This window comes from Bufo bufo, chromosome 9, assembly GCF_905171765.1.
Source record: "Bufo bufo chromosome 9, aBufBuf1.1, whole genome shotgun sequence".
Taxonomy (NCBI): domain Eukaryota; kingdom Metazoa; phylum Chordata; class Amphibia; order Anura; family Bufonidae; genus Bufo; species Bufo bufo.
The window spans coordinates 65,342,527-65,477,041 of NC_053397.1; the positions used below are offsets into that span (position 1 = coordinate 65,342,527).

At 46.1% G+C, this 134,515-nt stretch overlaps 3 protein-coding genes across 3 annotated transcripts in view; 1 reads left to right on the forward strand and 2 right to left on the reverse strand.

Annotated features, from left to right (window-relative positions):
- DNM3 (dynamin 3) overlaps positions 1-16,354 on the reverse strand; it is a 377,707-nt gene extending 361,353 nt beyond the window's left edge. Inside the window, 3 exon segments of the mRNA XM_040407594.1 lie at positions 11,124-11,266; positions 16,218-16,324; positions 16,327-16,354. Coding sequence (XP_040263528.1) covers positions 11,124-11,266; positions 16,218-16,324; positions 16,327-16,354 — 278 coding nt within the window.
- Positions 16,355-35,602: 19,248 nt separating this feature from the next.
- EEF1AKNMT (eEF1A lysine and N-terminal methyltransferase) lies at positions 35,603-55,878 on the reverse strand. The gene is made up of 8 exons (XM_040407705.1): positions 55,680-55,878; positions 53,215-53,965; positions 52,557-52,756; positions 50,972-51,167; positions 48,829-48,990; positions 47,305-47,517; positions 42,477-42,608; positions 35,603-36,189 (listed from the first exon to the last, which is right to left on the reverse strand). Exons 1-8 carry the CDS (start codon positions 55,830-55,832, stop codon positions 35,915-35,917), a joined length of 2,082 nt encoding a protein of 693 aa, XP_040263639.1. The 5' UTR covers positions 55,833-55,878; the 3' UTR covers positions 35,603-35,914.
- A 3,529-nt stretch (positions 55,879-59,407) lies between these two features.
- On the forward strand, positions 59,408-112,321 carry ITPA (inosine triphosphatase). Its single transcript, XM_040407263.1, has 9 exons — positions 59,408-59,536; positions 61,574-61,631; positions 61,866-61,930; positions 62,954-63,027; positions 83,222-83,253; positions 90,234-90,349; positions 90,454-90,530; positions 105,620-105,740; positions 112,198-112,321. Exons 1-8 carry the CDS (start codon positions 59,474-59,476, stop codon positions 105,723-105,725), a joined length of 591 nt encoding a protein of 196 aa, XP_040263197.1. The 5' UTR covers positions 59,408-59,473; the 3' UTR covers positions 105,726-105,740; positions 112,198-112,321.
- The last annotated feature ends 22,194 nt before the right edge of the window (positions 112,322-134,515 follow it).

Sequence of the window (134,515 nt, forward strand, 5' to 3'; positions counted from 1 at the left end):
CCTGAAAGAACAGGAGACCGACAGCGATCAATCGGTGGATCTACACAACCTTGAACCCAAACCTGAACTTCAGTGAAGAAGTTCGGGTCTTGGTACCACATTCAGTTTTTTATCAAGCCCGTGCAAAACGTATGACCCGCGCAATAAAAACTGAACAACGGAACGCAATCGCAGTCAAAACTTACTGAAATAGCGTACCTACTCGCGCAGGTTTGCCGCAATGCACCTGGAACGCATCCTGAGCCAAAACGTGACGCCCGTGTGAACCCAGCCTTAAACCACTCAAGTGTTGCTTTAGCAGTGTGTTTGGGGTCATTGTCCTGCTGGAAGGTGAACCTGTAACAATGAAATTGGCCTCCGATTCACCTATGAATTAGACCTTAACACAATCACCTTTCTAGATGTACGGGGGACAAAGGAGGGTGACAGACTTTTGACGAACATACATAGGAAAGCTACGGCCACTAATTCATTGCTTCACTGGAATAGCCACCACCCTGTCCCTCTTAAACGGGGTATACCCAGGGGTCAATATCTGAGAGTGAGGAGGAATTGCTCTGAGGGCGAGTCCTTCTTCAGTGAAGCAAGGAGATTACAGGACAGATTTAGGGCCAGGGGATATCCGCAGACGGTTCTGAATGAGGCCTTCAAATATGCACAGGAGAAGAATCGGGCTGACCTTCTGGTCCCGAGACATAGAGCTTTAGATAAACAGCAACCGATGTGGATTATCTCCACTTTTGACGTAGCCAACCAAGAAGTGATGAGTGTCTTGAAGAAATACTGGCCTATACTGCGGATGGACTCTGATCTATCCGATGTTGTCACTGATCACCCCTCTGTCACGTATCGGCGGGGAAAAAGCATTAAAGATCGTCTTGTGCACAGCCACTTTACACCCCCAGTCAAAATGGGTACATGGCTGGACCGTAAACCTATAGGTGTTTTCAGATGTGGCTTCTGTAAGGCATGTGAATATATCTCAACATCTAAGGTTATTACGTGCTCTGTAACCAAACAGACCTTCCAGGTCAGGGAGTTCATCAATTGTAGGAGTAAAGGGGCAATATATATCTGCCAGTGTACGTGTCCAATGGACTATATAGGTAAAACAGTGAGAGAGGTGAGGAGGAGAATCCTTAAACATGTGAATGATATAGTGAAAAAGAATGCCACACCGGTGGCACTGCATGTAAATGACTACCATGGGGGGGACCCGAGATGTTTAAGATTCTCGGTTCTTGAATTGGTACCTCCTTCCCCCCAGGGGGGTGACTGGGACAGGAAGATCTTTCAGAAGGAATGTGAATGGATACATCGGTTCCGGTCCCAGTCCCCCCGCGGGATTAATGAGATTAACTTTTTCTTGTTTTCTCTGACTGTTATTAATAAGGCAGCCGGTGCCCTGTCTCCGTGGTCTCTGTCTGACATGGCCGGGCCCACTGTAAAATTTTGCATCCCTAAATTGGCCAGATGCGGGAAGCATCTTATAATAGAATATCATCGAGATCAATGAATATGACCTTTTCATTGCTACGAGTGACACCCTCGAAGGAAGGTGTCTATGGACAGTATGAGACTATGGTTCTACTAATCACTGTACCTCATAACTTTATTGGAGGATTTCCCTCCCTATACACTATCTACATTAGTCATTTCTGATCTAGATATCCCCCTTATGTATATACTGCCCCTAGTGCTCATATTCGCTTATGGAGGCTGCTATTTGTATATTCAAATAAGGTTAGGATATTCCATCAGGCCAAGCTCGTTTACTTGTACCTCTTTTACCTGGACAAATTGTCCTTTTGATTAGATCATGTATCTGCGGTCCATTGCGTTCCACTTACTGGAAACAAGTGACCGGAACCGCGTGTTCATATTGAGGATTATTTTGCGTTCGATTGGCCGGAAATGACTACTTCCAGAGACCGGAAGTGACGATAACAGGTAGTCGACGCAGTCGCATCGCAATAACTGTGGCGGGAACTTTTGATTATGAGGAGTGTATTTGAAAAGGGGGGCATCGGGCGCATATTGTAATGGGCCTATGGAGGAGTGGGGACGTTTTACCCTAGAGATTGACTACTGACTGTAAGTAGGGATATACATCCCCCCTGAGTTCTGAGTTCTTACTACTCTGACTGTGATTGGTGATGCTGAATGTGTACTTTCCATGGTCTAGGTTCTAGGATATCTAAGTGTATTGATGGCATCCAACAAATCATTGGACCACCTTGGTGCATACAGAGACTGTGAGTTCTGGTTTGAACAAATGTGGTTTTTGGTGGAGGTAATGTTTTGGGACTTGTTGGGTTGTATACCACATTTTTTTCTCCTCCACAGATGCCTCTATGGAAGTCTAACCTCACTGGATATCGACTTCTGACCAGTCTTCTATCTTGTGGTCTGCACTAGGTCCTAATGAGTCTGATTTCCTCCTGCCATCATCAAATGGCCGCCCTATTACCGTATTAATATCATAGGTACAACAGGTACTAATATATCATTATTGGTATTCGGCACTCAAATAACGGATATCATTACATCATTATTGGTATCCGGTATCTAAGATATCATATCAGCTTACTGACCCCCTGATGATCCCACATAGTGGGGGAAACGGGTTGGGGTATTATGATTGACGTATATTTATTTATGGGGTGTACTGAATGACGTATACCTTGATGTACGGTGTACCTTGCTAGTAGGGATGAGCGAACCCGAACTGTATAGTTCGGGTTCGTACCGAATTTTGGGGGGTCCGTGACACGGACCCGAACCCGAACATTTTCGTAAAAGTCCGGGTTCGGGTTCGGTGTTCGGCGCTTTCTTGGCGCTTTTTGAAAGGCTGCAAAGCAGCCAATCAACAAGCGTCATACTACTTGCCCCAAGAGGCCATCACAGCCTTGCCTACTATTGGCATGGCTGTGATTGGCCAGTGCAGCATGTGACCCAGCCTCTATATAAGCTTGGGTCACGTAGCGCTGCACGTCACTCTGCTGATTCAAGCATAGGGAGAGGTTGCTGCTGCGACGTTAGGGCGAAATTAGGCAGATTAACTCCTCCAAAAGACTTAATTCAGTGATCGATCTCCAGCTGTGGATCATTGAAGTGCTGATATTGAATTTCTCACTTTTTTTAGGCTGCCCAGAGCGTTTTTATATCACTTTTTTCTGGGGTGATCGGCGGCCATTTTGTGGCTTGTGGTGCGCCAGCACAAGCTACCACCAAGTGCATTTAACCATCAATAGTGTGGTTATTTTTTGCTATATCCTACATCAGCTGCAGGCTGAGCCTTTGTCACCCAAGTGCATTTAACCATCAACAGTGTGGTTATTTTTTGGCCATATACTACATCAGGTGCAGGCTGAGCCTGTGTCACCCAAGTGCATTTAACCATCAACAGTGTGGTTATTTTTTGGCCATATACTACATCAGGTGCAGGCTGAGCCTGTGTCACCCAAGTGCATTTAACCATCAATAGTGTGGTTATTTTTTGGCCATATACTACATCAGGGGCAAGTTGAGCCTGTCACCCAGCGCCTAAAAAATAGCCCTGACATTTATATTCCTCTAAATCAGTACTGTTTTAGCTGGTCAAATTATTTGTAGTGACCGTAAAAGCACAGTTTTTGTTCTGGGTTGAAAAAGTATTCCCAAATTTGCCATTTTCTAAATTGTGGTGAACGGGAACAATGAGGAAAACATCTAATAAATGACGCGGACGTGGACATGGTCGTGGTGGTGTTAGTGGACCCTCTGGTGCTGGGAGAGGACGTGGCCGTTCTGCCACAGCCACACGTCCTAGTGTACCAACTAGCTCAGGTCCCAGTAGCCGCCAGAATTTACAGGGATATTTGGTGGGGCCCAATGCCGTTCTAAGGATGGTAAGGCCTGAGCAGGTACAGGCATTAGTCAATTGGGTGGCCGACAGTGCATCCAGCACGTTCACATTATCTCCCACCCAGTCTTCTGCAGAAAGCGCACAGATGGCGCATGAAAACCAAGCCCATCAGTCTGTCACATCACCCCCTTGCATATCAGGGAAACTGTCTGAGCCTCAAGTTATGCAGCAGTCTCTTATGCTGTTTGAAGACTCTGCTGCCAGGGTTTCCCAAGGGCATCCACCTAGCCCTTCCCCAGGGGTGGAAGAGATAGAATGCACTAACGCACAACCACTTATGTTTCCTGATGATGATGACATGGGAATACCACCTCAGCACGTCTCTGATGATGACGAAACACAGGTGCCAACTGCTGCGTCTTTCTGCAGTGTGCAGACTGAACAGGAGGTCAGGGATAAAGACTGGGTGGAAGACGATGCAGGGGACGATGAGGTCCTAGACCCCACATGGAATGAAGGTCGTGCCACAGACTTTCAGAGTTCGGAGGAAGAGGCAGTGGTGAGACCGAGCCAACAGCGTAGCAAAAGAGGGAGCAGTGGGCAAAATCAGAACACCCGCCGCCAAGAGACTCCGCCTGCTACTGACCGCCGCCATCTGGGACCGAGCACCCCAAAGGCAGCTTCAAGGAGTTCCCTGGCATGGCACTTCTTCAAACAATGTGCTGACGACAAGACCCGAGTGGTTTGCACGCTGTGCCATCAGAGCCTGAAGCGAGGCATTAACGTTCTGAACCTTAGCACAACCTGCATGACCAGGCACCTGCATGCAAAGCATGAACTGCAGTGGAGTAAACACCTTAAAAACAAGGAAGTCACTCAGGCTCCCCCTGCTACCTTTTCTGCTGCTGCCGCCCCGGCCTCTTCTGCTGCTGCAGCCTCGGCCTCTTCTGCTGCTGCAGCCTCTGGAGGAACGTTGGCACCTGCCGCCCAGCAAACATGGGATGTACCACCAACACCACCACCTGCGTCACCAAGCATCCCAACCATGTCACACGGCAGCGTTCAGCTCTCCATCTCACAAACATTTGAGAGAAAGCGTAAATTCCCACCTAGCCACCCTCGATCCCTGGCCCTGAATGCCAGCATTTCTAAACTACTGGCCTATGAAATGCTGTCATTTAGGCTGGTGGACACAGACAGCTTCAAACAGCTCATGTCGCTTGCTGTCCCACAGTATGTTGTTCCCAGCCGGCACTACTTCTCCAAGAGAGCCGTGCCTTCCCTGCACAACCAAGTGTCAGATAAAATCAAGTGTGCACTGCGCAACGCCATCTATGGCAAGGTCCACCTAACCACAGATACGTGGACCAGTAAGCACGGCCAGGGACGCTATATCTCCCTAACTGCACACTGGGTAAATGTAGTGGCGGCTGGGCCCCAGGCGGAGAGCTGTTTGGCGCACGTCCTTCCGCCGCCAAGGATCGCAGGGCAACATTCTTTGCCTCCTGTCTCCTCCTCCTCCTACTCAGCTTCCTCCTCCTCTTCTTCCACCTGCTCATCCAGTCAGCCACACACCTTCACCACCAACTTCAGCACAGCCCGGGGTAAACGTCAGCAGGCCGTTCTGAAACTCATATGTTTGGGGGACAGGCCCCACACCGCACAGGAGTTGTGGCGGGGTATAGAACAACAGACCGACGAGTGGTTGATGCCGGTGAGCCTCAAGCCCGGCCTGGTGGTGTGCGATAATGGGCGAAATCTCGTTGCAGCTCTGGGACTAGCCGGTTTGATGCACATCCCTTGCCTGGCGCATGTGCTGAATTTGGTGGTGCAGAAGTTACAGCGTAACTTCGGCCTTCCCGCTCACCGCCTCATATGCGATGTGCCCACCAGGTGGAACTCCACCTTGCACATGCTGGACAGACTGTGCGAGCAGCAGCAGGCCATAGTGGAGTTTCAGCTGCAGCACGCACGGGTCAGTCGCACTGCGGAACAGCACCACTTCACCACCAATGACTGGGCCTCCATGCGAGACCTGTGTGCCCTGTTGCGCTGTTTCGAGTACTCCACCAACATGGCCAGTGGCGATGACGCCGTTATCAGCGTTACAATACCACTTCTATGTCTCCTTGAGAAAACACTTAGGTCGATGATGGAAGAGGAGGTGGCCCAGGAGGAAGAGGAGGAAGAGGGGTCATTTTTAGCACTTTCAGGCCAGTCTCTTCGAAGTGACTCAGAGGGAGGTTTTTTGCAACACCAGAGGCCAGGTACAAATGTGGCCAGACAGGGCCCATTACTGGAGGACGAGGAGGACGAGGATGAGGAGGAGGTGGAGGAGGATGAGGATGAAGCATGTTCACAGCGGGCTGGCACCCAACGCAGCTCGGGCCCATCACTGGTGCGTGGCTGGGGGGAAACACAGGACGATGACGATACGCCTCCCACAGAGGACAGCTTGTCCTTACCTCTGGGCAGCCTGGCACACATGAGCGACTACATGCTGCAGTGCCTGCGCAACGACAGCAGAGTTGCCCACATTTTAACGTGTGCGGACTACTGGGTTGCCACCCTGCTGGATCCCCGGTACAAAGACAATGTGCCCACCTTACTTCCTACACTGGAGCGTGATAGGAAGATGCGCGAGTACAAGCGCACGTTGGTAGACGCGCTACTGAGAGCATTCCCAAATGTCACAGGGGAACCATTGGAAGCCCAAGGCGAAGGCAGAGGAGGAGCAAGAGGTCGCCAACGCAGCTGTGTCACGGCCAGCTCCTCTGAGGGCAGGGTTAGCATGGCAGAGATGTGGAAAAGTTTTGTCACCACGCCACAGCTAACTGCACCACCACCTGATACGGAACGTGTTGGCAGGAGGCAACATTTCACTAACATGGTGGAACAGTACCTGTGCACACCCCTCCACGTACTGACTGATGGTTCGGCCCCATTCAACTTCTGGGTCTCCAAATTGTCCACGTGGCCAGAGCTAGCCTTTTATGCCTTGGAGGTGCTGGCCTGCCCGGCGGCCAGCATTTTGTCTGAACGTGTATTCAGCACGGCAGGGGGCGTCATTACAGACAAACGCAGCCGCCTGTCTACAGCCAATGTGGACAAGCTGACGTTCATAAAAATGAACCAGGCATGGATCCCACAGGACCTGTCCATCCCTTGTGCAGATTAGACATTAACTACCTCCCCTTAACAATATATTATTGTACTCCAGGGCACTTCCTCATTCAATCCTATTTTTATTTTCATTTTACCATTATATTGCGGGGCAACCCAAAGTTGAATGAACCTCTCCTCTGTCTGGGTGCCGGGGCCTAAATGTGTGACAGTGGCCTGTTCCAGTGGTGGGTGACGTGAAGCCTGATTCTCTGCTATGACATGAAGACTGATTCTGTGCTGACATGAAGCCAGATTCTCTGTTACGCGACCTCTCTCCTCTGCCTGGGTGCCTGGGCCTAAATATGTGACAGTGGCCTGTTCCAGTGGTGGGTGACGTGAAGCCAGATTCTCTGCTATGACATGAAGACTGATTCTGTGCTGACATGAAGCCAGATTCTCTGTTACGGGACCTCTCTCCTCTGTCTGGGTGCCTGGGCCTAAATATGTGACAGTGGCCTGTTCCAGTGGTGGGTGACGTGAAGCCTGATTCTCTGCTATGACATGAAGACTGATTCTCTGCTGACATGAAGCCTGAATCTCTGTTATGGGACCTCTCTCCTCTGCCTGGGTGCCTGGGCCTAAATATGTGACAGTGGCCTGTTCCAGTGGTGGGTGACGTGAAGCCTGATTCTCTGCTATGACATGCAGACTGATTCTCTGCTGACATGAAGCCAGATTCTCTGTTACGGGACCTCTCTCCTCTGCCTGGGCCTAAATATCTGACAATGGACTGTTCCAGTGTTGGGTGACGTAAAGCCTGATTCTCTGCTATGACATGCAGACTGATTCTCTGCTGACATGAAGCCAGATTCTCTGTTACGGGACCTCTCTCCTCTGCCTGGGTGCCGGGGCCTAAATATATGACAATGGACTGTTACAGTGGTGGGTGACGTGAAGCCAGATTCTCTGCTATGGGACCTCTCTCCAATTGATATTGGTTTATTTTTATATATTTTATTTTTATTTTAATTAATTTCCCTATCCACATTTGTTTGCAGGGGATTTACCTACATGTTGCTGCCTTTTGCAGCCCTCTAGCTCTTTCCTGGGCTGTTTTACAGCCTTTTTAGTGCCGAAAAGTTTGGGTCCCCATTGACTGGGGTTCGGGTTCGGGACGAAGTTCGGGTCGGGTTCGGATCCCGAACCCGAACATTTCCGGGAAGTTCGGCCGAACTTCTCGAACCCGAACATCCAGGTGTTCGCTCAACTCTACTTGCTAGCTGTCGTATCACAGCACTAATGGCTGTATACATAGTCCATCAATTGATGTATTGTTTGTCTTTTGTCATATCTTATCCTCCACTTGCAGGGACCTATTGGGTCTGAGCAATAGACCAGGGTGAGTTACAGTAATAGGGATAGTTCCCCCCACTCTCTGGATATCTTTATAGTTGCCTGCTGTGTTATTATCTGAGTTGACCCTCAGTGATTATTGTTCTGTCTGTCTATTAATCTATTTTAAGGATATATAATTAAAGTTTATTAATTTTAAGGGTTATATGAGTTGCTGGAGCTGGATTTATGTTTACTAACCCGAATCAACATTCTGTATCTAACTGCTGGACTTGGATTGAACCTCCGTCCTAGCCTCAAATCACCCACAGAGTGGTACAGGTTTTGCTCAAGAATATCCCTGTATTTAGCACCATCCATCTTTCCCTCAACTCTGACCAGTTTCCTAGTCCTGGCTGCTGAAAAACATTCGCCCAGCATGATGCTGCCACCACCATGTTTCACTGTGGGGATGGTGTTCTTTTTGTGATGAGATGTGTTGGGTTTGCTCCAGACATAGCATTTTTTTTGATGGCTGAAAAGTAAAATTTTAGTCTCATCAGACCAGAGCACCTTCCTCCATACATTTTGGGAGTCTCCCAGATGTCTTTTCGCAAACTCACAACATGCCTTTTTGTTTTTAGCTGAAAGTAATGGCTTTCTTCTGGCCACTCTGCCATAAAGCCCAACTCTATGGAGCGTACGGCTTATTGTCGTCCTATGTACAGATACTCCAGTCTCTGCTGTGGAACTCTTCAGCTCCTCCAGGGTCTCTGTGCTGCCTCTCTGATTCGTGAGTTTTTGTGGGCAGCCATCTCTTGGCAGGTTTGCTGTTGTGCCATGTTCTTTCCATTTATGATGGTGCTCCTGGGGATCATCAAAGATTTGGATTTTTTTAATAACCTAACCCTGACTTGTACTTCTCAACAACATTGTCCCTTACTTGTTTGGAGAGTTCCTTGTTCTTCATGGCAGTGTTTGGTTAGTAATGCCTCTTGCTTAGGTGTTGCAGCCTCTGGGGCCTTTCAAAAAAGGTGTGTGTATATGTAATGACAGATCATGTGACACTTAGATTGCACACAGGTGGACATCATTTCACTAATTATGTGACTTCTGCAGGTAATTGGTTGCACCAGAGCTTTTTATGGGCTTCCTAACAAAGAGGGTGAATACATACGCACATGCCCATTTTCTGTTTTCTATTTCTAAACAATAGTTTTATTTATACATTTTTCTCATTTCACTTCACCAAATAACTAAGGCCTCTTTCACACTTGCGTTGTCCAGATGCGTCGTGCACTCCATTTGCCGGAGGTGCCCGCCGGATCCGTAACACCAAATGCTTTCAGTTCACTTGCGAAGACGGATCCGTCTTCAAAATGCGTTCAGTGTTACTATGGCACCCAGGACGCCATTCAAAGTCCTGGCTGCCATAGTAGTAGTGGGGAGCGGGGGAGCAGTATACTTACAGTCCGTGCGGCTCCCGGGGCGCTCCAGAATGACGTCAGAGCGCCCCATGCGCATGGATGACGTGATTTATGCGATCACGTCATCCATGCGCGTGGGGCGCCCTGACATCACTCTGAAGCGCCCCGGGAGCCGCACGGACGGTAAGTATACTGCTCCCCCGCTCCCCACTACACTTTACCATGGCAAACAGGACTTTAGTGTCCTGGGAGCCATGGTAACCATTCAGAAACAGCTAAACGTCGGATCCAGTAATGCGCCGAAACGACGTTTAGCTTAAGGCCGGATCCGGATTAATGCCTTTCAATGGGCATTAATTCGGGATCCGGCCTTGCGGCAAGTGTTCAGGATTTTTGACCAGAGCAAAAAGCGCAGCATGCTGCAGTATTTTCTCCGGCCAAAAAACGTTCCGTTCCAGAACTGAAGACATCCTGATGCATCCTGAACGGATTTCTCTCCATTCAGAATGCATGGATCAGGATTCTTCCAGCATAGAGCCCTGACGACGGAACTCTATGCCGGAACACAACAACGCAAGTGTGAAAGAGCCCTAAGACTATTGTGTTCTAATCCATCACATAAAATTTAGATTAACAAGACATTGAACTTAAAGGGGTTATCCCATCCTAGACAATGGGGGCATATCGCTAGAATATGCCCCCATTGTCTGATAGGTGGGGGTCCCACCTCTGGGACCCCCACCTACAAGGAGAACGGAGCCAGGGAGAGTTGTGGCTGGAGGACTCCGGGTTTCCCGGGGTCCGTCCACCAACAGGCGCAGCTCCCTGCCTTTCCGATTGAAGTGAATGGGAGTACACTGCGCATGCGCGGCCACCACTCCCATTCATTTCTATGGGGCCGACGGAAATAGCCGAGCCAGCGCTTGGCTATTTTCGGTGGCTCCATAGAAATAAATGGAGGGCGGCTGCGCATGCGCAGTGCGCCCCCCTCAACTTTCTCCACTCCGTTCTCCTTGTAGGTGCGGGTCCCAGAGGTGGGACTTGCACCTACCAAACAATTGGGGCATATCCTAATGATATGCCCCTATTGTCTAAGATGGGATAACCCCTTTAAGGCTGTAATGTAACAAAACACGAAAAAAAAGTCAAGGGGGGGGTGAGTACTTTTGCAAGGCAATGTATGCATGTCTACAGAGACTTTGGAACAAGAATGGCAGGTGATCAATATTTATTTTATTATTTTACACAGTTTTGAGATTTTTTTAATCTACGTGGTCAGACAACCACTTTAAGAAGGCATCATTAATCTACTAAGGATCTATCAGAGATCTACTGGTTGTCTAAGTAGGGTTCACAGGTCGGCCAGTCTATATGTTAGTTACAATAGAAGTCGTAAGCAATAATCCACTTACTTTAACAAAGCTTTGGTCTTCTTTAATGGCCCCTTGGCCATTAGACTTTTCCCAAGCTCAGTGTCATGTTCTAAGGAAGCTATCTGCCTTTGTAGTCTGGTCCTGGATTCAGACGGTGTATTCTGTATTTGGTTGGTGGAATGCTCCTTTGCAGGTCAAGATTAAAAAATAAATGCATAGAGGTAACATGGTCAATACTGAATTGACACATTTTCTCCTATTCTATGGAGTACAATACTGTTTTTTTTTTCACTTCATCTTCTTAAGGAAATATATCAGGCATCTATGTCAACTTGAAGTATAAATATAGGGCGGCTCACTAAAACCCAAGGAATGGAATAAGGTGCTCTATCCGAACAGAGCGTACCCAACGCTTGTGTGTAAGGAGTTTTAGAGAAAGTATAGGGATGGCACTCTAGTCATAGGTAATGCATGTAAAAGAGTATTTTATTAGTAATAACTGGCTGGTTTGTGCCGGCTATTGGCAAAAAGATACAGTAATAAATAATAAAAGTTGTCTGGATATGTGGTGTTAAACCTAGGTAAAAAATAGCGTTCTCCTGGAAGTAAAAAATATAGACAATATAATATCAATGCACAAATTGTGGACTATATGACAACAATGCATAAAAAGTGAAAAGTAGATTGCTGGCATAAATCAATATGTGGCTAGTCTCTGTCAACCAATATGTGTATAGTTGGTGACAGATCCTAGGCACACAATGGCGTTCTCCTTGGAAGTAAAAAAAATGTAGAACAATAAAATATCAATGTATACAATATGATATCAATGCATACAATCAGGTGATGGTAGTAAAAAAAAAAAAAAAAAGGTCAGATGATAATATAAAAGTCAGATGGTAATAAAATGTCAAGTAAACCTATCAGAGGTAGGTATAGGTATCAAGTTCGATGCTGTCATATAGGGAACAGATAATGTGAGATGGGGGCCCTCCTTTTTGAGGGAATTAGTATCCAATCTAAATTTACCTCCTTTGTTTTAGATGGATAGGGTATTTCACCTCCGATTGGTGGTTATTTGTTGCAACAGTTGTCCAACAGTAGTGTTTATAATAAAGTACTGCTGTTTGGTACGTTACCCTCCTGTAGATGGGACGTAGGTTGGTGAGCGGCTCCTGGCGGGCGGGTGGCGTCCACGTGTATTCTTCCCGCTCAAAATCTTTGTTCTTGCTTACGGAGCTGTATGCTCAGCCCGTCTGTTGCTGTGGCTGTTCGTCACTTCCGGTGACGTCACCTGCGCTCGCTGACTCTCCCGCTCAATTCACATCGGCGTTACACGTGGTATCCGATGGCGGGAATATGAGGCTGCGGCTTTTTTTCAAAGGTTAAGGATGCTCCGGAGCGCACATTATAATGTATAGAAAACTAAGGGCTTGTTCATCTCTGCATCGGAGGTTCAATTCGGTGCCTCCATTGTAGATTCCGTCAAGATTCTGTAGTATAAGTGTTAAGCAAAGAAGTTTGCTGAATTTGTGGGAAACTTCTTTGCTTAACACTTATACTACAGAATCTTGACGGAATCTACAATGGAGGCCCCGAATTGAACCTCCGATGCAGAGATGAACAAGCCCTTAGTTTTCTATACATTATAATGTGCGCTCCGGAGCATCCTTAACCTTTGAAAAAAAGCCGCAGCCTCATATTCCCGCCATCGGATACCACGTGTAACGCCGATGTGAATTGAGCGGGAGAGTCAGCGAGCGCAGGTGACGTCACCGGAAGTGACGAACAGCCACAGCAACAGACGGGCTGAGCATACAGCTCCGTAAGCAAGAACAACGATTTTGAGCGGGAAGAATACACGTGGACGCCACCTGCCCGCCAGGAGCCGCTCACCAACCTACGTCCCATCTACAGGAGGGTAACGTACCAAACAGCAGTACTTTATTATAAACACTACTGTTGGACAACTGTTGCAACAAATAACCACCAATCGGAGGTGAAATACCCTATCCATCTAAAACAAAGGAGGCAAATTTAGATTGGATACTAATTCCCTCAAAAAGGAGGGCCCCCATCTCACATTATCTGTTCCCTATATGACAGCATCGAACTTGATACCTATACCTACCTCTGATAGGTTTACTTGACATTTTATTACCATCTGACTTTTATATTATCATCTGACCTTTTTTTTTACTACCATCACCTGATTGTATGCATTGATATCATATTGTATACATTGATATTTTATTGTTCTACATTTTTTTACTTCCAAGGAGAACGCCATTGTGTGCCTAGGATCTGTCACCAACTACAGTATACACATATTGGTTGACAGAGACTAGCCACATATTGATTTATGCCAGCAATCTACTTTTCACTTTTTATGCATTGTTGTCATATAGTCCACAATTTGTGCATTGATATTATATTGTCTATATTTTTTACTTCCAGGAGAACGCTATTTTTTACCTAGGTTTAACACCACATATCCAGACAACTTTTATTATTTATTACTGTATCTTTTTGCCAATAGCCGGCACAAACCAGCCAGTTATTACTAATAAAATACTCTTTTACATGCATTACCTATGACTAGAGTGCCATCCCTATACTTTCTCTATCTATGTCAACTTGGTAATGAGAAATGTACTAACAGTCCAATATTCTTTAGAATGACTTATACTAGGGGAAAGAACAAACTAGGAGATTTAAAAAAGTCTTATAGCATGTAAGCTATCTCAAACGTCAGTGTTTAGCTTCATCTCCCACAAAGAGAGAAATATGGAGAATACTAGTAGATGGTGCCAGACGTATCTAGTAACCCTGTCACAAATCAACTGCTTGTAAATGGTGTATATGGAAATGATGACCTATTACGGTATTTAAATCAAGTTTTTATAGTATAGATATTTTGTAGAATTTTGGTGATTTTCATTTCCATATCCTTGTCTATATTTAAAAAAAATAATAATCTACTGACATTGCCTGTTCTGTACAGATCACAGGGTACAATGACAGTAACATATACAGTATCACCTATATATAGATAACACAGGATCCACCATTCACATTAGGCAATAGTCACAACTTACTTCCTCCCCCTCCCTGTACAATGACCTCAGAGGTAACAGAGCAGAGCTAGAAAACTCTCCAATAGAGGTCAAAGAGTCATCTCCAGACTACAGGCTCCTAAGGTGCATGTGGCTACTGTATGTATATATATATATATATATATATATATATACACACACACACACACACACACACACACTCACCTAAAGAATTATTAGGAACACCATACTAATACGGTGTTGGACCCCCTTTTGCCTTCAGAACTGCCTTAATTCTACGTGGCATTGATTCAACAAGGTGCTGATAGCATTCTTTAGAAATGTTGGCCCATATTGATAGGATAGCATCTTGCAGTTGATGGAGATTTGAGGGATGCACATCCAGGGCACGAAGCTCCCGTTCCACCACATCCCAAAGATGCTCTATTGGGTTGAGATCTGGTGACTGTCGGGGCCATTTTAGTACAGTGAACTCATTGTCATGTCCAAGAAACCAATTTGAAATGATTCGAGCTTTGTGACATGGTGCATTATCCTGCTGGAAGTAGCCATCAGAGGATGGATACATGTTCTCATTCTGTTTACGCCAAATTCGGACTCTACCATTTGAATGTCTCAACAGAAATCGAGACTCATCAGACCAGGCAACATTTTTCCAGTATTCAACAGTCCAATTTTGGTGAGCTCGTGCAAATTGTAGCCTCTTTTTCCTATTTGTAGTGGAGATGAGTGGTACCCGGTGGGGTCTTCTGCTGTTGTAGCCCATCCGCCTCAAGGTTGTGCGTGTTGTGGCTTCACAAATGCTTTGCTGCATACCTCGGTTGTAACGAGTGGTTATTTCAGTCAACGTTGCTCTTCTATCAGCTTGAATCAGTCGGCCCATTCTCCTCTGACCTCTAGCATCCACAAGGCATTTTTGCCCACAGGACTGCCGCATACTGGATGTTTTTCCCTTTTCACACCATTCTTTGTAAACCCTAGAAATGGTTGTGCGTGAAAATCCCAGTAACTGAGCAGATTGTGAAATACTCAGACCGGCCCGTCTGGCACCAACAACCATGCCACGCTCAAAATTGCTTAAATCACCTTTCTTTCCCATTCCGACATTCAGTTTGGAGTTCAGGAGATTGTCTTGACCAGGACCACACCCCTAAATGCATTTAAGCAACTGCCATGTGATTAGTTGACTAGATAATTGCATTAATGAGAAATAGAACAGGTGTTCCTAATAATTCTTTAGGTGAGTGTATATTATATATACTAAAGTTGATTAATTCCCTTTAAGAGTAATTCCGTCCCCCCGAAAGCCCCCTCAATCCAATATTGGATGCAATTTATAGATGAAGTATTTGGCTAGAAACAATCCTGAGAGATTTGACAAAATATGGGGATTGTGGTTGACTGCTAGAACATCGGTGGTCTCAAGGAATGCGGTAGCCCGGCGGCGCTGCGGGGGGTGTATGAGAGAGTGAATGGTATTAAAATGTATAAGATAATTATTATGAAACAACGGTGAAAAGGCAGTCCTGAAGGAATCACACTGCCAGACCTTTATGACATCTGTTTAATGTACCAAACCGTTGCTAACATGTTTCACCGATTTGTGTGAATCTGGTTCTTTGAACTGGTCTTAATTTTTTTTTCTTAAAGTGACAAATAAAAACTTTTTTTGTAAAAAAAAAAGGAGTAATTCCGTCGCATTTTCAAAGTTGCTGGCTGCAGGCCTCATGAACGTTCTCACTGGCATTGCTCCAGCAGGATTACTGAGTATCTGCATGCCAACCTTCTAATCATTCCATGGCAAATACCGCAACAGAAGTAGAGAATCCATGAACAATTTGGTGACATAGTTTGGCTAACGTCACACCACATCTGTCCTTTGCCTTAGCCCTTGGGTGTCTACTGCTGCAAAACTCTGGACTGGGGCTTCTGCATTAGAAATGATGCCAGGCCATCAGGATTCCTGTACTAAGTAGTGCCTGGCAATGCATTGCGTTTGCCTTTTATATACGCGCACAGTGTCCAATATTCGAAAATTAAATCTCATTAAAAATACCTGAGTGACGGCTTCCTGATGATGTGGTGCTCCAAGATGATCCGCCATGTGCCTGTACTCGGGGTGTGATTTCCAGCGTGCTAGCACAGAAGCTTGTAGATCCTTTTGCCGTCAATATCTTTTTGGCCTTGATTCATCGCTCCAGTGGATTCTCTGAAAGCCTAAAAGCTGCTGAATTACATCACAGTTACATTTGGTAGATACAATAGATCAGTGATGCTCAACCTGTGGCCCTCTAGATGTTGCAAAACTACAACTCCCAGCATGCCGTAATAGCTGTAGGGTGTCCAGGCATGCTGGGAGTTGTAGTTCAACCTAGAGGGCCACATGTTGAGCATCACTGCAATAGATGAAGACAGAGATGAAATTTTCAATTTCTTCATTTTCGCAATGTTATTAAAGTGACGCTTCATGGCAAAAAGAATCCTTTAAAAGGGTTGTCCCATTAAGACAACTTATTTCTAACCATAGGGTCTGATCGGTGGAGGTCCGACTGCTGGGGCCCCTGCTGATCATGAGAATGGGTGCCCATGCTCCCTATTTAAATGGAGCGGCAGACATGCATGCGTGTTCATTGCTTCATTCAACTCTAAGGAACTGCTCAAGTTAGTGGAGTACAAGCGCTCGGCTATCTACTGGAGCCCCACAGAATGGGGGAGAATGAGCCTCTATTCTTGTAGTCAGCAGGGGCTCCGATGGCCGGACACTCACCGATCAGAGGATAGGGAATAAGTCATCCTAATGAGACAACCTCCTAATGATGCCATGATTTATCAAGACTGGTGTATGCTGTCACATTGCACCACACTGGTAAAGTGGCATTTGGACAGACAAATATGCTGACACCTTCCTATCTCACTGGCTTCTCATAGGGAAGTGTGATTTAAAAAGACAGACATTTACCTGTGGATTACAAATAGTATTGCGCAATACTTGGGGTGCACCCCAACGAGGAACTCTTCCAGCAGCATACAAGTGCAGCTAGGCTGCTTAATGGGCTTTGGGGAAAACATCACATTACTGGTTTGTTGTTAGGCTGTGTTAAATTCACTGTTGCTTTATTTTTTGTGCACCAATCTGTTTTATATATTCTCAGCTTCTTGTTCACTATATTGTTCAGTAAACTCCACTGCTGGGAAAGAACCGTTGTCTGTATGGCATAGTGTACCCTCTGTACCTGTGGGCCCAGCCCTCGGTTCTCTTTCACATAGAAAGTACAAGTAACTTCACGTACTGGTCTCAGGGGACATGCTTGTCAAAATAACATTCCAGATTATTGGATGCCATTATTGTGCAAACCAAACAAAATATATTACAGATTTTTGTTAGTAAAGGGAAACCTGAGCGCAGCATGTTATAGAGCAGCAGGAGCTGAGCAGATTGATACAATAGTTTTATGAGAAAATTCTGTATAATCTGTATTTCATTAATAAATAAATAAAAATCTTACTTATTCTGGGCCTTGAAGTCCAGGAGGCGGTCCTATCAGTGACAGCCTTCCCTCTATGACTGTGTATACAGAGATAGCTGTCAATCACTGATAGGACCGCCTCCTGGACGTCAAAGCCCAGAATGAGCAGGAATTTAAAGGCTATACACTGTATACCCCTCTGGTGGCATTTTTTTAAAATTATTATTGCATTGTACTCATTTTGAGCTAAAAATAATTTTTTCAAATCAGTCTTTATTAAAAATGATGAGCCGTTTTCCTTGCACAGCTTTCAGTTTTCTACTAGCAGGATCTGTATTTTCACTCTGCTCCATCAGGCAGGGAGCTGATGGACTCCTTAGCTCTCTGACGTTATAAACACTCATTAAAGCTCAATCCTTATCTTACTGATAAGAATGTGGCTTAAATAAGTGTTCATGACCTTTTATTAAATTAGAGATAAAGGTTACTAGATCAACAGGACAAAGTACACAGCTAGAAAAACAGTTAATCCTTTGTGACAGAACGGCTCAATATTTCTTAATAAAGACCATTTAAAATATATATTTTAGCCCAAAATAAGTAAAATTCAAATAAAAAAAAATTGTCCCTGAAGGTGTACATAGCCTTTAAATTAATAAAATACAAGTTAAACAGAATCTTTTCCCATAAAACTATATATATCAATCTGCTAAGCATCTCCTGCTTTAAAACCTGTTGCCTGAAACTCACACACCATGTACTATGCAACAGGTTCCCTTTAAAGGGGTTGTGTCATGAAACATATTCTACATTTTCCAAACCAGCACCTGGATCTGAATACTTTTGTAATTGCATGTAATTATACATGTAACATAGCCAGTGAGCTACTCAATAAAATCTCTCTGTATAGCGCCACCTGCTGTTTGTTCTTCTCCTTATTTTTGTCCATCTCACCGAGCTGGTCGCACATGCTCAGTTTAAATCTTCAACTGCCACCAGCCATATGTTCTGGTAGAAGCTGTGGCAGCTGTTACACAGAGAGAGCAGCAGCAGCAGAAAGAACACGCCCCCTGAGCTGCAAGGCGGAAAATAATCTAGCAGAGCAATTGAATCAGTGAATGTGGAGATCTCTGGAGTACAGGGCCGGTTCTAGCTTTGTTAGAAATGTATATTCATGTAGTATATGGCGTCTGATTTTCATTTTTTACATCAATCATGGCATAACCAGTCAGGGCATCAGTTTAATTGCAATAAATGTCTAGATCATGGAGGGTTTGGCTGGAAGAAAGGTACAATTTATAAACCAGAGTACTTCATACAACCAAATCCTAAAGAGGAATATCCTTGTAAATAGGCATCAATTTTCAAGACTTAGCATGGCAGGTGGCACTGCCAATCGCACTGCCCTATGTTTAATTTGACAGTGCTGGCATGGCAAATTGACACAAATTATATATATATATATATATATATATATATATATATCCAGAAGAAATAATCAGGATTCTCCTTCCCCTTTAAGAAAAGGATTCAACAAAAATAATTTTCATAAAATAAATCCAAAAACTGCTCATAGCGTTTAATAATACTAAATGCGTAACCTATTAGATGTATCACATATTACTAATAAGAACACGCACAATTATCACCCATCTAAACAAGTGCAAACAACTCCTGGCTAGGAAATACCGTCGTCCTGACCTATCAAATGGTATAAAGAAATACACAAATACATCAAGTAAATAATATTAAAATACTTACATAGAGAAATGAACGGAGAAAGCCAAGAGCCGGTCAAAAGCCCAGTGTCTGAATGTAAATGGCATCCCTGGAGTCTGGAGGGAGACGGGGACAAAACGCTTCTTGTTCTCCATTCACATGAAGCTACACTGTCCTCAATGGAAGCAGCACATCCCGTAATCACTCAGCCTAAATGTAAAACATGATCACATCAAGAGGAACATGGAGGCGACGACCTATCGTTTAAAGCGAGAATATCACAGGTAGCAGCAAGTTCCCTTGAGACTACAGGGAGTGCAGAATTATTAGGCAAGTTGTATTTTTGAGGATTAATTTTATTATTAAACAACAACCATGTTCTCAATGAACCCAAAAAACTTATTAATATCAAAGCTGAATATTTTTGGAAGTAGTTTTTAGTTTGTTTTTAGTTTTAGCTATTTTAGGGGGATATCTGTGTGTGCAGGTGACTATTACTGTGCATAATTATTAGGCAACTTAACAAAAAACAAATATATACCCATTTCAATTATTTATTTTTACCAGTGAAACCAATATAACATCTCAACATTCACAAATATACATTTCTGACATTCAAAAACAAAACAAAAACAAATCAGTGACCAATATAGCCACCTTTCTTTGCAAGGACACTCAAAAGCCTGCCATCCATGGATTCTGTCAGTGTTTTGATCTGTTCACCATCAACATTGCGTGCAGCACCAACCACAGCCTCCCAGACACTGTTCAGAGAGGTGTACTGTTTTCCCTCCTTGTAAATCTCACATTTGATGATGGACCACAGGTTCTCAATGGGGTTCAGATCAGGTGAACAAGGAGGCCATGTCATTAGATTTTCTTCTTTTATACCCTTTCTTGCCAGCCACGCTGTGGAGTACTTGGACGCGTGTGATGGAGCATTGTCCTGCATGAAAATCATGTTTTTCTTGAAGGATGCAGACTTCTTACTGTACCACTGCTTGAAGAAGGTGTCTTCCAGAAACTGGCAGTAGGACTGGGAGTTGAGCTTGACTCCATCCTCAACCCGAAAAGGCCCCACAAGCTCATCTTTGATGATACCAGCCCAAACCAGTACTCCACCTCCACCTTGCTGGCGTCTGAGTCGGACTGGAGCTCTCTGCCCTTTACCAATCCAGCCACGGGCCCATCCATCTGGCCCATCAAGATTCACTCTCATTTCATCAGTCCATAAAACCTTAGAAAAATCAGTCTTGAGATATTTCTTGGCCCAGTCTTGACGTTTCAGCTTGTGTGTCTTGTTCAGTGGTGGTCGTCTTTCAGCCTTTCTTACCTTGGCCATGTCTCTGAGTATTGCACACCTTGTGCTTTTGGGCACTCCAGTGATGTTGCAGCTCTGAAATATGGCCAAACTGGTGGCAAGTGGCATCTTGGCAGCTGCACGCTTGACTTTTCTCAGTTCATGGGCAGTTATTTTGCGCCTTGGTTTTTCCACACGCTTCTTGCAACCCTGTTGACTATTTTGAATGAAACGCTTGATTGTTCGATGATCACGCTTCAGAAGCTTTGCAATTTTAAGAGTGCTGCATCCCTCTGCAAGATATCTCACTATTTTTGACTTTTCTGAGCCTTTCAAGTCCTTCTTTTGACCCATTTTGCCAAAGGAAAGGAAGTTGCCTAATAATTATGCACACCTAATATAGGGTGTTGATGTCATTAGACCACACCCCTTCTCATTACAGAGATGCACATCACCTAATATGCTTAATTGGTAGTAGGCTTTCGAGCCTATACAGCTTGGAGTAAGACAACATGCATAAAGAGGATGATGTGGTCAAAATACTCATTTGCCTAATAATTCTGCACACAGTGTAATGCAGACGGATCCGTTCTGAACGGATCCCAAGTCTGCATTATATGAGCGGATCCGTCTGAGCAGACATCAGACGGACCCGCTCTGAACGGTAGTGTGAAAGTAGCCTAAGTCATCAATATTAAAATCTCGGAAAACCCTTTTAAAGTTTGATTAAAAAAATAATAATCTTTCAGGCATGTGGACATGATTTATCTCTCAATTCCCCAAAACTAAAAAAAATATGAAATTCACTGCAAAAATCTGAAAGAAATTTGCAAAGTTTTATCTGCAGCAGGTGAAAGGGGTATCACAAACATCAGAGGAAGCTCCTGATAATGGAACTTAATATTCGATTTACTAATTTTACTTATATAGTGCTGACATACTCCGCAGCGCTTTTCTGTCCGCAATGCGGAGCAAGACGGACCCGCCCTGACACACAATGTAAGTCAATGGGGACGGATCAGTTTTCTCTGACACAAAAGAAAACGGATCCGTCCCTCATTGACTTACAATGGTGTTCATGACGGATCCGTCATGGCTATATAAGACATAATACAATCGGATCTATTCATGACTAGAGTTGAGCGAACACCTGGATGTTCGGGTTCGAGAAGTTCGGCCGAACTTCCCGGAAATGTTCGGGTTCGGGATCCGACCTCGACCCGAACTTCGCCCCGAACCCCATTGAAGTCAATGGGGACCCGAACTTTTTGGCACTAAAAAGGCTGTAAAATAGCCCAGGAAAGAGCTAGAGGGCTGCAAAAGGCAGCAAAATGTAGATAAATCCCCTGCAAACAAACGTGGATAGGGAAATGAATTAAAATAAAAATAAAATAAATTAAATTAACCAATATCAATTGGAGAGAGGTCTCATGGCAGAGAATGAGGCTTCATGTCATAGCAGAGAATCAGGCTTCACGTCACCCACCACTGGAACAGGCCATTGTCAGATATTTAGGCCCTGGCACCCAGACAGAGGAGAGAGGTCCCATAGCAGAGAATCAGGCTTCATGTCAGCAGAGAATCAGTCTTCATGTCATAGCAGAGAATTAGGCTTCATGTCACCCACCACTGGAACAGTCCATTGTCAGATATTTAGGCCCCGGCACCCAGACAGAGGAGAGAGGTCCCATAGCAGAGAATCAGGCTTCATGTCAGCAGAGAATCAGTCTCCATGTCATAGCAGAGAATCAGGCTTCATGTCACCCACCACTGGAACAGGCCATTGTCAGATATTTAGGCCCCGGGACCCAGACAGAGGAGAGAGGTCCCATAGCAGAGAATCAGGCTTCATGTCAGCAGAGAATCAGTCTCCATGTCATAGCAGAGAATCAGGCTTCATGTCACCCACCACTGGAACAGGCCATTGTCAGATATTTTTAGGCCCCGGCACCCAGACAGAGGAGAGAGGTCCCATAGCAGAGAATCAGGCTTCATGTCAGCAGAGAATCAGTCTTCATGTCATAGCAGAGAATCAGGCTTCAAGTCATAGCAGAGAATCAGGCTTCAAGTCATAGCAGAGAATCAGGCTTCACGTCACCCACCACTGGAACAGGCCATTGTCAGATATTTAGGCCCCGGCACCCAGACAGAGGAGAGAAGTCCCATAGCAGAGAATCAGGCTTCATGGCATAGCAGAGAATCAGGCTTCACATCACCCACCACTGGAACAGGCCACTGTCAGATATTTTTAGGCCCCGGCACCCAGACAGAGGAGAGAGGTCCCATAGCAGAGAATCAGGCTTCATGTCATAGCAGAGAATCAGGCTTCAAGTCATAGCAGAGAATCAGGCTTCAAGTCATAGCAGAGAATCAGGCTTCATGTCATAGCAGAGAATCAGGCTTTACGCCACCCACCACTGGAACAGGCCATTGTCAGATATTTAGGCCCCGGCACCCAGACAGAGGAGAGAGGTCCCATAGCAGAGAATCAGGCTTCATGTTACCCACCACTGGAACAGGCCATTATCAGATATTTTTAGGCCCCGGCACCCAGACAGAGGAGAGAGGTCCCATAGCAGAGAATCAGGCCTCAAGTCATAGCAGAGAATCAGGCTTCAAGTCATAGCAGAGAATCTGGATTCAAGTCATAGCAGAGAATCAGGCTTCACGTCACCCAACACTGGAACAGGCCATTGTCAGATATTTTTAGGCCCCGGCACCCAGACAGAGGAGAGAGGTCCCATAGCAGAGAATTAGGCTTCATGTCATAGCAGAGAATCAGGCTTCACGTCACCCAACACTGGAACAGGCCATTGTCAGATATTTTTAGGCCCCGGCACCCAGACAGAGGAGAGAGGTCCCATAGCAGAGAATCAGGCTTCATGTCATAGCAGAGAATCAGGCTTCATGTCACCCAACACTGGAACAGGCCACTGTCAGATATTTTTAGGCCCCGGCACCCAGACAGAGGAGAGAGGTCCCATAGCAGAGATTCAGGCTTCATGTCATAGCAGAGAATCAGGTTTCATGTCACCCACCACTGGAACAGGCCATTGTCAGATATTTAGGCCCCGGCACCCAGACAGAGAAGAGAGGTCCCATAGCAGAGAATCAGGCTTCATGGCATAGCAGAGAATCAGGCTTCATGTCACCCACCACTGGAACAGGCCATTGTCAGATATTTTTAGGCCCCGGCACCCAGACAGAGGAGAGAGGTCCCATAGCAGAGAATCAGGCTTCATGTCATAGCAGAGAATCAGGCTTCAAGTCATAGCAGAGAATCAGGCTTCAAGTCATAGCAGAGAATCAGGCTTCATGTCATAGCAGAGAATCAGGCTTCACGTCACCCAACACTGGAACAGGCCATTGTCAGATATTTAGGCCCCGGCACCCAGACAGAGGAGAGAGGTCCCATAGCAGAGAATCAGGCTTCATGTCATAGCAGAGAATCAGGCTTCATGTCACCCAACACTGGAACAGGCCATTGTCAGATATTTTTAGGCCCCGGCACCCAGACAGAGGAGAGAGGTCCCATAGCAGAGAATCAGGCTTCATGTCATAGCAGAGAATCATGCTTCATGTCACCCAACACTGGAACAGGCCACTGTCAGATATTTTTAGGCCCCGGCACCCAGACAGAGGAGAGAGGTCCCATAGCAGAGAATCAGGCTTCATGTCACCAAACACTTGAACAGGCCACTGTCAGATATGTTTAGGCCCCGGCACCCAGACAGAGGAGAGGTTCATTCAACTTTGGGTTGCCCCGCAATATAATGGTAAAATGAAAATAAAAAAAGGATTGGATGAGGAAGTGCCCTCTAGTACAATAATATATGGTTAAGGGGCGGTAGTTATAAATGTCTAATCTGCACAAGGGATAGACAGGTCCTGTGGGATCCATGCTTGGTTCATTTTTATGAATGTCAGCTTGTCCAAATTGGCTGTAGACAGGCGGCTGCGTTTGTCTGTAATGACGCCCCCTGCCGTGCTGAATACACGTTCAGACAAAACGCTGGCCGCCGGGCAGGCCAGCACCTCCAAGGCATAAAAGGCTAGCTCTGGCCACGTGGACAATTTGGAGACCCAGATGTTGAATGGGGCCGAACCATCAGTCAGTACGTGGAGGGGTGTGCACACGTACTGTTCCACCATGTTAGTGAAATGTTGCCTCCTGCTAACACGTTCTGTATCAGGTGGTGGTGCAGTTAGCTGTGGCGTGTTGACAAAACTTTTCCACATCTCTGCCATGCTAACCCTGCCCTCAGAGGAGCTGGCCGTGACACAGCTGCGTTGGCGACCTCTTGCTCCTCCTCTGCCTTCGCCTTGGGCTTCCACTTGTTCCCCTGTGACATTTGGGAATGCTCTCAGTAGCGCGTCTACCAATGTGCGCTTGTACACGCGCATCTTCCTATCACGCTCCAGTGCAGGAAGTAAGGTGGGCACATTGTCTTTGTACCGGGGATCCAGCAGGGTGGCAACCCAGTAGTCCGCACACGTTAACCACTTCAGCCCCCAGTGCTTAAACACCCTGAAAGACCAGGCCACTTTTTACACTTCTGACCTACACTACTTTCACCGTTTATTGCTCGGTCATGCAACTTACCACCCAAATGAATTTTACCTCCTTTTCTTCTCACTAATAGAGCTTTCATTTGGTGGTATTTCATTGCTGCTGACATTTTTACTTTTTTTGTTATTAATCGAAATTTAACGATTTTTTTGCAAAAAAATGACATTTTTCACTTTCAGTTGTAAAATTTTGCAAAAAAAACGACATCCATATAGAAATTTTGCTCTAAATTTATAGTTCTACATGTCTTTGATAAAAAAAAATGTTTGGGTAAAAAAAAAATGGTTTGGGTAAAAGTTATAGCGTTTACAAACTATGGTACAAAAATGTGAATTTCCGCTTTTTGAAGCAGCTCTGACTTTCTGAGCACCTGTCATGTTTCCTGAGGTTCTACAATGCCCAGACAGTACAAACACCCCACAAATGACCCCATTTCTGAAAGTACACACCCTAAGGTATTCGCTGATGGGCATAGTGAGTTCATAGAACTTTTTATTTTTTGTCACAAGTTAGCGGAAAATTATGATTTATTTTTTATTTTTATTTTTTTCTTACAAAGTCTCATATTCCACTAACTTGTGACAAAAAATAAAAAGTTCTATGAACTCACTATGCCCATCAGCGAATACCTTGGGGTCTCTTCTTTCCAAAATGGGGTCACTTGTGGGGTAGTTATACTGCCCTGGCATTCTAAGGGCCCAAATGTGTGGTAAGGAGTTTGAAATCAAATTCTGTAAAAAATGACCTGTGAAATCCGAAAGGTGCTCTTTGGAATATGGGCCCCTTTGCCCACCTAGGCTGCAAAAAAGTGTCACACATCTGGTATCTCCGTACTCAGGAGAAGGTGGGGAATGTGTTTTGGGGTGTCATTTTATATATACCCATGCTGGGTGAGAGAAATATCTTGGCAAAAGACAACTTTTCCCATTTTTTTATACAAAGTTGTCATTTGACCAAGATATTTATCTCACCCAGCATGGGTATATGTAAAAAGACACCCCAAAACACATTCCTCAACTTCTCCTGAGTACGGGGATACCAGATGTGTGACACTTTTTTGCAGCCTAGGTGGGCAAAGGGGCCCATATTCCAAAGAGCACCTTTCGGATTTCACTCCTCATTTTTTCCTGAAATTGATTTCAAACTCCTTACCACACATTTGGGCCCCTAGAATACCAGGGCAGTATAACTACCCCACAAGTGACCCCATTTTGGAAAGAAGACACCCCAAGGTATTCCGTGAGGGGCATGGCGAGTTCCTAGAATTTTTTATTTTTTGTCACAAGTTAGTGGAAAATGATGATTTTTTTTTTTTTTTTTTTTTCATACAAAGTCTCATATTCCACAAACTTGTGACAAAAAATAAAAACTTCCATGAACTCACTATGCCCATCAGCGAATACCTTGGGGTCTCTTCTTTCCAAAATGGGGTCACTTGTGGGGTAGTTATACTGCCCTGGCATTCTAGGGGCCCAAATGTGTGGTAAGTAGGTAAATGACCTGTGAAATCCGAAAGGTGCTCTTTGGAATGTGGGCCCCTTTGCCCACCTAGGCTGCAAAAAAGTGTCACACATCTGGTATCTCTGTATTCAGGAGAAGTTGAGGAATGTGTTTTGGGGTGTCTTTTTACATATACCCATGCTGGGTGAGATAAATATCTTGGTCAAATGCCAACTTTGTATAAAAAAATGGGAAAAGTTGTCTTTTGCCAAGATATTTCTCTCACCCAGCATGGGTATATGTAAAATGACACCCCAAAACACATTCCCCAACTTCTCCCGATTACGGAGATACCAGATGTGTGACACTTTTTTGCAGCCTAGGTGGGCAAAGGGGCCCATATTCAAAAGAGCACCTTTCGGATTTCACAGGTCATTTTTTACAGAATTTGATTTCAAACTCCTTACCACACATTTGGGCCCCTAGAATGCCAGGGCAGTATAACTACCCCACAAGTGACCCCATTTTGGAAAGAAGAGACCCCAAGGTATTCGCTGATGGGCATAGTGAGTTCATGGAACTTTTTATTTTTTGTCACAAGTTAGTGGAATATGAGACTTTGTATGAAAAAAAATAAAAATAAAAAAATAAGCATTTTCCACTAACTTGTGACAAAAAATAAAAAATTCTAGGAACTCGCCATGCCCCTCACGGAATACCTTGGGGTGTCTTCTTTCCAAAATGGGGTCACTTGTGGGGTAGTTATACTGCCCTGGCATTTTCCAGGGGCCCTAATGTGTGGTAAGTAGGTAAATGACCTGTGAAATCCTAAAGGTGCTCTTTGGAATATGGGCCCCTTTGCCCACCTAGGCTGCAAAAAAGTGTCACACATGTGGTATCGCCGTATTCAGGAGAAGTTGGGGAATGTGTTTTGGGGTGTCATTTTACATATACCCATGCTGGGTGAGAGAAATATCTTGGCAAAAGACAACTTTTCCCATTTTTTTATACAAAGTTGGCATTTGACCAAGATATTTCTCTCACCCAGCATGGGTATATGTAAAATGACACCCCAAAACACATTCCCCAACTTCTCCTGAGTACGGCGATACCAGATGTGTGACACTTTTTTGCAGCCTAGATGCGCAAAGGTGCCCAAATTCCTTTTAGGAGGGCATTTTTAGACATTTGGATACCAGACTTCTTCTCACGCTTTGGGGCCCCTAGAATGCCAGGGCAGTATAAATACCCCACATGTGACCCCATTTTGGAAAGAAGACACCCCAAGGTATTCAATGAGGGGCATGGCGAGTTCATAGAAATTTTTTTTTTTTGGCACAAGTTAGCGGAAATTGATATTTTTAATTTTTTTCTCACAAAGTCTCCCGTTCCGCTAACTTGGGACAAAAATTTCAATCTTTCATGGACTCAATATGCCCCTCACGGAATACCTGGGGGTGTCTTCTTTCCGAAATGGGGTCACATGTGGGGTATTTATACTGCCCTGGCATTCTAGGGGCCCTTAAGCATGAGAAGAAGTCTGGAATATAAATGTCTAAAAAATTTTACGCATTTGGATTCCGTGAGGGGTATGGTGAGTTCATGTGAGATTTTATTTTTTGACACAAGTTAGTGGAATATGAGACTTTGTAAGAAAAAAAAAAATAAATTCCGCTAACTTGGGCCAAAAAAATATCTGAATGGAGCCTTACAGAGGGGTGATCAATGACAGGGGGGTGATCAATGACAGGGGGGTGATCAATGACAGGGGGGTTGATCAATGACAGGGGGGTTGATCAATGACAGGGGGGTTGATCAATGACAGGGGGGTGATCAGGGAGTCTATATGGGGTGATAACCACAGTCATTGATCACGCCCCTGTAAGGCTTCATTCAGACGTCCGGATGCGTTTTGCGGATCCGATCCATCTATCAGTGGATCCGTAAAAATCATGCGGACGTCTGAATGGAGCTTTACAGGGGGGTAATCAATGACAGGGGGGTAATCAATGACAGGGGGGTAATCAATGACAGGGGGGTGATCAGGGAGTCTATATGGGGTGATCACCACAGTCATTGATCATGCCCCTGTAAGGCTTCATTCAGACGTCCGGATGCGTTTTGCGGATCCGATCCATCTATCAGTGCATCCGTAAAAATCATGCGGACATCTGAATGGAGCTTTACAGGGGGGTGATCAGGGAGTCTATATGGGGTGATCACCACAGTCATTGATCATGCCCCTGTAAGGCTTCATTCAGACGTCCGGATGCGTTTTGCGGATCGGATCCATCTATCAGTGCATCCGTAAAAATCATGCGGACATCTGAATGGAGCTTTACAGGGGGGTGATCAGGGAGTCTATATGGGGTGATCACCACAGTCATTGATCATGCCCCTGTAAGGCTTCATTCAGACGTCCGGATGCGTTTTGCGGATCGGATCCATCTATCAGTGGATCCGTAAAAATCATGCGGACATCTGAATGGAGCTTTACAGGGGGGTGATCAGGGAGTCTATATGGGGTGATCACCACAGTCATTGATCATGCCCCTGTAAGGCTTCATTCAGACGTCCGGATGCGTTTTGCGGATCGGATCCATCTATCAGTGCATCCGTAAAAATCATGCGGACATCTGAATGGAGCTTTACAGGGGGGTGATCAGGGAGTCTATATGGGGGGATCACCACAGTCATTGATCATGCCCCTGTAAGGCTTCATTCAGACGTCCGGATGCGTTTTGCGGATCGGATCCATCTATCAGTGCATCCGTAAAAATCATGCGGACATCTGAATGGAGCTTTACAGGGGGGTGATCAGGGAGTCTATATGGGGTGATCACCACAGTCATTGATCACGCCCCTGTAAGGCTTCATTCAGACGTCCGGATGCGTTTTGCGGATCCGATCCATCTATCAGTGGATCCGTAAAAATCATGCGGACGTCTGAATGGAGCTTTACAGGGGGTTGATCAATGACAGGGGTGTAATCAATGACAGGGGGGGTGATCAGGGAGTCTATATGGGGTGATAACCACAGTCATTGATCACGCCCCTGTAAGGCTTCATTCAGACGTCCGGATGCGTTTTGCGGATCCGATCCATCTATCAGTGGATCCGTAAAAATCATGCGGACATCTGAATGGAGCTTTACAGGGGGGTAATCAATGACAGGGGGGTGATCAATGACAGGGGGGTGATCAGGGAGTCTATATGGGGTGATCAGGGGTGATCAGGGGCTAATAAGGGGTTAATAAGTGACGGGGGGGGGGGGGGTGTAGTGTAGTGTAGTGGTGCTTGGTGGGACTTTACTGAGCTACCTGTGTCCTCTGGTGGTCGATCCAAACAAATGGGACCACCAGAGGACCAGGTAGCAGGTATATTAGACGCCGTTATCAAAACAGCGTCTAATATACCTGTTAGGGGTTAAAAAAATCACATCTCCAGCCTGCCAGCGAACGATCGCCGCTGGCAGGCTGGAGATCAACTCTCTTACCTTCCGTTTCTGTGAGCGCGCGCGCCTGTGTGCGCGCGTTCACAGGAAATCTCGGCCATCGCGAGATGACGCATATATGCGTGACTCTGCGCAGGGCTGCCACCTCCGGAACGCGATCCTGCGTTAGGCGGTCCGGAGGTGGTTAAAATGTGGGCAACTCTGCTGTCATTGCGCAGGCACTGCAGCATGTAGTCGCTCATGTGTGCCAGGCTGCCCAGAGGTAAGGACAAGCTGTCCTCTGTGAAAGGCGTATCGTCATCGTCCTGCATTTCCCCCCAGCCACGCACCAGTGATGGGCCCGAGCTGCGTTGGGTGCCACCCCGCTGTGAACATGCTTCATCCTCATCCTCCTCCACCTCCTCCTCATCCTCGTCCTCCAGTAGTGGGCCCTGTCTGGCCACATTTGTACCTGGCCTCTGGTGTTGCAAAAAACCTCCTTCTGAGTCACTTCTAAGAGACTGGCCTGAAAGTGCTAAAAATGACCCCTCTTCCTCCTCCTCCTGGGCCACCTCCTCTTCCATCATCGCCCTAAGTGTTTTCTCAAGGAGACATAGAAGTGGTATTATAACGCTGATAACGGCGTCATTGCCACTGGCCATGTTGGTGGAGTACTCGAAACAGCGCAACAGGGCACACAGGTCTTGCATGGAGGCCCAGTCATTGGTGGTGAAGTGGTGCTGTTCCGCAGTGCGACTGACCCGTGCGTGCTGCAGCTGAAACTCCACTATGGCCTGCTGCTGCTCGCACAGTCTGTCCAGCATGTGCAAGGTGGAGTTCCACCTGGTGGGCACGTCGCATATGAGGCGGTGAGCGGGAAGGCCGAAGTTACGCTGTAGCGCAGACAGGCGAGCAGCGGCAGGATGTGAACGCCGGAAGCGCGCACAGACGGCCCGCACTTTATGCAGCAGCTCTGACATGTCGGGGTAGTTGTGAATGAACTTCTGCACCACCAAATTCAGCACATGCGCCAGGCAAGGGATGTGCGTCAAACCGGCTAGTCCCAGAGCTGCAACGAGATTTCGCCCATTATCGCACACCACCAGGCCGGGCTTGAGGCTCACCGGCAGCAACCACTCGTCGGTCTGTTGTTCTATACCCCGCCACAACTCCTGTGCGGTGTGGGGCCTGTCCCCCAAACATATGAGTTTCAGAATGGCCTGCTGACGTTTACCCCGGGCTGTGCTGAAGTTGGTGGTGAAGGTGTGTGGCTGACTGGATGAGCAGGTGGAAGAAGAGGAGGAGGAAGCCGAGTAGGAGAAGGAGGCAACAGGAGGCAAAGAATGTTGCCCTGCGATCCTTGGCAGCGGAAGGACGTGCGCCAAACAGCTCTCCGCCTGGGGCCCAGCCGCCACTACATTTACCCAGTGTGCAGTTAGGGAGATATAGCGTCCCTGGCCGTGCTTACTGGTCCACGTATCTGTGGTTAGGTGGACCTTGCCACAGATGGCGTTGCGCAGTGCACACTTGATTTTATCGGATACTTGGTTGTGCAGGGAAGGCACGGCTCTCTTGGAGAAGTAGTGGCGGCTGGGAACATACTGTGGGACAGCAAGCGACATGAGCTGTTTGAAGCTGTCTGTGTCCACCAGCCTGAATGACAGCATTTCATAGGCCAGTAGTTTAGAAATGCTGGCATTCAGGGCCAGGGATCGAGGGTGGCTAGGTGGGAAGTTACGCTTTCTCTCAAATGTTTGTGAGATGGAGAGCTGAACGCTGCAGTGTGACATGGTTGAGATGCTTGGTGACGGAGGTGGTGGTGTTGGTGGTACATCCACTGTTTGCTGGGCGGCAGGTGCCAACGTTCGTCCTGAGGCGGAGGAAGAGGCCGAGGTGGCCGCAGCAGAAGAGGTAGCAGGGGGAGCCTGAGTGACTTCCTTGTTTTTAAGGTGTTTACTCCACTGCAGTTCATGCTTTGCATGCAGGTGGTGCTAAGGTTCAGAACGTTAATGCCTCGGTTCAGGCTCTGATGGCACAGCGTGCAAACCACTCGGGTCTTGTCGTCAGCACATTGTTTGAATAACTGCCACGCCAGGGAACTCCTTGAAGCTGCCTTTGGGGTGCTCGGTCCCAGATGGCAGTGGCCAGTAGCAGACGGACTCTCTTGGCGGCGGGTGTTCTGCTTTTGCCCACTGCCCCCTCTTTTGCTACGCTGTTGGCTCGGTCTCACCACTGCCTCTTCCTCCGAATTCTTAAAGTCAGTGGCACGACCTTCATTCCATGTGGGGTCTAGGACCTCATCGTCCCCTGCATCGTCTTCCACCCAGTCTTCCTCCCTGACCTCCTGTTCAGTCTGCACACTGCAGAAAGACGCAGCAGTTGGCACCTGTGTTTCGTCATCATCAGAGACGTGCTGAGGTGGTATTCCCATGTCCTCATCATCAGGAAACATAAGTGGTTGTGCGTCAGTGCATTCTATGTCTTCCACCACTGGGGAAGGGCTAGGTGGATGCCCTTGGGAAACCCTGGCAGCAGAGTCTTCAAACAGCATAAGAGACTGCTGCATAACTTGAGGCTCAGACAGTTTCCCTGATATGCATGGGGGTGATGTGACGGGCTTGGTTTTCAGGTGCTATCTGTGCGCTTTCTGCAGAAGACTGGGTGGGAGATAATGTGAACGTGCTGGATCCACTGTCGGCCCCCCAATTGACTAATGCCTGTACCTGCTCAGGCCTTACCATCCTTAGAACGGCATTGGGCCCCACCAAATATCGCTGTAAATTCTGGCGGCTACTGGGACCTGAGGTAGTTGGTTCACTAGGACGTGTGGCTGTGGCAGAACGGCCACGTCCTCTCCCAGCACCAGAGGGTCCACTAACACCACCACGACCATGTCCGCGTCCCTTATTAGATGTTTTCCTCATTGTTACCGTTCACCACAATAAGAAAAAAATTATTTGGCCCAATGTATTGAATTCAAATTCAGGCCTTTTTTTTTTTTTTTTTTACAGGCACCTAACACTATCTGGCTATCTATTTAGGTACCGTATTACACTAATACAGGCACACCAGTAATGACAGATTTAGCTGAATATAAATTGTAGGCCTAGTATTTAGGCCCTGGATGACAGGTATCCCTTTTACGGACAGAATTAGACTTGGAAATGCACGGTAGCGTGTGAAGTTATTGAGGATGACACTATCCGCACCTTCAATCTAATATACCCTTTTATGGATAGATTTAAACTTGGCCTGCTACAGCAGAAAACAATTATTTAGGGAATTGCTAAGTTGGGAATTGTATTCAACCCAGAAAAAAAACTGTGCTTCGGCGGACAGCAGACAGTATTACAATTGGCTGGCCACAGCTGAAACACCAGATTTAGGTTACTGCTATTTTGGCAATTGTATTTTACCCCTCAATAAAATAGCAAGCACAGCCAAGCCCCTGATGTAGGATATAGCAAAAAAAACAAAACACACTATTGATGGTTAAAAATGGACTTGGTGGCAGCTTGTGCTGGCGCACCACAAGACACAAAATGGCCACCGATCACCCCAGAAAAAAGTGACTGAAAAACGCTCTGGGCAGCCTTAAAACAGTGAGCAATTGAATAGCAGAGTTCATATGATACACAGCTGTATATCGATCACTTCAGTAAATAAATCCCTGCCTAATCTCGCCCTAACAGCAGCAGCTGCATCCTATCCCTACACTGATCAGAGCAGAGTGACGTGCGGCGCTACATGACTCCAGCTTAAATAGAGGCTGGGTAACATGCTGCACTGGCCAATCACAGCCATGCCAATAGTAGGCATGGCTGTGATGGCCTCTTGGGGCAAGTAGTATGACGCTTGTTGATTGGCGCTTTTTGAAAGGCTGCAAAGCAGCCAAACACCGAACCCGAACTTTTACGAAAATGTTCGGGTTAGTGTCACGGACACCCCAAAATTCGGTACGAACCCGAACTATACAGTTCGGGTTCGCTCATCCCTATTCATGACGGATGCATGCGGGTGTATTTTTGTAACAAAAGCGTTTTTGCAGATCCATAACGGATCCGCAAAAAATGGTAGTGTGAAAGTAGCCTTTGACCATTTTCTACACCTAAAACAAGCGTAGAAAATTATGAAAGGGATGTGTCCGACGGCCCGTCCCCTTCCTCGCCCACTTTTTTTTAGACCTGGCGCCAGAAATATGCCTAATATAGGCATATTTCTGTATAGTAAATGACCCCCATACTGTATAAATGAACTCTGCTGCTGGATACAACTTAGAGGTTTGTTCCATAATTATGCAAATTATTACATGACACGGAGGTGTTCATTATTGAGAATGTAACATATTTCACCCAAACTAATTCCTTAAGTTGATCTGTAGAGTGACCTACGTCTCCCCATTACCTTGGATATAGGATTTACATGTGGTTGCAGGCAGGGTGACCGTCATTCATGACTTCCGATATTGAACCGATAACCTACTACAGATACTGCATTACCTTTGACAGAAGCCAGTGACTCTACCAGTATACCTTTCATTTACAGATTTTTTTTCTCGAGTTTGTATTCAGTTTAGAACCAATGATGGAATGGTATTACTTCCTGTTCAGGTTTATACTGTACAGGTGTCTGAACAGGAAGAAGCAGGAGCACATCTGGTTGAGACTCAGGTGGAAGAGCACGTAGCCAATCAGGCGTTCAGTTGATCACAGCTGAGATTGTGGAGTCGATGGCGTGATGGAAGGGTGTTCGTGCGATTATTGCACATCCACCATTCGACAGAGAGAGTGATGAGGGATCAGCCCCAATAATTTTTATTTTCTTGAAACAAATTGTCCAAACAAAATCTTACCCCACAGGAAATAAAACAGTCCGTGGATATAATCCAGTAGATGCACAGTGAAGGGAATATAGTCCACAGAATTCCACTTACTGGTCACCCAGGGCAGCAAAGCTCTGATACTCCTAATGAGTGACCCTCAGAGGTATTGACCTCAGAGTCAACTCTCTTCTTCAATGGGATCCACAAGCAAGTCTCTCCAGACAACTTAGTCCCCTTTGAGAGGCCCACCACTTCTCTCAGAGCAATGTATTTTATTCCAGTATCTCTTATGGTTCTGATCACAGCACCAGTTCTTAGATCTACCTCCAGGTCCCTCTAGACAACCAGTCTTCTTCCAGGGTCCTCCATTTCTCATAATATCCCATAAGGGGCTGGGCGCAACATCATATACGCTAAGATCTACATCCATGTCCCCCCTTTAGGAAGAAAAGGTAGCGGCACTCACCGTTAAATGAACTTTGGCAGCTTTATTGAAGATAAAAAAGGTCGGACACAGGCACTGCACAAAAGGTCAGGCTACAGTCGTTTCGCGCACCTTGCGCTTTGTCAAGGCTTGACGAAGGTGCGCAAAACGGCTGTAGCCTGACCTTTTGTGCAGTGCCTGTGTCCGACCTTTTTTATCTTCAATAAAGCTGCCAAAGTTAACGGTGAGAGCCGCTACCTTTTCTTCTAACCCACAAGTTTCTATTTTGATTACGCGGAGCAGAGCACCACTGATCACTGTCACTATTTGTCTCGTGCATTGAAGGGCCTATTAGACGTTATACACACCCAGCAGTGCCGGCTGCGTTTTTCTTGATAGACCTTGAAAATTTATATTCAAGAAACAAAAAAACTGGATCATATAAGATTGGTACATTTTATTAAAGCCGACGCCATACTTTGTGGATTTGGGCTCTCTCTACATTGTCCCCATGTCGACAAAGTATTTGCTCCACGTATTCCTTTGCTAAGGCGACCACTGGTGATTTCCGCACAATCCTAGACGATGTGGACTGATTTGAACATGTCAGCAAGGACAAAGCTTTCGTCCCAGAGCATCCCTGGTCTCTTTAACCGTTTCTCTAAGCTTCTTGCAGACTCTTTTAGATCAGAGAGGTCACAACTTTGATCAGAAACAGGCCGGCAAAACAGGATTTCATTCACCTCATCCTCAATCTTTTGCACATAAATCAGTGGGAAAACTTCACGGATGGTATTTATCACTTTCTTCTTCAACACGGGGTCCCGGCACACCAGGTTCAGTATGAAGATACCTAAAAGAAGAGAAGAAAGCGGTTTGTGACAATATCACTAGGCAAAAAAATCTGAAAGACCCACACTTAAGCTACATCCATTTGGTAGTGAAAAAAAACTGTCAGTTTTTCATGGCCGCTTTGGATTTAATTTTTATGGCCATTAAAAATGGTTGATTTTCATAGATTTTTTTTAATTTAAATCCCAACCCCTGAAGTATACATGATGTCCCACAGAGAGGCCCCCAGCATTAATAATGTCCTCCAGAGTGGCCGCCGACAGTAATAATATTCCCCAGAGAGCACCCAGCATTAATAATGTCCTCCAGAGTGGCCCCCAGCTGTAATTTTATTGTTATGCGCACTCACTTCATCCACTTGCATGTGCAGGTACATTAACTCTCAACTTGATGTAGAAGGACCTGCGCTCCCAGTGTGATGACGTCATCATGCTGGGGGCTCATGCTGACATCATCATGGTGGGAGCACAGTTCCTTCTGCATCAAGAGAGAAATGACTGCCTCTGCTCTTGCAAACGGATGAGTACCCGTTTTAACGGCTGTTGGATGATGCACTCCTGTCTAACGACCGTTAAGAACAGTCCCACTGAATGGGGTCCATCTGGCGGTAAAAACAGGTCCTATTTTTTTGCCAGCCACGATTCACTGGGCATTAAAAAAGGCCAAGTGAATAGCCCCATTCACTTTTGATAGGCTCTAAATATGGCCGTCGTGTGAATGTAGCCTTAGAATTTAAACCAGTGGGCAGCATAAAGATGCAGGCCTAGGGCTGCATTAGACCTGCAGATGGTCGGCCAGATCATCGCTAACAAGTGTTCGTCGGAATGCTCTATAGTGATGATCTGCCTGTGGAAAAGTGCCATCGTTCATCGGGCAATCACATTTTTTATGCAGGCTAAAAAAATAAATATAATATCACGGTTTGCCGGTGGCAGATCATGCTGTCAAATAATGATTCTGTATGGTGATGAGTGATGGCATTAGCGATTTCTCCTGCCGATACTGTGGAGGAGATCGCTGCATGTAAATGCAGAGGTCTCCTTCACTAATGAGCAGGTGATTATCAGGATTGAACGCTTCCTTCTCGGCAATCGTAATGCTTATCTGCAGGTGTAATACAGCCCTTAGGCTCTTTTCACACTGCACCTGCAGTGTAACGTCTGCGTTTTCTACAGAGAGCATTTACCAATGGAATCTTTGGGCACGTGTTCTACAGATAAGGGCTCATGAACACGGCCATTGCCTGGCCGTGCCCGTATAGCGGCCTGCAACGGATCCGCAATCCGGAAGGAGCATTGTGGAACGGAGGCACAGAACCCCACGGAAGCACAGCGGAGTGCCTCCATGGGGTTTCTCTCGGTGCCTCGGCACCACAAAAAAAAACAAGCGGCCAGGTTGAAATCGGTCTGGATCAGTCTGCAGAATCTGCATGGATGTTGCCCGTGCATCAGGGACCCCAATACACGGAACGGCTGGTGCATAAGCCCTAACACTGAGTTCCATCCATCACCCTTAGGTGCCCATGTTACTGTATCATGTACAATCTTAGCTCTGGCCATGATAAAAGATGCTAGAACAATCTAAATGGTAAAGCCTGGTATTCTTTATATACCTTCCTAAAGGTCCCTTTACGTGGGACAATAGAGCAGCAGATCATCAGGATGCAAGCGCTGGTGGAGGAGACCGCAGCATTTACATGATCTCCTCCAGAGTATGGGGAGGAGCGATCCCTAATGCCATCTCCCGTCCCCATACTGACTCGTTGTTTGCCGGCAGGAGATCGTGTGTACATAGCACAATCTGCTGCCAGCAAACGATGATTTTTGTGTACGCACAAACGATCGGATTATCCGATGAACCGGCGGTACATTTACACCGCCAGATAATGGCTAACAAGCCGAACGCTTGCAGAGTTTACCTTTAAGATTCTCGGCCCGTGTAAAGGACCTTTAGCCATGATTGAGGCTGCCCACACTTTAGTAAATTTACTAAGGCAGCGATGAGTCTCAGAGACAATATTCTCATCTCATACCACAAATGCAGATGATATTTCTCCCCTATGAGATTGCACCAATAGACCCACCTCATCACTATAGTCTTACCATAACTAGACACCTTTTTCTGCAACTGAAATAAGCTCCATTATCTGATTAGGGCTGATTTAACTCCATTCAGATAAATAAGGCGGTCGCAGAAATGTAGGTGTGTGAATTCACCCGAACATTGGGGGTGTCATGATGCCAATTATTAACCCCTTAAGGACTCAGCCCTATTTCACCTTAAGGACTTGGCCATTTTTTGCAAATCTGACCAGTGTCACTTTAAGTGCTGATAACTTTAAAACGCTTTGACTTATCCAGGCCGTTCTGAGATTGTTTTTTCGTCACATATTGTACTTCATGACACTGCTAAAATTGGGTCAAAAAAGTAAATTTTTTTGCATAAAAAAATACCATATTTACCAAAAATTTTGAAAAATTTGCAAAATTTCAAAGTTTCAGTTTCTCTACTTCTGTAATACATAGTAATACCCCCAAAAATTTTGATGACTTTACATTCCCCATATGTCTACTTCATGTTTGTAGCATTTTGGGATTGATATTTTATTTTTTGGGGATGTTATAAGGCTTAGAAGTTTAGAAGCAAATCTTGAAATTTTTCAGAAATTTACAAAAAACAAATTTTTAGGGACCACTACAGGTCTGAAGTCACTTTGCGAGGCATACATAATAGAAACCGCCCAAAAATGACCCCATTCTATAAACTACACCCCTCAAGGTATTCAAAACTGATTTTACAAGCTTCGTTAACCCTTTAGGTATTGCACAAGAGTTATTGGCAAATGGGGATGAAATTTGAGAATTTCATTTTTTTGCCTAATTTTCCATTTTAACCCATTTTTTCCACTAACAAAGCAAGGGTTAACAGCTAAACAAGACTGTATCTTTATTGCCCTGACTCTGCCGTTTACAGAAACACCCCATATGTGGCCGTAAACTACTGTACGGGCACACAGTAGGGCGTAGAGGGAAAGGTGCGCCGTTTGGTTTTTGGAGGGCTGATTTTGCTGGACTGTTTTTTTGACACCATGTCCCATTTGAAGCCCCCTGATGCACCCCTAGAGTAGAAACTCCATAAAAGTGATCCCATCTAAGAAACTACACCCCTCAAGGTATTCAAAACTGATTTTACAAACTTTGTTAACCCTTTAGGTGTTGCACAAGAGTTATTGGCAAATGGGGATGAAATTTGAGAATTTCATTTTTTTGCCTAATTTTCCATTTTAACCCATTTTTTCCACTAACAAAGCAAGGGTTAACAGCCAAACAAGACTGTATCTTTATTGCCCTGACTCTGCCGTTTACAGAAACACCCCATATGTGGCCGTAAACTACTGTACGGCCACACAGCGGGGCGTAGAGTGAAAGGTGCGCCGTTTGGTTTTTGGAAGCCAGATTTTGCTGGACTGTTTTTTTGACACCATGTCCCATTTGAAGCCCCCCCTGATGCACCCCTAGAGTAGAAACTCCATAAAAGTGACCCCATCTAAGAAACTACACCCCTCAAGGTATTCAAAACTGATTTTACAAACTTTGTTAACCCTTTAGGTGTTGCACAAGATTTAATGGAAAATAGAGATACAATTTCAAAATTTCACTTTTTTGGCAGATTTTCCATTTTAATATTTTTTTTCCAGTAACAAAGCAAGGGTTAACAGCCAAACAAAACTCATTATTTATGGCCCTGATTCTGTAGTTTACAGAAACACCTAATATGTGTTCGTAAACCGCTGTACGGGCACACGGCAGGGCGCAGAAGGAAAGGAATGCCATACGGTTTTTGGAAGGCAGGTTTTGCTGGACTGGTTTTTTTGACACCATGTCCCATTTGAAGCCCCCCTGATGCACCCCTAGAGTGGAAACTCCAAAAAAGTGACCCCATTTTAGAAAGTACGGAATAAGGTGGCAGCTTTGTTGGTACTAGTTTAGGGTACATATGATTTTTGGTTGCTCTATATTACACTTTTTGTGCGGCAAGGTAACAAGAAATAGCTTTTTTGGCACTTTTTTTTTTTTTTTGTTATTTACAACATTCATCTGACAGGTTAGATCATGTGGTAATTTTATAGAGCAGGTTGTCACGGACGCGGTGATAACTAATATGTATACAATTTTTTTTATTTATATAAGTTTTATACAATAACTTCCTTTTTAAAACCAAAAAAAGTTTTAGTGTCTCCATAGTCTAAGAGCCATAGTTTTTTCAGTTTTTGGGCGATTATCTTGAGTAGGGTCTCATTTTTTGCGGGATGAGATGACGGTTTAATTGGCACTATTTTGGGGTGCATATGACTTTTTGATCGCTTGTTATTACACTTTTTGTGACGTAAGATGACAAAAAATGGCTTTTTTTACACCGTTTTTATTTTTTATTTTTTACGGTGGTCACCTGAGGGGTTAGATCATGTGATATTCTTATAGAGCCGGTTGATACGGACGCGGCGATACCTAATATGTATACTTTATTTTTATTTATGTAAGTTTTACACAATGATTTCATTTTTGAAACAAAAAAAATCATGTTTTAGTGTTTCTTTAGTCTGAGAGCCATAGTTTTTTCAGTTTTTGGGCGATTATCTTGGGTAGGGTATGATTTTTGCGGGATGAGATGACGGTTTGATTGGTACTATTTTGGCGTACATATGACTTTTTTGATCACTTTTATTACCTTTTTTGGGAAGTAAGGTGGGCAAAATTTTAATTTTCTCATAGTTTTTATTTTTTTATTTTTATGGCGTTCACCGTGCGGGGAAAGTAACATGACCGTTTTATAGATCAGGTCGTTACGGACGCGGCGATACCTAATATGTGTAGTGTATTTAATTTTTTTAATTTTTATTCAGTGATGAATGTTTTTTTTTTATCTTAACTTTTTTCACTTTTTTTCACTTTTTTTTTGACCCAGACCCACTTGGTTCTGGAAGATCCAGTGGGTCTGATGTCTGTATAATACAGTACAGAACAATATATATTGTTCTGTACTGTATTTTACTTACACTGAACAGATCTGTGCTTTTAGCACAGATCTGTTCAGCACCATGGACAGCAGGACGCCTGAGCAGGCGTCCTGTTGCCATGGGAACCCTCCCCGTCTGCTCAGAACTTCGCAGACGGGGAAGGGTAAGCACGGGGCTGAGGGGGGCTCTCTGGGGGCTCTCTCCCTCTCCATCGGGGGGCTGCAAAGGCACAGCAGCCCCCCGATGGAGAGGGAGGGAGCTCCCTGACCGACGACAGTTAACTTTTTCCATACAGCGGTCCGTACGGACCGCGGTATGGAAAGGGTTAAACGGCTGACATCTGCACAGATGTCAGCCGTTTATACCAGGGTGCCAGCAATGTGCTGGCACCCTGGTATAACCACTAGAAGCCAACGATCGTTCATGGGGAGGCGGGCGGGGGATCGCGATCCCGCCTGCCGCACCGCCCGCCTCCCGCAACGCCCCCACCGCATGCGACACCCCCCCCCTGCACCCCTGCACGATTTTATGCCGGCGGGTGGTGGGTGAAAAATATAGATTATAGGCACTCAAAAGTTTCTGATCCCCGCGGTCAGGGACCGCGGGCATCAGAAACTGCAAAAAGCGCAGCAAACCGCAGGTCTGAATTGACCTGCGGTTTGCTGCGATCGCCGACACGGGGGGGTCACATGACCCCCCCTGGCGTTGTCACAGGATGCCGGCTGAAGGATTTCAGCCGAAATCCCGTTCCGTTTAACCCCTCGGGCGCCGGAATACTGATTTCAAGTTAGGACGTACCGGTACGCCCTGAGTCCTTAAGGACTCGGGAAATAGGGCGTACCGATACGCCCTGCGTCCTTAAGGGGTTAAAGAATCACTGAGTTTTTAGAAAACATTTGATATGTCATAGTGACATATTAAAAGTTTTGATCGATGAGGGGCTGACCCCTGCTGATTGCTAGAACGAGGAGAGAGAAGCGCTTGCATCGCTGTGATTTATCAAAAGTTTTCTGAGAACTCATGGACCCTTTCACTAGAACTGATGGTGAAGCATACTTTAAAAAAGTGTCAAAGAAACAGAATGGGGAACTTGATTCTCCAAATGTGAAGAATATAATGAGGACATCCCGCCTAAACCGCTGACATGTGCAAAGACAAAGCATCAAATCTGCATAATGGTATAGTGAGAAGTTGCATAGGGGAACAAAACAGATGAAATAACAGGCATGACCTGAGTAAAGATTGCAGACATCATGTAAGAACTACATTACCATCATCCTTCAAGATCTTGTGGACGTTCCGTAAAAACTTCTTCTCCACAAAAGCAGGCGGTGGGCAGCTCATACCGAGGCTGCTATCTTTGCTGTCCACATCGAACATCACCACGTCATAAGAAGCTTTTCCTAGATAGAAGGGAAAATGAAAAACAATTAGGCTCCTTTCACACGGGCGAGAATTTAGCGCGGGGGCAATGCGTGAGGTGAACGCATTGCACCCGCACTGAATCCGGACCCATTCACTTCATTGGGGCTGTGCAGAGGAGCGGTGGTTTTCACACATCACTTGTGCTTTGCGTTAAAATCGCAGCATGCTCTATATTCTGCGGTTTTCACGCAACGCAGGCCCCATAGAAATGAATGGGGATGCATAAAAAAAAAAAAAAATTGCATAAATCCGTAAGCGATTTTCACACATGGTTGCTAGGAGATTATGTTAGTAAATTGATTAAAGTCAATTTACTGTATTATTTTCCGTTATAACATGGTTATAAGGGAAAATAATAGCACTCTTAATACATAATGCTTAGTAAAATGTGGCATGAGGGGTTAAAAAATTAACTCACCTCATCCACTTGTTCGCGCAGCTAACATCTTCTTTCTTTCTTTCTTCTTCTTCTTCCAAGACCTGCCAAAGGACCTTTGATGACATAATTGCGCTCACCACGTGGTGATCGGGGTGACGTCAGCGCAGGTCCTGCTAAATGAAGATAGAAGATCCTATGTCATCAAAGGTCCTTTTGCAGGTCCTGAAAGAAGAAAATGCCGGCTGCGCGAACAAGAGGATGAGGCGAGTTAATTTTTTAACCCCTCATGCCACATTTTAGTAAGCGTTCTTTATTAAGAATGCTATTATTTTATCTTTTAACCATGTTCTAAGGGAAATTAATAAAATCTACAGAACACCAAACCCAAACCTGGACTTCAGTGAAGAAGTCCGTGTTCGGGTCTGGGTACCACAATCAGTTTTTTCTCACGCACGTGCAAAACACATTGCACTCGCGTAGAAAAAACTGAGCTACGCAAAACTGACTGAAATTGCATACGCACTCGCGCGATTTTCCCTGATCACAGAAGCAACGCATCCGGACACGCTCGTCTGCAAGGGGCCTTAAAGAGTACTTTCTCCTTTAATCCCTTGACCAGCCTGTTTTGGGCTTTAAAAGAGTTTGAGATTTTACTACTGATTGGTGGGGGTCCGATGCCTGGAATCCCCATCGATCATCTGTCTGAGAAGGCGCCGCAGTCTTCTCTCAGCTCACCAAGCACAGCCCAGTGCATTGTATAGTGGCCATGCTTGGTATTGCAGCTCGGCCCCTTTAATGACCAGCGGATGGGGTACACATAACTCGCTGATTAACTTTTATTAACTCCTTTTTAGGGTCCATTCACACGTCCGTTGTTTCTTTCCTGATCTGTTCCGTTTTTTGCGGAACAGATCTAGACCAGATCTGTACCCATTCATTTTCAATGGGTCCTGAAAAAGCCCAATGTCTGATTTTTTTTTTCAGGACCCATTGAAAATGAATGGGTACAGATCTGGTCCAGATCTGTTCCGCAAAAAACGGAACAGATCAGGAAAGAAACAACGGACGTGTGAATGGACCCTTAGAGGGAGATGATAAAAAAAAAAAAAAACAGCAATACTACCCCCCCCAGTACATTATAAATTTAGCGACGTTCATTTTTTAGAATAAATAACATAACAGCTATTCTTTGGGTCAGTACTTTTTACTACTTTAGAACTTTTTTGTTTTTTAAAGAAGAAAGAAGGAAATGTTTTTGCATTGCCACATCCCAAGACCCATAACTTTGTATTTTTCTTTCTATAGAGCTGTGTGAGGGCTTGATTTTTGCAGAACTTGTAGTTTTCATTGGTATCATTTTGGAGTACATAGCTCTTTTTGATCTCTTTTTATTCAGTTTTTTTTCGTGGAGACCAAGTAAAATGCAGCAATTCTGGCATTTCTTTTTTTCTTTTTTTTTTACAGCGTTTACCGTACGGGATAAATTACATACAATTTTTTCCATTATAAGGCGTTTTTTCAATGGAAAAAAAGGTGTGTTTTTTACTTGCATATAACCCTTAGGATACCAGAGTTTGAGTTATCATTTTTCTTCCTTGACTCCATAACTTTTTATATATCCGTTCACAAAGCTGTATGAGCATTATATATGGACAAAGTCCTCACTCTGATATGATAAAATCTGAGACACTTAGCCAATATATTTTGATAAAAACACATGTGTGCCCGCACAGACTAGGAGCAGCACACCATATGTGCAGAGTCTATGCTCCTGAACATAGAAGCCCAATGGCTTAGGTAGGTTTAGCGTAGGACCTGCCTGACCTGAGACCACCTTGGAGCTTGGTAGGCGGGCACAGATGTGTTTTGATCAAAATATATTGGCTAAGTGTCTCAGATTTTATCACAAGTTGTACTTTCTAATGCCACCATCGATTAGGGCATACAATGTAGTGGGAAGCAGTAAAAAAAATTCCAAAAGGTGCGAAATAAAAAAACAAAAAAAAAAAAAAAAATCCTCCACCGTTTTACTAGTTTTGTTTGCATGGTGTTCCATTTGCGGTAAAACTGACCCATACCCTTCATTCTCTGGGTCAGTACGATAACAACAATACCCCATATGTATATGTATAGGTTTTTTATGTATAAATAGTGTAAAACATTTATTTTTTTACATCACCATATTCTGACCCCCTTAACTTTTTTATAGTTATATCTACTGAACGCGTATTTGAGCCTACAAAATCATATTTTTAATTTGGAACAATCATGTATTTTTAAACTGGACTTATTACTGAGAATTGCTCATTTCTTATGTTGGCCTGCCATCTGGTGGCCAAATAAAGAATTGTAGCTTGAATGTTCTCAGCCTCCTCAGCGAGGCGGAGTACATTGCAACCAATTACCGGCATCCCCATTGGCTGCAGGGGATGCCGGTAACACTGCTGGAACCGCCAGCGTCCAGGGTTTTGCGCATTTAGATGCCGTGATCTCACTTGATCACGGCATCGAAAGCCTTATATTACCGCGATCGGCATTATTGCCGTTCGCGGTAATTAGCGGCAAGTCTTTGCTGTTTGAAACAGCAGAGCCCTGCCAGCCATGATGCCCGCTGCACATGCGAGCGGGCGCCATGTTTGCCTATCGCTCTAGCGTCGTACAAACTATAATAGGTGATCTTTTGATCGCTTCTAAAATACATTGCGCTATTCCTACGCCTGCTGGGAAATGCTGGTGGTAGGCCTGTCTGCATCCCGAGTCCACTCCCTCTGTAACAGTTTACATGTGGCGGTTGCCATTTAAGGGGTTAAACAGCCCAGATCGGAGCTCCTGCCGGTCTCGGCTGTTAAAGCAGGAGAGCGGCTCACTTGCCAGAGGCAAGCCACTGCTTTCCCGTGCAGCGATTAGACTGGGCCACTTTAAAAAGGTGGAGTAAATGAGCGCTTCAAAAATAAAAAATTAATCAGTGCATCCTGCATGGTAGAAAAAAAACTCAAGTGCACATAGTCATAGTTAAAGGGGAACCTAGGTATAGCAGCATTCTCTAAAGTAACTGTGTATGATCTATATACAGACTATTACCTCATCTAATCAGAGGTTCTTAACAGATATATTTTTTGATCCTATAGTAACTGGGCCCATCCACCAACAGCAAGGAGACCTCAATATGGATGTCCACCTAACTGTAAACTTATTTCTATGCCATTCGTGGGCATTTACTATCAAGAAAAGCTAAACCCATAAAAACACTGCCTGCTACCATTATTATCTCTCAGGGTGAGCAGGCAATGACCTGTTGGAAAGTTTGCTGGCACAAAGTGACACATGAGCAGGGTACACATGGTCAGCTATACACGTCACCTAATTTAAAAATGTTCTGAAGCGGATGGGTTAATTATATCATCCAACAGAGAGGCCGCCACACCTCCTGATATATATATATATATATATATATATAGAAAATGAGCGGCACTCTGGTAGATAAAAGCAAATGAAACCTTTATTCACCCAGGTGGTGCAACGTTTCGGCTCCAAACATGAGCCTTTTTCATATATATTCGTGTTTTTTATTTTATTTATTTTTTGCAGCTTTTCCTATCACCTAATGTGAACTGTGGATACTGTATTATATATATATATATATATATATATATATATATATATATATGCGATATCTTTCATTGTAATCCTGCATTTTATGATAATGAAATGACTGCTGAAAAGTGATCTGTGCAAAACAGGAAGAACAGAAAGCCTATTATAAGGTCACTGGGAAAATTGTAGGATTTGTTAAATATAGAATGAGACATGAAAAATTAACAAACGACATCACCAAAAACTGGTATCCAGACAAGGCTGTTAAAGGGGTTATTCTGTTGTTTTTTTTTTTTAAATCATGCCCCCTGTTGATGTGGATTATAGCGCTAGTATAGATGATCTGCAATGTATACAGTTTGTGGATGCATGGTCAGGGAGCATTGGGGGGGGATGTGATCAGTTAGCACCCGAAACTTCCCGACTGCGCATGTGCAACCCGCGTACATTGCGGATTGTAGCTGGCCCAGGACAATGTGCCGAATGTACGGTGTGTGAACCCGGAAGTACCCGCAACCTATTTAGACCGGGAAGCGCTACACTGGCCCGGTACAGAAAACCCCATCATCAACAGGGGACATGACAAAAAAAAAAAAAAAAAGATAATCCCTTTAAAGAACCAACTACCTGTATGCAGCATCGTACAGCATATACCTGTATATAAGCAGTCAATAACAGAGCAGAAATAACAAACCCCTTACCTTTTTCGGCCAGGTCATTTATATGAGATAGACCATCAGCAAGATGAACCTTCAAACGATCGTCCAGAGAGAACCCAAACCAGCAGCTGGCGACATCCAGGACCGCGGAATCAATTTCAACAGCTTCGACTTGTGAGCCCAGGAAGTAGTCATGAATAAAGAGTGACAGACTGCCTCCGCCGAGCCCTACCACCAGTACAGAGGTGTGGTGGTCTGCAAAAGAAGGACGAGACTAAGTCACACAAACTGCACCTCGCAATTCTAGAATACAGAAAGTCCGAAACAAACCGTCTAGACTTGGTTTAGTTCTCATTGTTCTGATGTGAGCAGCTCCATCCAGTCAATGTGCAGCTGGAGACGGCCACCTCCTCATCGTCCGACATTTATATAATTGGGATCAGGTCACCTCTTTTCAGGCATTTCAGACTTTGCACTGAAAAGCTTCAACACACTTCTAAAAACCATCAGGAGAGATGAATCCCGAATCCAAGGGACACAGCCATTTTCTGTTTTTTTCCCCCATTTGTCACTCCCTGCTTTCTTCAAATCAGCCCATTTCCTCATATTAAAAAATAATCAATTAAAAAAAGAACCATCATTAGCATCACTGCATCCCAAAATGCCCATAACACTTCAAATATAAAAGTATTTACTGAATCTTTTCCCCTAAAACTATATATTAATTTGTAGTTCCTCCTGCTCTATAACATGCTGCCTGTGGATTTTGCATTTTCATGGTAAAAGGTTCCCTTTAACATTGCAGCCTATGGGAGATCCACTATGTTCCTATGCAGCCATGCCTGAGCTTTGCTATGGCAGGTCTTGGAGTCTTCAGAAGGCCTGAGGCTGTCGTAGCGACTGGACAGGGTGAGCCGTTCGAACCCCGGGAGCGCGGCACTGCACCTATCCTAGCGATATGCACCAGATATTGAAATGGGAAAACTCATTTGAAATGGCTTTTTCCACGACACAAATTCATACCACACGCACAATATAGGGGATAAATATCATGATCAGTGGAGTTCTAATGCTGGGACCCCCACAAATCACAAGAATGGGGATCCTACTCTCCTGAATGGAGTGTCAGGTCGAGCAGGAGTGATGCTGAGCCATTCACTCTGTATAAGGAGGCATTCAGAAGACCGTGCTTTGTGGAACGGATGCAGATCCATTCATTTCAATGGTCCAGCAAAAAAGATAGAGCATATCCTATTCCCCGCAACTGCGGACAAGAATATGCATTTCTATCATAGGGCCGACCACGTGCGTTCTGCAAAATGCGAAAAGCACATGGCCAGTATCCGTGTTTTGAGGATCCGCAATTTGCGGACTGCAAAACATATACGGTCGTGTGAATGTAGCCCAAGACTGCTGGTGATGGCAGTCCAGCATAAGACAAGAACGGGCATCAGATTACAGGCCTTCTAGCATCCTGCCCTGACATGGAGCACCCTACTTCTTCCACTCCTATCTCCAGATTCTCATCCCAAGCCTTCTTAGCCATTAAGGAACATTAGATTATACCTGGAGCTACTCCAGGATTGTGAAGGAGTGAGAGCCCAGAAATCATGGCTTTATGGTGTTCACAGCAGAGGTAGCTCTTGTCAATCACATGTGTCGTTTCTGGCTCTACCTTGCCGGTTGGTGTCTGCTGCTTCTTCTTGTCTTTTCTCTTCTTTTTCTGACCTACAATGAAAGAAACTCCTGTAACTAAAAGTGATCAGAATGGCGGACCCAGTACAAACCTTGCATGTTCGACCAAAGGTGTAATAATATAATATAATAAATCCATCAATATCAGATCGGCGGGTGTCGGACTCCCCCGCTGATCAGCTGCTCTCGTCTTGCAAGCACTGCGTTCCCTACGTTGTTTACCTGCACGCCGTTGACATTGCGGAAGCACTGCTCTGTCCCATTCGCTTTAATGGGCTGCACCAGCTGTAGTTACACTGCACTGCCGCTGCAATGTTGACGGCACGCAGCTAGACAAGGGAATGCGTTAAAAAAATAATAATAATTGGAAAACCCCTTTAAAAGGGAGCCTGTGACCAGGAAATTCACTGTCAAATGGGATGTCCCATCTCGGCTAGGATTGACCTACAGTAAGCGCTGGCCCATGGAGGTGGAGTTATGGAAACGGCCGGCGCACTGCTTCTCCCGTAACGCCCATGGCAGTGAAAGGAAGCTATGCAACCGGCGCAGAACAGCGTGTGGGTAAAGGATATGGGAAAACCCCATTAAAAGTATTTTTCTCTAGAATGACGTGATAGATTGCTAAGTGAAATGCACCATTACATTCAGTCGGGCTAGCGCTATAAGGCATTGTGTCTGGTTCATCAGAGATCTTCTTGGTGACAGAAGATCAAAACCTATATATCGAGGCATACCAGCCTGACACAAGCTAAAAGGCCACTGGTCATTGAAGGGTAAATGAGGGCCCATGGATACGTTCAGCCTTTGTGTTAGGAGCTTTCCCAGCAGGGGTGGATTGGCCGTAGACCTTACAGGGAAATTTCCTGGTGGGCCAATGGCCAGGGGGCCCCCGAGCCCTCCTCGTGGAAGTTTTTGGGAATGTATTTTGTGCTGCTGGCAGTATTATGTGATGGACTGTGGTATGTGGCTCTGTTGAGGTGGTATAATGTGCCACAATATGGTATTGCTGGCCCTGCCTTCCATCAATTTGGACCAGACTACAAAACGGGGTAACTTTTAGTATTTTTTCCAGGTCCACTTTAAGTTCCCAGTCTGCCGCCATTTCCCAGGGCATAGGGTATAACAAAAAAACAAAGAAAAAGTGTGAGCATAACCTCAATCTGATCCATATGGGCGTGCATTAAAAGTAGATGCAGTCTACAGTAAACCAGAAATCCATTAAAGGGAATCTGCCACCAGCGACCTCCCTATCCAATGGTTTGCATAGGCACATAGCTGTGGTTCACCCGATTAGAACGCTGTATTTCATTTCTTGATTGGAGGCTCCATTCCTGAGTTATGATACTTTTTCTTAATATGCAAATCGGGCCTTTTGTGCTATGGGGGCGTCACCATTGCTCTTATTGCACCCAAGCTTCTTTCCGTGCCCAGTCCCTCCCTGGCCGCTTTGATTGACAGGGCCAGACAGTGGCAAAGCATCGAGGGAGGAGCTGGCTGCAGATAGGGGTGGCACTTGTATGCAAATAGCGCAAACACCTAATTGCCATATTTAGAAAAAGTATCATAACTCGGGAACAGCGCCTCGGATCAACAAAACAAAACCAGCGTTTTAAATCAGGTGAACCACAGCTATGTGTCTATGCCAACCGTTTTATAGGGAGGTCCCTGGTGATCGATTCCCTTTAAAGAGTAATAACACTTTTTGTAATATACTTTATTAATGTATTTTGTATTTTTAATAGACTTTTCCGTCCCTACAGCGTCCCATTCCATGGTCGCTTAAAATGTACTTTGCTGTACACCGCTGACAGCTCAGCGGTGTACGGAGTACGGACTGTATACTTTATGAATGGGGCTGCAGCGCGGTGAGAACGGGCTGCTCCTGCCCCCCTTGGCATAGCACATGAGTACCCTGTAACCATGCGCTATGCCAGGATTAGCTGAGCCGAGTGGGCTCCTGCCTGTGCCTGCTCTGCTAAGCTAAGAGCTAACATGAAGGACTTGTCGTTCTTACCACTGTGAGTGTTACTTGGCAGTAGCCGAACCTCAGACTGGACTACATTTTGGTTACTGAGGAAAATAAGACGCCTAAAATAGCTTGTTCCATCGCCTCGTACGTCCTCCACCACATACTCCCCGCTGAGTTCACTCCTGCCGCGATACTGGACCGTCCGGATTCCAATGTCTCCACCAGCTGACAAAAACGGAACCTGTGCAAAAACAGCAAAGCATCATAAAACGTGGTAAAAAAAGCCGAGAAGTGGTCTGCTTCACTTTTACAGTCAGAAACAAGGTTACACTACGAGAAAACACAACCAAGCGATAACCGCAGATCTAGTACACCGCAACAGCCTGCAAACGTCTACCTCATCATATTCCCCCCATATACCTCTAGCCAGTGTTCTCAAACGGCTCCGAAACCCTGTGTACTAGGCTAGGGGGGGCATATTGAGACTGACATTACATACGCCAGTATTATTACAGAGCCCATCAGCGGAAAATGCGCCAAACTTATGAAGAGGCACAGCTCTCTCAATACAACTGGCACATCTTCTGGCATTTCACATACCAGAAATTCAAATCAACACCGGCTACGAGTCGGCGTAGATTTGAACTACAATTGTTTCTGGTGTAAATTATACTAAAGCCGACGGCCCACATGAGGCCGCACCAGGCATGATAAGTGAAAAGTCACAAATTATGCCACAGTGACGGCGTGCACTATAGTTTGTCATTTTTCTTACTCAGCTATTGTGGCATACACCATCGCTAACCTGTGGCTGCACGGTTCGTGTGAGATCGCAATGCTGCGCTGCTACGTCGCAACTAAGTATAGTGGAGGTGGTCGCGTGGACAGTCGACAGAAATCCAAGCCTGTGGCATTTCAGTGCAACCACCTTCACTATCCTTAAAGGGGTTGTCTCACTTCAGCAAATGGCATTCATCATGTAGACAATGTTAATGCAAGGCACTTACTTTTGTATCGTCATCATCCATATTGCTTCCTTTGCTGGCTGGATTCATTTTTCCATCACATTATATACTCCTCGTTTCCATGGTTATGACCAACCTGCGATCCAGCAGTGGTGGCCATGCTTGAACTCTATAGGAAAAAGCTCTGGCCCATGTGAGCTCCCACGGTCCTAGCCACCAGAAAGGCCAGAGAGATTTTTCCTATATTGTGCTAGCACGACCACCATGGATTGCAGGGTGGTCGTAACCATGGAAATGAGCAGTCTATAATTTGAAGGAAGCAATATGGATAATCACAATACATTAGAAAGTGCCTTGTATTAACATTGTCTAAATGATTAATGCCATTTGCTGAAGTGAGACAACCCCTTTAAAGGGCTGTTTTACACCTGACGATGTTTCAGCAGATAAACGATAACGAGCGTTTGCTTGAAAGCTTGTTAGCGATCATCTGCCAGTGTAATACTGCCGTCGATTACCCGGTGAACAAGCAAACGCTCGATCACGGGGCAATCCAAATCTTTTGACATGCTAAAAAATTATTGTTTGCTGGCGGCAGATCAAGGAGAGATTTGAAGGCATCTACAGGATCACCTTATAAAGATAATGGTGTTCCTGGGCCTTACCTGCTGATTATCGGGCAACCCTGGTGGAGCAAGTTCCAGCACTTTGGCAGACAACTCGGACTGAATGGCTTCCATGCTGTCATACTGCTGATCTCTATGCAAGGCCACAATTAGCAGGCGATGGAATCCGACGCCTGTTGCCAATTGTCTCCGTCCTGTCTCTGAACCAAAAAGCCACTCCGTTTCCCTTCCTTGTGGAACTGTGAAAGAAGTACAAGATGTAGAAGACTGCAAAGAAAAAGATCAAAGCTTATGACAACATATCAGTATTAATAAGTCAAAGCAACTGGACTTGTACTTTCTCCTGAGGACAGTCCACTGGTCAACCGACTGGCTCTCTCATCCAAATATCCAGCTTTAAATACTGGTGACTCATGCTTCAGTCTGTGAAGGAGAACCTTCACAGACCTCCAGTGACTTGGAATGAGCACTTGTAATTACACGGTGCCAAGACTTCCGAGACAATGGGCAGTGTAATATTGAAGAGGAAGCAGCTCTCACACGAGCACCCCCTCTTCTAAAAACTGCTGATTGGAGGGTGTTGGAAGTCAGACCACCACCGATCTGATAAGGATGACCTATCCTGAGGATAGGTGACCAATATGTAATGGCTGTACAATCCCTTTAAGCGGCATTTCCTGCTTTTACAGATACTCACCGATAAATATAGCAAAGTGATTGGCGTGAGAGCGTATCGTTGGACAATCCACCACATGAAAGGTATAACGCGTTTTTCCAGAGACCCCATCACATAAGTCCAGGGACACCTCTGAAGAACTCTGGTTCTGTGTCAAGCGGGTTCGGATCAGTGCATAGCTCTGTCTTTCCTTCACCATGTCCATCAATTCATTAGGGCTTCCACAGCGCACAGATTTGCCACTCTCTTCCTCTGGCATCATCTCCAAGACTTGAGGGAACCCTGGCATCTGCTTAACTTTAGTCATTACAAATACAAACACGGGCAGGGGAAACTGGCTGCCAGACTCCTGACTGACATTCCCAGAAACCTGGTGAATACGAACCATCCATCCTCCTTGAGAAAACTGTGTGACCAGCTTCTCCAGCACATGGGCTTGAGCCAGGGATACACAAAGATAGCGCCCGCCACACTGGAGGACTCGGCCAATTTCAGTCAGTAACTGGGTGGCGGTGTCCAGGGTGCCAGCGTCAGTGTCAGTGAGTATTGCATCCAGCGTCCCCTTATCTAGCACAGCTTGGAACTGGGAATCTGTAAATGTAGTCTTGGTGGCATCCATCAGTTGGTAAGTCATGTTGGGCCGTCTACTGGCATTGCGCTCGTTCATCTGTCGAATGACCACCTCGCTCACATCTATGTTTGTTAGATTTTGGCATCCGGCATCATAGAGTCGTTCACTCAACTCGGAGTTCCCACATCCCACAACCAAGACCTGGCAGAAATAAGAGAGGATACACAACCAAGTTACCAACAAGTCATATCTGTAAATGTATTACATAAGAAAATAACTGAACTGGACTAGAATATCGAGGACCTATCCTGAGGCTAGTGTCCAGAAATACCATAGCAAGGAGCGGAGCAGAACAGAAAGATGAAGAACTTGCAGTGGCACAAGTTACTAAGAAAAAATATATAAGATCTCAAAAGCTTGTTGGCTAATATTGTGACGGAAAAAAGGGGGTCAGCGGGTGGTTCTGTGGGTACCGAAGATACATCATCTGACAAAAGCCCTACAGCAATGCTTTACAATGACCAATGACTTCTTTGTGTACAAACAGATGAAAGAAATGAGTCCAGAAGAAGACCCACCAGCCCGGTGGAGGAGAAATCTCGGTGACCTTTTTACTACAACTTTATCTCACTGTGATTTTGTAGTAAAAAGGTCACAGAGAGGCACGGAGCATTATCAGTCATGTTACTGCTCGGTGTCTCTGCTGTCCGGAACGGGGCTTGGTTGAAAGAGCCCTCTTTCACATCCGCTCGTGCGAAAGAGCCCTTACTCTTGATCAGCTGTGAAGAGGCTGTGGCCCTCTGGCGAACGCTGCAGCCGCATTGTTGACCGGGCAGGCACAGACTCACCAGAGCTCCATCGCCTCTCCAAACAGCTGATCAGCAGGGGGCCTGCCAGGCGTCAGAACCTGGCAATCAGCTACTGCTGCCCTGAGGATGGGCAATCAATATCACAAACCCTGATGACCCCTTTAATTTAAAACGACTTGTTATGTACAAAAAGGGGTGATAGTACAGAGCCCATGAGGGAATCTACAGGAGAAGGGGGAACGAGACAATAGGCTTTATCTAAAGAGGACCTACCGCTAGTACAGGGATCAGCACTCCAGCTGCTGTGAACTACAACTCCCAGCATGCAAACATGCTCGACTGTTCTTCTAACTCCCACAGAAGTGAATGAAGCATTCTGGGAGTTGTAGTGCCGGAGGTTGCCGATCCCTGCTCTAGTAGGACAGTTCTACGTGTTAATCATTTCTGTCTTCCATTCTCCGGCTGCGCAGTGTGCACTTCAGGAAGACCATCTTCTCATATAACATATCTTGTCCACTCTTTATTATTCCTGCTAGAAGTTTATGAATAAAAGGTACAAATACATTACAACTGGGTGCTACCAGTCCCATCCTACTTGTACAGTCTGACACTGGCAGCAGCATAGGGTTATAGACTGTGCCAGTCAGAGTGGGAGCCTTTGGAGGGACATGTGCTCAACGCGTAACACCAAGCTCCAATACAAACTTCTAGCTGGAATAATAGAGGAATAGCCCAAAGTTGAGTTTGGTCATCTGATCATATAGACCAGGGATCAGCAACCTCCGGCGCTCCAGCAGTTCTGAAACTACAACTCCCAGAAACCTGCTTTCACTTCCATGGGAGTCGCAAGAACAGCCAAGAAAGTGTGCATGCTGGGAGTCGGAGTGCTGAAGGCTGTCAGCAGAATGCAGGCTGTCACTGCCTTCACCAGGTCAGTCCAGGGCTGCAGACCATTCATACTGGGCTTTAGTCTCAAAATCTAGCACTGGCATCACATTTACTCAGTAACATAATAATTATTACGAGCATGCTGGGCCATGTAGTTCCACAAACTTTGCAGCAGCAGCACAGCTATGAGCAGGGACAGCAGAGGGCGCAGCTCCTACCTTGTCTTTAGGCTTAATGTACTTGTGCAGCACAGCACACAGCTCCAGGTACCCGCCATACCACTCAAAGGCCCGCTCCCCCCTGCGCCTGAAGAACTGCTCCCAGTACTCGCTGGAGGAGAACTCCTTACTGCTCCTCGGTAACAGGTTCATCGTACAGATCTCTGCTCCCAGCTCATGGCTGTCACGTGCTGCAAACACTTCCGGGTCACTCTAGGGGTGTGAACGGGTGCGCTTATTCTGATTGGCCGGAGACTTGACAGCTTCTCATTGGGCGGGGGGGGGGGGTGTTCTGTCAGAATACTATACCTTATCAGGATGCTATACCCTCGTGGCTGGCCATGTGCTCTGGTAAAGGCTAAATACTCCTAAGGACCTCCTGACGTCACACTATCACGTGACCCGGCAGCCAGTGCGCTCTGCTATTCACTAGCTGACTGTTTGCAGAGTAGGAAGGTCAGGGATGGCTGCTCTGCTCAGTGGCGTCTGCAGCACTGAGAGGGGAGAGAGTCTGACAGTGCTGGGGAGGGGGGGGATGTGACTACTGGGGAGGGGGGGATGTGACTACTGGGGAGGGGCTGCTGCTGTGTGAGATAATATACTGGGGGAGGGGGATGTGACTACTGGGGAGGGGCTGCTGCTGTGTGAGATAATATACTGGGGGAGGGGGATGTGATTACTGGAGAGGGGGGGATGTGACTACTGGGGAGGGGCTGCTGCTGTGTGAAATTGTATGGAGCGGGGCGGCTGTGTGAGATAATATACTGGGGGGCTGCTGTGTGAGATTGTATGGAGGGGGGCATATGTGCGAGATTATATACTGGGGAGGGGGCTGCTGTGTGAAATTGTATGGAGCGGGGCGGCTGTGCGAGATAATATACTGGGGGGAGCATATGTGCGAGATAATATACTGGGGGGAGCATATGTGCAAGATTGTATGGAGGGAGGGGCATATTTGCGAGATTGTATGGAGGGGGGGGGGGGGGCGGCTGTGTGAGCTGGGATGTGGTGGTCATGTCCACTTACCACCCAGCGCTGTAGATCACATATACCCTTGTGTACACAGTGCAATTTTCACAAAAGTCCAACCAAATCTGACTGACGTAGTGAATTGCTGTGTGTAATGGTAAAATGAACCTGCCATAAAAGCCACAAAATGTCCCTACTTTTGACCCAAGTCCCTCTTTGCTCTTGAAAGGGGTTATCCAGGAGCCAGGCAATTATTTAGATAACCCCTTTAAGTTTAGTAACCCCTTCCTGCACCACAGCATAACTACGTGGAGGAGAGAGATAATTTCCCAGACCTTGGCGTTCAGTTATGTAGTGGGTATACAGCGGGCACAGCAGTTGTGCCATTGGCAGCAACCGATCCTATAGTCACCACTTAAAGAGGACCTTTCACCTCTCCTGACATGTCTGTTTTAATAGCTTCGTGCATTCCCCATGTAATAACACTTCTGGAGCATCTATTCTTATGGCTCTATGTTGTGCCATTCCTCTATTATTCCTGCTAGAAGTTATGGATGAATTGCTAGCAGTCTGCAGTAAGGGTACAGAGGGGCGGTAACCAGTTGGGGGGGTGTACCTGCACAGTCTGAAAATGGCAGCACTGACTGGATAAAGTAAGTCTCTGCAGGTACACCCCCCCCCCCCCCCCAACTAGTTACCTCCCCTCTGTACCCTTACTGAAGGCTAATAGCAGTTCATTCAAAACTTCAAGCAGGAATAAAAAAGGAATGGCACAACATACAGACATAAGGGTAGAGGCTCCAGAATTGTTATTACATGGGGAATGCACAAAGCTATTAAAACAGGCATGTCAGGAGCGGTGAAAGGTTCTCTTTAACCTGTTTGGGACATAGAGAGTAGCGGTACAGCATGTTGTCCTGGTACTCAAGGACACAGGTCGTACCTGTATGTCCTATGTAGTTCCGATCACCGCCGCGTGGCGGGCGGTGATCGGAACAAGGTGCCTGCTCAAATCATTGAGCAGGCACCTCGGCTAAATGCGCCAAGTCCTTAAGGTGTAAATGAGCCTGGTCACTAAGGGGTTAAAGGGGTATTCCATTCTGGGACACTCATGGCGTAAATATCAGATGGGTGCAAGTCCCACCTCTGGCACCCGCTCCTATCTTCAGAACGGGGCTCCCGGAGTAAAGGAGAGCAGCCGCACATGCACTGCACATTGCTATGGGACTTAGCAGTCATTTTGACTGATCAGGCAAAAGAGAAAACCGTAGCATGCTGCGGTTTTATCTCCGGCGAAAAAAACTGAAGACTTGCCTGAATGCCGGATCCGGCATTTTTTCCCATAGGAATGTATTAGTGCCGGATCCGTTATGCGCAGACCGAAAAAAAGGGTGAAAAAAGTAAATGCCGGATCCGTTTTGCCGGATGACACCGGAAAGACGGATCCGGCATTTCAATGCATTTTTTTGACTGATCAGGCATTTTTAAGACTGATCATGATCCTGATCAGTCTAAAGCTCCATTCACACGTCTGCAAATAGGTCCGCATCCGTTCCGCAATTTTGCAGAACGGGTGCGGACCCATTCATTTCTATGGGGACGGAATGGATGCGGACAGCGGCCCCGATCTTCAGGTCCGCAGCTCCGCAAAAGATAGAACATGTCCTATTCTTGTCCGCAGCTTGTGGACAAGAATAGGCATTTCTATAGGGGTGCCGGGCGGGTGTGTTGCGGATCCGCAACACACCATGGACGTGTGAATGGAGCATTACTAATGCCATCAGTCGGCATACGTTTTGCCTGATCCTGTAGGCAGTTCCGGCGACGTAACTGCTTGCCGGATCTCTCTGCCGCAAGTGTGAAAGTAGCCTTACACTTACAAAGACAGAGCCAGAGCAGTATCCGTGTTTTGCACATCTGCACCGAAAAAACAGTTTTGGTCATGTGAATAGTGAGTGTTGCTCATTGACCGCCCAGAAAGTTTGGAGGCGCTTACTGGTTGTTACCATCATAAAGCTGGCCATACGTATAGATAAAAGTCGTCTGAGAGCGCTGATGTGTATGGGCAAAAAATCTGATATTGGGGAAGAGAAGGATTGCGGATTCCGTTCTGTCACCGGAGATAAACCGCTGCGTTTAAATAAATATGCGCAATTGGCCGAGCATGCATGTGTACAGACTTACAGTGGTGCCTGGAGAAATAGCTGCCCACAAAATGTCACTGGTGCTCCTAGGACAGACTACATTAGCTCTATAAGGGTCCATTCACACGTCCGTATGTGTTTTGCGAATCCGCAAAACACGAACACCGGCAATGTTCGTTCCGCATTTTGCGGACCGCACATCGCCGCCACTCTCATAGAAAATGCCTTTTCTCGTCTGCAATTGCAGACAAGAATAGGACATGTTCTATTTTTTTGCGGGAACGGAAGTGCGGATCCGCGGATGCGGACAGCACATTCCGGCCCCATTGAAAATGAATGGGTCCGCACCTGTTCCGCAAAATTTGCGCAACGGATGCGAACCCATTCTGCGGACGTGTGAATGGACCCTCGAAAGACTTCAGTAGAATGTCTACTGGCAGAGAAAGCCCCACACATCCTGTACACTGGCTCATAGCTCATGTGCACCGGCGCCATCTAGTGGCAGTGATGTTCGTGACACCATTAGTGCCTACAGCCCGGCCAGACAATCACTTCCGGGTCGTGCGAGTTCCTGGACGGGCTATAGCTGAATTCTGATTGGTCGTGTTGTCTTTGGGGCGGTGCAAGGAAGCAGCATTCTCCACGCTGTCCATGTAAAGTCTGTCAGAGATAACAGTGGAGATGGCAGCAGCGACTGGCAGGGGTATTGTGTTTGTGACTGGCAATGCCAAGAAGCTGGAGGAGGTATGTGATCTCTCAGACACAGAGGAGGCTCTGGATTGCAGATCTTGCCTTGCTCTTCAGTATTGTAGTACCAGGCACTGCCTGTTTATAAGAGTGGCGCTGTTTATATTATAATGTAACAAATGGCTCACCGCTCAGAATACAGCTCTGAAAAAGCCCTAACCTAATGGCCTGGAATAGCTAAGATTACCAGCCAGGTGTCAGTCCGTCACTGCCGGGGCTCTGTTCATATCACGTTGTAGGTCTACATCTAGAGGACTGGTGGGAGCGGTGCTACTGGCCGCTACACCCTTCCCTCTACAGGAGCCTAGACTGAGGGGATGAAGCTCCAGGGACTTCTACCTTTATTGGGCAGACTAGATGGGCCAAATGGTTCTTATCTGCCGACACGTTCTAGGTTTCTATGTAAGGTTCTTATTGCCTACCCATGAGCACAGCCAGTAGGAGGCGCTATAGGGCTTGGATGACGGTACAGCTTGGAGGAATCCGCTTCATGGGGAAGCTCCAGTGATAACGCCATATAGGTATATACCTGACGGGTATCGGAGGCCCGTGACTGAAGCCATGCAGTGAGTTATAGCATATGGACACCATGGAAAGGAATAGTGTCATCTGCTTTCGCTATTCCATAAGTTATTTTTTTGTGGTGTCCTGACATACGGAGGTTGAGAGGACTCTATTGGGCTCCGTCTGGCAGTGGAAGGCTTTGGACATGTTTAAAGGGATTATCCAGGAAATGATTAGCTATCCTCAGGATCGGGACTCTGCACCCCCACGGATCAGCCGTTTCAGGGAGCCCCGGTGATTGGTGCGGGCTCCCAGCAGCTCACCAAGCACGGCGCCATACATCATATAGTGGCTGTGTTTAGTATTGCAGCTCAGCCCCCTTGACTTGGGGCTGAGGGGCGTCTAGGCCATGTGACCGATGAACGTGACGTCACTAGCCTAAGAAAGGGCGGCGACGTTCATGGAGCGCCTGGGCTCTTCTAACATCTGCCGGGAGTCGATCTGATATTGATGACCTATCCTGAGGGTAGGTCATCAATATAAATTGCAGGATAACCCCTTTTAATTTTTACTTCAAGAGATGTGAACGTAGCCTAACCATGCCTGCATAGTACCGAGCGTGCACGTGCTCATGTATGCTGAGATGACCCCTTCACTGTGCAGGTAGAATAGAACCGTGTCACCCAACCAACGATGACACCAGGGTAATCCAGGAGTCATTATAGTCTCCTCCTGTTCCCTGGAGTGTAGGCACGTATGCTCCGGAGTCATGGCTGTCTCAATCCAACTGTGTGTAGAGAGGTGGGAGCAGACGGCGCCTCCGCGGTATTACTTCTAGTTTGGTAATTAGTTAAAAATTTGTGTGGTTTGGCACAGAGACTTGGCCGACCTGTACGTATAAGGCCGCCTCCGCAAAACACGGATACTGGCTGTGCGCGTCTCGTACTATGTTATAAATGCTTATTCTTGTCCGCAAAACGGAAAAGAATAGGATAAGTTTTATTTATTTTTTTCATAATTTTAATTTTTTTGTGGGGCTGCGGAATGGACATATGGATGCGGCCAGAATACGGTGTACTGTCCGCTTCTTTGGCGGCCCCTTGAAATGCATGGGTCTGCATCTGATCCTCAAAAAACTCTTTGGGCCCATTCACAAGGCAGATTTTGATGCTGTCAAAAAAATCCACCACTTATACGCAGAAGCCGCAGCGGTTATTCATTTTATGTGCCGGGGACCCTCTTGCAGCTTAGCTCCGATCAATGGATGGAGTGGACAGGCGCTGAAAGTGACGGTTGTCCGCACACTGAGCCGAGCAGCACAGGTCCCTTCTTGGTCCGGGCTTTAAACGACCAGCCCGCGAACTTGAGCGCCAGCTCCGACGGAAAACAATGGGAGCCCGATAAGACAAAATCTCGCCAGCATATTCTGCTGTGTGAACGGGCCCTCTATGTGGCGGATTTTCAGGCGGCTTTTTCCACCACGTGTGAAGGCACCTTTTACTCATTCCGTTTTTTTTTCTTTTTCCACAGGTGATTCAGATACTTGGAGACAAATTTCCTTGCAAACTTGTAGCCAAGAAAATTGACTGTAAGTACATTTCTGACTCGCAGAGTAACTGGTTATGGGAGTTTTTAATGTGACGTTGGTAAATGTTATTTTGACAACACATTAGTGACGCTGTTCAGCCTGGCTCGAAGGGATTGTCCAAGATCTTGATGGCCTGTCCTCAACCCTATCAATATTTCACCAGTGTAAAATAAAATGACCTTCTAACAAGAAAAATTGTAATGCGTAATGTTTTTTCCCTTCTTTCCTAATCAGTGCCCGAGTACCAAGGAGAACCCGATGAAATCTCAGTTCAGAAGTGTAAAGAGGCCGCAAGGCAGGTACACAACATAACCCTCAGTTCTGCTTGTGCCTGTCTATGGCGACTCGGCGTCCCATGTCATCTGCTCATTAAAGGGGTATTTCCATCTCAAGCATTTATTGCATGTCTACAGGACATGCCTTAAAGGGGTATTCCCATCTCAGGCAATGGGTCATTTCGCTAGGATATGCCCCCATTGTCTGGGACCCCCACCTGTATCTAAAACAAAGCCGGCAAAGTGATGGCCGGCAGTGCCCGGTCCGGCCACCATCAATCGTTCCTACTGGCCCGCTGAAAATAGCCGAGCAGTGCACTGGGCTATTTTCAAATGGAAAAGAATGGGAGCGCATTGCGCTTGCGTGGCCACCATTTCCATTCACTTCTATAGGTCCGACGGAAATAGCCGAGCTAGCGTTAGGAGGTCTGGTTGGGGGGGCTCCTGTTCTGAGATGGGAATACCCTTTTTACTCCATAGCTCCAAGATGTCAGTGAACCTCCAAGCCAAGTTAGAGAATACTCCGTGGCAAAACCCGACAAACCCCAATATGTCTATATCCCACACGGTGCTTGTACTACATTAGTAAAGGGGTTGTTCCAAGTATTAAAGTTCTCCCCTATCCAAAGAATGGTGAGGGTCTGACCACTGGGATCCCTACAATCTCGAGAACTGGAGTCCTTTTCCGCTATCTTGATGGAGCAACAGGTCGAGCATGCTCTATACTGTTCCATTCATTCCCCATGGGACTGGTGGAATAGCTGCACCCCGTACTCTGCTCTTCTCAGGATCGTCGGAGTCCCAGCGATCAGCCCCCCCCCCTCCACTAATCAGTTAGTTATACCCTGTCCTGTGGATGGGGATAACTTTTTTTAATACTTGGCACAACCCAAAAACTGCGGAGTGCTCCATTGTCCTATATTGGACAAGGAGAAGACTCTAGCCGCAAGCCTGTGCAGAGTTTACCACTTGTTAGCATGAAGCCATTACAAAATAGTGATAACGTAGCTTTTTTCTATATTATTTTTTTTTTTTTTTTGTCTACAGATTCAAGGTCCAGTCATAGTAGAAGACACGTGCTTGTGTTTTAACGCTCTGGGTGGTCTTCCTGGTCCTTATATGTAAGTGGATGACATGAAAAAAATCACTTCTATTCTTTGTATAGATTATACGAGAATCCTTACTGGCGTCTTTAATCTGATGTGAAACTTGCCATGAAAGGGTTTTCTGAGAGTAAAATATTGTTGCACTATCCTTAGGATAGGTCATCAATATCAAATCAGTGAGGGTCCGACTCCTGAAACCCCCCAAAAGTCAGCTGTTTGAAGAGGCTGTGGTGTTTTGTTGAGCACTGTGTCACATTCGTTGGCCACATGGCCTGTGTGCAGCTCAGTCCCATTAAAGGGAGCCCTAGCAAAGCCCTATCACCTTTTCGGGACGGGTGATCTGTGGTTAGGCTTTTTAGAGCCAGCACAGCACTCATCCGTAGGGCGATTGTAGGTTCAAGTGTTTATCCATTCTCTGCACTTATTTGACCCTGAGCAAGCTCCGGTTTGTACCTGATAGATAACCTACCTACACACTGGATGCGGTAGGAACTATTGTTTCTTTTTTATTTCTGCTGGTTGGGTGCTACTGTGTACCCTGTACAAGCCGCTCATACCCCTGGTTATCATAGCGGTTGAGTACATCTATGAGGTTAACCGCCTCCGGACCGCCTAACACAGGATCGCGTTCCGGAGGCGGCAGCTGCAGGCAGAGTCACGCATATACGCGTCATCTCGCGAGACGCAAAAGTTCAAGGAGTATTTCGTCAGCAACCTGCCAGCCAATGATCGTCGCTGGCAGGTTGCTGATTTTTTAAAAATCGAATCAGAAGCCATCTAACACTTATATTTATAAATATAAGGTGTTAAACGGCTTCTCTGCTGGTCCTTTTTGGTCGGTTGGTTCCAGCAGAGGAGCACACATCACAGTGAGTACCCACCAACACCACACTTAGCCCCAGATCACCCCCCATCACCCCAATTAACCCCTTGATCGCCCCTGTCAATCACTAGTGAAAGGAAAAAAGTGATCAGTGTAAACTGTCACTTTTTTTTTCCACTGGTATTGACCGATAGGTTTTAGGATAGTTTAGGCCCCTTGGTTAGGTAGTTAGCGTCGGTTAGCGCCCAGCCCACCGCACCGCAGTCACTGATTCGCTGATTAGCGTATCGCTAATCAGCATTTGTACTTTTATAGTATCTGTAAGTGATCAGAACTGATCACAGTCAGATCTATAATAGTATTAGTGTCACCTTAGCTCGCCCTCCACCCAAAACGCAGTGTTTGCCCGATCAGGCCTGATCAGTCGCCCACACGTGCGTTCACCCAAGCCCGCCCCACCGCAGTGACAAAAAAATATTATTTTTTTGATCACTGCACAATAACTTTACAAGCGCTGCGGCGATAAAAAAAAATCAGTTTTGATATTTTTTATCAACCGCAGCGGCCTCCGGTACTTCGCTAGCCTCCCATTTGTAAGACAGGCTTGCTTTTTTTCTTGGGTAGTCTCAGGGAATACCCCTAAATTTAGTAGTCCAAATGTCAAACAGGGGGTATTCTTCTGAAGAGGCCTACAGGCTTCTGACCCAGTCGGATGAGGAAGGGGAACCCTCATCTGACGAATCTAGCGGGTCAGAATATGAACCTGTAGAAAGCAGTGGCAGTCTGACCCAAAGTTCGGACGAGGAGGTGGAGGTCCCTGGCAGCACCAGGCGTACCCGGCCCCGTGTCGCTAGACCACAGGTTGTGCAGGATCCGCTTCAAGAGCAGCAGATTGGGGCTGGCGCTGTCGGATCACGTGGTGAGGCATACACCATCAGCGCAGCCCTCCCTGGACCTAGTACCAGCACTGCCGTACAACATGGTGAAGTGGCGAGCACCAGAAGGGCAGTTGAAGCTGGTACGGTGGCACGTGCAATAGTTACCCCGTCGCAGCCACCGCACAGACAGGCCCGTAGACCCCCTAGAGTCCCTGAGGTGCTGGCAAACCCTGATTGGCAGTCCCCAACTTCAGCCGCACCTGTAGTTCCCCCTTTCACCGCCCAGTCTGGAGTTCGGGTTGAGACAGCTCAGATCGGTTCGGCACTGGGATTTTTTGAGCTGTTCTTGACTGCGGAGCTCTTGGACATAGTCGTGGCAGAAACAAATCGGTATGCCACTCAATTTATAGCCGCCAACCCAGGAAGCTATTATGCCCAGCCTTTCCGGTGGAAACCAGTCCAAGTTTCCGAATTAAAAAATTTTCTGGGCCTTCTCCTCAACATGGGCCTGACAAAAAAGCATGAATTGCTGTCATATTGGTCCATGAACCCGATTCATCACATGCCCATGTTCTCTGCTGCTATGTCCAGGGCACGATTTGAGGCCATCCTGCGTTTCCTGCACTTTAGCGACAACACCACCTCCCGTCCCAGATGCCGCCCAGCTTTTGACCAGCTCCACAAAATTCGGCCCCTCATAGACCACTTCAACAACAAATTTGCAGATTTGTATACCCCTGAGCAAAACATCTGCGTATACGAGTCCCTTATACATTTTACCGGGTGCCTTGGCTTCAAACAATACATCCCAAGCAAGCGTGCCCGGTATGGGGTTAAATTGTATAAGCTCTGTGAAAGGGCCACAGGCTATACCCACAAATTTCGGATCTATGAGGGAAAAGATCAGACCTTGGAGCCGGTCAGTTGCCCTGACTACCTGGGGAGCAGTGGGAAGACAGTCTGGGACTTGGTGTCACCCTTATTTGGCAAGGGGTACCATCTTTATGTGGACAATTTTCTCGCCCAGTTTCCTTGGGGGACACAGAAGACCTTGGGTATAGCTCATCTCCATAGGAGGCGTGACACTAAGTGAAAGCTGTTAAGCCCCTCCTCCACAGCTATACCCTCAGCCTGGAGAGAGAGACTGCGAGTTTTTTGCTTAGTGTCCAAGGAGGCAAGACACTCCCTGCTCTGCAGGGCTGTTTTCTCCTTGTTTAAATTTTTGATTTTTACTTTTTTCTTTTCTTTTTGTTCCAGATCATCAGGGACAACAGAGACTCACTAGACCTCTCTGTTTCTTCTGGGGTTGAGCTGCGCCAGTGCCGGTCACCCGCACTGCTGCCTCCCCCACAGAAGACAAGGTGGATCAGGGCAGCCTAGCTCCCCTACATCCCGCCAGCGCAAGGGTCGCCCGCACGCCAAGTCCCTATTCCAGCGTCCTGCCACTACGGTGCCAGTAGCTGAAGGGGCGACCCTGCTGGAATGGACCGAGGGTGAAGACGGCTATGGTGAGAGATTGGTTTCTCCAGCCCTACGTCCCCCACCTCCCCACCCTGGTCTCCTGTGTGCCTGACCCCCCATACTGGGCCTCTGGTCCCCTGCCGGATCTACGCTGGCCCCTGGGGTGCCGCAGAGCGGCAATCTGCTTCTGCCTTCCCCCCCCCCCTGCCTGGCTCCATAGGACATGCAGCCGGTGGCTGTCTCCCCTCAGCACAGGCACCTGGTCTCTGGGTCTCCATCTCCCCCCCCCCATCCTCACCGGAGTGTTGCAGAGGCGGTGAACCCAAGGCCTGAGGTCCGCTCCTGACGGGGGGGGGACTCTGTGGAGTAAGGCCTCGCCTCCGGCCGGCATTGGTGTTCCGGTGCGGCCGGGCGCCGCAAAAATCTTATCCCAGGCTCCGCGGCCTGCTAGGCCGCCATTCCGGGTCCCTGACTCTTCCGGCAGCGGGGTGGGCTCCCGCGGCCGGCAAGCCGCCTCTCCGGGCCCCTGACTCTTCCTGCCGGCGGGGTGGGCTCCGCAAATTTTGGCCCAGGCTTCGGCCTGCTGGGCCGCAATTCCGACCGGCCCGCGGGGTGGGCACCCGCGGCCGGTTTGATGCGCCACTCCGCCACAGGTCCCGGCGGTACATGCCGGGCGCCGCAAATTTAGTCCCCGGCTTCATGGCCTGCTAGGCCGCAAAATTCCGGCCTCTGGTGGAGGGGGCGGGAACTTCTCCAGGCGCGAATTCTTCCCGCCGGGAGGTTCCTCCGCCCCCAGGGGATCGCAGCGCCGCCCTCAAGGCCGGATCCCTGTTAACCCTTTGGGTACAGGCCGGCTCCCAATGGACCTGTATGGTTGGCCCCCCTTTTCCTGATAATCTGTGCCCCTATATGGTGGCCCCCTTTAGCCTCAGAGAGGCTGTGTTTAAATATATATATACAGATTTCTTGTGGGCTGCGCAGGACGCTGCAGCCTCAGGTGCTGCATGTCTGCATACCCTCTTTCCACACGCGGCATGGTGTTGCGCTCCCAGCCTGCGTCGCTGTTAGGGCATTTCCCCCTTTTAGGCGGTTTTCTTGCTCTCTTCCAGGATACGGCGCTGGCCAAGGCATGCGCCCCTTCCGTAGGCTGCATTCATCATCTCTCCAGTTATGGTGCCTGCCATGTGCATCCCCCCCCCCTAGGCGGGATACTGCACTCTCCCTGGCTGACGGCTGGCCATGTGCATGGCCCCCTTTTAGGCGGAATACTTCACCTTCACCGGATACGGTGCTGGCCATGTGCGTGACCCCCTTCTCTAGGCGGAGCGCTGCACTCTCACTGGATTCACTGCCGGCCATGTGCGTGACCCCCTTCCATGGGCGGAACGCAGCGCTCTCACTGGATTCGCTGTCGGCCATGTGCGTGACCCCCTTCTCTAGGCGGAAAGCTACACTCTCACTGGATCTGTTGCCGATCATGTGCATGACCCCCCCCCCCCCCCTTTTTAGGCGGAATACTGCACTCTCACCGGATACGGTACTGGCTTGTGCACGACCCCCTTCCATAGGCGGAATGCTGCACTCTCACTGATGTGCTATGATGTACTTATGTACTATGTTACTATGCGGCACTCTCATTGGATTCGCTGCTGGCCTTGGGTATTCCTCCTTCCCTCAGGCAGCATACATACATCCCTCTGTCTGTAGTTTGTTTTTTCGCAGGTACGTTGCTGGCCATGTGCATGTATCCCATACATGGCGGGGTGCTTGCACTCTCGCTGGACCCGCTGTCGGCCATATGCATGACCCATCTTCCGTGGGCGGTGTACGCACTCTCGCTGGATTCGCTGCCAGCCATGGGCATGCCTTCCTTCCTTCCTCAGGTGACATACACACATTCTCACTGACTGTGTTTGTCTCTCACCAGTACGTTGCTGGCCATGTGTGTGACTCCCATACATGGCGGGGTGCTCGCACTCTCCCTGGATGAGATTCTGGCCATGTGCATTACCCCCCCTTTTTTCTGGGCGGCATGCTACACTCTCACCGGATACGTTGCTGGCCATGAGCATGACCCTCTAACATGGGTGGAACGCTTGCACTCCCATTGGATACGGTGCTGGCCTTGTGCGTGACCACCCCTCATTCCATGGGCAGATTTTGGCACGCTCATGAGATTCACGACTGTCCTTGTATGGCTGTGCTGGACTTGTACATGTCCCCCTTCATTGGCAGAGTAGTTGCACTCTCGCTAAGTTCAGTGTTGGGTGTATTATTGCACACTCGCTTAATGCTAGGATAACCCTGTGCATGTTCCCCTTTCACTAAGGGACCTCCTGCGTTCATGCTGAATTATAGGGTATGTCCTGCTTCTCTGAAGTAGGTACGGCCCTAGGCATCACTCCCTTTTGGGACCGGCCTTTGCACTCTTGCCGACTGCAGTTTGCCAGGTACAATTCCCCCTTTCGGGGCGGACTGCTTGCGTTCCATCGCATGCTATACTAGGCTTGTGCATAACTCCCTTTCAGGTTGCACCTTGCAATTCCGTACATGCTGTGGCACTCTGTGGCGAGCCCCCCTCTTTCGCTGAAGTAAGACGTTCTTGTGCGTTGTTTGGGTTGTGTATGCCTTCTCCTCCTGTAGGTGGGTTGGCCTTCTCACTGCTTACGGGGCTGCTCGTACGTATGCCTCACCTGCTTCCTGCGGCATACTTTTGTTTTCTTGGGATACGATGCTTGCCGCAAGCCTTGCACTCTTCTCTAAGGAGTTCATTCTGTCCACCTGACCCGGACGGGCTCTACTTGCTCTCTGCTGCACGGAGTTGGGTGGTACTCATTCATTTAGTTGGCCCTTCATCCCAGGGAGTGTTCGTGGTTCCTAGATGCGTGCCCATTCGTCCTTCCGCGGTATTGCTTCCCTGCGCTAGTGGTCACATGGTCGAGAGTGCTGTTGTCTGCAGCGCCCCTCTAATTCTTCGTTGGCTCTGGCAGGACTGCGGTTCCCTTGCCTGCTGCAATTTCCTCCTCTTCGGATGCAGTGTGGTATGAGTCCTTCCTCTTGGCGCCTCTACGCTTCAGTCTGATCTGCTACCAGGTGCAGGCCGCTTTTCTCGGGAAGGTCACCCAAATTCTCTTGGGTGCTCGATTACCCAGGTCCGGAGGACTTCCACCTTGGGTTCTTCAGGGTATTCGCCTTCTGCGAGGCGGTGAACCGGGCATCTCACAGTGTAGCAGGGTTCTGCTTTTTGAGCTGTCCTATGGCTTCCCTGTTGCCACTCCTCCTTTCGGTTGGAGGGTGTTATGCCGGCCTCTGTCTCGACTACCATTATCTCGCCGTCTCTGTTTGGCTCCCGCTCGGTAAAGATCACTCCGATGTGGCTTCTGCCCCGCCAGACTTCAGAGGCTGTTCCTTCACTGTCCTCCCCTTCTGGGGAGAGCATGGTTGTTCATGTGGATGGTTCCGGTGTTCCTTTTGGCCTCGTACTGTCTCCCTTGTTCACACTGGCTGTATTAGCTGTGCCTATTTACCGAGTTACCGCGTTTCTGTCCTCCCGCTGAGAGCAGATTGCGTGGTCCATTCTAAGTCAATGGTCCTACTGTAGACTTACCTTCTCGGTAACTTGGGGGGACTACCTTTCGGTCCAGATTGTCCTTTGATCTCCCACACCGGGACTGTAGAACATGGCTACATCAGCATGGACTTTAACCTGTCTTGTCCTGGCATCTGGCGGATGCTGGGCGGACCCTTTGGTTCCTTTCCGTCTGTCCTTCTGCTCCCCCACTCGGGTGAATAGGGACAACGTTGCTCGGGGGCCGACGGGACCAGTTTTGTCGACCCTTCTGCCCGTGTTACTGGTCTGCGCCTGATCACATTGGGTTTTCGCCCGCTTGCCAGGCGACTCCAGCGGGTTCGCTACTGTCCGCTCCTGGCTGTGTTTCGTCCAGGATCTGTCGTAAGATTTATGGGTTTTTTTTGTCTGGGGTTCTGTGGGAAGCTGTGCATTCCCCACTCTGACTTTTCTCTCCCCATGGTTCTGTCTTTTTTTTTTTTCCAGTCCGGCCTGGGACTGGGATTCCTTTTCTTGAGGTGTCAAGTGTCGGCGCTGTTCTTCCTCTTCCAGCGTTCCCCGGCCCTCTGGGCCTGTCAAGACCTTCTTGATCGAAGTGGCTCTTTGGTTCCTCTGTACTGTCCTTCGGTACCGCCCTGGGAACTACATACTGAGCTCTCGGCGCTCCAATCTTGTCCTTGGAGCCGTTACAGAAGTTCTCTCTACCCCGGCTGTCCTGTACGGTTGTGTTTCCGTATCAGTCGTGTCTCTGACGGGTGCCTGAATGGCCCCCTTTTTTTGTCCGAGCCTTCTGTCTTTCCCAGGACAGGGCTGTTCTACATCCCGTTTCTTCCTTCCTTCTGAAGGTGATGTTTGCCTTTCGCTTCAACACGTCACCGATTTGGACGTTGTTTGGGCCTGGCCGTTTTTACTTGGAGATCTCCGACTCTTGTCGACGTTCGGTCTCTTGGGTTTCCTGGAGGCCCGCGCTTAGGGTTAACGGACTCCAGGGTGGTTTTCCTCCGCGTTATCAGATTGGCTATTGCTGAGGTTACCACACTGAGGGCAGGATTCTGCCTTGCTATCACCGAGAGCGATCGGTGCCTCCTGGGCCGGAGGCATTGGGCTTCGGCCATGCATTTGGGCAAGGCGGCCACAGGTCTTCCTTGCACGCCTTACCGAGTTCTACAGGGTGCATACTCTGGCTTTGGCAGATGCTACCTTGGCCCGCCTGGGTCTGCAGGCGGCGGTTCCTTGATGCCTTCGGGTGCTTCGCCTTGGAGCTGTGGTCCCTCCCCTTTTGGACTGCTTTTGAACGTCCCAAGTTCTTCTGTGTCCCCTAAGGAAACTGGGCGAGAAAACGAGATTTTTGTATAACTTACCAGTAAAATCTCTTTCTCGCTCTTTCCTTGGGGGACACAGCACCCACCCATTCATTGTTTTTCTCTACACGGTTTCCGAGTTTTTTGTTACCCGTTGGCTTGTTGGTTCCTTGTTGGACTTTGCCTTTTCTCACTACTTGGACACGCAACTGGCAGTCTCTCTCTCCAGGCTGAGGGTATAGCTGTGGAGGAGGGGCTTAACAGTTTTCACTTAGTGTCACGCCTCCTATGGAGATGAGCTATACCCAAGGTCTTCTGTGTCCCCCAAGGAAAGAGCGAGAAAGAGATTTTACTGGTAAGTTATACAAAAATCTCGTTTTTACACAAGTGTGCCCCTCTTCAGGCATTTGTTCCTAGAACAGATTGGCTGCTGTGGCACCGTGCGACCTAGTCACCGGGGCTTCCCCCAACGGCTCGTTACCACCCGTCTTGCAAGGGGGGAGAGAGCTGCCTTGTGTAACGAAGAACTGCTCGCGGTGAAATGGAGAGACAAGCGTGACGTTTACATGCTCTCCTCCATTCACGCAGACACGACATTACAAATTGAACGGGCAACCAGTGTCATTGAAAAGCCCCTCTCAGTCCACGACTATAATGCGCTCATGGGAGGGGTGGACTTCAATGACCAGATGTTGGCTCCCTATTTAGTTTCCCGACGCATCAGACGCTGGTATAAGAAGGTGTCTGTATATTTGATTCAATTGGCGATGTACAATAGTTTTGTTCTCTACAGTAAGGCTGGGAGAACGGGATCCTTCCTCAAATTTCAGGAAGTGATCATCGCGAACCTCCTGTATCCGGGAGGTTCCGTGGCCCCATCCACCAGTGTAGTGAGCCGTCTACACGAACGACATTTCCCCAATGTCGTTGCTGGTACCTCAACCCAACCGTCACCCCGAAAAAGGTGTCGTGTCTGTAGCAGGAGTGGAATAAGGCGTGACACCCGCTATTTCTGTCCTGACTGCCCTGACCACCCTGCCCTATGCTTTGGAGAGTGTTTCCGGAAGTACCACACACAGGTACACTTAGCATAGGGATTGCATCTCACAGTACAGGCACACAGGGCTATTAGGGCCCTTACACTCACAGCTACTGCAAGCCTCTCCTTTCACCTGGGATAAAGTGCATAATGTACTTCGCCACATCTTTGGGCGATTTGCGCTTTGCACATTGTCCCATGGGGAAGGAGAGGTTTGCCCTATAAAGGTAAAAAAAACAAAAAAAAACACCGGTAAGCAAAAAAAGTTAACGTTCAGTTCAAAAAGTTAAATAAAGTTTATATGTTCCGTTCAAATGTTATTATAAAGTTAATAAATTTATTGCGTTGCGGCCTGGTTTTTTCTTTTTTGTTTTGTTTTTTTTTACCTTCCAGGTGGACCAACCGATCGACTAGCTGCAGCACTGATGTGCATTCTGACAGAAGCATTGCGCTGCTGTCAGATTACACAAAAGTCTGTGTATGCGGCGCTGCAAGACGAGATTTCTCCTCTGCAGTAAAAGATACGTTTGCCGAGGCATATGAGCTGAGGAGGCGGCGGTGTTCATATACTTTAGCAAACACTTTGTATATAAAAAAATCCCGGCAATGATTTATTCATCCACATCGATTGATGTGAATGGAGAAATCGGGTTTGCCAGGGCATACGAGCTAAGTGGGTATGGATGTTGGGCGGAGCTCCTATGTCCTGGCAGATGCCTTTCCCCTCCTTTTTTTTTTGGCAGAGATTTTTTCATCCACATTGATCGATGCGAATGAAGAAATCTGTGCCGTTCATTTTTTCTTTCAGCCCAGAGGCTGAACGGAAAAAAAAAATCTCATTACCCGTATGCTCAATATAAGGAGAATAGCAGAAACTCCTAATGCTGGCCATACATGTAATGATTGCGGAGACCCTCAAATGCCAGGGCAGTACAAACACCCCACAAATGACCCCATTTTGGAAAGAAGACACCCCAAGGTATTCGCTGAGGGGCATATTGAGTCCATGAAGGATTGAAATTTTTGTCCCAAGTTAGCGGAAAGGGAGACTTTGAGAAAAAACAAAAAAAAAATCAATTTCCGCTAACTTGTGGCAAAAAAATTTTTTTTCGATGAACTCGCCATGCCCCTCATTGAATACCTTGGGGTGTCTTCTTTCTAAAATGGGGGCACATGTGGGGTATTTATACTGCCCTGGCATTTTAGGGGCCCTAAAGCGTGAGAAGAAGTCTGGGATCCAAATGTCTAAAAATGCCCTCCTAAAAGGAATGTGGGCCCCTTTGCGCATCTAGGCTGCAAAAAAGTGTCACACATCTGGTATCGCCGTACTCAGGAGAAGTTGGGCAATGTGTTTTGGGGTTTCATTTTACATATACCCATGCTGGGTGAGATAAATATCTTGGTCACATGCCAACTTTGGGAAAAGTTGTCTTTTGCCGAGATATTTCTCTCACCCAGCATGGGTATATGTAAAATGAAACCCTAAAACACATTGCCCAACTTCTCCTGAGTACGGAGATACCACATGTGTGACACTTTTTTGCAGCCTAGGTGGGCAAAGGGGCCCACATTTCAAAGAGCACCTTTACGATTTCACAGGGCATTTTTTACACATTTTGATTTCAAACTACTTACCACACATTAGGGCCCCTAAAAGGAGGTAAAATTCAGTTGGGTGGTAAGTTGCATGACCGAGCAATAAACTGTGAAAGTAGTGTAGTGCAGAAGTGTAAAAAGTGGCCTGGTCATTAAGGGGGTTTAAGCTAGGGGGGCTCAGGTGGGTAAAGGGGTTGTCCGAGTTCAGATCTGAACCGGTACATAAGCTGTTCTTCACCCCTCCAGCCCCTCTGAGTGGAGCATCGCAGCATTTCATGCTCCAACCCTCTCCCTTGGCCTGCAACGCGAAGGGCAAGGGCTGTTTGCCTTTTTACACTGCTAGACAGAGGCTTCCGCCTAGCAGTGTTCCCGGTGACGTCATCAGCACTAATGGCCGGTTTTTAGCGCTGCACTAGGCTGTTTTACAGAGAGAGAGACAACAAGATCTATATAAGTCTATGCTGCTATTCACACGACTGTTTTCGTAACCATTGAAGTCTATGGGGCTAGTCACACTGCCGTTTTTAAAGGCCCGTGAATACTGTCCATTTAAAAATGTGACATTTCCTATTTTTGGCCCTTTTGCTGGCGAGACGGACCCGATTGAACCAATAGGTCCAAAGCTATTAACCCCTTAGGGACCGGGCTCATTTTCACCTTGAGGACCAGGCCATTTTTTGCAAATCTGACCAGTGTCACTTTATGTGGTGATAACTTTAAAACGCTTTGACTTATCCAGGCCATTCTGAGATTGTTTTTTTTTTCCGTCACATATTGTACTTTATGACACTGGTAAAATGGAGTAAAAAAAAAAAAAAATTATTTTTTTTTTAACCACCTCCGGACCGCCTAACGCAGGATCGCGTTCCGGAGGTGGCAGCCCTGCGCAGAGTCACGCATATATGCGTCATCTCGCGATGGCCGAGATTTCCTGTGAACGCGCGCACACAGGCGCGCGCGCTCACAGGAACGGAAGGTAAGAGAGTTGATCTCCAGCCTGCCAGCGGCGATCGTTCGCTGGCAGGCTGGAGATGTGTTTTTTTTAACCCCTAACCGGTATATTAGACTCTGTTTTGATAACAGCGTCTAATATACCTGCTACCTGGTCCTCTGGTGGTCCCCTTTGTTTGGATCGACCACCAGAGGACACAGGTAGCTCAGTAAAGTAGCACCAAGCACCACTACACTACACTACACCCCCCCCCCCCCCGTCACTTATTAACCCCTTATTAGCCCCTGATCACCCCTGATCACCCCATATAGACTCCCTGATCACCCCCCTGTCATTGATCAACCCCCTGTAAAGTTCCATTCAGACGTCCGCATGATTTTTACGGATCCACTGATAGATGGATCGGATCCGCAAAACGCATTCGGACGTCTGAATGAAGCCTTACAGGGGCATGATCAATGACTGTGGTGATCACCCCATATAGACTCCCTGATCACCCCCCTGTCATTGATTACCCCCCTGTAAAGCTCCATTCAGATGTCCGCATGATTTTTACGGAGGCACTGATAGATGGATCGGATCCGCGAAACGCATCCGGACGTCTGAATGAAGCCTTACAGGGGCATGATCAATGACTGTGGTGATCACCCCATATAGACTCCCTGATCACCCCCCTGTAAAGCTCCATTCAGATGTCCGCATGATTTTTACGGATGCACTGATAGATGGATCCGATCCGCAAAACGCATCCGGACGTCTGAATGAAGCCTTACAGGGGCATGATCAATGACTGTGGTGATCACCCCCCTGTCATTGATTACCCCCCTGTAAAGCTCCATTCAGATGTCCGCATGATTTTTACGGATGCACTGATAGATGGATCGGATCCGCAAAACGCATCCGGACGTCTGAATGAAGCCTTACAGGGGCATGATCAATGACTGTGGTGATCACCCCATATAGACTCCCTGATCACCCCCCTGTAAAGCTCCATTCAGATGTCCGCATGATTTTTACGGATGCACTGATAGATGGATCCGATCCGCAAAACGCATCCGGACGTCTGAATGAAGCCTTACAGGGGCATGATCAATGACTGTGGTGATCACCCCATATAGACTCCTTGATCACCCCCCCTGTCATTGATCCCCCCCCCCTGTCATTGATCACCCCCCCCTGTCATTGATCACCCCCCCTGTCATTGATCACCCCCCCTGTCATTGATCACCCCCCCTGTCATTGATCACCCCCCCTGTCATTGATCACTCCCCTGTCATTGATCACCCCCCCTGTCATTGATCACCCCCCCTGTCATTGATCACCCCCCCTGTCATTGATCACCCCCCCTGTCATTGATCACCCCCCCCCCTGTCAATGATCACCCCCCCTGTCATTGATCACTCCCCTGTCATTGATCACCCTCTGTAAGGCTCCATTCAGAAATTTTTTTTGGCCCAAGTTAGCAGAATTATTATTTTTTTTTCTTACAAAGTCTCATATTCCACTAACTTGTGTCAAAAAATAAAATCTCACATGAACTCACCATACCCCTCACGGAATCCAAATGCGTAAAATTTTTTAGACCTTTATATTCCAGACTTCTTCTCACGCTTTAGGGCCCCTAGAATGCCAGGGCAGTATAAATACCCCACATGTGACCCCATTTCGGAAAGAAGACACCCCCAGGTATTCCGTGAGGGGCATATTGAGTCCATGAAAGATTGAAATTTTTGTCCCAAGTTAGCGGAACGGGAGACTTTGTGAAAAAAAAATTAAAAATATCAATTTCCGCTAACTTGTGCCAAAAAAAAAAAATTTCTATGAACTCGCCATGCCCCTCATTGAATACCTTGGGGTGTCTTATTTCCAAAATGGGGTCACATGTGGGGTATTTATACTGCCCTGGCATTCTAGGGGCCCCAAAGCGTGAGAAGAAGTCTGGTATCCAAATGTCGAAAAATGCCCCCCTAAAAGGAATTTGGGCACCTTTGCGCATCTAGGCTGCAAAAAAGTGTCACACATCTGGTATCGCCGTACTCAGGAGAAGTTGGGGAATGTGTTTTGGGGTGTCATTTTACATATACCCATGCTGGGTGAGAGAAATATCTTGGTCAAATGCCAACTTTGTATAAAAAAATGGGAAAAGTTGTCTTTTGCCAAGATATTTCTCTCACCCAGCAAGGGTATATGTAAAATGACACCCCAAAACACATTCCCCAACTTCTCCTGAATACGGCGATACCACATGTGTGACACTTTTTTGCAGCCTAGGTGGGCAAAGGGGCCCATATTCCAAAGAGCACCTTTAGGATTTCACAGGTCATTTACCTACTTACCACACATTAGGGCCCCTGGAAAATGCCAGGGCAGTATAACTACCCCACAAGTGACCCCATTTTGGAAAGAAGACACCCCAAGGTATTCCGTGAGGGGCATGGCGAGTTCCTAGAATATTTTATTTTTTGTCACAAGTTAGTGGAAAATGATGATTTTTTTTTTATTTTTTATTTTTCATACAAAGTCTCATTTTCCACTAACTTGTGACAAAAAATAAAAAATTCTAGGAACTCGCCATGCCCCTCACGGAATACCTTGGGGTGTCTTCTTTCCAAAATGGGGTCACTTGTGTGGTAGTTATACTGCCCTGGCATTCTAGGGGCCCAAATGTGTGGTAAGGAGTTTGAAATCAAATTCTGTAAAAAATGACCTGTGAAATCCGAAAGGTGCTCTTTGGAATATGGGCCCCTTCGCCCACCTAGGCTGCAAAAAAGTGTCACACATCTGGTATCTCCGTACTCAGGAGAAGGTGGGGAATGTGTTTTGGGGTGTCATTTTACATATACCCATGCTGGGTGAGAGAAATATCTTGGCAAAAGACAACTTTTCCCATTTTTTTTATACAAAGTTGGCATTTGACCAAGATATTTATCTCACCCAGCATGGGTATATGTAAAAAGACACCCCAAAACACATTCCCCACCTTCTCCTGAGTACGGAGATACCAGATGTGTGACACTTGTTTGCAGCCTAGGTGGGCAAAGGGGCCCATATTCCAAAGAGCACCTTTCGGATTTCACAGGTCATTTTTTACAGAATTTCAAACTCCTTACCACACATTTGGGCCCCTAGAATGCCAGGGCAGTATAACTACCCCACAAGTGACCCCATTTTGGAAAGAAGAGACCCCAAGGTATTTCGTGATGGGCATAGTGAGTTCATAGAAGTTTTTATTTTTTGTCACAAGTTAGTGGAATATGAGACTTTGTAAGAAAAAAAAAAAAAAAAATCATCATTTTCCGCTAACTTGTGACAAAAAATAAAAAGTTCTATGAACTCACTATGCCCATCAGCGAATACCTTAGGGTGTGTACTTTCCGAAATGGGGTCATTTGTGGGGTGTTTGTACTGTCTGGCCATTGTAGAACCTCAGGAAACATGACAGGTGCTCAGAAAGTCAGAGCTGCTTCAAAAAGCGGAAATTGACATTTTTGTACCATAGTTTGTAAACGCTATAACTTTTACCCAAACCATTTTTTTTTTTACCCAAACATTTTTTTTTTATCAAAGACATGTAGAACTATAAATTTAGAGCAAAATTTCTCTATGGATCTCGTTTTTTTTGCAAAATTTTACAACTGAAACGGAAAAATGTCATTTTTTTGCAAAAAAATCGTTACATTTCGATTAATAACAAAAAAAGTTAAAATGTCAGCAGCAATGAAATACCACCAAATGAAAGCTCTATTAGTGAGAAGAAAAGGAGGTAAAATTCATTTGGGTGGTAAGTTGCATGACCGAGCAATAAATGGTGAAAGTAGGGTAGGTCAGAAGTGTAAAAAGTGGCCTGGTCATTAAGGGTGTTTAAGCTAGGGGGGCTGAAGTGGTTAAATACAAAATTTACCCACTTTTTAAGGACCAGTTCAGGTCTGAAGTCACTTTGTGAGTGTATATAATTTTTATTTTTTATTTTTTTTTATTTAATTATTTTTTGCCAAATTTTCCATTTTAATCCATTTTTTCCAGTAACAAAGCAAGGGTTAACAGCCAAACAAAACTCAATATTTATTGCCCCGATTCTGTAGTTTGCAGAAACACCCCATATGTGGCCGTAAACTACTGTACGGGCACACGGTAGGGCGTAGAGGGAAAGGTGCGCCGTGTGGTTTTTGAAAGGCAGATTTTGCTGGACTAGTTTATTTACACCATGTCCCATTTGAAGCCCCCCTGATGCGCCCCCAGTGTAGAAACTCCATAAAAGTGACCCCTTCTAAGAAAATACACCCCCTCAAGGTATTAAAAACTGATTTTACAAATGTCATTAACCCTTTAGGTGTTCCACAACAGTTAATGGCAAATGGAGATATAAAGTATAAAAGTTTTTTTTGAAATTTTATTTTTTCTTGACAAATTTTCCATTTTAAACCATTTTTTCCCAGTAACAAAGCAAGGGTTAACAGCCAAACAAAACTCAATATTTATTGCCCTGATTCTGTAGTTAAGGCTACTTTCACACCTGCGTTAGGTGCGGATCCGTCTGGTATCTGCACAGACGGATCCTCACCTATAATGCAGACGATTGTATACGTTCAGAACGGATCCGTTTGCATTATTCTTTTTAAAAAAAAGTCTAAGTCAAAACGGATCCGTCCTGACTTACATTGAAAGTCAATGGGGTACGGATCCGTTTTCAGTTGCACCATATTGTGTCATTGAAAACGGATCCGTCCCCATTGACTTACATTGTAAGTCAGGACGCATCTGTTTGACTCCGCATCGCCAGGCGGACACCAAATCGCTGTCCGCATCCAGAGCGGAATGGAGGCGGAACGGAGCCAAACTGATGCATTCTGAACGGATCCTTATCCATTTAGAATGCATTGGGGCTGAACTGATCCGTTTTGAACAGTTTCCTGAAACGGATCTCGCAAACGGAATTCAAAACGCCAATGTGAAAGTAGCCTTATAGAAACGCCCCATATGTGATCGTAAACTGCTGTACGGGCACACGGCAGGGCGCACAAGGAAAGGAACGCCATATGGTTTCTGGAAGGCAGATTTTAATGGCCTTTTTTTGACACCATGTCCCATTTGAAGAACCCCTGATGCACCCCTAGAGTAGAAATTCCATAAAAGTGACCACATCTGAGAAACTACACCCCTCAAGGTATTCAAAACTGATTTTACAAACTTTATTAAATCTTTAGGCGTTCCATAAGATTTAAAGGGAACCTGTCACTGGGATTTTGTGTATAGAGCTGAGGACATGGGTTGCTAGATGGCCGCTAGCACATCTGCAATACCCAGTCCCCATAGCTCTGTGTGCCTTTATTGTGTAAAAAAACGATTTGATACATATGCAAATTAACCTGGGATGAGTCCTGTACGTGACTCATCTCAGGGACAGGACTCCTCTCAGGTTAATTTGCATGTATCAAATCAGTTCTTTTACACAATAAAAGCACACAGAGCTATGGGGACTGGGTATTGCAGATGTGCTAGCGGCCATCTAGCGGCCCATGTCCTCAGCTTTATACACAAAATCCCGGTGACCGGTTCCCTTTAATGGAAAATGGAGATAACATTTCAGAATTTCACTTTTTTGAAAGATTTTCCATTTTAATAATTTCTTTCCAGTAACAAAGGAAGGGTTAACAGCCAAACAAAACTCAACATTTATTACTCTTATTCTTCAGTTTACAGAAATCTCCCATATGTGGTCGTAAACTGCTGTATGGGCACACAGCAGGGCGCAGAAGGAAAGGAACGCCATTTGTTTTTTGGAAGGCAGATTTTGCTGGATTGGTTTTTAGACACCATGTCCCATTTGAAGCCCCCTGATGCACCCCTAGAGTAGAAACTCCAAAAAAGCGACCCCATTTTGGAAACTACGGGATAAGGTGGCAGTTTTGTTGGTACTATTTTAGGGTACATATGATTTTCGGTTGCTCTATATTACACTTTTTGTAACAAAAAATAGAAATTCTGAAATTTCATCTCCATTTGCCATTAATTCTTGTGGAACACTTAAAGGGTTAACAAAGTTTGTAAAATCAGTTTTGAATACCTTGAGGGGTGTAGTTTCTAGAATGGGGTCATTTTTTGAAGTTTCCACTCTAGGGGTGCATCAGGGGGGCTTCAAATGGGACATGGTGTCAAAAAACCAGTCCAGCAAAAACTGCCTTCCAAAAACCATATGGCGTTTCTTTCCTTCTGCGCCCTGCCGTGTGGCCATACAGCAGTTTACGACCACATTTGGGGCATTTCTGTAAACTACAGAATCAGGGCAATAAATATAGAGTTTTGTTTGGCTGTTAACCCTTGCTTTGTTATGGGGAAAAAAGGATTAAAATGGAAAATTTGCCAAAAAATAGCTGTTTTGGCACCGTTTTTATTTATTATTTACAACGTTCATCTGACAGGTTATATCATGTGCTATTTTTATAGAGCAGGTTCTTATGGACGCGGCGATACCTAATATGTATACTTTTTTAAAAATTTATTTAGGTTTTATACAATACCGTATTTTTCGCCCCATAAGATGCACTTTCCTTTTCCCCCCCCCCCCCCCCAAAAAAAGTGTGAGAAAAGTGCCCCTGCGTCTTATGGGGCGAATGCTGGCAATTTACATTGCAGTCTGCGATGCTGCAGAATCGCAGACTGCGATGTATTAGTGAGGAGGGGACTGTAGTAGGCGGGGAGAGCAGCAGGGCAGTGCAGGCATTGTACTCTGGCCCCGCTGCTCAGTATGTACTGTATTATACGTAGTATTAATCATCATATCTAAACTGAATAATGATGCGCTCCCCATGTGTACCGTACTTACCGGTACACACATCACGCTCCTGTAGTAAGCACTAGCAGCTAGCAGGCAGGCCGGGCGGCCGTAACTCACGGAGGTCACGTGCCTGCTCCGCCGCCTTTATGAATGAAGCAGGCGGAGCAAGCACGTGACCTCAGTGAGTTACGACCGCCCGGCCTGCCTGCTAGCTGCTAGTGCTTACTACAGGAGCGTGACGTGTACCGGTAAGTACGGTACACATGGGGAGCGCATCATTATGCACTGCCCCGCCGCTCTCCCCGCCTACTACTGCTCCTCCCTAGGAATTTGGATGGGATAATGATGTGGGGGGTGGTCTGTGAATGGCATTATGATAGGGAGGATCTGTGGATGGGACTGTTATGGGGGGGATCTGTGGGTGACACATAGCAGTGTCATCCACAGATCCACCACCCCATAACAGTACCATCCACAGATTTCCCCCCCCCCCACCATCATAATGCCACCCACAGATCCCCCCACCACCATCATAATGCCACCCACAGATCCCCCCCCACCATCATAATGCCACCCACAGATCCCCCCACCATCATAATGCCATCCACAGATCCCCCCATAAGTGCCATCCACAAATCCCCCACCCCATAATAGTGTCATGCACAGACCTCCATTAGTTCAAACCCACCAAAAGCACACCTTTTGGTTAAAAAAAAATTATTTTTCTTATTTTCCTCCTCAAAAACCTAGGTGCGTCTTATAGGGCGAAAAATACGGTAATATAATTTTTGAAACAAAGAAAAATCATGTTTTAGTGTCTCCATAGTCTGAGAGCCATAGTTTTTTTTTTTTTTTAGTTAGTCTTAGGTAGGGTATCATTTTTGTGGGATGTGATGACTGTTAGATTAGCACTATTTTGGGTGGCATACGACTTTTTGATCGCTTGCTAATACACTTTTTGTGATGTAAGGTGACAAAAAAATTGCTTTTTTGACACTTTTTTTTTTTTTTTTTTTTTTACGGTGTTCACCTCAAGGTTTAGGTCATGTGATATTTTTATAGAGCAGGTTCTTACGGACGCGGCGATACCTAATATGTCAACTTTTTTAAATATTTTTTCGTTTAACATAGAAAAGCATTTTTGAAACTAAAAAATCATGTTTTAGTCTGAGAGCCATAGTTTTTTATTTTTTGGCCAAATGTAGGGGCTCATTTTTTGCGGGATGAGGTGACGGTTTGATTGGTACTATTTTGGCGTACATACGACTTTTTTAATCACTTTAATTCCTTTTTTTGGGAAGTAAGGTGGGCAAAATTTCAATTTCATCATAGTTTTTATTTTTTTTATGGCGTTCACCGTGCAAGGAAAGTAACATGACCGCTTTATAGATCAGGTCGTTACAGACGCGGTGATATCAAACGTGTAGGGAATTTTATTTTTGTAATTTTTAATCGGTGATAAATGTGTTTTTTTGCTGACACTCTGCTAAAACCGCTCGGCCATCCTGAGAGAGGGGGCGGGCGGATGATTTCAGCAGGCACCCAGTTCTGATCACCACGCGGCGGTGATCGGAACTACACATGACGTAGCGGTACGTCATGTGTCCCCAAGAGGTTAAAAATAGGTACATTATGAAAAATAAAACACTGTACAAAAGAACACTTATTTAGTGTCCTATGTGCTGTAGAGTCACATTTAGGCTATAAAGTCCATAGTCAGGAAAGGGTTAATAATGGTGGCACTGAAAGCAGACATTGTCCAGTTAGGTTATGTTAGATTTTAATGGCTAAACTGCGTGTTTCTCTTGTTTTGCAGAAAATGGTTCCTTGAGAAGTTAAAACCCGAAGGTATGCTTACTTTGAAATTTTCTTTAAAGGGGTTTTCCACTTTTTGGATACTAATGACCTGTCTTACGGATAGGTCATCAGTATCGGATCGGTGGTGGTCCATCACCTGGCACCCCCAGAAATCGGCTATTTTTAGCAGCACCCATCGGAAACAAAACCCTGGACGGAGTAGGAAGCAGAAGGCTCCGTCCATGGTTTGGTGGCTGTGCTGTCACACTGCAACTCTGCTTCCATTTACTTGGCAGCCACTACACAGAGAGAGGAGCTGTACCTCAGAATGGAGCCAGAGTAGTAGTTCTGGACCCGCCAGCTGCAGGTAACAGCTGATCAGTGGGGGTGTTGGACCCCTAACGATCTGATATCAGTGACCTGTCAGGTATCGGTATCTAAAGAGTAAAAAAAAACTTTAACCACCTAACTGTTTTGCCCCAGCTCAGGCAGTGGGAAAAGTACTTAACTGTTTTGCCCGTGTCCAGCTTGGGCAGAAGGCGAAGGAGAGGGGGTCTGCTTCAGCTGCTCATATCTCCTGATTGGTAGCAGCTAGTGACATGGGCCTGGTCTTATTTGAAAGCTGACATTAGCAGACTATCACTGAGCAAATAAACCCCTAAAATATAACTTTTAATAATATGCAGATAAAATTAATAAACCCCAACTTATATCTAAATAAACACAGGTATGATGACCTATATCAGATGTTCGTGCTGAAGATACAGTATCAGCACAGTAAAATAATACAATAACAGCAAAGAACACGGTAACCAGCCTCACATGTGCACCTCTGATAGAGTCTATAAATCTATTCAAAACAACCAACAGTTATCTGATAAAGACTCACGGTTACTTGCATAATAACCAGCAATCTGTTTGATAAAGACTCACGGTTACTTGCATACAGATGATCTCATGATTGAGGGAGACTCATGGTAACGCATCATCAGGTTGTCTGTGGGTAAGCAGCCAGGACCATGGGGTGGGGAAGATCTTAATTCCCTAAGTTGTCCGTGACGGCTATCCCTGCCTAAAAGCAGAGCACCTGCCCCGAAAGGGGGCGACCCCACTTCTCGGTGGCTAAACCCTCAGACGCCGTAGATGTCCCTGCTGAAAAGATGATCTTCTTCCTGACGCGTTTACCCAAGTGGAGATATCCAAATGGTTCATCAGGGGACAGCGTTTTGTTGATACAAAATACCTGCAGATCAGACACATGTGATAAGAGCACCAAGATAGAGAGGTTCCCCCCCCCCCCCCACCCAGCCATTCCAGTCTCCTGCCACTTCGGGTGCCAGCTGCTGAAGAGGTGACCCTGCTGGTCCTCTGACGGGGGGTGAAGAGAAGAGGATGAAGATAGGGTGAGTAATTGGGAGTGGGTTAGTATTCTCCTGCATCCCCCACCCCCTTCCTCCGCCTTGTTCCCCGCATTCGGGACGTGTACCTCTCCACTTCTAGGGCATACCGGCCGGCCACTCTTAACTTTAGGCCCCGGCTTCATTTCGGGCCTACCCGGATTTCGGGTTCCAGTGGAGTGGATTCTTCCCAGGCCGCGGGGTGGGCACCCACGGGCCGGTATGCGCAAGCAGGCGCCTCCTGCACACCGCTCCGGGTCCCCCCATTCTCCGGCCGACCGTAAGTGCCTCCCAGTCGGCCGTGCGCGCTGCAACTTTAGGCCCCGGCTTCGTTTTAGGTCTACCCGGTTCGCACCCGCTCCAGGCTTGTTCCCCTGGCCGACCGGAAGTGCATCGCGGTCAGCCGTGGGTGGCAAATTTAGGCCGCTGCTTCACAAGAAATGTAGGCCGCAAGTCGCCACCTACCTCTAGGACGCAGGGGGCGGGGCTAGGCTTCTCGCCACGGCTCCATGGGAGGACCCTTTACATTCCGCGCGCTGATTCAGGCTGCCTCACTCAGCTCACACTTCTACTGGGAACACAGGACCGGCAATCTTCTGCAAGATGGTAGGATGGTTACACCCCTTTTCAGCCTTGACCATGTCCGAACCCACTAGCGACCCTCGCCACCAGGACCTGGGATCTCCTGGAAGCTGGTAGGACGGTTACTATCACTCTCCAGCCCTGCGACCAGTATTAGGTTCAGTTAAGCAGCCATATCCGAACCCACGAGCGACCCCTGCATACACCAGCTGCCACTTATTATGCATCACTAAATGCAAAATTAAGTTCCCTTGCGGCCAGCCGGACTCTCTAAGCTCCGCATGCTGTGCGCCCAGACGGGTTCTGCCCCCCCCCAGCCTACGCAGCCGCATGGCTGCCCTGTCAGTGTGGAACCGGACTGGGCCTGTGCCCTATCCAGGGCAATGGAGGACCTGTCCAAAGTATCCCAATCCACCCTCATGGGTCGTTTGGTTGATAAATCCCCACCTACACAGTCCGCACCTTCCTCGGGCAAGCAACTTATGGGCAGACCTTCGCACAAGCGGCCCAGAGCAGGACATCATTCCTCCTCTGACGCCTCAGCATCTCCATCCCACCCTGGGCCACGCTTGGAAGCATCCTCCCTCCCAGGGGAAGTTTTGTCCGATGGGGGCATTGGGGACTCAGACTCTGATATGGATCCAGAACAATCTTCCAAGATTGCTTCCATGGTGGACAGCCTAGTTACTGCTGTCCGGGACACCTTCTAGGTGCAGGATGACTCCCTCTCCACGAGCCACCAGGGAGTGTCCTTCTCCGCTCCAGGCAAACTCATAAGGCCTTTCTTTACATGACAATGTTTCGGTTGTCATTGCCAAGGCGTGGGACCGTTCAGATCGTCGCTTTACCACGTCCAAGCGACTTGATCTACTCTATCCGTTTCCGGCGGATTGGGTAGATAAATGGTCCTCTCCTCCTAAGGTGGATCCTCCAGTTGCACGTCTCACCAAAAATTCTGCCATTCCTGTCGCCGATGGCTTATCCCTCCAGGACCCCGTAGGTCGCCGTATGGAGTCTTTTTCGAAGTCAGTTTTTGTTGCAAGTGGCTCAGCACTTCGCCCCATTTTTGCCTCCGCCTGGGTGGCTAAGGCGGTCTCGGAATGGGTGCTCCGGTTAAATCAGGACTTGGCGGCTGACCTCCCTCTAGCTGAGCTTAAGTCTTTGGCCTTGCAAATCTCACAGGCAGGGAAGTATCTCTGTGAGGCTTCCTTGGACGCGGGTGCATTGGTTGCCCGCTCATCGGCTCTCGCTGTAACCTTACAGCGCGAACTGTGGCTTAAGGTTTGGGCAGCAGATTCATCGTCAAAGCGTTCCCTTACAGGTCTTCCTTTTTTCCGGCTCCCGATTTATTCGGGGCACGGTTAGATTAAATTATCTCTAAGGCCTACGGGCGGTAAAAGTACTCTCCTCCCACAGGGCAGATCCAAGCGTAGGTTTGCGCTAAGGCTTCAAATGCCCCATCCCATTCCTTTTGCCGCTTCCCTGGTACACGACCGGCAGCAGGAGCCCCTCCCAGGCCCTCCACGCAAGACCAGAGGAAGAAGCCATTCTTAAGGCCTCAACCAGCCTGGCGCCTGCGAGCACAGCCCGCTAGTCCCTCGGCCAACAAGCAGTCCTCCGCATGAAGAAGCGCCCCCACCTTTTTGGGTGGGGGGTCGTCTCCTCCTTTTTCAGGGAGTTTGTCGGGCCCACATCAGATGCATGGGCGCTCAAAATCGTAACCTCTAGTTACAAGATTGAGTTTGCTTCTCTTCCGGAAAGATTCTTTCTGTCCCAGCCCCCCAGGGGTTCCTGTCGGGCCGTCGCCTTTTGCCAGGCGATTCGTTCTCTCCTCGCTCGAAGTGTGATCTTCCCGGTTCCCCTGGCGGAACAATTCACAGGTTTTTATTTAAACCTATTTGTGGTCCGCAAGAACGAAGGATCTGTTCGCCCGATTCTGGACCTCAAGTTGCTGAACCGGTTCTTCCGGATTCAACACTTCAGAAAGGAGCTCCGTTGTTGCTTCACTGGAGCGAGGCAAATTCCTTTCTTAGATTGACATTTAGGGTGTGTGCTTACACGTCTCCATTGCCCCGGCGCATCAGCGCTTCCTCTGCTTTGCAGTAGGGCCCCATCACTACCAGTTCGTCGCACTTCCCTTTGGATTGGCAACGGCACCGTTAGTCTTCGCGAAAGTGCTTGCTCCTCTCCTTGCCCTTCTTCGTACCAGGGACATCACCCTGGTTCCCTTTCTGGGCAACATCCTGGTCAAAGCAGCAACCTTCGGTCAGAACGAGGACAGCCTACGTATCACTCCGGACTTCCTGGCACGCTTTGTATGGCTGGTGAACTTCCAGAAGTCTTCCCTACGTCCCACCCGGCGGATCACTTCCTTGGCATGATCCTCGACACGGCCGCTGCGTTAGTTCGCCTCCCTCTGGACAAGCGGCTAGCTCTTCTGCGGTTGGTTTGCCTTCTCCTCTGGCGCAGGTACCCGTCAACTCCGGGCCATTCATCTAACCCTTCTCCATCGGGCTGGCCGATCCGGATCCAGTCAGACAATGCCACGGCGGTGGCTTATGTCAATCACCAAGGGGGAACCCACAGTCAAGCGGTGAGGGAGGAGTCGTCCAAAATCCTGCAGCAGGCGGAGACACTTGCACCAGCTCTATCAGAGGTCTACATTCCGGGAGTGGAGAATTGGACGGCGCATTTCCTCAGTCGGACGACCGTGGATCCGGGAGAGTGGTCTCTGCACCCGGAGGTGTTTGACTCTATCTGTCTCCGTTGGGGCTAACCGGAGGTGGACTTGATGGCATCCAGTCTCAACTGCTAACTCCCCGCCTTCTCTCGAACAAGAGATCCCCGGGCGTGCGCCGTAGACGCACTGGTGGCACCATGGGACGGGTTCTCTCTATTGTACGTATTCCCTTCTCTTCCTCTCCTGCCCCGAGTCCTGCGCACGATCGGGATGGAGGGCATCCATTCTCATCGCTCTGGATTGACCACGTCGCGCATGGTACACCGACATCATGCTCCTTCTAGGAGACACGCTGCGGCCTCTTCCTCTCAGTCGATATCTCTCAGGGTCCTGTCTTCCTCCAGCATTTAGAGTCGCTACGTTTCCCTGACAAGGTCATCCAAACCATGAATAAGGCCAGGAAACCAGCGTCATCCAAAATGTATTATAGGACTTAGAGGTCTTTTCTGCGCATCTGTAAGAAACGTAGCCTTCCTCCACTGCACTTCTCACCTTCCTTTCAGCATTCTGGTCTGGATTTGGGTCTTGCTCTTAGTTCTTTAAAGGGACAGGTGTCGGCACTGTCAATTTTTTTTCCAGCGTCCGTTAGCAGGACATGCCTCGGTTAAGACCTTCTACAAGGGGTGGCTCATGCTGTCCATCCGTATAGCCCCCCTTTGCCCTCTTGGGACTTGAACCTTGTCCTTTGTTCCTTTGGAGCATCTAGTCGCTGTTTCCCTCTGTATCTTTCCTGGAAGGTTGCATTCCTGGGGGCAATCAAATCCATCTGGCGGGCACGTTACGGAATTGGCAGCGCTTTCTTGTAAGGAGCCTTTTCTTGTTTTTCCACCAAGATAAGGCAGTGCTCCACCCGGTACCTTCTTTTCAGCCGAAGGTAGTCTCTGCTTTTCACGCCAACGAAGTCATTGTTCTACCTTCGTTCAGCCCCTCTCCCTCACATCCTAGGGAGCGAGCTCTCCATCGGCTGGATGTGGTTCGGGCTGTGAGGATTTACCTGTCCATTCTAGTTCGTTCCGCCGTATGGACTCCCTATTCGTTGTTCCTGAAGGTCCCCGCAAAGGCTTGCCAACCTCTAAGATGACGATGACCAGGTGGATTCGCTCGGCAATTGCTGAGGTGTACCGCTCCCAGGGCAGGGCAACGCCCCTCGGTATTACGGCCTACTCGACCAGGGCGGTGGGCGCTTCTTGGGCTCGTTTCCACAATGCTTCCGCTTCACAGCTGTGTAAGGCAGCGACTTGGTCTTCCTTGCACACGTTCACCAAGTTTTACCAGGTGCATACTTCTGCATCAGCAGACGCTGCTCTAGGCCGCAAGGTCTTGCAGGCAGCAGTGTCTTAAGCTTCCGTGAGGACCTTTTCCATACGCGTGTGGTTCTTCCCTTCCCGTGGACTGCTTTAGAACGTCCCATGGTCCTGTGTCCCCCAATGATACGAGCGAGAAAATGAGATTTTTGTGAACTCAACTGTAAAATCTTTCTCGCTTAGTTCATTGGGGGACACAGCTCCCACCCATTGTTTTCTATATTGCCGCAGACGATGGAGGTTGGTTTGCTGGTAGGATCCTCAGTTCTGGTTCGGTCCTACTGGCATTAGTTGTGTTATGGGTTGCTTCATGTATGTTTTTCTCCTACTGCTTGGGCACAATCTGATATGCTCTCTCCAGGCTGAAGGGGGTATAGCCGGCAGAGGAGGAGCTAACACTTTTCAGCCTAGTGTCGCCTCCTAGTGGCAGCAGCAGCTATACCCACGGTCCTGTGTCCCCCAATGAACTAAGGGAGAAAGAGATTTTTTTACAACACTGTGAACCCCGTAAATAAATTCTACAAAATAATGTAATAATTGCTGGTTTTTTTTATCTTTCCCCCTAAAATTAAATAATAGTTAGTTAATACACTATATGTACAACAAAATGGTTCCTAAAAAAAATTACAATTCATCCCGCAAAATAAAAAATAATTATAAGAAAAAATGAAACAGTTATGACTACTGGAATATAAAGGGTGTACATGTTACTGGTTAAAGGCTAAAATTAATGTCACTAAGGGGCTAAAAATGCAATTGTGTCCCCTGAGTTGTGCGCCAACAAGATTTACTTCAGACACATATTAAAGATCTACAATTTTTTTTTTTTTTAAAGTGACATTTTTTGGAGGGGTTTTCCAATTTTTATGTGACTGAGGTGGTAAAGGCCATATGTTTTAATGGAAAACCCCATTATATTCATGGTACTTGATAGCTGGTTTTCTCTTCACACATGGGTCAGGTAGAATTTATCATAAAATAAATGTGTACTTGTGCTTCTGTTTCCAGGCTTGCACCGGATGTTGGCCGGATTTGAGGATAAATCTGCTTATGCCCTGTGCACATTTGCGTATAGCACTGGACAGCCAGATGACCCTGTACTACTGTTCAGAGGAAAAACCCCGGTGGGTATGGCTGGCAGGGACCCTGCACCCGCATCCCTTCTAGTTGTCTCTTTGTAGCTACTTTTTATTATCTGGTTTATTTGACTTTCTGCTGTTATTTACAGGGACAGATAGTATCTCCTCGTGGGCCTCGTGACTTTGGTTGGGATCCATGTTTCCAACCTGATGGCTTTGAACAAACGTAAGTAGGTTCTGATAATTGTCTGCTGAAAGGACTTACAGCTGACAATCCAAATATTGTATCCCCCATTGGCATGACATGAAGAGCCGCGCCACTGCCAGACACCAGTGTTGCTGTTGTCTCACAGCAACTTCTCAATCAGACACAACTTCCAATTTTTGATATCTATATCAACCTAAAGAACAGGCATTGGGCAAGGGTCTGACTGTACCCTGTTACCTGCTCTATGCTGGCCTCATTGAGGGCAGCGTGTAGTGACAGACCTACCAATTTCAGGGGTCTGTGATGGCAGTCAGTACTTTTCTAGTAATGACATGCTGAACAGGGGCGGATTGGCCATAGACCTTACAGGGAAATTGCCCAGGGGGTCTCCTGAGCCCTCCTTACAGCCGGCCAGTGGAAGTTTTTGGGGATGTATTTTGTGCTGCTGGCAGCAGTATTTTGTGATAGACTGTGGCATTTGGCTCTATTGTGGAGGTATAAGTGCCACAATATGGTATTGCTGGCCCGGCTTCTTGTGTTGGCCCTGCCTTCCATCAATTTGGACCTGACTACAAAACGGGGCCACTTTTAGTATTTTTTTCCAGGGACTTTAAGTTCCCAGTCCGCCCCTGATGCTGAACCACGCGCCAGCGCTGAGTAGGAGATGAGTCTCATTTAGCCCCGCCCTTCCCCGTTTCCGGACGATGAGTGATTGGTGTCTTTCCTGTTGTGCATTGGAAAGAAACCTGTCAGTCATTGTCCAGGGGGTGGGGGAAGACAGGACAGCGCGCCTCATCGGACTTCTCTTCCTTGCAGTGCTGGCGGGTTTCAGCATGTCTGCACCCTAAAAGTACCAGAGTGCCATCACAGAAGTGACGAACCACTGACGGTGGATCCATCTGAGAACTAAGCAAGCAGCTAAATGTATATGCACACCTCTTAGACATCAGTGAGAGTTTTCTTTTATATTAGTATGTTTGTAAACGCATTACTAATCTTGTACTGAGATTAAAGGGTTATCCAGTAAATTATATTGATGATCTATCCTCTGGATACCCAGACCAGCTGTTAGAAGAGGCCGACGATCCGTGATTGCCGTGGCCATGTGACGTCACTGTACATCGGTCACATGGCTTAGCTGAAGCTTGGCTCTATTGAAGTGAATGGGGCTGCGCTGCAATACCAAGCACAGCCGCTATATAGTGTACAGAGCTGTGCTTGGAAAGCTGCCTGAAGCCCCTGCCGATCTACTAACGATTACCTATAGAGTGGGTACTAGGTTACCTAAACTTCGCTTTACCTCTGTCCCTGGGTGTTAACGGGAATGTCCTCAGAAAATGACCTATTGTTTAAATCCAGTTTTCCCATGTCAATATATTTAAACAAGAAACATAAAATCCTGCAGTTTTCCCCCTGGCCACTAAGTCTAACAATAGGCTCCACTTCTTGGTCTGTACAGATCACTTTACTGCAGTTACCTGCTTATCTGTCATTCTAATCCTGCCTGTAATGATATCACATATGTGTATAGATAAGATATGATATCACAGCTTATCTCCTCCCTCCTGACCTCTGCACAGGTCACAGAGCATGCCTAGAGAACTCTCCTGTACGAGTCAATGAGGTCCCTTCTGGCCATTGTGTCTATGGCCCATGTGGCTACCATAAAGCAATTTTCTAAATGCTAGTAAGAACAGCTCAGGCAAGATGGCCGCCCCCCATAATCCTCTTTAGGAAATAGAATAAGGCTACTGTCACACTTGCGGCAGAGTGATCCAGCAAGCAGTTTTGTTGCCGGAACTGCCTGCCAAATCAGACAATCTGCATGCAAGTGGACAGCATTTGTAGACTGATCCGGACCACGGATCCGTCTCACAAATGCATTGCAAGAACGGATCCGTCTCTCCGTTTGTCATATGTTTAAATTTTCTTTTCAAATTTTTACCGGTCTGCACATGCACAGACCGGAAGGACGGATCCGGCATTCCAGTATTTTTAATGCCGGATCTGGCACTAATACATTTCAATGTAAATTAATGCCGGATCCGGCATCCCGGCAACTGATCCGGAATTTTGGACGGAGATAATACCGCAGTATGCTGCGGTATTTCCTCCGTCCAAAACGCCGTTCAGTGACTGAACTGAAGACATCCTGATGCATCCTGAACGTATTTCTCTTCATTCAGAATGCATGGGGAGGAAACTGATCAGTTCTTTTCCAGTATTGAGCCCCTAGGACGGAACTCAGTGCCGGAAAAGAAAAACGCTAGTGTGAAAGTACCCTAAAAAGATTGTCAATCAGAAAATAAAGAGCGATTAGAAAAAGGATATGTGCTGCTATCTGGTTTTAACTGGCAGGTAAAATTTTTGGTGACACATTTCCTTTAATGATCAACAGGGGGTCCGCACTCTCACCGGCCCTGACATTAGCCCTTTAATATGGAGCTGGTCCCCCATTGCTACTATAACGGCCTCTGATGTTCTGGAGAATAGATCTGCCTTGTATTTCAGCAGCTGCAGGCTGGATTATAATGGTTCGTCAGCCAGAACTCTAGATACAAAACTGATATTTCTAAATAAAAGCCCACCCATTAGTACCGGTGACGTCACCGGGCTCACTGCTAGGCGGAACTCCCCCCATGGAGAACTCGGTACATCACCGGATCTCCAGAAAATGCCTTTTTCCTGCGCCATTCACAGGGATGCTCCTATCAGGAGGGCTGTCTGGGTGAAAATAGTAATATATGTCCGGATTTAGCTCTGGTCCCGGACAACCGCTTTAAGCCAAGTACCCATTATTCCAATAATTGATATTAAGGGTACGATCATACACTATGCTACACCTAAACCCTGTAGAGACCTCACTTATACACGTTGAGGCACATATATCACAGGTTAAGAACCCAGGCCTTAGACCATTATGTTTCCCTCACCAAAGTTTACAGTTGTCCATATGAATTCCGTCCAGAAGCGTTTTCCTGGCATCTGCCAAACCAAGATTTATTGAGATCCTGATTTACTGACCATTTTATTGCTAATGTTTGTCTATGGATTTTGAGGTTTTGTAAATGAAATGATTAAAATGCCGAACTAGCTCCTGGAGGGGAGTTATTCTACAATTCTAGTATATCTTCTTTTGTTAGTAATAAATGTGGCTTAAATAGATAGATCAACAGATTTGAGGGATTTTTAACAATTGGTGTAGCTGTACAGTGTTGAACCTGTCAGCGATGCAGTGTGTGTTATGACCACAAGGTGTCACTGTTTCATTACTGCAGAATACCGCTCTCTAGAAGCTGGCTCCAGTCTACAATCATGGCAGTCTAAAGCTTATATTACACCTGTGACGATCATCGCTAGCAAGCGTTCGTTTAAGGCTCGGGCTACACGGTGACATGTGACAACTACACTACGGCATGTCACGTGACATTTTTTGTAATGATAGTCAATGGCGTCTCACTGCGATGCAACAGTCACATAAAAATCCAACTTGGATGGATTTTTTTGGTACTGTTGTGTCACATTCGCATGTCGCAATGCAACACCGTAGACCATCATTACAATAAATGTTGCGTGACGAGCGTGACACATTGTCGTGTAGCCCTAGCCTAATGCTGCTGCCATTTAGCTGATGAATGAGCAAATGCTCGTTCTTCGGGAAATTGGAATCTTTTAGCAGGGTCAAAAATTGCTGGCAGTGATTTGGTGTAAGGACGAGCGATGGCATGAGTGATCGCTTCTCCCGATACTGAGGAGGAGATCTCTGCATGTAATAGCAGCGGTCTCCTCCGCTAACGAGCATGCGATTACCGGGAAGGAACGCTTACCTCCCGACAATCGTCTGCAAAGTCTGCCGGTGTAATATAAGCTTAAGTCCTCCTTCACACTGCTGTATTTGCACCAGTATTACCTAAAACCAGGGATGATGCAAAATATTGACCAACATTTGGAAGTGTGATTGAGGCCTATATGAAATCCATACCAATCCAATTTATTTATCATCAACTTTTTCCGATTTATTATTTTTTTTTTTTTTTTTTTTTTTTTTTACTATGAGTGATTTTTTTCTTCCCCCCCAGCCACTGCAATAGGAGTTTGATGAAGCCACTACAATGCAATAGTTGACTACTTGCAAGTGTCTTGAAATGGCCTCTGTTCACACTGCCTTTTGAGCCTTTCATTGGCAGTATACTTTGAGAAAAGTTCCCAAGGTATATTTGCATACGTTGCATATAGAGTCTACTGTAGAAACCATTACAGCTGGAAAAAAAATGGTCTTCCTGTGAGAGAACTCTCGGATCTCACTCCCAAACCGCCTCATGCACAATTGGCGCGACCTAGTGTTGGGACTACGAGAGGGTAGAAAGCTGTAGCCAGAGAGCAGAAGGATCTGCCAGTTGAAATCCATCATCCTTAATGCCACTCTGTGCACCCTGGCTCCCCCTGCCTCCTCGGTCAGCCACTCTGTTTCCATTTTGTTTAAGAGGGCCAGGTCTCTGCACAGTCATCTCTCCTCACCCTGTCAGTCAAGGAGAACCAGCAGTGCACAGAGCGGCTTGGACCCTTCCTCAACACATTTTAGGTAGACCTTTCTAACAAAAAACTATTGTCCAAAGCAGACAACTCCTGTAATCCAAGATTTATTTTACTTAAAGAGGTTGTCCGGGCTTTTTCTATTGATGACCTATCCTCAGGATAGGTCATCAATATCAGACCGGCAGAGGTCCGACACCCGGCAACCCTGCCGTTCAGCTGTTTGAGGAGAGGGCGCGCACTGTGCGCATGTGCCATCTCCCTTCTCTCTTCCTGCTCTGCGCTATATGTCTATGGGACAGCAGCAGCAGACAAGATGAGAGAAGGGAGACGGCACAAGCGCACCGTGCGCGCCCTCTCCTCCAACGGCTGATCGGTGGGGGTGCCCGGTGTCGGACCCCCACCGATCTGATATTGTTGACCTATCCTATTCTCAGGATAGTACTACAAGAGAATTTTAGACTAGCACCTTCAGAATCACAGGTGCATATCCATGAAGCAAACATAATTATAAAAAAGAAAATGGCTGCACACCATTATACATACAAACAATAGAGCTAAGAAATGGGGGTCATTGTAGGCTTAAGTAAGTCCAAAGAGAGGCAGTATACTAGTGTTAGGGACCCATCTGCGGAAGCCACCTTGACGCCTGGTAGATGGGCCAGACACATGTTTGAACAAATATGTGCGCTAAGAGCTTCCATTAACTCATTTATAGTCGGTATTGTACCACTTTTATTTAGAATGACCCCGATTTCTTAGCTCTATTGTTTGTATGTATAATGGTGTGCAGCCATTTAGTTTTTTACTATTCTCAGGATAGGTTATAAATAGAAAAAGCCCAGAAAACCCCTTTAAATTGATATAACTAAAATCTGACTATACAGTAGTACAGCCGTAATTACTGTATTACCCTAATGCTTTTTTAGTCCTCATGCAAACAACTTTGCATTCGTGTTTTTATTTTATTTTTAAATACACTTTTATTCTGGGAAAATAAAGTACATGCATACTGTACACACGGCCATTTGGTGACAATTGGCATAAGTAAATGTCAGTACAAGAACATCATAGCAATCTGACAGTCTAAGTGTGACAAGCAAATACATTTCCCAATTTTCCCTTTATTCCGTTCTCCCGCCCCCCTCCCAATGATAACCAAAATACTCCACTTTAATAAAAGCTAACATTTAACACGTTTAATTTTGTAAATAACGATTCCCACAAAGTAAATATCTGCTACATAGCTGACTGAAAATAAATCTTTACCACCAAAAACATATGATCTTATTTTAATATTGCCCTTTTATTGCCCTTTTCCTCCCCCCCCCCCCCCGACTCCCTACCCCCTCCCATACATCTCCCTTCTCTTCCCCCCTCCCCATCCCCCTTTTGTCCTTCCTGAACATCTCGGCTGCTTTGAACATCCAACTATCTTTACTACTGATAATCTTCTTAACCATTTCTTCATTCTTGTAAAACCCTTTATTTAAGCTTTCACACTTTCAAATCCCCCAGCTGGTCCTTCAGATCCTCCTGTAGGTACCACGCTGTGAGTTTGAAGGGCTCCATCAATGAGGGATATTCTGAATTGGAAATAAACTGTAACATGAAACTCCTCCATACTTTGTACAGTTTCTTCCCCAGTATTTCTTTCCCGGCGATAGCCTCACGCCATTTGAGAAGAAATAAGCGTTTAACTCGATTCAACAACATTTCCACACTAGGAATGTCCGCCAATAGCCACTGTGTCAATAAGCATCTCTTTGCCTCCAGCATTATCTTATACTCAAGAGTAGTCAGGCCCTTCCTCTCTCTACCCCTTTCATTATCAGATGATTGTTTTTCTTCTGCCTGAAATATAACCAAAAGGGGTGATAATTCTGAGCGATTGTTGCCTAGCCTTCTCATAATTGCAAGCACTTGAGACCAGAAGCTCATTGAACTGGGGCAAGCCCAAATACCGTGGAACAAATCTGTCCCTGGCGTGTTACACTTTGGACAGGCAGTTATTCTATCAGGTTTGGCTAGGGAAGGCGGTAAATTAAATCCATAAATTGCCCTATGAAGGATCTTGAAGTGAGTTTCTCTCATCTGTTCATTGGGTACTGCTTTATAGAGCGCCTGAATACCTGTCCGAGCAATTGACTCTAATTCCATCACCCCTAGTTGATTTTCCCATTTTCTGAAAACAAGTTAACCGCCAACTGATCTTCCCAGGTTGCCCTCAGTATCATGTAGATTTCTGAAATAGACATTCTACACTTATGTCCTAGAAAGGAATGAAATTTGTTCCTCTGCCCCTCCTTGGATAAATCACTTATAATGCTCTTTACATAGCTGAGAACCTGTATATATTGGAACTGTGCCGGTTTCTGTAGATTCCATCTCTCTGTTAGCTCACCCATTGATGCCCATTTGGCCTTCCTCTCGTGGATCAGATCCCCTGTCTTAGACACTCCTTTATTTGCCCACTCTAGGAAGGATTTCTCACTATAACCAGGAGGGAAGTTGGGATTACCCTGTAAAGGGAGATGTTTCGAAAACAAATAAGGTAGGCCAAACAGCTTCCTCACATTTTTCCACGTAATAATTGTGTCTCTGAGAATAAGAGACTTCCTTGCTACAAGTGGGAGTTTCGATATTTTGGTGTGAAGGAGGGCTGTCAGGTTCCATGGTGATGCTAACTGACTCTCAACTCGTATGTTAGAATAAAATGAAGTCTTGTTGACCCAGTCTAGTATGTGTCTACTAAGGCACGCTAGATTATAACCTCGCAGGTCTGGAAAATTAAGGCCACCCTGTTCCTTTTTAAGTTTTAACTTTTTTAACGCAATTCTTGCCTTCTTACCTCTCCACAGGAATTGAGTAAACTTCTTCTCAAGGTCCCCTATATCAGCCTGACGTAAGAGAACAGGAATCGTTTGTAGAGGGTACATTAGTTTCGCTGCCCCCATCATCTTAATCAGTTGGCACCTGCCCATTATAGACAAGGGTAAATTATTCCACCTATCTAAATCCTTTTTAATTTTGGCAAACAAGGGTGGGTAGTTCAACCTATATAAGGAATGTGGTAACTTTCCTATTTTGATCCCTAGATAAGTAATTTGGGTCGACGGTTTGGCGATACCAAATTTCCCTGTGCCAATATCCCTCCCATCATCTCCTTGTGCCAATGGAAGCACTTCACATTTAGTCCTATTTACCGCGTAGCCAGAGTATTTCCCAAATTCACTAAGAAGGTCCATCACCCTCCCCATATGTTTCGGTCGGGCCAGGAATAGAATTATGTCATCAGCGAACAAAGCCGCTTTTGCCTGACATCCCCCAACTTTGATACCTTCAAAGACACTGGAGTCACACAATCCTCTGGCTAGCGGTTCTAACGCTAAGTTGAACAGGAGTGGGGATAGTGGGCATCCCTGCCGAGTGCCTTTTTGAAGCTGAAAGGGTTTAGATAGAAAGCCTTGGGTATAAACCCTCGCTCTCGGATTATGGTACATTTGGGACACACATGTCCTGAAAGCCCCTTGGAATCCCATCCTATCCAATACTGCTCCCAGTCATGCCCACCTTACATTGTCAAATGCCTTTTCCGCATCCAGAGTGAGCATGGCTGGAAACTCCCCCTCAACTGGGAGATTCTGGACCCGGTCTAAAACCGTCAACCGTCTGGACCTGCCTTTCACAAATCCTACCTGTTCCCTTCCTATTAACTGGGGAAGAAATACAGCTAAACCATCGGCCACAATCTTGGCCAACAGTTTCGCGTCCACATTTATTAGAGAGATGGGCCTGTATGAACCCGGGGACAAGGGATCTTTCCCTGGTTTGGGGAGCAACTTGATTTATGACATGTTTTCATTATCTAATTTCATACAGCCCTGGAATACCCCATTAAATAATTCTAGTAAAACAGGGGATACTTGGAGTGTCAGAGCTTTGAAGAACTCCCCCAGTAAATCCATCCGGACCTGGGGCTTTGGAATTACCCAAGTGCTTAATGGCTTCCTGCAGCTCTTGCAAAGATATGTCTGCGTTCAGAGTAAGGAGCTGTTCCTCAGACAATTTTGGCAGCTTTACCCTATTTAAAATAGTGTCCGTCAGGTCACCTGTCCCCTCTTCCCCATATAGGGCTTCGTAGTAGGAGCCTACAATGTTACTAATTGTAGCCGGGTCATGGCTCAATTTACCCTCTTTGTCTGTCAAGCACGCTATGTACTGGGGACTTCTCATCCCTTTAGCTAGATTTGCTAGTAACCTCCCTGATTTATTACAAAATTTATATAACCTTGCTTCCATTTCTGACTGTCTCAGGGACTCCCGTTCCCTCACACATTTCTCAAAAGCTTGGCGTTCAATAACCCAGTTCTGTTTGTTAACATCTGACGGATTACTCAAGAATTTGGAATAAACCTCCCTGACTTTCTGACTCTCTTCCTTAACCCCTTAAGGACTTAGGACGTACCGGTACGGCATGGGTCCCGAATCCTTAAGGACCCATGACGTACCGGTACGGCATGGCTTTGAATCGCGATTCCGGCGCCGCGGGGGTTGATCGGAACGGGATGCCGGCTGAAATCATTCAGCCGGCATCCCGTAACAACGCAGGGGGGGTCATGTGACACATCCCCCCCCACCCCCCTAATCGACGATCGCAGAAAACCGCAGGTCAATTTAGACCTGCGGTTTGCTACGCTTTTAGCCGATTCTGATCTCCGAGGATCAAACTTTAAAATGCCCTAAATAAAGTTTTATTAACCCCACCTGCACCCCTGAATGATATTATGTGGGCAGGTGGTGCAGGGGGGGTGTCGCGGGAGGTGTGGCAGGCGGGATCGCGATCCCCTTCCGCTTCCCCTTGAATAATCGTTGGCGTCTAGTGGGTATACCAGGGTGCCAGCACATTGCTGACACCCTGGTATAAACGGCTGACATCGGTGATGCGATGTCAGCCGTTTAACCCTTTCCATACAGCGGTCCGTACGGACCGCTTTATGGAAAAGGTTAACAGCTCAGGGATCTCCCTCCCTCTCCCATCGGGGGGCTGCTGTGCCTTTGCAGCCCCCCGATGGGAGAGGGAGAGAGCCCCCAGACAGCCCCGTCCTTACCCCTCCCCGTCTGCGAAGTTCTGACCAGTACTGAGCAGACGGGGAAGGTTCCCATGGCAAAGTGTAAGTAAAGTACAGTACAATATATATATTGTACTGTACTGTATTATACAGACATCAGACCCACTGGATCTTCAAGAACCAAGTGGGTCTGGGTCAAAAAAATGAAAAAAAAAAGTGAAAAAAGTTAAGATAAAAAAAAAAACACTTATCACTGAATAAAAAAAAAATACACTAAACATATTAGGTTTCGCCGCGTCCGTAACGACCTGATCTATAAAACGGTCATGTTACTTTCCCCGCACGGTGAATGCCATAAAAAAATAAAAACTATGAGAAAATTGAAATTTTGCCCACCTTACTTCCCAAAAAAGGTAATAAAAGTGATCAAAAAAGTCGCATGTACGCCAAAATAGTAGCAATCAAACCGTCATCTCATCCCGCAAAAATCATACCCTACCCAAGATAATCGCCCAAAAACTGAAAAAACTATGGCTCTTAGACTATGGAAACACTAAAACATGATTTTTTTTTTGTTTCAAAAATGAAATCATTGTGTAAAACTTAAATAAATAAAATAAAAAGTATACATATTAGGTATCGACGCGTCCGTATCGACCGGCTCTATAAAAATATTACATGACCTAACCCCTCAGGTGACCACCGTAAAAAAAAAAAAAAAACGGTGTAAAAAAAGCAATTTTTTGTCATCTTACGTCACAAAAAGTGTAATAGCAAGCGATCAAAAAGTCATATGCACCCCACAATAGTGCCAATCAAACCGTCATCTCATCCCGCAAAAAATGAGACCCTACTTAAGATAATCGCCCAAAAACTGAAAAAACTATGGCTCTTAGACTATGGAGACACTAAAACATTTTTTTTGTTTTAAAAATAAAATCATTGTGTAAAACTTACATAAATAAAAAAAATTGTATACATATTAGGTATCGCCACGTCCGTGACAACCTGCTCTATAAAATTACCACATGATCTAACCTGTCAGATGAATTTTGTAAATAACAAAAAAAAAAAACTTGCTAAAAAATCTATTTCTTCTAACCTTGCCGCACAAAAAAGTGTAATATAGAGCAACCAAAAATCATATGTACCCTAAACTAGTACCAACAAAACTGCCACCCTATTCCGTAGTTTCCAAAATGGGGTCACTTTTTTGGAGTTTCTACTCTAGGGGTGCATCAGGGGGGCTTCAAATGGGACATGGTGTCAAAAAACCAGTCCAGCAAAACCTGCCTTCCAAAAACCGTATGGCATTCCTTTCCTTCTGCGCCCTGCCGTGTGCCCATACAGCGGTTTATGACCACATATGGGGTGTTTCTGTAAACTACAGAATCAGGGCCATAAATAATGAGTTTTGTTTGGCTGTTAACCCTTGCTTTGTAACTAGAAAAAAATTATTAAAATGGAAAATCTGCCAAAAAATGTGAAATTCTGAAATTGTATCTCTATTTTCCATTAAATCTTGTGCAAGACCTAAAGGGTTAACAAAGTTTGAAAAATCAGTTTTGAATACCTTGAGGGGTGTAGTTTCTTAGATGGGGTCACTTTTATGGAGTTTCTACTCTAGGGGTGCATCAGGGGGGCTTCAAATTGGACATGGTGTCAAAAAAACAGTCCAGCAAAATCTGGCTTCCAAAAACCATACGGCGCACCTTTCACTCTACGCCCTACTGTGTGCCCGTACAGTACTTTACGGCCACATATGGGGTGTTTCTGTAAACGGCAGAGTCAGGGCAATAAAGATACAGTCTTGTTTGGCTGTTAACCCTTGCTTTGTTAGTGGAAAAAATGGGTTAAAATTGAAAATTAGGCAAAAAAATGAAATTCTCAAATTTCATCCCCATTTGCCAATAACTCTTGTGCAACACCTAAAGGGTTAACGAAGTTTGTAAAATCAGTTTTGAATACCTTGAGGGGTGTAGTTTATAGAATGGGGTCATTTTTGGGCGGTTTCTATTATGTAAGCCTCGCAAAGTGACTTCAGACCTGTAGTGGTCCCTAAAAATTGGGTTTTTTGAAAATTTCTGAAAAATTTCAAGATTTGCTTCTAAACTTCTAAGCCTTGTAACATCCCCAAAAAATAAATTATCATTCCCAAAATGCTACAAACATGAAGTAGACATATGGGGAATGTAAAGTCATCACAATTTTTGGGGGTATTACTATGTATTACAGAAGTAGAGAAACTGAAACTTTGAAATTTGCAAGTTTTTCAAGATTTTTGGTAAATATGGTATTTTTTTATGCAAAAAAATTAACTTTTTTGACCCAATTTTAGCAGTGTCATGAAGTACAATATGTGACGAAAAAACGATCTCAGAACGGCCTGGATAAGTCAAAGCGTTTTAAAGTTATCAGCACTTAAAGTGACACTGGTCAGATTTGCAAAAAATGGCCAAGTCCTTAAGGTGAAATAGGGCTGAGTCCTTAAGGGGTTAAAGGAATGTTGGGCCTTTTTCTTGAAACTACTCACGTAGCCCATGATCCTTCCTCTTATCACTGCCTTTGCAGTATTCCAAAACAGCTGCGGGTCCCCTAAATGCCCCTCGTTATATGACTTGAACTCCTCCCACCATATGGATAACTTTTCCACAAACTCCTCTCTTGTACATAATTGTGAAGGAAAGCGCCAAATATAATCCACCCCTCTTGGGTATGTCTCCGCAAGGTCTAGCGATATAGGAGCATGATCTGATATAACCGTAGCACCAATCTCCGCCTCCTCCACTCTATGCGACAGTGAGTGGGAAAAAAGTATGTAATCAATCCGCGACCACAAGGATTGTGAGTTTGAATAAAATGTAAAGCTCCGATCATCAGGATGTAATTGGCGCCATGGATCCATCAGACCAGCTCCTCCCATAAGGGGCTGCATCATGTTATCGTGGGGCCCATCAATCCCGATCCTGTCTCCTTTTCGTCTTCTGTCTTCCACACCTCTAACCACGGAATTAAAATCCCCCCCAACAATCTTGTATTGGTTTGCGTCACCCAACACCCTGGCCTCTAGCTCGCTGAAGAATGTACCATTACTTGTATTAGGGCCGTAAACATTGTAAATGCTGTACTGAGTGTCCTGAACCTGGATAAGAACTTGCGCCCACCTACCCTGTGTATCGGCAGTGTGTCCTATCACGGTACAGTTAAGCTGTTTGTTTATCATTGTTATAACACCCACTTTCCTGTTATATGCCGGAGCACCTAACACTGAACCTACCCATAATCTTTTCATCCTATCAAAATCCTTCTCTTCCAGGTGAGTTTCCTGGAGAAGAACAATATCAGGCTTAAGTTTCTTTAAGTGTCTGAGGATCATCCATCTTTTGTGGGTTGACCTCAGACCCTTTATGTTCCAAGAAATGATTTTCATCTTACTGTCTTCCTAGAGCACTATCCTTGTAGCCGGTACTAATAAAAAAAAAAAATGTTCAGAATAGACAAAAGTTGCAAATTAAGTAGGTTACGAGACCTCCTTAAGAGGGTTTCCCTCCCTACCCCTAAATTCCCCTTCCCTAACCGTTAGAGCAGCCTCTAACTGTAATTATTCTGTTTAGACTTCCTTTTTTCTGGGTTGCGGCACCCGCTCATCTTCCTAACCAATGGCTTTTTGAGCCTAAGGCCGCATATATCAAGAACCAATCATTAACATTATCTACTGAACACATTGATGAACTGGTAACATCCAACACATTGACCACCTTCTCCCCTCCATCTCAGTGATACATAAAAGAGAACTCTCCCTGTTAACTTTTGAACCCCTTATATATGGCTAGTACACGTGCTGTATCACAGTGCCTACTATCACAAGAAAAGTCACCTTCTCGGGTATGACTGCACTTCTCTCTTGGAAGTACGATTATTAGCCATCCCTGAACGACCCTCTCTGTCATGTCGTTCCCGATCAGGATCTTGAGAGTCCATCTTTCGCCTCTCTCCCTCCATCCTGTCCTGACGCGGCGATGAAGACCTCCGACTGCGTTCTGCTTCTCTCTCCTGCCGTCTGTTCTGCAAGGTATCCATCATTTTCTCTGCCGCCGACGGCTCATGAAATATGATCGTGGATCCATCGGCATGTGTGACCCACAGTTTTGCCGGATACATTAGTTGGAATCTGATATGTCTTTGGTATTGCAAAGAGCATGGCTGAACTCCTTCCTTTTCTTGGCCACAGCCGCCGAGTAATCTGCAAACAGTAGTATAGTATTTCCTTGTAATTTGAGAGGACTTTTCCTATTCCTGAATGCTCTCAATATGGCCTCCTTGTCACAGTAGTCCAAATATTTAATGATTACTTTGCGCGGCTTTACGGTCGTACTGTGTGACCCTCCCGCTCTCTTCAATTGTGGATCCTCCTGGGGGCCAACTCTATGCGCCCTCTCAACTTTATGGCGGCCTTCCAGGCCCAGGGCTCGCGGCAAATCTAGCTCACAAAGTTCCTTTAATTCTATTGATTTTACAGATTCCGGCAAGCCGATCAAACGGAGATTGCTCCGTCGCAACCTATTTTCCAGGTCTTCCACCCTGTCAAATAAAATCGTGTTCTGTTTGGACAGTTCACTCAGGGTGCGTACTTGACTAGCACTCTCACTCTCGATCAAATGAGTTCTCTGCTCTAATTCTTCTAACTTGGCATCATGCTGATGAATTGCCTCATGGATCTGTTGCAGGGACGCCGACAACGTCTTCGTCAGCGTATCCCTGATATCAGGAGCCAGATAGGTGGCCACCTCGATCGCCAGCGACTTATAATCAATGCCCTGCGTCGTCATTGCCACCGGGTGTATTGTAGGTGACTCACCCCCTTCATGCTATTCAGCCACAGGCTCTTGTAAGGGAGTGCACTTCTCCGCCATCTTGCCCTGTGAGTCTCCCGCGCTGACCGACTTGGTGGATTTAGTGCCGCAAGAAGTACCGCTCCATGTACTGAGCCCAGCAGTCAGTGGCAGACCTTAGGCGCTATTCTGTTGTTCGTCCCACGTTTCAGTAACAGTGGGGAATCAGTCGTTAGACGAGCGGGTGCCGGAGCTCTTTCACTCCGCTGCTAGCATCCCAGCGCCGGAACCAGAAGTCTGCATTCGTGTTTTGTGTGCGCATTGCACATGGACCCATTCATTTCTGTGGGTCCGTATTGAAGATCGGAAAAGTCATTGCTAGTGATGAGAGTGAGGAAAACGCAGGGTGCACATGGAAGGTGTCCGTATTTAGTGGATGTGTGGTTTGTGGACTGAAGTACGGACACGGTCATGTGCATGAGGCCTTATGGTGTGTGAAGGACATTTGCCAGCGTGTGGATAAGGATTGAGAAACTCCATGTGGCTTGCTTCTTTAGTCTCCACATATACAATGTAATGATGTGGTGGTATACTGTATACATAAGGGGAAGTACAATCTCTTAATATCTGATATCCCGTTTTATGTGCCACAATATATCTTCCTGTACAGGTATGCAGAACTGCCGAAAGAAGTGAAGAATACCATTTCCCATCGGTACAAAGCCCTGAGAGAAATGTCAGATTACTTTATACAGAACGGTGCTCCCAAAGTCTAAGGCAAAGAGCGTCATGTGAGTCTTGTCATTTAGTGGTGTGAAAACCAATGTCAGCAACACGGGGCTATCCATGACTGATATCAATGATATTCTGGTGGCCCCCTGAACAGTAATGGGTGGGCACGCGGGATAGATACCTGCCTTCCTCAGCTAGGACCCGGAGGAAACTGATCACCCCTTCGATCTATACAGATTGCTGCATCTGTCGAGAATAAATTAAAGGAAGGGACCCAAAGGGTTTTCCTGTCAAACTTTAAAGAGCTTCTGTCACCAGAGTACCTGGTAGGGCTGCTCGAGCTGAGTAAAACACTACCACCCCCATTCTTTGTGGCATTATTGAAAAGTTTGTTTTGAAATTGTGCAAATGAGGCCTAAAGCGCACTCCGGGCAGGCCCACGCAGCTCGGTGCACCTTAGCACCTCCACTCTGCAGTATTAGACACTTTTCCCACTACTTGATTGACAGGGACAGGCATCAGAAGTCATCTCACCTGTTCCAGTCAATAAAGTGGAGGGGGAGTGTCTACCGATGCAGAGCTGAGGTGCAAGGGCCCACCCTGAGTGCACTTTAGGCCTCATTTGTATAAATGTAAAAGATAACATTTTTCAATAATGCTGCAATGGATCCGGGTGAGAGGATGTTTTACCCCATCGGAGGGTCCCCACAGGATAGCGGTCACCTTGTATGTGCAGTCCTATTTGTGACAGCCTGGCGTAGAGCAGGAGGAGCTGAGCAGATTGATCTGTAACTTTGTGGGAAAAGTCTCAGTATAACCTGTATTTTATTCATTTAAGGGCTCGTGCACACGGCTGTTGCTCAGCCGTTCTGTGCATTGGGGATCGCAATTTGCTGTCCCCAATGCACGGGCAACATCCATGCGGATTCCGCAGACGGATCCAGACCCGTTCAACTTGAATGGGTCCGTGATCCGTCCACACTGCAAAACATAGAAATGTTCTTTTTTTTTTTTTTTTTTTTGTGCGGTGCGGAGGCACGGAGAGAAACCCCACGGAAGCACTCCTTAGTGCTTCCATGCCTCCGTTCTGCACCGCACCTTCCAGACTGCGGACCCATTCACATCGCATCCGTGATGTGGTGAGCACACGGTTGGGCAACATGCTCCCATGCTTGGGAGTCCAGTGGGCAGTCTACTTAGGCCTCATGCACACGACCGTTGTGTGCATCCGTGGCCGTTGTGCCGTTTTCCGTTTTTTTTCGCGGAACCATTGACTTTCAATGGGTCCGTGGAAAAATCGGAAAATGCACCGTTTTGCAGCCGCATCCGTGATCCGTGTTTCCTGTCCGTCAAAAAAATAGGACCTGTCCTATTTTTTTGACGGACAACGGTTCACGGACCCATTTAAGTCAATGGGTCCGTGAAAGAACACGGATGCACACAAGATTGGCATCCGCGTCCGTGATCCGTGGCCGTAGGTTACTTTTTATACAGACGGAATCGAAGATCCGTCTGCATAAAAGCTTTTTCAGAGATGAGTTTTCACTTCGTTAAAACTCAAATCTGACAGTATATTCTAACACAGAGGCGTTCCCATAGTGATGGGGACGCTTCTAGTTAGAATATACTGAGAACTGTGTACATGACTGCCCCCTGCTGCCTGGCAGCACCCGATCTCTTACAGGGGGCTGTGATCCGCACAATTAACCCCTCAGGTGCTGCACCTGAAGGGGTTAATTGTGCATATCATAGCCCCCTATAAGAGATCAGGGGCTGCCAGGCAGCAGGGGGCAGACCCCCCTCCCTCCCCAGTTTGAATATCATTGGTGGCCAGTGTGCAGCCCCCCTCTATTGTAATTTCATTGGTGGCCAGTGTGCGGCCTCCCCTCTCCCCTTGGTGGCAGCGGAGATTCCGATCGGAGTCCCAGTTTAATCGCTCTGGGGCTCCGATCGGTAACCATGGCAACCAGGACGCTACTGCAGGCCTGGTTGCCATGGTTACTTAGCAATATTACAATATTAGAAGCATCATACTTACCTGCTGGCTGCTGCGATGTGTCCGGCCAGGAGCTCCTCCTACTGGTAAGTGACAGGTCTGTGCGGCGCATTGATCTGTCACTTACCAGTAGGAGGAGCTCCCGGCCGGATACACATCGCAGCAGCCAGCAGGTAAGTATGATGCTTCTAATATTGTAATATTGCTAAGTAACCATGGCAACCAGGCCTGCAGTACCGTCCTGGTTGCCATGGTTACCGATCGGAGCCCCAGAGCGATTAAACTGGGACTCCGATCGGAATCTCCGCTGCCACCAATGATCGGGCGGGGGTGGGGGGGGGGGAGAGGGGAGGCCGCACACTGGCCACCAATGATATTACAATGGGGGGGGGGGGCCACACACTGGCCACCAATGATATTCAAACTGGGGAGGGAGGGGGGGTCTGCCCCCTGCTGCCTGGCAGCCCCTGATCTCTTACAGGGGGCTATGATACGCACAATTAACCCCTTCAGGTGCGGCACCTGAAGGGTTAATTGTGCTGATCACAGCCCCCTGTAAAAGATCGGGTGCTGCCAGGCAGCAGGGGGCAGTCATGTACACAGTTTGTAGTATATTCTAACTAGAAGCGTCCCCATCACTATGGGAACGCCTCTGTGTTAGAATATACTGTCGGATATGAGGTTCACGATGTAACTCATATCCGACAGTATATTCTAACATAGAGGTGTTCCCATGGTGATGGGGACGCTTCAAGTTAAAATATACCATCGGATTGGAGAAAACTCCGATCCTATGGTATATTAACTCCTGACTTTACATTGAAAGTCAATGGGGACTTTAACAGTCAAATAACTCTGTAAATGTTTTGTCTTTATCTTGGTATATTCATTATGTACAATGACTGTGGAAGATGTATCAAATATATGGACATATGATAATGTCGTATACAATTCTGTGTATTTGAGTTGTGGAGGGGAGAAAATATCAGAAAAATTGTGACGCAAATTGTCTTGTGATATGCCAACTTTATTTGAACAATAAAAACGATTTGATTGAAAAAAGAAAGTCAATGGGGACGGATCAGTTTGAAATTGTACCATATTGTGTCAACGTCAAACGGATCCGTCCCCATTGACTTGCATTGTAATTCAGGACGGATCCGTTTGGCTCTGCACGGCCAGGCGGACACCAAAACGACTGTTTTTTCATGTCCGTGGATCCTCCAAAATCAAGGAAGACCCACGGACGAAAAAACGGTCACGGATCACGGACCCCGTTTTTGCGGACCGTAAAAAAAAAAACGGTCGTGTGCATGAGGCCTAAGTGGTCATCATTCACTGATTAGGACTGCTAAGCATAGAAAGAGCAGGGATTGAATTGAATAAAATACAAGTTTTGTTTAAAAGGATTGTTCAGCTTCATACCGTTTTTCAAATACCCCCACTCCCAGCGGGACCTGTCCAGTAAAGCATACTTCTGTCCCTGCATGTGAACTGCCAGCATAGAAGGAATCATAAAATACAAATGTGATAGCACTCTGCAACCAGCATTCACACATGCACACCTGACCAGTCAATCTGTCCTGGAGGCTGGTTTTAAAGTCAGTATAAAACTGAGTCTGCTTATATAGAACCTACCAGTAGCCATTTGGCTCCAGGAGAAGTATATAGTGGGCTCAGCATGCATGTTGGTACTTGCATCCCTGGATCCGATGAAAGCTGTAATGGCACCGGACGGGGTTAAAAGCAGAGTGTGCTTGGCGTGCATGCTGACCTGCATTCCCTGGACTTTGTGTGGCTGTCATGGCCCATAAACGGGTAGGAACTAGTGTTAGGGACCACTCCATAGAGGCGACCTTGACGTGGTGAGTGGCTTATTACGCTTTGGCCAAAATGTACACCAATGCCTCATCCAGCATAGAGGCAGGGCAGAATGCTGGTTGCAGAGTGCCATCACATTTGTATTATCCATTTGTATATGTATTTCGCCATAGTGATGTGCACCACATACAGGGTTGTGCTGACTCAATCACCCACATAGAAGGAATCATGTGTGCCAGCAGTGATGTGCCGCTTGGGGACACTTCATCGCTACTGCCAATCATTGGCGGCAGACATGATGTCGTCCATAATAGAGGTTTACACGCGGGGATAGAAGTGCAGTGAAGGCAGCAGTGGACCAGAGGAGCCGAAACAGAGCTTCAGGGAGCAGATATGCTTCTGTTCTCTCAACAGGTGGGGTTATTTTAAAAGCTATATGAATCTGGACAACCTAATATATATGACTATATATGAATCTGCCCAGCTTCTCCTGCTCTATACAAGGCTGTATATCAGACATCATGTTCAGCGTGACTGGTTCAATATCCATATGTTTTAAAAACGCAAAGGGGGGTCATTTATTAAGACCGGCGTTCTAGACACCAGTCTTAGCAACCCCGTGCGCTGGCGGTGGATCCGCTGAAGTTATGAAGAGGCGCAGACCTCTACATAACTTCAGCGCATCCACTGTCTGTCTATATCTACGCCAGCTTCCTTGCTCGCTTAAAGGGGTATACCTACATCAGAATACCCCATTAGACCATTTTCTACACCTAAAAATACGCCCCTTTTTTAGACGTGGCATATGAGGGGGAAAGTCGCCGATTGAGGCACAGATAGCCTTTGCATCGCAATCTGTACTTCAACAAAAACTTAAAAAATAGGTGAATTCCTGTTAGTAAATGACCCCTGAAATTTTTTTGCAGTGTGTATATATATATATATATATATATATATATATATATATATATATATATATATATATATATATATATATATACACTGCTCAAAAAAATAAAGGGAACACTTAAACAACACAATGTAACTCCAAGTCAATCACACTTCTGTGAAATCAAACTGTCCACTTAGGAAGCAACACTGAGTGACAATCAATTTCACATGCTGTTGTGCAAATGGGATTGACAACAGGTGGAAATTATAGGCAATTAGCAAGACACCCCCAATAAAGGAGTGGTTCTGCAGGTGGAGAGCACAGACCACTTCTCAGTTCCTATGCTTCCTGGCTGATGTTTTGGTCACTTTTGAATGCTGGCGGTGCTTTCACTCTAGTGGTAGCATGAGACAGAGTCTACAACCCACACAAGTGGCTCAGGTAGTGCAGCTTATCCAGGATGGCACATCAATGCGAGCTGTGGCAAGAAGGTTTGCTGTGTCTGTCAGCGTAGTGTCCAGAGCATGGAGGCGCTACCAGGAGACAGGCCAGTACATCAGGAGACATGGAGGAGGCCGTAGGAGGGCAACAACCCAGCAGCAGGACCGCTACCTCCGCCTTTGTGCAAGGAGGAACAGGAGGAGCACTGCCAGAGCCCTGCAAAATGACCTCCAGCAGGCCACAAATGTGCATGTGTCTGCTCAAACGGTCAGAAACAGACTCCATGAGGGTGATATGAGGGCCCGACGTCCACAGGTGGGGGTTGTGCTTACAGCCCAACACCGTGCAGGACGTTTGGCATTTGCCAGAGAACACCAAGATTGGCAAATTCGCCACTGGTGCCCTGTGCTCTTCACAGATGAAAGCAGGTTCACACTGAGCACATGTGACAGACGTGACAGAGTCTGGAGACGCCGTGGAGAACGTTCTGCTGCCTGCAACATCCTCCAGCATGACCGGTTTGGCATTGGGTCAGTAATGGTGTGGGGTGGCATTTCTTTGGAGGGCCGCACAGCCCTCCATGTGCTCGCGAGAGGTAGCCTGACTGCCATTAGGTACCGAGATGAGATCCTCAGACCCCTTGTGAGACCATATGCTGGTGCGGTTGGCCCTGGGTTCTTCCTAATGCAAGACAATGCTAGACCTCATGTGGCTGGAGTGTGTCAGCAGTTCCTGCAAGACGAAGGCATTGATGCTATGGACTGGCCCGCCCGTTCCCCAGACCTGAATCCAATTGAGCACATCTGGGACATCATGTCTCGCTCTATCCACCAACGTCACGTTGCACCACAGACTGTCCAGGAGTTGGCAGATTGCTTTAGTCCAGGTCTGGGAGGAGATCCCTCAGGAGACCGTCCGCCACCTCATCAGGAGCATGCACAGGCGTTGTAGGGAGGTCATACAGGCACGTGGAGGCCACACACACTACTGAGCCTCATTTTGACTTGTTTTAAGGACATTACATCAAAGTTGGATCAGCCTGTAGTGTGTTTTTCCACTTTAATTTGAGTGTGACTCCAAATCCAGACCTCCATGGGTTAAAAAATTTGATTTCCATTTTTTTATTTTTGTGTGATTTTGTTGTCAGCACATTCAACTATGTAAAGAACAAAGTATTTCAGAAGAATATTTAATTAATTCAGATCTAGGATGTGTTATTTTTGTGTTCCCTTTATTTTTTTGAGCAGTGTATGTATATATATATATATATATATATAAATTTTTATTTTTTTTTACTAATTCTGTTAAACTGGTTTATTATTCATGAACATAATTATTTTTGGGATTTTCTTTACTGTCTTTCCAGAATTGATATCTGTGGAGTTTGTGAAGACTGTATTCAAATGACTTGAAGACCGCAACCCTCTTGTGATGTCCTGATATATGGCGCAAAACATTCAATAAACTCCAGTGGTTTCTTTTTATAGAAATATTGTCTTTTTAATTCAATTTTAAGGGTATAGTTAAAGGGGTGTTCTGGGAATTAATATTGATGACCTATCCTCAGGCCATCAATATCAGATCAGCGGGGGTCCTGGGTGCAGCCACTTCCTAGGCCATATGTCGTCACTAGGGATGAGCGAATAGACTTCGGATGAAACATCCAAAGTGGATTCGCATAAAACTTCGTTCTAATACTGTTCGGAGCGTGAGCCGCGAGACTTGGCGTAATAACTTCATAAATTAATATGTACTGTAAAAAAACATTTTCCGAACTCTGGTTCGGTTCCAGTTGGTACCTTGGAACCGAACCCGAGTTCGGGAAATGGTATTTTACAGTACATATTAATTTATGAAGTTATTGCGCGAAGCCTCGCGAGACTTCGCGAAGTAATAACTTTGGCTCATCTGAGCCAATATATTCTAATACTGTACGGAGATTCTGCTCTGTACAGTATTAGAACAAAGTTTTATGCAAATCGACTTCGGATGCAGAACAGCTTCCTGTGCCGGAAAAAAACCACTGGCAGAGACCAAGGTGCATCGTTGCTGAAGCGGCAGGGGTTACTAAATATGGGCGATGCCAAGTGGGACAATGGTGTGCTCTGTAAGAGGGAGATTTATCAAAACTGGCTTAGTTGCCTATAGCAACCAATCAGATTCCACCTTTCATTATCCAAAGGAGCTCTGAAAAATGAAAGGCGGAATCTGGTTGCTATGGGCAACTACACCAATTTTCCTTTACACCAGTATCGAAAAACGAATAGGGCCATTTATCAAACGTGTAAAGTGGAACTGGCTTAATTGCCCATAGCAACCAATCAGATTTCACCTTTCATTTTCCAAAGGAGCAGTGCAAAATGAAAGGAGGAGTCTGATTGGTTGCTATGGGCAATTAAGCCAGTTCTACTTTACACCAGTTTGATAAATGACCCCATAAGTGTACAGGAATATGTCACAAATATCAGTCTTTGTAAGTGAATATACTGTATTTTCAGACCGTAAAAAATAGCTCTCCATTCTTAACTCGGACTGTAAAATCCTACAGTGTAAAAAAAAAAGTTGATCGGTTTCAGCTTCAGATCTGTGGCTGTCCAATCCTAGGACACTGAGAAGGTGCTAAGTCTGTGCAGAAGGGTTATGCAAGCAGAAATGGGGGAAATCTTCAACAAATATGTCCTAAACAACAGGCTTTCTGTAAGTATATGAGTAATTTTCCAGGCAGAACAAAACGGCCCTGGCAACATTGCGTTTCCTTAAACTTTGCCAACCTGCAGCCTAGTGACTTACAAAAGTCACCATCTGTCCGGAAATAAGTAATACTGTTTTGCGCTCTCAAGATGAAAATGTAACAGAGACATACACTCACCTAAAGAATTATTAGGAACACCATACTAATACGGTGTTGGACCCCCTTTTGCCTTCAGAACTGCCTTAATTCTACGTGGCATTGATTCAACAAGGTGCTGATGGCATTCTTTAGAAATGTTGGCCCATATTGATAGGATAGCATCTTGCAGTTGATGGAGATTCGAGGGATGCACATCCAGGGCACGAAGCTCCCGTTCCACCACATCCCAAAGATGCTCTATTGGGTTGAGATCTGGTGACTGTGGGGGCCATTTTAGTACAGTGAACTCATTGTCATGTCAAGAAACCAATTTGAAATGATTCAAGCTTTGTGACATGGTGCATTATCCTGCTGGAAGTAGCCATCAGAGGATGGATACATGTTCTCATTCTGTTTACGCCAAATTCAGACTCTACCATTTGAATGTCTCAACAGAAATCGAGACTCATCAGACCAGGCAACATTTTTCCAGTCTTCAACAGTCCAATTTTGATGAGCTTGTGCAAATTGTAGCCTCTTTTTCCTATTTGTAGTGGAGATGAGTGGTACCCGTTGGGGTCTTCTGCTGTTGTAGCCCATCCGCCTCAAGGTTGTGCGTGTTGTGGCTTCACAAATGCTTTGCTGCATACCTCGGTTGTAACGAGTGGTTATTTCAGTCAACGTTGCTCTTCTATCAGCTTGAATCAGTCGGCCCATTCTCCTCTGACCTCTAGTATCCACAAGGCATTTTCGCCCACAGGACTGCCGCATACTGGATGTTTTTCCCTTTTCACACCATTCTTTGTAAACCCTAGAAATGGTTGTGCGTGAAAATCCCAGTAACTGAGCAGATTGTGAAATACTCAGACCAGCCCGTCTGGCACCAACAACCATGCCACGCTCAAAATTGCTTAAATCGCATTTCTTTCCCATTCTGACATTCAGTTTGGAGTTCAGGAGATTGTCTTGACCAGGACCACCCCCTAAATGCATTGAAGCAACTGCCATGTGATTGGTTGACTAGATAATTGCATTAATGAGAAATAGAACAGGTGTTCCTAATAATTCTTTAGGCGAGTGTAGATCAGAAGGCCTCACTATTAAAAGGATTTTCCAAGATTTTAATACCGATGGCCGATCTTGTGGATAGGTCATCAGTATCTGATTGGTGGGGGTCTGACACCCGGGACCCCCACTGATCAGCTGTTTGATGCTCCTGTGAGCGCCGCTGCCTTCTCACAGCTTTTCCTAGGCCAGTGGCAACACGCTCATCAGTCCCATGGCCAAGGAGCAGCTCGGCCTCCTTCAAGTGAATGGGCCTGGACTGCTATACGGTGTACAGGGCTGTTGAGAGAAGGCAGCGGCGCTCACAGGAGCACCTGTGCCCTCTCAAACAGCTGATTGGACCCCCACCAATCAGATACTGATGGCCTATCCAGAAGATAGGTCATCGGTATTAAAATCTTGGAAAATCCTTTTAATAGCGAGGCCTTCTGGTCTATGGCTCTGAGCATATTTATTCATACCTAATCTATCAAGAGGTTCACATCTTTATTCTGTTAAAATATTGTAAAAATTAGCATTATACAAATCTTCTATATGTGATAATATAGAAGGCTTCCCTCAGTCAGGATACCCCCTGCGATGCATCCGTGCATTACATGGTCAGACATTTATTTATTGGCTAGTATAGAACGCTACATTTCCTCAGAATAAATGCAGCTTTCAGAGCATGTGTATGTTATGTTAGGCCTCATGCACACGACCGTTGTTGTGTTCCGTTCCGCAAAATGGGGTTCCGTGATCTGTTTCCGTTTTTGTTTCCATGTGTCTTCCTTTATTTTTGGAGGATCACCAGACATGAAGGAAAGTAAAAAAAAGTCTAAGTCAAGTTTGCCATGCAAATGATAGGAAAAAAACAGACGAGCGGACGTGGATGACAATCTTGTGTGCCTCCGCGTTTTTTCACGGTCCCATTGACTTGAACTGGAACCACGGATCACGGACGCGGATGACAAACTTTGCAGTAGCCGAGTTTTCAACGGACCCATTGAAAGTCAATTGGTCCGCAGAAAATCACGGAAAACGGAACAACGGACACGGAATAAAACAACGGTCAGGTGCATGAGGCCTTATGCTGATTTTATGCTGTGGATCATACCATTTGCTGTAGGGGTCACTACAGAAACAAGCTATTTTGCATTCCCCTGCAGTGAAACTGGTGAAATATGCGGCAAATACAGGGAAAAATCCAAATCCCCCTCTACTATTGTGACAGTTCAGTTTGCTGTTACTTATGCACACAGTACTTGAGTACTACTCCTGTGCCCATGGTATTCAGGTACTTACATGATGATCATTTTCAGCACATTTCTCTCTTCGTTAAAAGGGGGGCTTGTAAGTAAAGTAGGATAGGAATCATGAGTAATATGAAAGTTAAAGGGGTATTCTCATCTTAATGATCACTGTTAAAGGGAACCTGTCACCGGGATTTTGTGTATAGAGCTGAGGACATGGGTTGCTAGATGACCGCTAGCACATCCGCAATACCCAGTCCCCATAGCTCTGTGTGCTTTTATTGTGTAAAAAAACCTGATTTGATACATATGCAAATTAACCTGAGATGAGTCCTGTCCCTGACTCATCTCACGTACAGGACTCATCTCAGGTTAATTTGCATAGGTATCAAATCGTTTTTTTTTTTACACAATAAAAGCGCACAGAGCTATGGGGACTGGGTATTGCGGATGTGCTAGCGGCCATCTAGCAACCCATGTCCTCAGCTCTATACACAAAATCCCGGTGACAGGTTCCCTTTAAATCTGTTAATGATTTAACAGTCATCATTTTTCTAAATATATTTAATTAACAAATTCCCACCCCTTAGAAGTAAATAAACATCTACTTACCTGACTGTTGTCTTCCGTCTCCCCTGGTTACGGCCACCGCTCTTTTCAGGAATCGCGCGTGCGCAGACGACTTCTTCTCTTCTCCCGGCTGGCCGCGCGCTGTACTGAACGCGCACGCCGAGCCCGCGCATGCGCTATGGTGATTTCTTCCTGGCCAGTATAGTATACTTGCCAGGAAGAAGTCACCAGGGCGCGTGCGCGTTCAGTACAGCGCGCGGCCCGGCCGGGAGAAGACTTCAATCAAGATGGAGCCTGCCGAGTGCCGAAACCAGGAAGTGGACAGCGTGCCGGGAGCAGGTAAGTATCAAATAGCGTGTTGAGAATACCCCTTTAATGCTAAAATAAAGTTATTCATTCAAATCATTTGTACAGTCAACAGGGATGAGTAGAGGGTGTTAAAGGGGTTTTTCAAGAGGCTTTTTACTAATGACTAGTGTTAAGCAAATCGAAGTGGAATTTGATCTGAAGTTTAGGAAAAATTTGATTTGCCACAAATCTGAATTTCCTCGCGCTTCGTGGTAACAAATCATTTTTCCCAAAATGGTGGCTAGAGTTGTCTTAGAACGAAAAAAAAAACGTCATCCTTTTACTCGTGCATACAGTCTGCTCCTGAATGGAAAAGACCTGCCTAAGGACCTGCACTGAGCGTAATGATGTTTATATCACCTGTTTATGGTGTTCAATAAATTTTTATTGAGTTATAACAAAAAAAAGACAGCACTGTATACATAGGCGCGAATAGCGCAATTACAGTATTACAAATAATAACAATATAGTGCAAAAGAAAAGAAAAGGCGTACATGATAAAACATGTGCAGCACAGTCTAAGTACATATATACGGAGCGCCATAGACAGTGAGAACTTCAGTAACAATGCAACACTATCAAAGTATAGAGGCCGGTAGAGGAGTAGCATAGTGACTGGATAACCACGTAACCCACTGATTATGTATTCGTATTCTGGAACGTACATTTTCTGCATAAACCATTTCACAATGCATATGTTCATTAACAGATTGCACCACCGCAGCTATCTCCGGAGACTGCGCCAACTTCCATTGGCGGGCTATAACATTCCTGGAAGCGCTAAGTACATGCGCTACAGTCTCCCTTATCTTGGGAGGGGAGTTTTCCAATCCTATACCTAGGATTGACAGTTCAGGGGAGAGATCTATTTGTGTGGCAGTGACTTCTCTAAGGAGGGATCCAACATCTGACCAAAAAGAGGTGACTGAGGGACATGACCACCACATGTGCAAAGGGGTGCCCACCATCCCGCAACCTCTCCAGCAAAGGGGGGAGTAACCTGGAATCAGGTGGGCCAGTCTATTGAATCCGCCTGGCCTGCTCAACATGGTTAATACATCTGGTGCATTTGTAGGACCAATGTAAAGCTGCGTTCCATTGCCGTACAGAGAATACTTTCCCCAATTCCAATTCCCACCGATGGGCAAAGGGTTGCTTAACCGCCAATTCCGCAGGAAGAATGGCAGCATAAAATGTAGAGATAAAATAAAGGCTTTCTTGGATTCGGTTCACCTACCTGCACTAACCAGAGAACAGTTGGATACCCTGAACTTACCCATAACTAGTGAAGAAATTCATCTTGCTATTCGCAATACCCCCCTGGGAAGGGCCCCTGGTCCGGACGGTTTCATCTCTAATTATTATAGGATATTTCAGCAACAGTTGGTACCTTACCTGACCTCACTATTTAATAGCTTTTTTACCTCTAGAGCCATACCCCCAGAAATGTTAGTCGCTACGGTGGTAACCATTCCAAAACCAGGCAAGACCCCTGATGAACTGACGAACTTTAGACCTATTTCATTATTAAATGCAGATTTAAAGCTTTTTGCTAAAATTTTGGCATCTCGTATTAATACTTATCTCCCATGTTTAGTAGATCCGGACCAGGTGGGCTTCGTTCCTGGGAGGCAATGTCGAGATGGAACCAGAAGAATGCTTGACTTGATCCAGCTTGCGGACAGTTCCAGGAGCCCCACATTGTTTCTCTCTCTTGATGCTGAAAAAGCATTTGACAGGGTGCATTGGGGGTTCCTGGAACAAGTTCTAGGTAAATTTGGGTTTCACTGACCTATATGTGAGGCGATATTAGGATTATACTCTGTGCCTTCTGCAAGAGTCTTGGCTTCTGGTTTCATCTCCGACCCGTTCCCAATAACGAATGGTACTCGTCAGGGGTGCCCCTTGTCCCCGCTCATATTTTCTCTGGTTATAGAGCCCCTAGCATCCCGTATACGCACCTGTCCTCAAATACGAGGAGTTTCAGATGGCAATTCCACACATGTCATAGGACTTTATGCTGATGATGTAATCCTGACCATAACAAATTTAGAAGGCTCGTTAGCTGCTTTGTCAAACGTTCTCCAGCTATATTCACAATGCTCCTACTACAAACTGAATGAGAAGAAAACCAATGTTTTGGATTTCCATGTTAATGACGAGACCAGATCTGACCTTCAACTGCGATATCCCTTTCAGTGGGCTGCCACTTCAATTACTTATCTTGGAGTGGAGCTGGCACGCTCTGTTCCCAAAACCCTCTCCATTAATTTGTCCAACTTGAGGGCTGATCTCAAGAAGGATTATACGAAAATGTCCCAAGTCCACTTATCGTGGATAGCTAGAATTAATGCTGCTAAGATGCTATCCCTTCCCAAAATATTGTATTGTTTCAGGTGCTTACCAGTACTGGTCCCCAAAGCCCAGATTGCTCAGCTCCAGCGTGACCTTATGGCGTTTATTTGGGAAGGTAAAAAACCCAGAATATCTAAAGATGCATTGCACCCCCCTATTAGAAGTGGAGGACTAGGAGTACCTGACCTATACAAATATTACCTGGCAAGCCTGGCGGAACAGGCATTTGAATCCTGGTCCCCTACCTCCCCCCAAAAATGGCATGAGATAGAAGAATCCTTTGTAAAATCCCGCTCTTTGAGAGCTTTGCTTGCAGCCTGTAGTCTGAAAGCTGTTCAATTTCCCCCCCTACTCTGCACCACTCGGGCTATGATGCATATTTGGAAGCGGCTCATAGATTCTTACCAGTTATTCAATGTGCCCCTAACTGCTGCCCCTTTAACTGCACTGGAATATCATATTCCTGATCTGTCCCTAGAATTATGGAGGGCTAGGGGTATCAAGCACCTTGGTTGCTTGTACTCTAGGACTGTTCTAGTGGAATTTACCACTCTACACACCAAGTACGCGCTCCCAAATACCTGCTTTTATCAATTCTTGCAAATCCGGCATTTTCTAAACTCATTGGCCGACCGCCAACTGCCCACTCCTAATTCCTTCCAGCTCTTTATCAGGGAGTCTTGCCCCCTTAGGCCCAAAATCTCTACATTTTATGCTGCCATTCTTCCTGCGGAATTGGCGGTTAAGCAACCCTTTGCCTATATCACCTGTTTATATCCAAGTACTGACGCGACCCCTCAGCCAGACCTATAAACCACACTGTAATGATATTTCCTGAGTCACAAGATTCGTCAGGTTAAGTTTCCTTATACTAAGGACTATGACTCAATCATCCTCAATAAACCAGCTCTATAATTCTTTATGAGGTTGAGAACTGCTCGGTTTTATGTAGGAAACAATATAAATAAGCGCATGTAAGTCATTGAGAGGAACTCTATAAAACGGCTTAGAGGAGGATTGGCAGAGCAATTTATTAAATACAGCTTCATACAACTAAGCATAGTGAACGTTTCCTTAAAGGGCTTGTGCAAGAATGGGGAGTTTTTTGGCAACCTCCCACCCCTACCTGTAAAGGGAAGCTTACTTACCTGCTTCCTGATGCTGAATCCCCCACCTGCGATGATCCACTCGGGTCCCTCACTGTAAACATCCAGTTTGACATTGTCTGCAGCCAATAAGTCATGACACGCGGGTCATATGATGCAATGGGATCCAGTCACCGCTGCAGCCAGTGATTGGCTGCAGACGATGTAACACCAGATGTTTACCATGAGGGAGCCCAGCGGAGCACTGCAGGCCGGGAGAAGGAGCAGGGAGCCAGTGCAAGTAAGCTTTCCTTTACGGATTCGGCCAAGAGGGGGGGTGGATGTTTGCCAACTCCCAACCGCCACATTCTTGCACAACCCCTTTAAAGCAGTTACGGTAAGTTCAAAGGAGATGAGTACATTAGGGTGAGTTCACATCACATTTTTCCCGCCTGTTTAACGTATACAAAAAACTTATACGTTAAATGGATGCCACAAACGGATGCCATGCAGTTGTCATCCGTTCGCCATAGAGTTCCATTGTAAATTTTAAAAAAAGTAGATTTTTTTACCAGACTGCAGGTTACAAGAATGTGGTATGCTGCGTTTTTGTATCCTTTTTTTTCGTAACTTATATGTCATACGGAGGCATAAAACGTGATGTGGCCCCAGCCTAAATAGTACAGGGAATGTATCACTTAGGGCTCATGCACACGAACCGGCCGTGCCTGTATTTCAGCCTACAAACAGTGGGTCCACAATATACGGGCACGGGCCGTGTGCACACCATATCACGGATGCGGACCGATTCACAATGAGTCTGCAATCCGGAAGATACGGAGTGGAAGGCCACAAAGCACTTCCGTAGCATAGTGTAATATTACTAATTAAAACCCAATTCCTTTTCTAATCTGGTTTTATCATCTGATTGTACATTTTTTAATCCTGTTTTTCTTCCACATGAGCCTGAGCTGCTGTTAACAGCCTTACCGCAGGACCATAGGCATAATGGACCGGAGATGACATATTGACATCTATCTGAAAGTCTAAATCCCCTTACAGATATGTGCATCATGCACGTGGCTGTGTCTGCATTTCGATTCGCAAACACGGAGACTTTCCTCATGCATTCCACATTTATGTCACTCCCATCACTAGTCTTATCCGCATTGCGGCCACACAGATCTGCAGAAATACGGATGTGTGTGTGGCCCCCTAGAAATGAATGTGAGTGAGTGCTAGCTCTGAGAGATAGCACAAGGATGAAAAATATGGTCGTGTGCAGGAGGCCTTAGGGTATGATGCTTTTTTTTATTTTTAACCACAGTATATGCCCTATCTGTAGCTGTTTCCTAATACACATACCTTGCATGTAAGAATAAAAAAAACTCTTTACTGAATCCTAAAAAATGTTCATATAATTGGAAAGTCAGGAGCCTTATGTAGCTCCTAAGGTGCACTTTGGCCACCCACCGCTCTGCAGGGCACGGTGCCCTCATTAGGGACCCCTGCTGGTGCAGATGTGCTGTGGTGCCTCTTGGTTTATTGCAGGGATCAGCAGCCTTCGGTTCTCCAGCTGCTCTAAAACTACAACTCCCAGAATCCTTCTTTAACTTCTATGGGAGTTTCAAGAACAGTCGAGGAAGTGTGCCATTCTGGGAGTTGTAGTTTCGGAGCAGCTGGAGTGCCGGAGGTTGCTGATCCCTGGTCTATTGGGTCCATTAGGCACAGTACTTTGCATGCAATTTGCATTTTAAGCAGGTGCCCTGAAGAGGGTTTGACGCAACATTCATCAGATTCAATTGCAGCCACTAAGCTAAATGGGTCTGTCCTTGTAAAATGGTAAAACCACAGTTGCACTGCTACCATTATGTGTAAATGCCCTCTACACTGCCTGTATGCTACACTGCAGTCGCCACAAAAAATATTTAGTTGGACCGCCTTGATTACGGCACACATTGTTTCGATAAGCTTCTGCAATGTCACAAGATTTATTTCCATCCAGTGTTGCATTAATTTTTCACCAAGATCTTGCATTGATGATGGTAGAGTCTGACTGCTGCGCAAAGCCTTCTCCAGCACATCCCAAAGATTCTCAATGGGGTTAAGGTCTGGACTCTGTGGTGGCCAATCTATGTGTGACAATGATGTCTCATGCTCCCTGAACCGCTCTTTCACAATTTGAGCCCGATGAATCCTGGCATTGTCATCTTGGAATATGCCCGTACCATCAGGGAAGAAAAAATCCATTGATGGAAAACCCTGGTCATTCAGTATGTTCAGGTAGTCAGCTGACCTCATTCTTGGAGCACTTACTGTTGCTGAACCTAGACCTGACCAACTGCAGCAAACCCAGATCATAGCACTGCCCCCACAGGCTTGTACAGTAGGCACTAGGCATGATGGGTGCATCACTTCATCTGACTCTCTTCTTACCCTGATGCGCCCATCACTCTGGAATAGGGTAAATCTTGACTCATCAGACCACATGACCTTCTTCCATTGCTTCAGAGTCCAATCTTTATGTTCCCTAGCAAATTGAACCCTTTTTTTCTGGTTTGCCTCACTGATTAGTGGTTTTCTTACGGCTACACAGTTGTTCAGTCCCAATCCCTTGAGTTCCCTTCGCATTGTGCGTGTGGAAATGCTCTTACTTTCACTATTAAACATAGCCCTGAGTTCTACTGCTGTTTTTCTTCGATTTGATTTCACCAAACGGTTAAGTGATCTCCGATCACGATCCTTCAGGATTTTTTTTCCCGCCACATTTCTTTGTTGAATACGATGGGTCCCCGCTATCCTTCCAGTTTTTAATAATGCGTTGGACAGTTCTTAACCCAATTTTAGTAGTTTCTGCAATCTCCTTAGATGTTTTCGCTGCTTGATGCATGCCAATGATTTGACCCTTCTCAAACAGACTAACATCTTTTCCACGACCACGAGATGTGTCTTTCGACATGGTTGTTTAAGAAATGAGAAGCAACTCACTGCACCAGTTGGGGATAAATAACTTATTGCCAGCTGAAAGATAATCGCCCATGCAGTAATTATATAATAGGAGGCTCATAACTATTTGCTTAGTTAAATCCAGGTGGCGACTTTTTTTTTGGACAGGCAGTGTATAACAGGAAGCAATCTCTAACTAAGACCCGGACTACGTTATGACTCAAGACTTCCGAGGCATCATGCGGATGACCTGTATATGAACTGATATTCCAAGGTACAAGGCTAGAACTTTACTTCCCCTTTAGTACTATGGAATAAGCGGGGCTCTTGGGTGCTGAGATCTACTATATTATTATGGAATTGTACATAGTGAAATAAAGACCATCAAAAGGGTAAGCATAAAGTTTAGAAAATTGTTTACCCCTATTGAAGGTAGGAAACCCATAGGTCAAGAAGCAATCTGCCTAAGGTCCCATTCACACATTCAGAATTTGGCACTGATTCTGCACTAAAAAAGCCACTGGAATCCGCCTCCCATTGTTCTCCCTCATGATCCCAAGTAATGATCAGACTGGGCCAACATTCAAAACAAAGGGGGTTATTTACTTACAGAAATACGTCTATATTGTGGCGCAATCTACGACTTTTCCCCGCTCACGTCAGGTCTACAAAAGTGGGCGGGGAAGAGGAAGGGCTGGTAGCCCCATCGCATTCATCATTTCCTCACACCTGTTTTAGGCGTAGTAAATGGTCAAATCTAAGACAGCAAGGGAGCTGTAATGTGCACAGACCCATGGGTCAGGATTCAGTCCAGATGCTATGCGGTTGCTTCGTGTGAAAGAGGCCTTAGGCCCCTTGCAGACGAGCGTTCCTCCCGCAGCGAGTCCGCAACGCAGCTCCCGGCCTGACCTCCCAGCGCTGCCGGGGGTCACACAGCATTATATTGATTTATGATGCTATGTAACCCTTACAGTTCTGGAATGTATTGGATAACACTGGCATAATGCTGACACTGTTATCCAATACATTCCAGAACAATATAATGCTAGGTGAATCCCGTCAGTGCTGGGAAGTCAGGCCGGGAGCTGCGATGCAGACTCGTTGCGGGAGGAACGCTCGTCTGCAAGGGGCCTTAAGGTAAAAAAGCCCTTGGAGATTGAACATTCCCCCCACAAGACTAGAAGGTGTCCTTTTGTCTTTTGAGAGGATTTTGCATGGAACAGCTTTTCAGCAGGTTTTCTTGTATGGGCCATTTATTTATACAAGTTAATGCCTCATTCACACGACAAAACCAGGTACGGCTCTGAACACAGAACAGGTGCAGATCTTTCCTTTAGACCTTATGTCTGTGGAGGCTCCAAACCTGGTTTTGGCTCACAATCACTGATGGAAATCACTGACTAAAACACTTGCTGAGTGAACTATAAGTTAGCATTGACCATTACTCTCACAGGCTTTATTTTGTAAACTTTTCAGCTAACAAAAGTTCATTCACCTCTATTCTATGGATCATCGACACCCAGTACAAACAGACGTAAAAGTAGTTGAGCGTTGACTGAAAACACTTATGATATTGGGACATCGACACAATTCAAAAATGTTTGGCTCTATACACCACCACAATGGATTTGAAATGAAACAAACAAGATGTGCTTTACCTGCAGACTGTCAGCTTTAATTTGAGGGTATTTACATCCAAATCAGGTAAACGGTGTAGGAATTACAACAGTTTGCATATGTGCCTCCCGCTTGTTAAGGGACCAAAAGTAATGGTACAATTGGCTTCTCAGCTGTTCCATGGCCAGGTGTGTGTTATTCCCTCATTATCCCAATTACAATGAGCAGATAAAAGGTCCAGAGTTCATTTCAAGTGTGCTATTTGCATTTGGAATCTGTTGCTGTCAACTCTCAAGATGAGATCCAAAGAGCTGTCACTATCAGTGAAGCAAGCCATCATTAGGCTGAAAAAACAAAACAAACCCATCAGAGAGAGAGCAAAAACATTAGGCGTGGCAAAAACAACTGTTTGGAACATTCTCAAAAAGAAGGAACGCACCGTTGAGCTCAGCAACACCAAAAGACCCGTAAGACCACGGAAAACAACTGTGGTGGATGACCAAAGAATTCTTTCCCTGGTGAAGAAAACACCCTTCACAACAGTTGGCCAGATCAAGAACACTCTCCAAGATGTAGGTGTATGTGTGTCAAAGTCAACAATCAAGAGAAGACTTCACCAGAGTGAATACAGAGGGTTCACCACAAGATGTAAACCATTGGTTAGCCTCAAAAACAGGAAGGCCAGATTAGAGTTTGCCAAACGACATCTAAAAAAGCCTTCACAGTTCTGGAACAACATCCTATGGACAGATGAGACCAAGATCAACTTGTACCAGAGTGATGGGAGGAGAAGAGTATGGAGAAGGAAAGGAACTGTTTATGATCCTAAGCATACCACCTCATCAGTGAAGCATGGAGGTGGTAGTGTCGTGGCGTGGGCATGTATGGCTGCCAATGGAACTGGTTCTCTTGTATTTATTGATGATGTGACTGCTGACAAAAGCAGCAGGATGAATTCTGAAGTGTTTCGGGCAATATTATCTGCTCATATTCAGCCAAATGCTTCAGAACTCATGGACGGCGCTTCACAATGCAGATGGACAATGACCCAAAGCATACTCCAAAAGCAACCAAAGAGTTTTTTAAGGGAAAGAAGTGGAATGTTATGCAATGGCCGAGTCAATGACCTGACCTGAATCCGATTGAACATGCATTTCACCTGCTGAAGACAAAACTGAAGGGAAAATGCCCCAAGAACAAGCAGGAACTGAAGACAGTTGCAGTAGAGGCCTGGCAGAGAATCACCAGGGATGAAACCCAGCGTCTGGTGATGTCTATGCGTTCCAGACTTCAGGCTGTAATGGACTGCAAAGGATTTGCAACCAAGTATTAAAAAGTGAAAGTTTGATTTATGATTATTATTCTGTCCCATTACTTTTGGTCCCTTAACAAGTGGGAGGCACATATGCAAACTGTTGTAATTCCTACACCGTTCACCTGATTTGGATGTAAATCCCCTCAAATTAAAGCTGACAGTCTGCAGATAAAGCACATCTTGTTCGTTTCATTTCATATCCATTGTGGTGGTGTATAGAGCCAAAAATGTTAGAATTGTGTCGATGTCCCAATATTTATGGACCTGACTGTACATGTTCCTAAAGGGATACTTACCTGAACTGCACAGTTTTGGTGATCACTACTGTCCTGTTCTAGGTCACAGAAGAAGGCTCCTTTGGCCATGACAAGATGACTACCAACTAGCGCCATCATGAGCTGAGACTTTGTATTGTAAATTGCCAATAGTTGGAAGTATTTTTCATGATGATTCCAGATGTCTCCTATGTGTCTCATGACAATGTCAGTTGTCATGTCCAACAGAGGCTTCAGCTGTGGCCTGGAAATGGATCAGAGAAATGGTGCTGCTCAGTTAAGCAAACCTTGGGAGCACTTAGAGCTCCATAACTGTCTTTTCAGTTTTTGCATTGAGATACCCCCTAAATGTAACCCACACAATCCAAATAACAGTAATCATTACAAACCACCGACAATTATAGTCCTCATCCGAATGCAAGTTGCTTCAAGTACAGAGCCCCATTAGATGAAATTGTGCCCGTCCAGTATTAGGGTACTTTCACACTAGCGTTTTTCTTTTCCGGAACTGAGTTCCGTCATAGGGGCTCAATACCAGAAAAGAACTGATCAGTTTTATCCCCATGCATTCTGAATGGAGAGAAATCCGTTCAGGATGCATCAGGTTGTCTTGAGTTCAGTCACTGAACGGCGTTTTGGACGGAGGAAATAAGGTATTATCTCCGTCCAAAATTACGGATCAGTTGTCGGAATGCCGGATCTGGCATTAAGGTACATTGAAATGTATTAGTGCCGGATCCGGCATTAAAAATACCGCATGCGCAGACCGGTAAAACAGTGAAAAAAATATATAACAGATCCTTTTCTCCGGATGACATCCGGAGAGACGGATCCGTTCTTGCAATGCATTTGTAAGACGGATCCGGATCCGTCTACAAACGCTGTCCGTTTGCGGAACTGCGCACCGCATCACTCTGCCGCAAGTGTGAAAGTAGCCTTAAAGGGTTATTCCTATCTCTTTCGTGGCTGAGATGGGAATAACCAGGGTAAGCGCCAGTCAGGGTTTGGCCAGAGTTACAGGAACATCCAAGCTGGCTGCACACTGCCGTTTCCATATCTCCCATAGCAGTGAATGGGAGCTACACAACCAGTATAGCTCCTGCTGGTTCCAGCAACTCAGAAGTTATGAAAACAGGGTAGCTCCCATTAACTACTTTGAGTTACGGAAACAGGGCTCAGACATTTCAGGTAACTTCACCAACACCCGATTGGTGCTGACTCAGGTTATTCCCATCTCTGCCATGAAAGGCTGCGATAAGAATACCTGTTTAAAAGGATCGTCCTTACAGTGTTTTTTTAAGGCTTGGAATGTTTTAAAAAGAAAATTAAAAAGTAACTGACCTCAGCAATCACCTGCCGATCCTGCTCTAATGCTTCTCGGATCCCCACCTGGTCCCTCTGAACACGGAAATACGACCACTCAGCCAATCATTGGTTTCAGTGGTGACCTCCTATGGACAGTGATTGGCTGCAGAGTCCTATGTCCAGGTGAGGGACAAGGACAGACAGAGCAGTGAAGAATCAGGCAAGCATCAGAACAGGAGCAGTGGGGGATCAGTGAGATGAGTATTGCTTTTTTATTTTATTTTACTGAGCCTTTTTTATTTTACTGGTTAGACAACCCCTTTCAACTTTTCTCAAAATTCTTTCTATTTTTAACCCCTTAAGGACCCGGCCAATTTTTGTTTTTGTGTTTTCTTTTCGCCGCCTTCCAATACCCATAACTTTTTTTCAATTCCATTCACACAGCCTTATTAGGGCGTATTTTTTGTTATATTTTTAACGGCACCATTTCATTCACTAAAAATTCTTAGGTGAAATAAAAAAAGAAAATTTTCTGCCATGTATTTTTGGGTTTTGTTTTTATGGCATTCATTATATGCTAAAAATAACATAATGAGCTTAAACTACGGGTCAGTATGATTACGACGATACGAAATTTATGTAGTTTTTATTATGTTCTACTGCTACTAATTAAAATAATAAAAACCTTTGAAAAAATATACCGGTACATTTTCCTTGCATTGACATATTCAGACACCTATAACTTTTTATGTTTTTGTCTGCAGAGCTGTGTTGGGATTTTTTAAATTTTTTTTTGTGTGATGGGCTCTAGCTTTATTGGTATCATTTGGGCGTACATACAACTTTTTGATCACTTTTTACTTTGCCTTTAAATTTTTTTGTGAGTGGCAAGGTGACCGAACAATGGTGAATCGTGCCTTTTTATTTTATTTTCTGTTACAAGCGTTCATCCCGCAGGCAGAAGATTTTTTCAATTTTAATCGTTTTTACATTTTCGGATTCGGATATACCCATCATGTTTATTTTTTTGGTTTATTTTTATATGTAAAATTGAAAAAGGGGAGACTTGTTTTTTATTTATTTTTTTATTTGTATTTTTATGTAAAAGATTTTGTAATGTCATTTTTAGTCCTCCTGGGAAACTTGATGAGATCTTCTACTATAGCATTTTATGGGATTTTCACTGGCTGATTGTCAGGCCGTGCCTTGGGCACAGCTCTGCATGCAGCTTACTATGACAGACCTTGGAGCCATCACAAGACCCAAGGCTATCATAGTAACGCGGGGCCTCCGATTGTCGGGCAAAGGTCTAACTGCTCAGATGCCGTGGTTGCTCCTATCCGTGGCATCTGAGGGGTTAAATGACTGAGATCAGGATTATCACTGATCCCGATCATTGCAGCTGGTCGCCGGCTGCATTATACAGCCGGCAACTGCCATGTATAGTCAGGATCAGCTGATGACCTCCCTCCATACAGCTCTCGCACCACCCTGATGTACAATTGCGAAGGGGTTAAATATATTTTTAAAAGAAATGTAATAATTAAATAAAGGAATCTGAATGCTGTATTGTTTCCAGAAGAAAAAGATGACATAACCCTCGATAACCAAGATACAAAAGAAGTAACCTGAGCATTGTAATATTGGGTTATGCATTGGAATCGCCTACTGGCTTAAACCTGGCGTATTATTCAATAAAGCTGATTACTTTCCCAGAGGCATCTGGAAATCCATTGGAACGTCAGCGGGATGTTTATACCAGTCTATGGCTCCGAGGTGATGTACGGGGCAGGGTGTAGATGGAACTGTCACGGCAGGAATGTACGCTTATTTTTCCAGGCACAAGTACAGCACTTGGAACATATTTGCAGTTTTCGAAAAGTAGTTTTCTGCTAGTATTTCCACCCAACAGAGAAACATAACAGATGTTTAGTCATGCTTAGGCCCCTTTCACACGAGCGAGTATTCTGCGCGGGTGCAATGGGTGATGCGAACGCATTTTTTACTGAACGCATCCGGACCTGATCCGCTCACGCTCGTCTGCAAGGGGCCTTAGTGTGTGAAGGCGTCCGGGCCGGTCTTCTCTGTGCGGTTAAGACGAGGCTTACAATGGAGTCTTCCCCAGAAATCAAGTTTTTACACTGTGCCCATTCTATCCACATCTCTCTGCTAACTCTTTGGGTATGTTCACACGATTTAAATCCGTCACAGAAAACGTCCATTTTCCTCTACAAAATCCGCAATGAAAACACCACAGTAGCTTTCCATTGACTTCAATTGAAAAAACTCCACCATGTGCGGATTTTTTTTTCTGCCGCTAAATTGATTTCCGCTTCCGAAGTGGCATGTTACTACTTAGAAGCGGATTGTTAGTGGATTTTGTATTGAAGTCAATGAGGAAGCAGAAAAAAATTCTAGCGGTTTTAGAAGCGTTTATAGCGGTGTGTCCGCCACTAAAATGCTGAATTATCCCAACCAAGGGCCAGAAAAGAGAAACGCTGGCAAAACCTCTTCTAAAAACTCTAAATCCTCAACCAAATACTCTTCTAAAACAAGTATAATACGCCTCTAAATCCGCCACTAAAAGTGACCTCTTTTCAGCTACTAAGCTGCTACTGATTTTTCTGCTGCTGATTTTGCCATGTGAACTTTAAATCCTGATCCTGCAAAATCCAAGAAGAGAGATAATCTTGAAGAAACTGGCAAGGATGAAAATGAGCAATATGTTCTTCACATCTGGTGAGTCCACTGGTTTCCGAAGAGGAGGAAAATCTGCAGTGGACATCGCTTCCAGGATCGCAGAGGGCAGGAGTTTCAGGTTAGACAAGGTTAGGCCTCCTGCACACGAACATGTGCGCCCCGTGGCCGTGCTGCGGCCCGCAATGCACGAACACCGATCGTGGGTCAGCCGCAGCGGATCGCGGACCCATTCACTTTAATGGGTCCGCAATCCGCCCGTTCCGCAAAAAGATAGGACATGTTCTATCTTTTTGCGTAACGGAAGTACGGGACGAAACCCCACGGAAGCACTCCGTAGTGCTTCCGTAGGGTTCTGTTCCACATCTCCGGATTTGTGGAACCATTGAAGTGAATGGGTCCGCATCCATTCGAGTATCCCCGAAACGCATTGTTAATTTGCATATTTATTTTAAAAAAAAGAGAAGATTCCTATTCATCCTCATGTTGTGATGGTTCCTTGTGCCAAGCTGTGAATTTTGAAGCAATATCCTTAGGCCTCTTGCACACGGCCGTATAGCTTTTTCAGCATTTTGCTATCCGCAAAAAACGGATCCGCAAAAAATACGGATGACGTCCGTGTGCATTCCGTTTTTTTGCGGAACGGAACAGCTGGCCCCTGATAGAACAGTACTATCCTTGTCCGATATGTGGACAATAATAGGACATGTTCTACCTTTGAACAGAACGGGGAAACGGAAGGCATACGGAGAACCTTCAGGTTTTTTTGCGGATCCATTGAAATGAATGGTTCCGTATATTGTCTGTATACGGAACACAAAAAACGGAACGGAAACGGAAAAAAAAAACATTTCTGTGCAAGAGGCCTTAGACTTGGTCATCAATATCTAATTGGTGGGGGTCTGACTCCTGGCAGCCCTGCTGATCAGCTGTTTGAATGCAGCACTCTTAACAAAATTTAAGAGCACTCAGTCTAGCATTCATATAATTTTTTTTTTGGTTGAAGTTGGCAAAACCAATGCACTGGACGCATGACTTGAGTTGTCACAGCTACGCAAGCTCTGAGGGGTGTGTGAAAATCCAAAGAAGATAATGGGGAACCAGGCTCATGGGGAGGACTACCTGTCTGCATACCTGAAACTGGACATAAAAGACGCGTATCTCTCTGTGCCGGTGTCAGAGTCATCCAGGGATTTACTTCGTTTTCTCTGGAAGGGAGACGTGTGGCGATTCACATGTCTCCCCTTCGGTCTTTCCTCAGCCCCTTGGTGTTTCACCAAACTGATGCGGCCCGCAATGGCTTGGCTCCTGCCAGCCAAGGTTCGATCTATCAGCAAGATTTCTCTGCGTCACCTGGCTTGGATCATCGGTCTCCTTTCCTGCTCGGTCCAAGCAGTCTTCCTAGCCTCTTTGCACTACCGGGCCCTTCAACGTCTAAAGATTGCCCACCTCCACTCGGGAGCGTCGTACGCAGATCTAATCTCGCTGGATGCGGAGATCAGAGAAGATTGACCTGGTGGATCCACAACCTCTCAGCTTGGAATGGCAAAGCGATCTTTGGCCCTCGTCCAGATTTTACGGTGGAATCGAATGCCAGTCTTCTAGGTTGGGGTGCTCACTGCAATGGTGTGACCACCGGGGGCGCTGGACGGAAGAAGAAGCCCAGCTGCATATCAACGCTCTGGAACTCTTGGCAGGTTCGTTTGCGATTCGGAGTTTCACGAATGGAATGGCCAAGGCTTGCATCAGACTACGCATGGACAACGTCTCGGCAGTCTAATATGTCAACGCTATGGGAGGCACACACTTGGCTGTACTGTCCCATCTGGCGAGGGACTTCTAGTCCTTTTGTCTTACCAGGGACATTACGGTTCTAGCAGAATAGCTTCTGGGTCTGCACAATACCCACGCGGACTGGAGTTCTCGATATCTTACAGACGGCAGCGACTGGAAATTAGATTTGACAGTGTTTTCTACCATTGCGTCTCTTTGGGGGCCTTTCTGTATAGATCTCTTCGCTTCCAGTTTGAACACCCAGCTTCCCAGGTTTTACAGTTGGCGTCCGGACCCAGATGCGGAGGCGGTAGACGCTGTTTTGCAGGACTGGTCCGGCCATCTCATGTACGCCTTCCTACCGCTCGCCATGATTCCATGGGTCCTTGCCCAGGTTCGCTGACAAATGGCCGACCTGGTCTTGGTGGTTCCGTTTTGGGGCACCCAGTCTTGGTTCCCTCAAATATTAGAACTAATGGCCAAGAATCCCATTCTTTTTCCAGTATTCCTGGACCTCCTGCAAGGACCTTTAGGTCTACTACATCCTCTCATCCTCGACGCGTCACTAGCATGCAGGCTTTCAGGGACTCCTGGGAAGTCCCAGGAGTTTCGGATTCGACTAGATGCCTTTTGGAAGACGCATGGGCTCCCGGCCCCAGACGCTCTTATAGAGCAGCCTGGAGATCTTGGGCTGGCTGGTGCTTGGCTAGAGACTTGGATCCCTTTTTTAGAACCTATGACGGACATCCTTCAGTTCCTTTCCTCTTTGTTTGAAGATGGCAAAGCATATCGGGCGATTAACCTTTTCAGATCAGCCATTTTGTCTTCCCACCGGGATTTCGACGGTTGCCCCGCAGGTCAATACCCGTTGGTGTGTCGTTTGCTTCGGGGTTCTCCTCTTTCTCGACCTCGTTTTTCTACAACTTGGGATGTCTACTGTATTTTATCGCTTTTCTCGTCCTGGCCTACTAATTCGGACCTCTCCTTACGTCAATTATCAGCTAAGTTAGTCTCTCTTTTCTGTCTAATTTCTTGTAAAAGAGTTTCTGACGTCCGTGCCCTAGATTATGACGCTAGGTCCTTTACCCCTGAGTGTGTTACCTTCAACATTTCCCGTCGCACTAAGACTAACATCCGTTCAGTCTCGTACCCCAGTTTTCCTTCGTTTCTGGCGCTCTGTCCGGTAGCCTGCCTGAAGGAGTATGAATCTCGTACGTCGGCGCATCGCTTAACGGCGTGTCCCCAGCTTTTTCTCTCCTTCCGTCGCCCTTTTGCTCCGGTCACCAGCACCACCTTGGCCCGGTGGATTAAGTGGGTCATGTCCTTAGCGGGGGTGGACACCTCTGTTTTCACTACACACTCCTAGAGGGGCGGCGGCTACCTCAATGGCAATCTCAGGGGCGAGATTGGAAGACATTTTGAGACTGGCGGATTGGTCCCGAGTTTCCACCTTTAAGGACTTTTATTTTGGTCCTCCACTACACGCTTTTTCTTTGGTTATGGGTCAGCTTTGAACTCGCAATAGGAGCCTCCGTGTCATGTTATAAAATTGCATGATTTTCCTAATTTATGAAGTAAAGTCATGATTTTATAAAGGACACGGAGATGAGTATTGCCCCACCCCCATTTGTCTACCCGCCCTGGGATACTAAATTTTTGTCATATGACTGTGCCTTACCTTACTTACCATGCATCTATTTGTATTATAATTCCGTGTTTCATGTCTTCACAGGATGAGTTGATGGCATCAGAAGAGCCTAAGAGTTTGTTTGTTCCAGTTTTTCGCCAAGTTCTTGGAAGTTTGCGTTTCCGATGATGTTGGATGATAAGACGTCAATGGTTGGAAGATTTCTTACGGTTTCTCGAGTTCCGGATTGGTATCGTTCGCCAAAGAAAGAGGAAGGGCTTACTGCTGAGTGGACTATTATACTAGCGCTGTAAGGGGGAGGGGCCGGTTTCCAGGGTTACCTTTTTTCATTATGTTTTTTTTTTTTTTGCTGCTATTGGTTCTCAGTAAAGAAAGAGATAGCAATACTCGCCTCCGTGTCCTTTATAAAATCATGACTTTACTTCATAAATTAGGAAAATCATGCAATTTCCTCCGTGTGTTATCCATATTTTATACAGACAGTACATTGACCCATTCATTTTTATGGAGCCCTGTACGCATCATTATTTTCTGTGGATCCATGTGGCCTATCCACAAATACATAAACAATTAAAACATCATAGGCATGGCCACGTGCAAAAACGTCCATACTATAAAAATAT

Bases quoted from the DNA above. Each gene is read 5' to 3' on its own strand.
- EEF1AKNMT (XM_040407705.1), bottom strand. From the start codon at position 55,832: ATGAACCTGTTACCGAGGAGCAGTAAGGAGTTCTCCTCCAGCGAGTAC. The intron at 53,966-55,679 runs GTAGGAGCTGCG...TATTTCTGCCAG, and splicing joins ACATTAAGCCTAAAGACAAG to GTCTTGGTTGTGGGATGTGG. The intron at 51,168-52,556 runs GTAAGGCCCAGG...GTTTTTGCACAG, and splicing joins GGTTGCCCGATAATCAGCAG to GTTCCGTTTTTGTCAGCTGG.
- ITPA (XM_040407263.1), top strand. From the start codon at position 59,474: ATGGCAGCAGCGACTGGCAGGGGTATTGTGTTTGTGACTGGCAATGCC. The intron at 90,350-90,453 runs GTGGGTATGGCT...TGTTATTTACAG, and splicing joins TGTTCAGAGGAAAAACCCCG to GGACAGATAGTATCTCCTCG. The intron at 90,531-105,619 runs GTAAGTAGGTTC...CTTCCTGTACAG, and splicing joins CCTGATGGCTTTGAACAAAC to GTATGCAGAACTGCCGAAAG.